Source organism: Xyrauchen texanus, chromosome 4 (assembly GCF_025860055.1).
Source record: "Xyrauchen texanus isolate HMW12.3.18 chromosome 4, RBS_HiC_50CHRs, whole genome shotgun sequence".
In the NCBI taxonomy this organism is placed as follows: Eukaryota; Metazoa; Chordata; class Actinopteri; order Cypriniformes; family Catostomidae; genus Xyrauchen; species Xyrauchen texanus.
In genome coordinates, this window is record NC_068279.1 from 16,407,921 (window position 1) to 16,552,099 (window position 144,179).

Genomic DNA, 144,179 nt, shown 5'->3' on the forward strand with positions numbered 1-144,179 from the left:
AAGTAGGCTAAAGCTAGCCACAGCAGGACTGAAAAGTATGAAGTATAGTAAAACAATTTTTTTTAGAGGTGTCTGATTTTTTTTGTTTTTATTTTATACTGTTGTATTTTATTTTATGGCCATAATTAACTGTATTAATGTTACTATACATTAAATGTATATAATACATTAATTAAAAATGTCATTAGTGTAATTTTGTTATTTATTTATTGGTTTGATAGTAACATTAAAAAAAGTATTGCCTCATTAAGTAGCTTCAATGTAGCTAGCTACTTTTTGATAGTAACTTTTAGTGTAGCTAACTACTATTTCAAAAGTGTATCTTGAATGTAGCTTAACTACATAAAATTAGTAGCGTGTAGCTTGTCAATCTACAGTTCCCTTACGACTCAGTTCACTTGACAATGCGTATTAACGCATATTGGGAGTTTCTTCATATATTACCTATTTGAAACCTCTCTATATTAACGGCAATATTTTAATATTGGCTATGGTGTTTGAGCCCGCCTGTTTTGGCACGAAACTGACCGCTATAAAAAACCGGTGCTCAGACACCATTTCCTCATAATTTCTCGAAGCCTTGTACCTTACACCTTAGACACACACGAGCCAGCGGACAGAATCTTCATGGCAACGAGAAGACTCTCCGCTCCCCTGCAGTGTTCCGGCGAACATCTCTCTGCTTCGCTGCTTGACGCTTTGCTGGTGAATGGGCCTCAGCATCCTGATTCTCCGCAGGCTGTTGGCAGGTGTAGAGTATCCTTTTTTTCCAATACAATATGTGCAAGACGAACTCCGGCCCTCTGAAGATGCGTGCGGCCTCGTCTCATTTGGTGGATCTGACGCTGGGGATGATGACGATGTCATGTCTCACGCCACAGCAGGCAAATGGTCAGTGGATGATGCTACCGACCCTCCACCCAGCGAAGGAGATGCTTCGCATCCTTACAAGGGTGGTCGAAGAACTCAACTTCAAGTAGTCTCCCCCAGAGGAACCTGGGCAGTATTGCCTGGATGAGTGGTTCTTGCAGTCCAGATCCCGTCAAGCGACCGTTTCCCACAGATCTACCCTGTTTTTCCCCGAAGTGCACAGCGAACTAGCTAATTTCTGGCATGCACACTTCTCAGCGCACATGCACAGTGACACCGTTCTCACATACGTGGACCGCGGGGAAAAGAACAGCTATGCCCATCTACCCCCTGTGGAGAAGGCGGCAGCGGCACATCTCTGTCCAATGAGTAACAGGGCGTGGAAATCAAGAACCGTACATCCTTCTAAGCCATGGAGACAGACGTCCACACTGGTGGGAAAATCCTACTCAGTGGCAGGACAAGCTGGATCGGCACTCCACGCAATGGCAGTGCTCCAGGTATTCCAAGCAAAGCTCCTCAGACAAATGGACGAGCAAGACTTTGATCAAGAGACTTTCAAAGAGCTACGGGCTGCTACAGATCTTGCGCTGTGTGCCACGAAAGTCACTGCGCAGGCCATTGGCAAGTCCATGGGCAACCTAGTTGTCCTGGAGCGGCATATATGCTGACCCTCCCAGTGTCTCCAGCCGGCCTCTTTGGCGGTGTAGTGAGTATGTTTGCTGAGCATTACGTCACAACTCAGCAGCAGTCACAAGCCATAAGACACTTTATGCCCAAACGGAGCATAGAGCAGACGGCTCGCCCCTGCTCTGTCTCAAGGAAAACTGAACCCGTGGCTTCCTCCGGTGCTCCAAAGAAGGTTGGATTAGAGACACAGAACACTGTTCCCCACCTCCCCAATGCTGTTCGTTGGGAGAGGAATGTTGTTGCTCACAATGTTTTGAAAAATTTTGATTCTGTGTCTTACTCTTATCGCATATACACCCACATGATTGGTTTGCGTCGATAGATCTGAGGGATGCGTACTTTCATATCCAAATTGTACGACACCACAGAATGTTTTTGAGATTTGCGTTCAAGGGAACAGCATATCAATTCAAAGTCTTGCCCTTCGGGTTGTCTCTGGCTCCTCGTACACTCTCAAAGCGCATCGATGCGGTTCTTGCCCCTTTGAGACTGAGCGCTGTATGCATCTTGAACTACCTTGACGATTGGCTGGCGCAATCAGAGGCTCTGTTATGGCAGCACACAGACTTACTGCTTCAGCATCAAAACAGCTTGGGCCTCAATGTAAACTGCGCGAAAAGCATGCTCTCTCCCAGTCCAAAAAAATCTCCTTTTTGGGAGTCCGCCTCGACTCCACGAGTGGGCATGCACAACTCACGAGCGTGCACATTCAGGCCATTCTACAGTGTATGTCTCAGTTCAAACTGGGGAGAACACTTCCTCTGAAGCTGTTTCAGAAAACATTGGGACTTATGGGTACAGCATCAGCCATCATCCTATTAGGTCTCTTACACATGAGACATCTTCAGTGCTGGCTAAAGCGCCATGTGCCACAACATGCTTGGCGCCAAGGGCGCATGCGCATCACTATATCCCGCCGCTGTATAGCTGCATTTGTACCATGGACAGCTCCTGCATTTTACCAGCAAGCTGTCGCGCTTGGGCAAATTATCAGGTGGAAAGTGGAGACTGCGGACGCATCCAACACAAGCTGGGGGGCAGAGTGCGATGGGCACACGACTTTCGGCACCTGGACAGGTCTGAGGAGCATGGCCAATACCGAACTGTCATGTCCTGGTTCACTCAGACAACATGACAGTTGTGGCATATATAAACTGCCAAGGTGGAATTCATTCGACTAGACTGTTCTAGTTGCACCAAAATGGCCCAACCAGCCATGGTTTCCGGAAATGATGGAGATGCTATGCAGATCACCACGGGGAATACCACTGAGGAGGGATATCCTCTCTCAGGCACAGGGCACAATCTGGCATCATGGAACCTGCATATGTGGCCCCTGAACAGGGCACTCTAAATGTGCCAAAACTGACACGTTCAGTCATGAACACCATTTTACAAGCCAGAGCACCATCCACAAGACACTGATTGGTGTCTCTCGCATTGCTCAAAGTGTATTTGGCAACTATATCTGCGTATCACACACATGAAACCGGCGCCTCTATAGGCAAGCATGAATTAATCATAAAGTTCCTTAAAGGAGCAAGATGATTAAACCCACCTCGGCCGGCTACAGTCCAGACTTGGGACTTAGCTTTAGTTAACATTAGTTTTAGCTCACGCAGGGCCCCCTTTCGAGCCTTTGGACTCTGTTGATTTGTCCATGCTCTCGATTAAGACCGCTCATGTCGGTCATTGTCCCATAAGACTATCCTGCAATGTTTCCTCTCGGAGAAGTTATGTTGTGTAGTGCGGCGTGATGAGATTCTGTTCCCCATATCTGTTAATATGCAATGTCAAGTGAACAACGTTTCGATTTTACACGCAACCTCGGTTCCCTGAGACGAAGGGAACAAGACATTGCGAACCCTAGCCACATTACAAGACTCAGAGTTCTTGAGGCATGAGTGATGTGCTCCTTGTTCTCAGTCAGAAATTCGGAGGAAATGGTGTCTGTGCACCTATTTTTATTACGGTCAGTTTTGCGGCAAAACAGATGGGGCTCAATCACCATAGCCAATATAAAAATATTGGCATTATTATAGAGGTTTCAAATAGGTTGTGAATGAAGGCACTCCCCATATGCGTTAAAACACAATATCTTGTTCCCTTCATCTCAGGGAACCAAGGTTCCCCTTCTGTCACTCACTTGATGTTGTGTCGATGAAGTGACACTAGGGGTCGCTCTTGGGAGAGTGATTCACCTTGTGTTTCCTCTATTAAAGCAGGCACAGTGATGTTGATCATCTTTTTAAAGACGTGTCTTTTTAAAGATGCCTTTCCGTCTCTGTGCTGTTCCTGGATGTGGTCATTACCTCTCCGCCTCTGATGGTCACGGTCACTCCCTCACGTGCCTGGGGTATAAGCGTGTTGAGGAAGCGTTCAAGTATGGTTTATGTTCTCACTGCGAGACCATAACCATGGCAATGTTGCAGTCATGGCTTTCCTTCTTTCGAGGGAAAATCACTTCAGCTATCCCCCTCGCGGCTTCTCTTACCTACGGGTACAAGATCACTTTAGTTGATGCTGGAGGTGATTCGGGGGCTTCAGTGGGTACGGTTCCGCCGGGTGAATTTCCCACGGACCGCCCACTCCCCAGTATTCTCGTTTGCTTCCGTCTAGCACTGAGATGGGACACAGGCTTGCCTCACTGCCAGCCTTATGTCTCTTCCGGAGCTTGTGAGCCAGATGAGATGTCGATCGCTGCATCTGAGAGCGCCTTGGGGATGTCAGACACCAAGGACTTGACCGGGCTGCCGACTTCGGGTGTGGCAGCCCAGTCTGATACCGATGCAGAGCTGACCGCCCCGCTTGCTCGAGGCTTGACGACTGAGTCCAGGAGTGCCACCTATGGCTGAACCTGGTCGAGATGGGGGAGGCACGGTTCCTCAATGCCCCCATCTCCCAGGCCGGCCTCTTCGGCAACACCTGCGGTGAAGCAACAGACAGAGGCCATACAGTACATCTTACCCTGGCACGGCTCAAGAGTGCGCACATGTCTGTTCACCAAGGGCGTTCTCCTGCGGCAACCCAAGCGCAACTGGCACCGCCCCAGCACAAGTCAACTACTTGCCCATGGTATAGAGCCCCCCGCAGGAGAGCGATGCCCCTCGTTTCTCGGCCGGCCACCAAGACCCCTAAAAGGGCTCCCAAGCATCCCTGAGACAGGCCACCTGAGGAAGGAGCTGAATGCAGGAACCCAGGAGCTGGTGCCCTTCCGGCCACCGGTGACGAGTTTAGAGGATACCCCAAGAGGCCCTCCTCCTCAGTCGCGGGCCCGCCTTGTGCCGGATGCGCGAAGCAAGGTAAGTGCTTGGAGGGTCCCCTCAGCGCTCCCGCCTCGGGTCGGAGCCCCTCTCCCCGAAGTGGCTCTCCCTACTTCCCCCCGCTGCGAGGCCCCACCCCCAGGAACGTTGGATGTGATCCTTCCCTTAGTGCCCCTCGCCCGGAGCTTGGGCGCATGGTTATCACTTCCCAACCAGTCACGCTGGCTGGCCAGAACTGTTTGACTCGCCTATGCGATTCAATTCACCAAGCACCTGCCCCGGTTCCATTTCGTTCTCTTCATGTCAGTGAAGAATGAGAGCAAGCAGTTGGTGCTGAACTGCCTGAACTTATCAAGGTGGCAAATGTCGGTCCCACTGAAGTACTTTCAGAGGCTCCTGGGGCATATGGCATCCTCAGTGGCAGTTACGCTGCTTGGGTTGATACATATGAGACTGCTACAGCACTGGCTCCAGACCCATGTCCCGAGGCACGCATGGTGCCGCGGCAGGCACTGTGTGCAACGGGCATGCAACTACTGGCTCCTGGACAGGACCTCATCTCCATTGGCACATCAAATGCCTCGAGTTGCTGGCGGTACTGCACACTTTGCGGAGGCTACGGCCATTGATTCAGGGCAAGCATGTGTTGATCTGCACGGATAACACCTCAACGGTAGCTTACATAAACTGCCAACGCGTTTCATGTCAGAACCCGCCCATCGTCTCCTCCTCTGGAGTCAGTGGTGGCTCAGGTTGCTGCGCGCCACTCACATCCTGGGCAACCTCAACGTAACAGCAGATGCTCTGTCACAGCAGGTAATGCTCAGGGGAGTGTGGAGACTCCACCCTTAGGCGGTCCAGCTGATTTGGAGTCGATTCGGTATGGCACAGGTAGACCTGTTTGCCTGCCAGGAATCCTCCCACTGCCTGCTCTGGTATGCCTTGACGGGAGCTCCCCTCTGCACAGACTGTGCACACAGCTGGCCCCTCAGATCTACATTATAGAGAAATACTAACCGTAATAATGAGCCTTTAAAATATAATTTTTACAAGCGCACGCACGAAGCGAGCCACAGCGACACCGGGAAAAGTGGTAATGATTCTGAATGTGTCCGAAAAATCAGCAAGAGACCGTCTGACCATTTTGTTAATGCACATTTGGTTTGAGCAAACAGACGATGATCTCAGGATCAATGATGGTCAGAGTGATCGCCAATAGCTGATGCCTTTGACCATGTCATGACGATATTTGGCACGTTTTCCCATTAATCTATTATATTATAATTATTATTATTAGACTATTATTATTATCAAATAAAATTACAAATAATTTGCCCGTAGACACAAATACACACGTTTTAAGAAACTCTCTTTATTATATTATTAAGTACAGATGACAGAAAAGCATAAATGAGCATATATGACGTGCTGATACGGAGGCGTGCAGTCTTGTAGATCATGCGCATCTAAGTATCTCACTCTTTGTTTCTGCCTTCCATTTTTTTATTTTTTTTTTATGAGTGCTGCAAATGACCTCAGATATCTCAGTTCAGTAGGTGCTTTGAGTTCCATTCACTTTATTACAGAGCAGTTTATTGTGAACGCAACCCTGCAGCCTGTAAAATAATACAAACTATATAAAATAATACAAAATGTATAAAATTATACAAAAACACGTTCACCTTGAACCATGATTTATATTTCAGTGATTATTATCATCATTATAATTATTATTTATACATTTATAATAGTTTTTATGTCTTCATTTGTGTAAGTAATTTTCCACCTGCATGTTTAGACTGATTCTTGACTGACGGTAAATGGAAAGGTGGTTATGTGTGTGTATATATATATATATATATATTATTTTATCACTTATTTATTTATTTGCTTTTTCATTTCGTTTGGAGTGCAATTTGAATTTAGAAATGTATTTGTTTGTAAGTTTTTTGTTTTTTAAATAAATTATTTAATTTTCAATGCAAAATCAGTAAAGCAAGAATATCCACTAATCCCTCAGCCCCGATGTAATTGGATATATCGTGAAGGAGGGAACAAAACAAATTTATTTACACAGATATGCACAGATGAAGCTTCTTTGCCAGAGAGATGTTCTCAACTGTTGTAAAGCCATCTTTAAAAAAGTTGAACATCACATTTTAAATGCACTTATTTTTTTCCAGTTTCATTTGAACTTTTAGTTAAAATAAATACAAAATATAGTTCAAAGAAATCAAAGTGTCTTGCTTTATTGTGTAAGCTTAACCCTAACCATGTTTACTGAAAATTATCCCATAATACCACCTAGTGACCAACCAGCGGAAATAACTTTGTTTGTAATTTTTCTGCAGAGTTTTTTTATTTTTTCGACCAAAGTTTCGAAAAAGTATTGTTTAGGAATTGGTATCGAAGTCAAGATATCGAAAATGTTTATACGATACCCAGCCCTACTCACGTGATCCTGAGACCCCGACTGGGCTATTTGCCCAAGGTTCCCACGACCCCCTTCAGTGATCAAGTGGTGAGCCTGCAAGCGCTGCCCCTGGAAGAGGCAGACCCAGCCTTATCGTTGCTGTGTCTGGTGCGTGCTTTGCGCACCTATTTGGATCGCACGCAGATGCTCTGAGCAGCTCTTTGTCTGCATTGATGGACAGCGGAAAGGCAACGCTGTCTCCAAACAGAGGCTTGCTCACTGGATCGTGGACACCACAGCGTTGGCCTACCAGCGAGGAGTGTGGCATCCTCGTGCGCACTGGCCAATAGCACCTCTCTAGCAGAGGGCAGCGGGCTGGGCAAAACCCAGTACCTTTGGTTTTACAATTTCCAGGTTGAGCCGGTCTCGTCTCGTGTTCTTTCAGGTGCGAGCAGGTAAGTAAGTTCATTAGACGGACAGCTGGCCGGGTGTACCGCTTGAGCATAGTGCCTTTCCCTTCCAAGAAGGTGAAGCCACATGCTCTTCTCTCCCATGTGTGTTCACGACTTGTGAACCCTGGATGTTCTTCCTCCAAACTCTCTGACTCAAAAATTCTGCAGAGGAATTTGTGGTCAGACCCAGTACTTGTACTATATGCCCTGTACCAGGGTAAGTGCTCCACAGGTTTTCGGTTTCCTTGTTAACCTCCTGTGATGTTCCTTCCGCGGCACGGTCTCCCCCTTCCTTGTGGTAGACCCGCGTCTCCCTTGGCAGAGCCCTCTCTGCCCTGGTCGCTGTGTTTGTAGAATCTCTCCCCCTACGAAGGGCAGGACTTACCACTGTGCCCCTCCCATGACTGGCCATTGGGCCTGTATGGTGTATTTGCCACTTTTTACTCTCCCCTCCTCTCCAGGGCAGGATGTGGCCTCCGCGGGGCCTTTTCCCCCTGAAGGAATAGGAACGGAAAAGGATGCTTCCCCTACACTGAATATTCGGGGTAATGACCTTTGCCTGACCACTCATCTGGGTGACCTTTGTTTCCTACTTCGCTTGCATTCCTGCATCATCTGCAACAGAATAATTTAAACTCAATCAAAATCAATATTTAATTTCCATGTATTTATTTATTTATTGTTAAGTAGCAGTGTAAAAAACTAAAAGGGTGGAAATGACTCCTTAGTTCTACTGATTAGCCTCATGTACCCATACCTCAACCCTAAACCTGATGAAAGAAACAGCAAAATAAGCTTTTGATTATAGCTCTGATTTCCAAAACAAACTGATTTACACATGCATGTTTGAAAATAATGCGGATAAGACAGTGATTGCCAGAATTCTACCAAGGTAGCAGAAATCAAACAGGCCTTAACATTTCATAAAGTTAAACAGATATGCATTTTCCCCTCTTTGGCACACATTTATTTTGATAAAAAAGCCATATATTTTTTATAATATATATATATATTTTTTGTGTTGTGACAGGAAAATCTTACTATGGAAAGAAACTCTGTCTTTGATGTGGAATGTTCAGTTCAAGGATATTAACATTTTACTTTTTGGATTTGTTGAGCTAAGCGAGACTGGCGATTACACTATTTGAAGACAACACCTGTTGACACACCGTATCGAGTTTGCAAGTTTGATTATCTTCCCTATAGACCTTATTCACGCTAGCGCCATCTTTGGGAACGACAACGAGGCTGTGAGGGATCATTGTTGCCAACTTAGCGACTTTGTCGCTATTTTTAGCGACTTTTCAGACCCCTTTAGCGACATTTTTTCAAAAAAGCGACTAGCGACAAATCTAGCGACTTTTTGGACAAACCTTAGCAACTTTCCAAATTCCAAATATCGCCAGTACTGCAAGCGTGAGGTCTTACTTCCCCGCTGCGTCTGCTCTGTTCAGTGAGCGGCTGAGAGGAGCAGCACATTCCGTTGACTGCACGCCAGCAGACATAGACATGAATGAGCTGCGCATGTGCACGCTGTGTTAGCAGGAACCAATCAGTGATCACATAGCAGCTGCCTTCTCCTTTGTTTTAATTCAAAACATTTAATTTGACCGTTTTTCCTTGGCATGCGCTTATATTCACTACTAATTAGAGTTTTAGTTCATTCCGGTTCGGTTTCTGAACTCTCCGACTTCAGATCGTATGTTTACAGACTGTATACATTTTACTTATCCAAACACAACAATAAACCTTCTTCAAACTCATAAACATGTAACGTTAGCTAAGTTCCGTTCCCTAACAGAAAATATGTAATTGAGAACCGTTTTACTGGACATTCGGCTATATACTTATATAAAAACAGTATGAGCACGGTTTAGGGGAGATAACCGTTATTATAAACTGAAGTAGGCTACAGTACCGACAAATTAGGCAGAATGCAAATACGACGCGATGACGTCATTAATATGCTAATGACGCATGACGTCATCTGGCGACATTTAGCTACTTTTCGAGCAGGCGTTAGCTACTTTCCATTGAAAATAGTTGGCAACACTGTGAGGGATAGACATACAGTCACTTTGGGCTTGTTTTTGGATCGTTCCGTAACATTGATAAAATATCAGTCCAGTTCAGTATAGGCTAAAGGACTCCAGATAACAAGAGCTGTGAAAAATCATATGTAATCTAAGAGATTTATACTGTTCGTGCCATCGAAGAGATGGTAAGCCTCGTTGTCGTTCCCAATAAAAATCAAAGATGGCGCTAGCGTGAATAAGGTCTGTCATTCATTTCGACTGTCGATTACATTCGCCTACAGTGTTAAGCAATGGCTGACAGCACGGAAGAAACAATAGCAGGATCCAAACAAGAGGGAGTTTACAACTATCGGGAGAGGATTGAATGTTCCCCAGAGGAAGAGGCAAAATTAGAGAGAAAGCATTTCTGGAATGTCATCAATGCGTTTAAATATTACAGGTAAAAACTGATTGGTGGAGCATCCCAGGCAGCTGCTCCACACCACTTAAAACTGAGTCCACATATTGCTATGTGTAGATCATCTGTGATGGCATGGGATGTAATGTATGTGGTGTACATTTAACTAACTATAAATTATAGTAGATTTCGCGAAAACCTTAAATAACCACCGGCTTTGTGTGGTCCCTACAAAGTACACACACACACACACACACACACACACACACACACACACACACACACACACACACACACACAAAACAAGTCTCACTTTTACCTATATGAATTGTGTTTTTTTTTTTTTTTTTTTTTACTTCACTTTCCCCCACTCTGTTTAGAATTCACGTACATGAACGAGTGAATCGAGCAGAGAGGCAGTTCCGATGCATTCCACATCACCACCAGCTACTTTTAACAAGCTTCCTTCCCAACCTGACTAAGATCCGTAACTGTGTTGATCGCAACCAGGAGGTGCTACAGGCCATAGTGAACAACTGCATCCATATGTTTGAGAACATGGAATATGGAGAGGATGTAGGTGGCATGCCTTGGCAGTAGGTCAACTGACAATGCTGTGTTGTTGTTTTCTTCATTTGAGTGCTGTGATTACTAATAGCACATGTACCCATGACCCAGACATATATTTGATTTGTGAGTTTACATCTGAAAGGCATATTTTTTGTTTCCCAACTGCCACGCCTCTGTAAAATGTTTCTATTAGATGTCTTTTGAGATGTTTATGATTTAGAAGATGTTTAGCAGATGTTAATTTGAATTCCATACTTTCCAGATGAAAACATCTAAAACAGACTTCTCTGATATTTACATGTGTGTGCTATCTGTGTGTACTATTTTGATTTTTTTTCCCCAAAGGGTAACCCAAGGAAAGTACTGCCGTCCTCGACTTTTGACATGGACAAGCTGAAATCTACTATAAAGCAGTTTGTCCGTGACTGGAGCGAAGGAGGAAAGGCTGAAAGGGACAGCTGCTATAAACCTATAATAGAGGAGATTCAGATACTTTTTCCTTCTGACCAGTGGTAAATATACTCTGACAAACATGTCTTTGCTTTTCATTAAATTGGTACACTGCATCAACCAACAATGGAAATGTGAAGGAACGTAAATCCTTTTATAACTTATAGAACTTCAGGATTTAATTGCTGAAATGTGAAATATACAAGGAATCTGTCTCGATATGTTAACACTAATACCAGCAAAAATAATGGTATCCATTCTTTCCGTTTTTTTTAAACCTTCAACATTTCATAGAAAAAAACAATACACACAATAAAACCTCTTTACTTTCACGTGTGTTTTAATTATTTGTCTATGGCAGCAGTTCTCAAACTGGGGGCCGCAGAAAAATTATAGAGCTTGACTTTTAATATTTTTTTATTATAGGCTACATGTATTATAGGCTACTATGCTAATATTCTGTTTTGGAGTGCTCGTCCCACTAAGTGATTTGTTTTAGGGGCAAAGTAAAAAATTTAGTGCCAGAGTTCTGTCAGAGTTCAGCTTTTAAAGACATTTGATGATACGATATATGCACAAGCAGGCATTAAGAATTACTGAGAACTCCAAAACAAAAGATATACTTGACAAGTTTTTTTTTTTTTTTCAGTTAACCAACAACACGAGTGACTGTGATCACCTTTATGAAAATATATTGATAACACTTTAAACTTTCATTAGTCATTAACAAACATTGTAGAATTCTTAACAGATTAGTCATGAACATTCATTTAAATGTATTTTAAGTTTTAATCTGTTCAACAATGTGTAGCCTATAGGCTGATGAAATAGCCTAATGCTGTTAATGTTTTTCACTAAAGTTAAAAACATCAGCAATATGTTTCCTATGATGCACTCAAACTAATTCAAATGTTTTAAATGTTTGTTTTTTGCATCCGTATACACCGTGCAATTGTTTTCTTTTGTAAACGCACTTCACAGACGTCTTTTAACGGTTTCAACACGTCTCACTGTTTTTATCAGTGCCTTGCGCCTGAGCGGCACATTTAAAACTTTTAATATATTAATCAAAAGGATATTGCTGCTTGTCCTAATCACATGTATTTGTGAGACATCATTCCCCACCATGATGACATAATACAGGGCACAATTTAATGTAGAGGATGACTTGGGTGTTATTGGTCAGCATCTGCCTGTCACCATAACATGTAGAATTGACAAGCTCTGCAGGGAAAGACAGTCTTACCTTGTTCTCTCACTATGACAAGCTACATACAATTATAGTGATGGCAAACTGATGTTCCGTGTTGTATTATGAATTTTTTAATTATAAGTTTTGTTATTTAATTATAATTGTAAGTTTAAGATTAAATATCATGCGTTACCCTTGTTGGGGGCCGCAAAGGGATGTACCATACACAAGGGGGGCCCTAGACACTGAAAAAGTGTGAAAATGTTAAAGGGATCGATCATCCAAAAATTTAAATTCTCATCATTTGCTCACCCTCATGCCATCACAGATGTGTATGACTTACTTTATTCTGCTGAACACAGATTTTTAAAAAATAGCTCTGTTGGTCCAGTCAATGCAAGTCAATGCCAGAAATTTAGCTCCAAAAAGCACATAAAGGCATCATGAAAGTAATCCATACGACTCCAGTGTTTAAATCCATGTCTTCTGAAGTGATATGATAGGTGTGGGTGAAAAACAGACCAATATTTAAGTCCTTTTTTACAAGAAATTACACTTCCCTCCTATGCGTGTTCACAAAAGGATCGAGTCCTTCTGTTTTTAAGTGATTCGATTTTTTTGTGCATATTGACAGCTACTAGGCAGGTAGGAGAAAGATTAATAGAGGAGGCGTAATGGAAAATAATAAATAAATAGGATTTGCACAACAGCCCAATTGATGGTGACATGCACAAAGGCAAAAAACAGAAGGAACTCCCGTGAATGTGCGTTGGTAGGGTTTATGAATGTAGTTTTGATCTGTTTTACACACACCTATTATATCACTTCTGAACATATCAATTTAACCACTTGACTCATATGGATTACTTTAAAGCTGCCTTCATGTATGAATGGACCAACACAGCGGAGATATTCTTCTAAAATCTTCGTTGTGTTCTGTAGAAGAAAGTCATTCAAATCTGGGATGGCATCAGGGTGAGTAAATGAGAATTTTTTATTTTATCATGAACTATACCATTTAATGCTGTAACAAATAAGCAAAAATGTACTAGACTTTTTTTTTCACTGCTGTTTCACTGTGTCTCACTTTCATCTCTGTTCTAGTATGTACTTTTCTGAACAATTTTGGAATCCTATATTGCGGCACTTCTCATGTTGCAGTCTCCATTGGATGAGTAACATATGTTGTTGAATATCTCATTTGTAAAACGCTTTGGATCTAATTATCTTGTAAATGAATACATGTAAATAATTTAGTGTCATTATGTTTTTTATCAACTAGGCTTGATTTATAATGATTTATGAATTTGAATGAAAAACGATATGTGTCTTTTAATATTTCTTTCTGTAGTGATGTGTCCAAAGTCAGAGTGTTAGTGCCGGGGGCAGGTCTGGGTCGCCTGGCATGGGAAATCGCTCATCTGGGTTATTCATGCCAAGGAAACGAGTGGAGCTTCTTTATGCTTTTCTCTTCTAATTTTGTTCTGAATAGGTACAACTCAGGCTCATCATCACAGTTTAAGTAGAACAACAACTCACATTAAAAACCACATTGGTAATTGTATTACAAACTGTATATTTAAACAAGTATTGTTGTAGCCTCTAAGATTAATCTTTTGGGTAACTGCCCAATGTTAAGTTGGAGTTTCTATTCCTAATTGAACTGAGGACAATGTATGTGGGAAGCTAACTGAGATTTTGTCCCTCAGGTGTGATGGGGAGAATTCTTGGACTGTGTATCCCTGGATTCACCAGTTCAGTAATAACAAAATGGCCTCAGATCAGACAAGACCTGTGACTTTTCCAGATGTCAATCCCCAGAGTCTTCCAGAAGACTCAGACTTCTCTATGGTCGCTGGAGACTTTCAGGAAGTATACAGTGATCCAAGTGAGTTATTTTAATAAACACACACACAGAAAATCACTAAATCATCTTAAAGTCTGTTTTGTACTTTTTGAAAGACATTTAACCTTTCAAACTGTAATTTTTTTTAAACACAATTTTTTCTTGCTCCCTCTTACAGATATTTGGGATTGTGTTGCTACTTGTTTCTTCATTGACACCGCCCACAACGTTCTTGATTACATTGAAAACATCTGGAATATTCTAAAACCTGGTGGCGTCTGGATCAATCTGGGTAAGTTCCAAAACGTGATCTGATGTATCCTAACATAAAAGCTATATATCATAAGAGATGCTCAAATCATGGGTGTGCTTACAAGTTTGTCATGGTTTGTCTTTGTTTTCAAAGGTCCGCTTCTATACCACTATGAGAATATGGCCAATGAATTGTCCATTGAGCTAAGCTATGAGGACATAAAGGCTGTCATTTTAAAATATGGGTTCGTCCTGGAGGTAAGCCATTAAAACCAACTTACCCTATTATACATTAATTGATCATTGCTCACCCCCAGATTTTATCAATCCATTTAATATTAAAAGAATGAATTAAAAAAAAATCAGTATTGCATTTCTTTCTTGGTGTTTATTTTAAATCCACAGTTGGAAAAAGATACTGTTTCCAGCACATACACAGAGAACGATCGCTCCATGCTCAAGTACCTTTATGACAGTGTCTTTTTTGTTGTACGGAAGCCTGCAGATCAGTTGATCAGTTGATCAATGGAGGCCAGACACCTGAAGATGACCAGTTTGTGAATTCTTTACAGACAGGAAACACAGAGGAAACTACATCATGACAATGGGAAGACTGGAGCTCTGGAGAAATTGCAGTCAATCGGCTGCAAAAAATAAACCCAACAATAAACCTATGGTTTTTTTAATTCATGAATGCCAGCATTATAGAAAATACCTGGTAATTGGAGAACACGACTGGCACTTTATGTGCTGAATTATTTCAGACATTTACCCAAATATGTGTATGACATGTTGTAGTGCCTCACTTTACATTTATATTCTCAGGTTTTGGGTGCTGCTTCACATCATGCAAATGACACTTCTCACACAGTATAAATACATTTCAGTGATTTTCTGGCATTTGTTTACATTATTGCAATTTTATTTGCCTAGAAAATTATCAGTTTTACTGAGTCTGAGGCCAACTACTTGTCACAATGACTCCAGCCTCTCAGAGGGACTTTGCTTGCCATAAGAACTGTAACAATTGGCAGCACTGAAATAAGTTGTTTTAAACTTTACAGATTTTAAATAATTAAATTATGTGCATATTCTGTTATAAAATTGTTTACCATCACGGGGAAAACTAAACATTATTTTATAAACTTGACATTTTTTTTTTTCTTTGACTACATTTCTTTAAAAAGACATGGTACACATCAACTTTTTGTATCCAGGCATTTATATATATATATATATATATATATACACTCACCTAAAGGATTATTAGGAACACCATACTAATACTGTTTTTGACCCCCTTTGCCTTCAGAACTGCCTTAATTCTACGTGGCATTGATTCAACAAGGTGCTGAAAGCATTCTTTAGAAATGTTGGCCCATATTGATAGGATAGCATCTTGCAGTTGATGGAGATTTGTGGGATGCACATCCAGGGCACGAAGCTCCCGTTCCACCACATCCCAAAGATGCCCTATTGGGTTGAGATCTGGTGACTGTGGGGGCCATTTTAGTTCAGTGAACTCATTGTCATGTTCAAGAAACCAATTTGAAATGATTCGAGCTTTGTGACATTGTGCATTATCCTGCTGGAAGTAGCCATCAGAGGATGGGTACATGGTGGCCATAAAGGGATGGACATGGTCTGAAACAATGCTCAGGTAGGCCGTGGCATTTAAACGATGCCCAGTTGGCACTAAGGGGCCTAAAGTGTGCCAAGAAAACATCCCCCACACCATTACACCACCACCACAAGCCTGCACAGTGGTAACAAGGCATGATGGATCCATGTTCTCATTCGGTTTACGCCAAATTCTGACTCTACCATCTGAATGTCTCAACATAAATCGAGACTCGTCAGACCAGGCAACATTTTTCCAGTCTTCAACTGTCCAATTTTGGTGAGCTCTTGCAAATTGTAGCCTCTTTTTCCTATTTGTAGTGGAGATGAGTGGTACCCGGTGGGGTCTTCTGCTGTTGTAGCCCATCTGCCTCAAGGTTGTGCATGTTGTGGCTTCACAAATGCTTTGCTGCATACCTCGGTTGTAACGAGTGGTTATTTCAGGCAAAGTTGCTCTTCTATCAGCTTGAATTAGTCGGCCCATTCTCCTCTGACCTCTAGCATCAACAAGGCATTTTCGCCCACAGGACTGCCGCATACTGGATGTTTTTCCCTTTTCACACCATTCTTTGTAAACCCTAGAAATGGTTGTGCGTGAAAATCCCAGTAACTGAGCAGATTGTGAAATACTCAGACCGGCCCGTCTGGCACCAACAACCATGCCACGCTCAAAATTGCTTAAATCACCTTTCTTTCCCATTCTGACATTCAGTTTGGAGTTCAGGAGATTGTCTTGACCAGGACCACCCCCCTAAATGCATTGAAGCAACTGCCATGTGATTGGTTGATTAGATAATTGCATTAATGAGAAATTGAACAGGTGTTCCTAATAATCCTTTAGGTGAGTGTATATATACACATGCATATATAAGTGTTATACAACTGATCACAAAGTACAGTCAGGACATTACTGATGTAAAAAACAGCACTATTGAATCACTATTAAAAAAAAAATGTTTTTGATAAATTCTAGACATGTCCCATTTCCAGCAGCCATCACACCAACACCTTATCCTTGAGTAATGCTATATTGTTAATTTGGAAACATTATATCAAACACAGATGAAAAATATTTGGTTCATTAAATGAAGCTTAACATTGTCTTTGTGTTTGTTTTGGAGTTGCCACAGTACGCAATAGACTGGTATGTCTTAAGGTCAATGTTAGGTCAGAAATGTCAAAAAAGAAACCGCTTTCTCTAGAAACTCGTCAGTCAATCATTGTTTTGAGGATTGGAGGCTATACAATGCTTTAAATTGCCATACAATATGCCATACAAAGTTGTACACTATAGTCTTCAAAGATAAAGGACAACTGGCTCTAAAAAGGACAGAAAGAGATGTGGAAGGCCAGAAGTACAAATAAACAAGAGGATAAGTACATCTAGCTTGAGAAATAGATGCCTCACATGTCTTCAGCTGACAGCTTCATTGAATTCTACCTGCTCAACACCAGTTTCATGTACATCAGAAAAGAGAAGACTCAGGGGTGCAGGCCTTATGGGAAGAATAGCAAAGAAAACACTACTTTAACAGAAAACAAAAAGAAAAGTTTAGAGTGGGCAAAGAAACAGTCATTGGACAACAGATAATTGGAAAAGAGCGTTATGGATCTTAACCCCATTGAGCTTTTATGGGATCAGATTCAAATGGTAATAGTACATTTTCACGTTATTAATGTCCTGACTAGTCATTTTGATCAGTTGAATGCCACTTTGGTGAATAAAAATTACACATTTCTTTCAATAATAGCAAAATCTGTACATTATTCTAAACAGTTCACCGCCTGTGTGTGTGTGTATGTTTATATATGGATATGTATATATATGTGTGTGTGTATATATATATATATATATACACACATATTTACATTATATATATATAATGTATTTATTTATTTATTGTACATCACTGTTTATTGATATGAACTAAATTGACAGTGTTGTTGTTCGACTCCTTAAGCCGTATAGAGGGCGCTATATTATAAAAACGCATTTCAACTTCAGTGACGATTTTGGATAAAACTGGTCGCACACATGACCAAGCGAAGAGCAGAAAACTATTTACCCCCTGAAATTCCCCATAAAAGGTGTTTTCTCTCCAACATCGACAACCCGGTCAGAGGAGTTGATAATGCAGCATCATTTTTATCATTGGTTGGAGAGCGGTGCAGAAAAAGGCCAAACTCTCTCGAGGACTAAGACATACTGGATACAGATACATTGTCGAGAAAAGTGCCAGTAGGCCTAAATATAGTTAAATTAGTGCTTGCAGATGAGAACACATCCAAGTGTAGAAAATTCGAGTATCTTGGCAGACCTGTCGCGCTGCTGTCATCACGCGCGTTTGAGGTTGAGTCAAGTGATCAGCCAGAGGAAAAGAATATCTTCACTGCAGGAGAGGGTAAAGTCTCACTCTGCTAATAGCTCAATGCCAGCAAATGTTGCAAACTCGCGTGTAAGTTAGATTCACTTTAATGTAACTTTTGCATACGTCCAAGTATGTTTGGCCACTACATGTTAAAATACAAATAATTCACCCCATGGCATTTATGTACAGCGGAGGAGATGTTAAAATGAGGAGTACATTGTAGTAAGCAGTTTATTGTTTAATTCATATATTTGTTTTCTGTGGGTGAAGAAGAAAAACAAGGAAAAGTAATTCACGAAATCCATGGTTCTGAACATTTAAAAAAGCTAAGCTAAAACAAATGTCTCCGTGTAATAGGCTACTTTAAGACTAAGTAAATATACTCACTGTAATGCATACAAACAAAAACATCCACTACGTCATTGAAATCCACTCCGTCATCGCGCCTGTAGTGAGGACCTTCTCCAATATTTGCGTGGTCTCGCTTAAAATATGTTGATTGCAGATAAACACATGAGGGCGATACAGGATAATATTAGATATATTATATTTTAAAACACACTCCATGTTGAAATGCGATTTAGTGAGGTTTTTTTTGGTAGTATCCGCTTCTACGTAGGTTTGCCTTCCTCGTGATTTTATTGCGTATTATAGCTTAATATCATTCTCTCTAATTTTACCCATCTCTCTAATTTTTTTTGCAATACTACATTTACAAACAAATAGTGATAAACAAAAAATTACAGGATGTTTACCAAAAAAACAAACAAACAACAAAACATTTTTCCTTAGATTATACCTTATTATCATAAGTAGCACACCATAAAAGTATTAAAAGTAGCATTACTAGCAAATTTGCAGAGTTCTTTAAATATTTTAAACACTGTTCAACATCTTTAAGGAACACAAAAGTAGAAAAAGCAGGCATTTCCTTTGAGAATTTACATTTAAAAATAATATCTAAATTAAATGAAATAATAATATATTAATTGTTAAATGTATATAAAATTGCCTAATTTCAAAGATTTACCAAACTTTTTGGCTAATACAGAAGTTTGGGTATCTGTTCCTTTTCTTTTTTTATTTGAAAAGCCAATCCAAAACACTGCAGTAAACACAATTCCAAAACAGGTGGTCAACTGTTTCTTCAAAGTGAGGGCAAAAGGAACATTTGGGTGAAATACTGTCACTAAACTTTTCTAGTTTGTGATTTACTGGCTAGCAATTATGACTAATCTTAAAAGAGACTTCAACTACTTTAATGGACAGAATAATTTTTCCAAAGAAGCCAGAATTCTTTCCATACCACTATTCTGTTTTTCCAATAGCTTACACAAGCAGGTAAAGAAATCTCTGTTCTACTGAGAACTGGTCTTATTTTTTATTTAAAAGCTACTACTCCCAAAAAAGCATTGATCAATAAATAAATTAGAATGATCAATAAGGGACCCTTGGGACCAGACTGGGAGACTGGGAAAAAAATTCTTGCATAAAGCATTCATAAGAAAACAGGACACCCCTATCATCCAAGAGTTGGCTCACTAAAATAATATTCTTATCAAACCAGTTGCGAAAAAAGGTACTTGTTTGCATTTACCAATTTTTTTTTGCTGTTGTGAATACTTCAGTTTTTAGATCCGATGTCATAATTTCTGTGTGTTCTACTAGGTGATGCGCACAGATGAGTACCTCTCTGCTTTCAATTCCTTCCAGTTCTGGTGTATTGCACTACCTGAACTGGATCTTTCTCTCTTGGAGTGCTCAGATGGGCCCAATGCAACCTTTTCAGCCAAAGACTTAGAGGTGATGGAAACCTGAGGAAATCGTCAGTGCACAATGACTGGTTTATTCATGTTCAGATGTCTGTCTATGTGTTATGACCTGACCTGACTTGACAATCACTTGATCTGCACTGAATGTATTTACAAGGCCTTGTGTCTTGTGTGGAGGCCCCCAGAAGAAACATTCAATCAAAAATTCCTCTCTCACAGATATCATGTGTTCAGAAGTGTGAAGCATTTAGTAATTGTGCATATTGGACTGATAATTTATCTAATTGCATAATTTACAGCTGAACTATGATTCACTGAGTTGTCTGTGGTTGCTTTTGCTATTCCATGTGAAATGCATCAAAAGGAAGTGAAACACACCTATTTCCACACTATTGTGTCAGGTGCTCATGACCTTTGATCTAGGAGAGAATGTGAGCTGAGAGCAAGCTGCCTTTATCAGGGGATTGCTTTGCTGGTGATAAGCATTCAGACACAGATCTGTTCATTTGATTAAATAAGTATTCAAGTAAAAAGTTGTCATTTTGAATTTTCCTTTTCCAATACAAAATTATGTGCATGAGGTGGGGAAATGTGGATATATCTGTTAAGTGTTTAAGGGGACAGGCCAATATCAAGGAATCACTGATTAATGTAATCTGAAAATGATGCAGCTGTCTTAGATTTCGTTTTTTTTTTTTTTGCTTTCTTGGATTTCTTAAGATTCTTTTGACTGAAAGGAATGGAGAATATGTACAAATGTTAGTCATTAATAAAGATGATCCAAGAAACAGCATAATGCTTTGGAGAAGTGATTTAACCTCAAGAACATTAAAGAATATACTATATATATATGTATACTCTCTCTCTCGCTCTCTCTCTCTCTCTCTCTCTCTCTCTCTCTCTCTCTCTCTCTATATATGTATATAAACTCAGCTAAATTGATTTTCAGGACACTGTATTTTAAAGATAATTTTGTAAAATTCCAAATAACTTTATAAATCTTTATTGTAAAGAGTTTAAACAATGTTTTCCATGCTTGTTCAATGAACCGTAACCAAATGAACATGCACCTGTGGAACGGTCGTTAACACATTAACAGCTTATAGACAGTAGGCAATTAAGGTCACAGTAATAAAATCTTAGGACACTAAACAGACCTTTCTACTGACTCTGAAAAACACCAAAAGAAAGATGCCCAGGGTCCCTACTCATTTGCGTGAACGTGCCTTCGGCATGCAGCATGGAGGCATGAGGACTGCAGATGTGGTCAGTGCTATAACTTGCATTGTCCGTACTGTGAGATGCCTAAGACAGTGCTGCAGAGAGATAGGAAGAACAGCTGATCGTCCTCGCAGTGGTAGACCACGTGTAACAACACCTTAGTTACACTGAGGCCTGTACTCTGGAGCAGGATCAATTTGGAGGTGGTGGGTCTGTCATGATCTGGGGCGGTGTGTCACAGCATCATTGGACTGAGCTTGTTGTCATTGCAGGCCATCTCAACACTGAGTTACAGGGAAGACATCCTCCTCCCTTATGTGGTACCCTTCCTGCAGGCTCATCCTGACATGCTCCTCCAGCATGACAATGCCACCAGCCATACTGCTCGTTCTGTGCGTTATTTTCCTGCAAGAAATGAATGTCACTGTTCTGCCATGGCCAGCGAAGAGCCCAGATCTCAATCACATTAAGAATGTCTTGGACCTGATGGATCTGAGGGTGAGGGCTAGGGCCATTTCCCCCCAGAAATGTTCGGGAACTTGCAAGTGCCTTGGTGGAAGAATGGGGTAACATCTCATAGCAAGAACTGGCAAATCTGGTGCAGTCCATGAGGATGAGATGCACTGCAGTACTTAATGCAGCTACTTAACCAGATACTGACTGTTACTTTTGACCCCACCCCCCTTTCCTTTCCCTACATTATTAAATTTCTGTTAGTCACACATCTTAGTTGTTTAATCTTTTTATGTTCATACAAATATTTACACATGTTAAGTTTACTGAAAATAAAAGCAGTTGAATTTTTTTGCTGAGTTTATGTGTGTGTGTGTGTGTGTGTGTGTATTCTTTATTGTTCTTGAGGTTAAAGCACTTCTCCAAAGCTTTGTGCTGTTTCTTGGATGATTTTTATTCATGTATATCAAATCAAATTTTATGGAGAAATAATCATTCGGTATCCAGTGTTGAACCCACTTAAGTAATCTTCACACCAGACACTAGAACTGCCATCTGCTCGTGTTCCTACTATATTTCCATTATACGCTGTTTAACTACCTTGAACAACCTGAGCGTATTTAGTTAGTCATTGACCACGTTATTTTCCGTTTTTACTCGGCTGCACATGAACTAAATGCGCGAAACAACCATTAAATATGTTAAGTATTAGTGGACATGTAAAAATCGTTCCGGTCTTATGACATATAAAAGCATTGCGAAAGAAACTGATGAAGAAAAACGCAGCTATGTTTGTTATGCAACTTCTATCGGTTTCTCTCGAGAAGGCACGACCTTCCCAGAACAAAACAAAACTTTGGTTAAAGTTCCAGTGGCGTGTCCACACTCGACACTTTACAGCCTATGCTAAAGACCACCCACTTCCTAGCCGATTGCATCTCCTCAATTATGAGCGAAGTCAATGCAGGAATTATGAAGACGCTGTTTTTATGGAAATCATTGCTGGGAAAACGAGGCTATTGATATTACACAGGTAAATAAAGAACATAGTACAATAGCGTATGCTATCTTTGTTATTAACTGCCTTTATATATGAAACGAAATGTTATATCCACAGGGGTTTCTCCAAGACATGTTAAAACTTGCGTTTCAGTCAAGAGTTATTTCATGCCCATTCCACATAGACGTGTTGTTGTGCGACTGTCTGCGCCAAATGCACAAATCGATTCCTGGAGCTATAAGTTCATATGTCTATAGATGGTTGCAATATGTCTATGTTTCAGGCACTGTTTTTGTAAGGACACCCTCCACCCTTTTTCGTTTAATTAGTGTCCTCGGCTAGATGGCGGCATTTGAACTTGGGAGCTTGTGTTTCTCATTGGAGTCCCATTATGTTACTCAATAATTCCCGGAAAAGGATGTATAGACGTAGTTTTCCACCTCACGCGAATTCTTCTTCTTTTTTATTTTTTTTTTATATTTGTCAAAGATCTCCAAAGGAATGACTGAAAATATTCAGGACTGACTTATTCTTTCACTGGCGTGATAGAGATTTGAGAAGAAAATGGTATGTTGTTCAATTATCTTAACTTTTTCTCTTCTTGGTAAACTTCTAATTCAGTGATAGTATTGTGTTTTAACGTATCTCCATCCAGTCAAGAAGGACTTGGATCCAGGCCACCTTTTACAAGAGAGAATGTGTCAAATTTCTGCCAGCCTCACGTGATCATCACAGGTGTGCTTAAAAATGTATTCATATTTACACACAGTATACTTTTAGCTATGCTAATATGTCCTTATTAATCATGATCCATGATATAAAACAATCTATTAAGCCTTAAATGCATACCTCTGGTCTTTAGTGACCCAGGACCTTATTCCACCACCTGTTCCTCATCCATTTTTTTGGAGTTGTGCCCACACCCCTGTAGTAATCCTAAATCATTCTCTTTCAAATGGATAAATAATGTGTACACACACACACACACACACACACACACACACACACACACACACACACACACACACACACACACACACGTTGGTCTACCTATCATTATGAGGACTTTCCATAGACATAATGACTTTTATACCGTACAAACTATAGATTCTATCCTCTAAACCTAACACAACCCCTAAACCTAACCCTCACAGAAAACCTTCTGCATTTTTACATTTTCAATAAAACATTGTTTAGTATGATTTTTAAGGGATTTGAATTATGGGGACACTAGAAATGTCCTCATAAATCACATTTATAGCATAATACCCTTGTAATTACTAATTTGTAACTTACAAAATTGTCCTCGTAAATCACAAAAACACGCACACACACACACACACACACACACACACACACACACACACACACACACACACACACACACACACACACCTGGCTAAACTATAGGGACATTAGAGATCCTAGGTATGTATCAAATTTGTTATATTATATCTATATAAGTTTAAACTGGATATCTATTTTTGGTTTATTATTAAGTCAAATATTTATAGAAATTACTACTATATCACGTTGATTTTCAGTGCAGTGTGCAACAATGGTGAACTATCAGTATCCCATATGCCTGTAAACATACATACATATTATACTGTACATGTTATTTGTTACTTAAGGTGGCACTAATGTTTCAGTGATTGACTTGATTTACATTTGACATTGCCATTTGAAGAAGAAACAACATGGAAGTAAACTATAGCAAGTACAACACATGAACAGTATGAAATGGCTTTTTCATTTGTGTGTAGTATTACAATTATGCAAATTGTGTGTCTATTTAGACTCAGTAAGTGTCTGAGAAAATACATATGTGTAGCTTCTGTATTATGTTTAGCTCAGTATGTGTTTGACAGACAATTACTTCTCATGAAATTTCATTGTGGAAGTCATTAATCCTGTTCTAGATTTGTCCTAATTTGTTGCATAATCTCTTTAAAATACGAAAAACTAAAAAATATATCAATATACTATTATATTATATTATTTTCTAATGATCTTAAAAATATTTTGAAAATGTTATAATATTTGGGCATTTTGTAGATCCATTTTGATAGATATACAGTATGTGCCAGTTTTGGCCTGAGTATGTAGTGGGGTAATTGGTGAAATATCCATGCATTTAAAGGATGAACATGGCAATTCTTACTGTTTTGCAGGTGTTACCCAGTGTGCCAAGTATGCCAAAGCTTAGTAAGGTATTCATTATTTTTTCACTAGTACACACATACATCCTCTGCTTATTTAAAAAAATATGTATTTCTTTATTTAATATAATTTTTCTATTGATTGTTTTCTTTACCTAAAAGATCTGTTTTGACTATAAATAGCCTTACAATAGTCTCATAACTGTGTCCTTCCTCCCCTTTCTTCTCTCATTTGTCTTGGCTCTTCTCACCTCTCATTCCTCAGATGTTGTTGTGGGAGGCTGATCGGGGAGCATGTGGGCCCCTACTCAGGCCTCTTGGGTCATGGCCCTGACCCTGGCGCCTCTGGTGAGGAGGAGTGGTCAGTGGCGCGACACACCAGTGTCAGCCCCACTGATGCTTTCGGATCACTGGACTTCCAGGGCAGCACAAAGCGTACGTGCCGTGCCAAGGTTGGTGTACACAAGGGCTAAGTAAGTTTGTAGATGTGTGTGTTTTCGACGATGTACAGTACATATTGGCCTGTAATTTAGGATCATACAGTATAATATAGCAGGTTCCAGATTTTACATTGGACATTCTAGTGGTGACCAGAATTTCTTACTGTACAAAAGTAAACAAAATTGTCCTGTTTATCAAAAATGTAAATGTTTTAATATTACTAATATTAATAAAATATTAATAAAAAATTGTAGCTGTTAGTGAACCCATTTTGTATGTAGTCTGTGTCATTTTCTTTCACCTTGCATAGCTATGTTTATGGTTTTATCATGCAACCCGTCCATGTTGGCTAGCCAAAATAGATCTTATCATTGGATGCACAGCATTTGATGTCAACAATAAAAGAATGGGAAGCATTTTCTGCCTCCTTTTAAAAGTTGATTTGCTTACTAAGCCTATATTTTTTTGCTATCCTAACTATGGACAATTATATAGTTACATTGTTGTAACATTACATTGTATAGTCACATTGTAATATGCTCTTTTCTCTGCAGTATGTGCGTCTTTCCTGTGACACTCCACCAGAGCACCTTCTCCAGCTGATGCTGAGAGAATGGCACATGGAGATGCCCAAGTTGGTGATCTCAGTGCACGGAGGGACAGATAACTTCCCTCTATCTCCACGGGTGTGCCAGGCCTTCAGCGCAGGGCTCATCACAGCTGCAGAGAGCACCGGCGCATGGATATTGACTGACGGGATTAATACGGGTTTGTATTTATGGGCTGACATTGGTGTCTTTGGAATGCTCCTAAAGGGATAGTGCACCCAAAAATGCACATTTTGTCATCATTTACTCGCTCTCATGCTGGCACAAACCCGTATGACTTCTTCCATGGAACACAAAAGGAAATGTCAGGCAGAATAATAGCATAGGTCACCATTAACTTTTATTGTATGGAAAAAAATTGAATGAAAGTGAATGGTGACTGAGGGTGTCATTCTGCCTAATCTCTTTTTGTATTTCATGTAAAAAAGAAAATCAAAGGGGTTTGGAACAACATGAGCATTAGTAATTGATTACAGAATGGTTGTGAATTTGGTGTGAACTATCCCTTTAACTTATCTTGTTTTTCTTGTCCATCAAACTGTTTTCTACAGCAGAGGTTTTCAAACTGGTTTCTGCGGAAAATACAAACATTAGAAATACAAATAAAAATAGTAAAAAAAAAAAATATATATATTTTTTTTTGACTTTTAAATCTGAACTATTTCATTCATAAACCATGGGCTTACAAAGCTATTTTGAAACAATGTTTATTTTTAACAAATATATTTGAACTGATTTGAAAATGTTTTTCTTCTGGTTTAAACATCTTACATTACTATAATACAAAAAAAGACACACTGTCAAATTAATAAAAAGCATATATTTTCCATATAAAATTGTAATAATTCGTTTTGCTTTTTAGTACAATGACATTATAAAGGCCAATTATTTTAATTTTGCCAACACTCCTCCCACCTCACCATCCTGAACAGCACAGTGGCATTAGTGGAGTTATTCAGAATCCTGGGCTCTACCATTTCTCAGGACCTGAAGTGGGACACCCACATAGACTCCATTATGAAGAAGGCTCAGCAGAGGTTGTACTTCCTTTGCCAGCTGAGGAAGTTCAACCTGCCACATAAGCTGCTGTCACAGTTCTACTCGCCAATCATTGAGTCTGTCCTGTGTACATCTATAAATATCTGGTTTGGTTCAGCCACCAAATCCGACAAAAGGAAACTACAATTAATGTAATTTCTTATTGGTGCCCCCTTGCCCACCCTCCAAGACCTGTACGTCTCCAGAGTGAGGAAACGTGCGGGTAGAATCACTCTGGACCCCACACACCCTGCCCACTCCCTCTTTGAACTGTTCCCTCTGGCCGGCGCTACGGAGCACTGAATGCCAGGACACCCAGGCACAAGAACAGTTTTTACCCTCAGGCCATTTTCCTCATGAACAATTAAACTGCCTCAGGACTCCCCCATAGTGCAACAGTGTAAATACATATCTCATGCGCATATGAAAATTCACTCAGATTTAATTCAATAACTGTACATACCCCTACCCTGCACATATATTACCACTTGCACATGTACATACACCATTCTGTTATATGTCCAAATATTTGTATGTCTATTTATACTCTTACCTTGTTTTATATTCTGTGTCTCACTGTAATATTCGGTGTGCTCTTGTTTCTCCTATCACCAAAGAAAATAGGAAATTCCTTGTATATGTGAGAACACTTGGCAATAAACTCATTCTGATTGTGATTTAGAATTTTTCTTTGTAATATCATGTTTACAATTTTTCTCTCACTGGGTGTCCCTTGCAAGAAAATTATAATATTTTTAGGTCTTTAGTGTCAAAAATTTTGAAACCCCCTGTTCTATAGTACATATTACAGGCTAAATGTAGAGTGCATATAACTTATTTTATATGAGTAAGTGTGTTTGCTCTGTTTATCTTCCTGTACTTTATTATGACCTTATTTCTCTTTCATCCAGGTGTATCTAGGTATGTCGGTGATGCTGTAAAAGTATATGGTTCACATGACCACAGGAAGAGGAATGTTTTAGGAATGACACCCTGGGGGATCATTGAGAATAATATTGACCTTATTGGCAGAGATGTGAGTTTAATAAAAGAAAAACTGCAATATATATGTACTGAATTTTAGTGTAATAACTATGCATTCATCAGTATTCTTAAGGGCATTTAAGATTCCTCATGAGCAGCATAATGATGTTTTTTTGTCCTATGTAAGGTCTTGAGACACTACCAGGCTCTTGGTAATCCTCTGAGCAAACGTGCCAGTCTCAACGGCATGCATTCACACTTCCTCTTAGTTGATGATGGGACTCTGGGTAAATCAGGCTGTCAGATAGACCTGAGGAAGAGACTGGAGAGGTACATACATTTGCAGAAGATCCACCCCAGTAAGTGTCTGTAGGATATGTGTGGGCCTGTGTAAACTACTTTTTAGTAAAATGTATATGTTGAATTATATATGCATGTGTGTGATTCTGTCTTTAAGTGCTGTATTTGTGTGTAGGGTTGCCTCAGCACGTACCTTTGGTGTGTGTTGTAGTAGAGGGAGGCCCTGCAATCCTCTCTGTAGTCCTGGAGTATGTGCGTAGAGCTTCTCCTGTGCCTGTGCTGGTGTTTGAGGGAACAGGCAGAGCAGCTGACCTCTTTGCCTTAGTACACAAACAGACAGCTGTAGAAAGGTGTGCATCACCTCTTCCCACCTGAGTATGGGACATTTATTAATTTGTTTATTTTGTTAATGTTTGAGTGATGCAAAGGTCTAATCCGGTGCTCTGGTGAGGTTCCTGGTGTTTTCAGTGTGTTATGGTCATAAATGAAGGCTAATTGCAATTAAAAAAATACAATTAATTTGATGTGAAGTAGTCACATAGTTATTTTTGCTAAGTACATTCTGAAAACATTAATAACTACTTGAGTTATTCCACATTAATTTTGTTATTTTATTGTGTAATTGCAGATTACTTACATTTGTGTTTTTGCACTTCCTTTTTCCTCGATGTTCCCCTATAGAAAGTTAGATTCTGATATTAAAGAAGATTTCCTGTTGCGGATTCAGGAGATGTTTTGTGTGGAGAGACCAGAAGCCATTGAGCTCCTCAACATTCTCATGGAATGCATGGAATACAGAGAGGCTGTAAGTTAAAAAACCTCAAAGCTGAAGTTTGTAACTTTTCAGTGTTAAAATACTTTCTCCTATTCAGGCTTAATATGCAGAGACAAATATAAAAAAATCCTCTGTATTTTTAGAGTGACCCATCTCAAGAGAGACAACAACATAGACTAGACTAATGGTGTGAGTTGGGGGTGGGACTATTTGTTGTTTGATCAATGGAAAATGGGGGGGGCGAATGCAGACATTTTTCAGAAAGATTTATTTTCGTAATTCCAATTATTGGTGCAGAAATTACATACTTCTGCTTTAACTAGTGACACTGGTTGAGAACAGACCAACTCTTTTCACAGTACATTTCACAGCACGGTCTCTAAGCACAATCGTGATTTCAAGCTCGACTACACTTCCTAGTGCTTGAGAGATAGCGATCATTTAGGAAGTTTACTTGCAGATTCTAATCGGCAGTTCAGGATATATCATCCTAACTCAATCTTAAACCCCTCAATCGTTAGCGAAAGTTGTTGTACTCAAAGTTCTATGCCATGAACAGCATATTCAGATCGCCTTTTGTGTTTGTACACTTTATTTCTCTCTTCCTCTCTCTCCCTCTCTCTCTCTCTTGCTGTTTCCTCTTCATCTGTCTCTTCCTCTCTCCTCCTACTTGGCGGTAAACAGTGGTTGTTTTGTGTTATAAGATGCCTGCTGTGGATCGGTCTCTGTCATTACGCCGAAAGTTCTGATGCTAAGCCTCCATCAAACGGAATGTTGTAGTTCACCACACCCATCCCGCATCTCCAAGCTTCTAAATTGAGAGAGAACAGAATAATTGGAATGATGGTGCATGAAACGTATTTCCATATTAATCGAGTTGAATGGATTAATTTGGTCCCCAGGCACTCAGATTCTTTGATTGGGTATGAATCACTCATGTGAAGATGAAATGCCAAAGGCATGTAAAGAGAAGGAACATCTCCTCTGGGTGTTTTATAGAGTTACATGCATTTATATTATTGGCATGGGATGCTGATGGTTTCATACTATTACCAACAAAATAAATAACTGCTGGCTATACTGAACATGACACAACGGCAGCACTACTAGTTTGCAAATCTGTTTTAATGCTGGCCATGTGTGTTGGTTAAAATAAATGTTTATGTGCAGTATTTTAAATCCTTGTAAAATTGGCTTTAAAGGAATATTCTGGGTTTAAGCTCAACTGACAGCATTTGTGGCATAATGTTGATTACCACAAACAATGTTTTTTGATTCGTCCCTCCTCTTTAATAAAAGCAAAAATTTAGTTTAGATATGGAAGTGAAGGTTTAAAGACAGAAATATGACACTTATAACTTTATGAAAGCAATTATATTAATTATTCTGTAAAAAATTGCTGTAAAATGGTTTAAAAGGTTAGTTTGCTCAAAAATTCTCTGATCATTTACTCACCCTCATGATATCCCAGGTGAGCATGAATTTCTTTATTTACCAGAACCCATTTGAAGAAAAATAGAAAAATATCTCAGCTAAGTAGGTCCTTAAAATGCAAGTGGATGTGATCAGACTTTTGAAGCTCCAAATATCACAGACAGTCAGCATAAATGTCATGAAAGTCTTCTAAAGCAACACAATCACTTTTGGTGTGAATAAGATCAGTATTGAAGTGCTTTTTAACTCTAAATATTCACTTCCGGTCCGTGTGACATAATCGCTTTGGCATGTGAGACACGTGAGAACTGATGCACGTGCGACACAACTGGAAGAGCAGCGCTGTTTGCCAGTGAAAAGGAGGAAAGTTCAGAAGCTTTGTTGGTTTTGGTTTAGATCTGTTTTTGTCTGTTTGTTTTGTGTGTTTTTGTGCTTATCCTGGATGTCTCAACTGAGAGGAGAACGTGAGATTACATCCATAACATCGCTACTCGAATACATCACATGAGAGACCACGTGTACTCAGCACTCTCATGGAGCTTACTGGAACCGTTGGTTTATAGTTAAAAATCAATATTTATCTTTTGTTTTGCACCAAATGTGATTGTTTTGCTTTAGAAGACATTAATTTAACCACGGCAGTCATATTGATGATGTTTATGCTGAGTCTCTGTGATTTCTGGAGCTTAAACAATCTATCCACTTGCATTTTAAGGAGCTACTGAGCTAAGATATTTTTCTATTTTTCTTCAAATGTGTTCTGGTGAAGAAAGAAAGTCATGCACATCTGGGATATCATGAGGGCGAGTAAATTATTGGAGAATTTGAATTTTTGGGTGAACTATACCTTTAAATGATATATAACAGTCATTTTAGGTTTTCCAGCATTACGTCTTCATGGCAACAAAGTTATAAAATTGGATATAACTTTGCAGAGAAAAGGTAAGTTAGTGATTTTATCATACTAAAATCATGTTTTGACACATATTGTTTACATCTTGTGGCTATACTTTTGAAATGGTAAGTATTTTATCTTTCAAAAATTGGCCCCCATTCACTTCCATTGTAAGGGCCTCATCGTAACCCAGATTTTTGCTTTTTTAAAGAATAGGAGGAATGAGTCTAAATACATTTTTGTGGTGATTAACATTATGCCACAAGTGCTGTAGATTGAGCGCTTGTATTGAACCCGTAATATTCCTTTCATTTGACTTTCTTTGGATTTTATTGAGGTTTTATCTCTGAAAATGCCTTTTTATATTTTAGATCAGCATTTTTGATTCAGAATCTGAGGACCTTCAGGAGGCAGACGTTGCTATTCTGACTACATCACTGAGAGGTATTGAATGTGGCTATGACATTTTTTAATTTTATATTAAAAGAACCGAATTCTACGCTTGTAGAGTTATTTTACTTATTTTTCCCCTGGAGTCCACAGTAACCTTTACAATAATGTTCTATTTGTTAACATTAGTTAACAATGAACAATACTTATTAAGCATTTATTATACTTAGTTAATGTTACTTTCAACATATACTAATACATATTTAAAATCAAAGATTGTATTAGTTAACATTAGTTAATGCACTATGAACTAACATGAACTAACAATGAACAATTGTATTTTTATTATCTAAAATTAACAAAGATTAATAAACGATTTAACAAATATATTGTTAATTGTTTGTTCATGTTACAGTACCTAATGCATTTACTAATGTTAACATATGGAACATTATTGTAAAGTGTTACCAAGTCCTCTTATAATGTTGGTCAATGTTTTAACACCCATAACATAGTTATTTAGTTTTACGTGACCAATCCCCTTACCTTTGTACTGTACCTTTAAGACTTTTATTTGTCAGTGACCTCTCTATTACTGTATGTTTGGCTAACTATTTACTGGCATAGTTCACACTCATTCATCAGGGCAGGATCATTTCAGAAATCTGAATATGTTTTTATGCGTACATGTTGGCATGTGTGTATGTATGTGATATGCCACAAGAACCTTTTCTGAATTATCTTTTTGCAGCTTAGTGTCAATAAATGGTCTGGCTGGACTGGGGAGGGAACTTCACATTGTGAATGTTAAAGAATAGTACAAAACATAGTACAAAAGATCAAGGAAAATCTTGTTTTGACAATATGTTCCCCTTTTATGTTTAATATATGAAACATTCCCTAAACTGTTTTGAATACAGGTACCAGATCCTCCCCTGAAGAGCAGCTTAATATAACATTGGCCTGGGACAGAGCTGATATTGCAAAGGAACACATTGTAGTGTATGGACGACAGTGGCAGGTAAAGTTACCCATTTATGAATATACAGACCGGAATGGGGCATTTTGCCCATTAAGAGTGGTACTGGATAAAATATCACTGGATATTGTAGGTAGGATCTCTTGAGCAGACCATGCTGGATGCGCTGGTGATGGACCGTGTCAGTTTTGTGAAGCTGCTGATTGAGAACGGCATGACCATGAGCCGCTTCCTGACCATCTTTCGCCTGGAACAGCTCTACAACATAGTAATGACCATTCACCACTTGCATGATTCTTTTTTCTCTGATACAAGCTAGTATCTCTGGTTCTGGTTAAAATCAATGTCTTTGTATTTTCCAGCAAAAAGGCTCCCCAGATCATTTTCTACGACACATCATTGAGGATGCCAAACAGGTTTGCTGAGGATAATACATTAAACTTGAGAGAGTTCTGCCTTGTGAATTCAATTACAGTTTCCTTAAGCATTTTCTAACTGTTTGCATAGACTCGCCTCCCTATGAGTTATAAGATCTCTTTGATTGACGTTGGAATGATGATTGAATACCTGATTGGTGGAGCTTATCGAAGCACATATACACGGAAGAGCTTCAGAGCCATGTACAGTCGCTTGCATACCCCAGTGAAGGTCTGTCTTCTTTCTATAAACCAGATGCATTGTCTACAAAATAAGGAATACTATTTATGTTGTTCATTTAATCTAACTTTGACTGTGATCCGAACAGCATACTACAATAATACTTTGTATTTTTACTATTCACAGTATGCAAAATTTCTGTATTCTTGGAATACCTGCATGACCTATTACATTTAAAATGTGCAGTACACAACAAAGCACACTAAATACTGTATCCCGCAATGCACTGTGTCAACTTCCATTTCCAGTGTACAAATGAACTTTTTTTTAATGTCCATTTTGACTTTTTATTGCTTGGACTCAATAGAGTTCATAGAGTTCAATTAAAAGAGGAAAATATTTTTTTTTTATTTCTATGATGATTACTGGACACCACTCACATGCAACATGATGGGGTCATGTGACTACAGTGTAGCGTACTGTTGTTTGAAACTTTTATTGTTAAATAATGCGTACAGTTTCACATACTATTTTTCATAGTATAGTGTAAGTGCGCGGTATTCAGTAAATTATAAGATGGTATTCCATAATAATCTGAACAGCCTTTGACATAGTAATTAATAATTTTCACTTTGTAAGAATATTTGTAAAACTGTTTTAATATGTAGATGTGTCATAATCATTTTTCAAAAAATATTTGTCAGTATATTTACATTTATTGTAACAAAATGAGGCGTTCAAAATCTTCTGGCCTTGACTCTACATTTTCCATTAGAACTTATGGAAATTAATTACATATTTTGGTCTGAGGTAGGAGGGGGGTAAGGAGAGCTCCAGCCCCTTCAAAGCCAGGAAAGCAGCTCTAAATCCAGAGACCACCCCATCTCGTTCTCATTTCTACAGAACTGCTCAGCCCTATAGACACAAGGTCCTTTGAACTTCTCCATTCTACTCTCAGATACAACAAGTCATACATACATACACACAATAAAGCCATTTATTAAAAACACCCAGAATTGTGTCTTTGCAGGAGGGTGCGGTGGTGCCTCAGGACCCGAAGTCAGCTCCGAGCTCCGAGTTTGTTTGCACTTTTAACGACCTGTTTGTGTGGGCAGTGCTCAAGCATCGGCAAGAGATGGCGCTGTTCCTGTGGCAGCATGGAGAGCAGGCAATGGCCAGGGCAGTGGTGGCTTGCAAGCTCTATCGCGCTATGGCAGTGGAAGCCAAGGAGAGCAATATGGATGACAGCACAGCCGAGAAGTTGAAGAAGAATTCGCTGTCAGTTTTTTTCTGCTCACTCTGAAGATTGTAATACAGGCACCATGTTCTGAATGCAACTATGAATGGAGAGCACATAGAACTTAAATGTTTTAGTCTAAATGCAGGATAAAATTATTTTAAATCCGTGTCTCAAAAGATTAAGCTGACGTGTGCCATTTTGGCGGCAGTCGCATCACCAAACTGAATTGCAGAAGTAATGACTGTTTATGTATCGGTTTGCTGAACATTCCCCCCCCCCTTTTCCATTGGCCAGACAAAAGTTAGTCCCGCCCCAAACTAATGCAACTGGTTGAGCCAATAAACCTTATTCATTCTTGTGCCATCTTTAATTTTTAATTGGAATGACAATGAGGCTATGAGGGATAGACTTACCATCTCTTCAATGGCATTAACGGTATAAAGATGGATAAATCAGATACAGAATCAGAATGACTTTTATTGCCAAGTATGCTTACACACACATGGAATTTGTCATGGTGACTAAAATAGCTCCTAGATCACATCATGGTGTCATGGTGTCATTAAGCTCATAGATCACATCGAACTCATGTTGTCTGGAGTTTTTTGTATATTGAATGTCCTTGGACAGATATTTGATCAATGTTTTGTTTGTGGAACAATCCAAAAACACTTAAAACTGCAGTACAGCCCATCGAAAAGACTGGAAATCTATCCCTCTCTGCCTCATTGTCATTCCAATTAAAAATCAATGCTTCCATGAGCTTTTCCACTTGAGCAGGGTTCGGCACGGCACGATTACAAACCGTTCTCGGTCCGTATTTCTCTGCACATTTAGCTAACCGTTCTCAACCATGCTGGTGGAATGGCTTTAGTACATGCCAATGCCAAGGTTACTCATGTGTTTCTAGGTAGCTGGGATAGTTCGCTATGGTGAGTTTAATATAATTTAATGAAACCTTTGTGTATGCTTGGTGTATCTTCATGGATTTATGATGATGGTTTAAATATAATTTTTTCTACTTTTCTTTTTTGCGCCTGGGAGTTAGATTGCGCTAGCTAGCTCATTAAAATTCATACAATGTATTACTCGTATATTGTTTTGTCAATAATGTCCTTTTTAGCTAGTCTGGGAACTTTTACCTTTCTGTGCAAGTGATGGTAAACCTCTTGCTCTTTTCAGTTTGCTTTCCTTTTTGCGAAATTTGACATGTCTTTCCTGTGCTTTAGCAATGTAAAAACCAGAGGGAAAGCAGGCCTCAAAAATGGGATATTCGATCATTCACCGTAGCATACTCGCACCATTGTTTACCTCTCATGCCATCACCAAATGACATTTGTAAATTCAAGCACCACAGTGGAAAAAGAAACCGTAACCTTGCCAACTGGCCTGGATTGCAATGGAAAAGTGCGGTTTTGCAATGAGAACTGTACATCCCGTCGGTGGAAAGCGGCTAATGTTGCCGTGTTGAATTGGTTGGGATGCTCAAAAAAACAGCAATGTTCTGAAAGCACCATAGAGCCAGACTAATGTTTACACTTCAAATTTAATGGCTTATTTACTGCATAGTTGCCTCTGCATTTTAAGATGGGATAGGAAAAGTATTTAAATATTGAAACAATTACACACTTAGGCTGTAAAGATGTGTGTTTAGAACTTAAAAGAAGTCAACATTCATTTTCAGGGTGCATGTTTGTGTTTCATCTCTTAGAGAGTTTGGTGAGCTGGCTGTGGATCTCCTGGACAAGGCCTTCAAAGAGAACGATCGCATGGCAATGAAGCTGCTGACATGGGAGATGAAGGACTGGAGTAACTTCACCTGTCTGCAGATGGCCGTCTCCTCAAGACTCAGGTCCTTCGTGGCCCATACTTGCACTCAGATGCTCCTTACAGACCTGTGGATGGGCCGTCTCAACATGAGTAAGAACTCCTGGTTCAAGGTCAGTTTAATTGAGATGCTGGATGATGATGGTGGTGGTGATGTATAAATAACACTTTTCTTTTTTTATTTAATACTTTGCTTGGACAACACAGACCAACTTATGCAGAGCAAATATGTTTAACACTGTTTAAGGTGTTTGAAATAGATTCTTTTAATCTGCTGGCATTTTAAGCTGCAAAGAAAGAGTGAATATCTGTTTAAAGGTCCACTCAGTTTTTGTTTATGTCGTCTTGGATTTAAACTGACACCTAGGGGCGTGGATGCAGCATCATTTAAGTTTTCATTTAAAGAAATTCACTATTCACAGTGCGCCATGATTCATTTAATTAATGACTGAAAGTGTCCAATTACAGGGTGGTTACTGAGATTAAGCGAGTAGTATTCAGCTTGTCATGTGATCCTAACATGGCTGCCCCCATGAGGGACCCTCTCCATGTTGAATAAAATGGGTTTTGTAAGGTTACTGATATGATTTGAGTCTTCATCTAATTTTGTTGTTGTTGCATATTTAAAAAAAAATTTTTCTTTAGGAGTGAAACATTTTAACAAGGGTAAAAAACACTGAGTGCACCTTTAATATAGGGGACTATTACATGTGTAGTTTTTGGGCTGTTAGAGGTGCACTCGGGAATGTTTCAGGAGTTTATATTTCCAATATGACAGATGTCTAAGTAACATTAACATATGCTTGAAAGTACTGTTAATTTCTTAGAGCAAAACCTTTTTAAGACTTTTAAGATTTAATTGTTAAACTATATTCAGATATCAGCTACAAGTACTCACAGAAAGCAAACAGCAGGGCAACAGTATGAATTCAGAAATTCCTCAAGCTAGTCAGCGTTCCAGGGGTAGAAAGGAAATTACATAAATAGATAATCAAACAACTCGCATTTCAAACAAATATGTCAAGTCTATTCAATGCATGAATGAATGAATAAATGAACGAACGTTCCATTTTGATAGCGCTTTTCTGGCACTACACTTAAAGTGCTTTACACAGTGAAAAGGGGACTCTCCTCAACCACCACCGGTGTGCAGTTTTGACAGTTTCTCTTGATATTTAACACATGATTAAAGCACATTTCTACCCTGACCCAGATCTGTGTTTTTAAGAGCCTGTTGTCCAAAACCACATTCTTTCTCTCCAGATTATTGCCAGTATCATGATGCCTGTGGCCATTCAGCTGTTAGAGTTTAAGAGTCAGGCAGAGATGTCCCATGTCCCTCAACCCCAAGAAGCATTGCCGTTCGGATGGGACCCAGGGAGCCCAGGGGCATCAGAGCAAGAAGGGGCTACAAATGCAGTAAGGAATTTAGATAAACTAAGACATGACTACACACTATAATATTGTTCATACACATGAGTAGTTGACAAAAAACAAGTCCTTGAACTGAGAAATGTTGTTTAAAATAGTTTAATTTAAGAACAGCATGTCACACTACAGGTCACTCCTTAAAATGTGAACTACCCAAATAAAAACACACAATGCACTCTAACACTTAGCCTTCTTAAGGTACTATTTATCATTTCCAATGTCAATGACTGTTCTCTAGAGTCAGGGTGATGAGGAGAGAGGGTGCAAATGTCTTGTTCCTTGGACCAAAAAGGTGTATGATTTCTACACTGCTCCAGTGGTTAAATTCTGGTTTCACACAGTAGGTTTCTTCAGATTGCTCACTTCTTTCCTCCAATTGTAAAATATTTTGCTCTATATTTCTGTTTTTGTCTTTAACCGTCCATGTTTAGATTCTGATTTGTGCATTCAGATGGCGTTTCTGGGCTTTCTTATGCTGTTCTCCTACACTGTGCTGGTGAGGATGGAGGAGAAACCCAACATTCAGGAGTGCTTAGTCATAACTTACATTTTGACTATGGCAGCAGAGAAAGCTCGAGAGGTGAATGCTCTTAAAATCAAAACCTTCTGCTGCAGACATTTAAAGAATCACTGTTAGATGATAAAGGAAATATGTGGCACAATCATCAGTGTCTGCGTTTGTCTATGAATGGTTGGCTCAGTGCCCTTTGCAGCTATTCAGGGCAATTAAACAATACAGTGTGTCTTTGAAAGGTCTTATCTTTACTAAGCTGGATTCAAAGGTCTTCTGTAAGGTATTATCTCGTTCTGATTACAGTGTTCTCAAGTTTACCCATGACAATTTCACTGTCTCTACTCCCTCTGCTCTCCCTCCATTATCTCAATGAACTCTGCAGCAGTGCATTGGTGGGAATTATTACTGAGTGCTGCCATTCACAATATATTTGTGTGATGTTTATTTCATTTTGTTTGGAATAACACTCAAAAACAGACACATTTTAGATTCTAGAAGAATTTAATGTAACAATTTCTTACCGGATATTATTTAATATATGTAATGGAAACAAGAATTGCTATAATCAGCACCTTGAAGATCTTACTGAAGCTTTTATTTTTTTCTAAAATGTCATTAATATTTTTAATATAGTATATAAGGCACAATATACAATCAGTCGGCTGTTATCGCAAAATAAACACCAACAGGTTGAATAGGTCTTGTATCACCCTGAAGATGTTTATTTTGTGATAACTGGCTGAATATACAGTATCCTACTTACTACATGGCTAGTGACCAAATAAATATATTTATATGAACATAAAATATTGATTTGCATTGAAATCATGTAATTATGTGAGAAGAACTGTTGGCTCTCATTATGCATCTTATTACAACACTACTTGCCAAGTAAATACAAAAATGCACATGAAACATTGATTTGAGTTGAAATTATTGCATTAGCTTACTTGTAGAGATTGCACTGTGGATGAGCGGTCTGATACGTGGAGGTGCGGTTGTAACTGACAGCAATCAGACCACTAGATGGCACCATTGACCAATCAGAATCAAGTGTTCCAGAGAACCGTGTAAAAAGTGCTCTTAATTATTAGGATAAATGTAATTGATATTTATTTAAAAATGTAATACAGTACATTCATCAATAATAATACTTTACATATTATATTTGTATAATGCATCATAAGTGCTGTTATGGTAATGGTTACCATGTTTTTTTTTTAGGTGTGGGTTTTGGAGCCCAGGAAGTTCAGTAAAAAACTGAAGGTGTGGTTCAGTGAGTACTGGAATGTCAATGACTTCATGGGCATCCTTCTCTTCCTGGTTGGGGTCTCCCTCCGGTGGTACCAAGAAACACGCTTAGCTGGTCACATTGTCTACTCTTTGGATTTTATCTTCTGGTCTGTCAGGCTCCTGGACCTGTTTGCTGTCAATCAGCATGCGGGACCCTACCTGACCATGATCACCAAAATGGTGTGTAATTTAAATGTATGAGTAAATAATTACATGCTTACATGCTTGCAACATGAGAAATGCAAGAGACACTGTTCTTATATTCTTTTCTTAAGCCCCCATAATGAAAGGTCTTTTAGATCTTTGTTATGTATTTCCTAACAACAGTTAATTCATGACAACTCTCACAAAGATTTAGTATGTTAATGTGGGTATGATATATTGAGGATATGCCTTGGCAGACAAGATCTGCTACGCTGTTGCTGCAGAGCAAGTACGGAGACTTGCAACTGCTAGAAAAGTGGTTCTCAAACTTTTTTTGATGAACACCCCCCCCTACCAGAATAAAAAAAAAATTTACTCAACAACAGTAAGGTTATCTATTACATCTCTAAAAGTAAGCCAGTTATTTATTTCTTATATAAAAATATATTTTTGCCTATTTTTTTAGGATTTACACATTTCTGTTTCATCTAAAAAATATATATATATATATATTTTTATATTTTGCATTGGCCATTTTGAGAATTTAATTTTTATCAATTGATTTTATTTAAAAAAAAATTTTATATAGTTTTTACAATGGTATTTGTAACAAGACCATAGTAAGCAAGCACATGGAAGCATGGATCTTCTTCACTACCATGGTTAGATGTAACATGATTTTTATAAAAAAAAATTGGCATTTTTTTCATTATAAACAGTAGACCTATTCTAAACACATGTAAAAACAATAAATACAAAATATTAATATTTATAAGTTTGTAATATACTTTATTACCTCACTCCCCTAATGTAACCTATGACAAATTTAATAGAGCTGAAGTAGTGATATGATAATATTTATTTATCTATTTCTCCATAAATTACAGTTAGTGTAACTATAGTAACTTCAAAGGTGGTGATGTAGAATTCTGTGCCGAATTCCGCATCTCGCGCCTTGCTTCTCACTGATTCTTGCAGAGCTGCCCGTTTAAGAGCTTGAGACCGGTCTTCGAGTAAAAATGCACTTTCTTTGCCTCGTGCTGCTCTGTCCATTGAGCCGTATCCATCTACAGAGTATATGGATGTATATGGAACAAGACATGTTGCATCTAGCATGTATGACATGCTGCTGCTCAACTAGACATAATGTAAATGCCATCCCCGTGTAGCAGATCTAGACCTGTGCAGCTGGGGAAGAGGAGGGTTTCAGAGAAAACTCGCACAGCGGACTGCAGTAAAACCGGCTTACTTTTAAACTGAGCAAATTTAATGTTAGTCAAAGAGAGAGCACACAGATTGATTGGATATCCGATTACACATCAATTGACCTATCAGCTTACACCATGTGGCCGATTGGCTTGACAGATCACATGGGAGCGAGCTGATTGGCTAACAGGTAACAGTTTCAAAGAACCTATCAGTTTGTACCATTCAGAGTCATTATTAAAATCTACAAAAATAGGTGCATATTTTGCTTTTTTAATATCCAGTCCTGTGTGTCTATGTCTTCCTCCCACAGATGAGCAACATGTTCTACATTGTGGTCATAATGGCAATTGTGCTGGTTAGTTTTGGTACTTCCAGGAAGTCCATTTTGTCACCTGATGAGAATCCATCCTGGAGACTGCTCAGAGATGTGGTCTTCCAACCCTACTGGATGATTTTTGGAGAAGTGTATGCCTCAGAGATAGATGGTAAGTTATTTTAAAAAACAGGATTTTCCACACTAGTGAGTTAATGCACGGCTAATATAAATAAACCTTATTAAACGATTATGAATTATCTTATAAATGATCAACTCCACACTAACTCTGCCTTATCTGCCTCATTATTCTGGTTATTTATTTTTATATCATCAGTGATACTTTTATGGATCGTTTAAAAAAAATAAAATAATAGTTTTTATTCTATTGTGAGTGTCTCTTGTGTTTTTGGCAGCCTGTAGTAATCCTGAAACTTGTGTCCCTGGAGCCTTCCTTACCCCCTTCCTGCAGGCAGTCTACCTTTTTGTTCAGTACATTATCATGGTCAATGTGCTCATTGCCTTCTTCAAGTATGCACCATATCTATATCTTTTGATAAGACAAATTACTAAGTGTAATATCTCCAATTATTCTGTCTCCTGATGTTTAATTATTTGTGTTGAGCAGTTGGATGTGTGCTAATATACACCATTACATTTAGATGGGAAAAGCCTTTCTCAAGTGGATGTTGATGCACTGTAGAGTCTTGTTTGCTTTTCGATTTGTTTAACCTACTTTGTCTACTTATTCACTTCACAGCAATGTTTATATTGACATGAGCTCCATCTCTCGTAAGCTGTGGAAATATAACCGCTATCGTTACATCATGACCTATCAGGAGAAACCGTGGCTGCCACCCCCTCTCATCCTGCTCAGTCACATGACCCTGTGTCTCAGCTCAATTTGGTATAGGCACAGAAGGGCGTCTAAACATGGGAAAACTGGTCTTAGTAAGTGTGTTTTCTGTTAACTTTGATGGTTCATCCAAACATTAAATTCTGTCACCCTGTTGTTTTAAACCCATAGGGTATGACTACCATGGTCTTCCATGGAACACAAAAGGAGATGTAAGGCAGAATGTAAGAGACTGACCCTCAGTCCCTATTAAATTTTACTGAATCATTCAACATTCTTCAAATGTTCTTCTCTTGTGTTCCACTGAAGAACGAATGTCAGACTGATTTGGTACAACATGATGACAGGATTTCCACTTTTGGGTGACTAACCCTTTAAGACTTTCAAAATTGACACTTTCATACAGAATGTTTCCATTTTGGTAAATTTGTTTTTGGTGTGTTGTTGGGTTTGATTATAGAATTACTGTTGGCCCCTGAAGATCTGAAGAAGTTGCTCGAGTTTGAAGAGAATTGTGTTGCTGGATATTTCAGAGACAAAAAGGAGAGTCAACACAGTAGCCAAATCAACAGGATACGCTCTGTAGCTGACAAGTGAGTGTAACTCACTGACCTCATTTGGGATTTGACCTTTACTCCATGAGCAGGAAATGACATCAACTGTTTTAGTGTGTCAATGTCAATCACTTGAAATTCTAGATATACAACCCCAAGTTCTAAAAAGTTGGGGCAGTTGGACAGTTGTGATACATTTGTAAATTCTATTCACCCTGTGCTATGAAAGCACTACAACAATTTTTTGTTGTTGTTGTAAATTCATGTTTTCTTTTGTGAATTAATATAGATATATTTTTAAATATACATTCATTTCAAATCAGATGATTGCAACAAGCTCCAAAAATGTTGGGACATTCGGGTGTTTACCACTGTGTAATGTAACCATTTCTTCTAATAACACTTATTAAACATTTGGGCACTGAAGCCACAAGATTGATAAGTTTAGCAAATAGAATTTTCCTCCATTTATCCATTAAAAATATGGCATTCATTGTTGGGTTGTGCCGATGGACGATATCACCAACATCACGATGTAGAGCCACCATCGTGATGTCACGCCCCCTTTTGCGAGTCTTGCTAGTGTGACTCACTAATCCTAGTCTCTTCTATAGTTAACCTAAAAACTTTGCAGGGATTGCTCTGTAAATTAAATTGAGAATATAACTAATGCATATATGCTATTTTAAAAACTGTAGTATATGCCAGAGACGTGACATGTTAGTCTGTGAAAATACCGTGTCAGGCAGGCTACACAAATATTGATCTTGACATTGTTAGCTTCTTGTCTTTTTTTTACATGTCTTACACTGTACATTTAGATTAAAATATTTTATGTTATAGGCTACAAGAAAATAGCCTTTATTAATTAATTATTAGTAGTTGTAGTGTCTCAGAAAATCTTGCTCATTGTTACATAGCTCTTGTATACACTGAAGCGGCAGTTTAAGATAAACCCAGACCAGCTGAGCGTCAAATAACTTTTGTCTGGTTAATACTTTTAAAGAAAAATTTCCTTGGCCATAAATCCATAATGTCAAATCAAATGAAAGAAACAAGGTGAATATGAATAACACACATTTATTAAAACATAGAAGAACAACAAATATAGAACAAGAAAACGGGAACAACACTCAGACCGAAACTCGGCATTAACATTTCACTTATAATTAGCAGCACAATTAACTTCAGCACAGGCTACAAAATAAATTATGTTATTGAAATATTGTAAAGTGGTCATATGAACTACACCAATGAACGTTTAAAAAATAATATGCAAAATCGAATAGCTCCGCAACGGATGGCGAAAAATGCGTAAAGAGGTCTAATATCTTTCATCATAGACCATGTTTAAATTTCGATGTTTCTGGCCAGAAATACCAACATATTCACTTTATCTGGTTTTAATAAGCTGCGGATTGGAGTAACTACACTACCCGCTGTGCTGAAGACCCGCTCTGATGGAGTACTGGTAGCACATATCGTTTGGTTACGTATGTAACCTCCGTTCCCCTAGGGAGGGAACGACACGTTGTGTCGGAGAAGCGACACTAGGGGGTCTCTCTTGAGTGCCGATATCCACCTCTGATCTATGAAAAAAGGCCAATGAGAGTTGGCAGCCAGTATTTGCATGTTCCGCCCCCGGACATACGGGTATTTAAGCGGCGCAAATACGGGAGTTCATTCAGGATTTTTCTGAGGAGCCGGAAATGGTCCGGCCACAACAGTGGCTCGGTTCAGCGACATGGCGGAGGAAAGACACAACGTGTCGTTCCCTCCCTCGGGGAACGGAGGTTACATACGTAACCAAACGTTCCCCTTCTGTCGCTCTCTCCACGTTGTGTCGGAGAAGCGACACTAGGGGACCCATTCCAATCTTGCCATGCGCTGAACCGTGTACGTGAACCGCCGATACAGAGGTGGGCAGGGATTTCATCCAGTGCCGCGCATCGTCTGTACCTGGCTGCACGTACCCTTCCCCAATGCCCCATAAGAACATCGGGATCCTTCTAGTTACCCTGGGAGGGGAACAAGGCGATGTTTGCCAACATGGGAACGGGCCAGCCTGGCTGGGCCTCTTTTCTCTCTATGTTTCTCGCATAGAGCAATCACGGCCGGGGCCCTTACACGCATATAGGGAAGGGGGTCTTACCCAGACCCTGCGGAGACCACACCTGCCCTTTTTCTTGGCCGTCTTAGGGCTTGTGTGGAAAGTATGGTGCGGTGGTAGATCCAGCCTCGAAAGGGGGGAGTTCCTACAGCACGGCGACCGGGGCAGCTGTAACTGCCTAAGGGAGACACGGGGGTCCGCTCGTAAGGGGACAGAACCGTGGAATTACACACAGGGGGAGTCCGAACCGGAGGCCTTCTTATTTTACCTGTGGAGCCCCTATACCAGTACGGGGTGGCCATCGGGGTACCCGCAGTGGCTTGGGTCGGCGAGTTCCTCCGCTGAACCGCGGACCCGGAGGGCTGGGGAGGAATCGACCAGGGTCCCAACTCGGAGTGGGGCGCCCTGGGAAGAAGGCACACTAATTTACCTTGACGTCAGGAAAAGGGTGCTGGGCGCAAGCGATCCACCCGGCCGGTCGGTCTACGTGTTACCGAGTTCTACGGGCTCGGACCTGAGAAAACACGAGACACAAGGTTGTAAAACCTCGCGAAGGTGTTGGGTGTTGCCCAACCCGCGGCTCTACAGATGTCAGCTAGGGAGGTGCCCTTGGCCAGTGCCCACGAGGACGCAACACCCCTTGTTGAGTGAGCTCGGACCCGCAAGGGTAGGGGCACGGCCTGGGTGTGATAAGCCAGTGTGATGGCATCGACAACCCAGTGGGCGAGCCTCTGTTTAGAGACGGCATTCCCTTTCTGCCATCCCCCAAAGCAGACAAAGAGCTGCTCAGAGCGTCTGGTGCTCTGTGTGCGGTCCAGGTAAATGCGCAGGGCGCGCACTGGACACAGCAACGAAAGGGCTGGGTCTGCCTCCTCCCGGGGCAGCGCTTGCAGGTTCACTACCTGATCTCGGAAGGGTGTGGTAGGAACCTTGGGCACATAGCCCGGTCGCGGTCTTAGGATCACAGACGTATCTGCCGGACCGAACTCCAGGCAAGTGTCGCTGACAGAGAACGCTTGCAGGTCCCTGACCCTCTTGATAGAGGCGAGCGCGATCAGCAGGGCCGTCTTAAGAGAGAGGGCCCTGAGTCCAGTTGATTCAAGCGGCTCAAAGGGAGGTCTCTGGAGTCCTGCCAAGACTACCGAGAGATCCCAGGAGGGAACTAGGCCTGGCCGGGAGGGATTCAACCTCCGGGCGCCCCTCAGGAACCTCAGGATCAGGTCGTGCTTACCCAAAGACTTGCCGTCTACAGGATCGTGGTGGGCGGCAATGGCGGCAACATACACCTTGAGGGTGGACGGGGACAACCTCCTGTCCAGCCTCTCCTGTAGGAACAGGAGCACTGACCCGATCGCGCATCTCTGCAGGTCTTCAGTTCGGGAAGAACACCAATCTGCGAACAAACGCCACTTTAGGGCGTAAAGGTGCCTGGTAGAGGGGGCTCTGGCTTGGTTGATTGTATTCACAATGGTCGCCGGTAAGCCGGCTAGCTCTTCCGCATCCCGTCCAGGGACCAGACGTGGAGGTTCCAGAGGTCTGGGCGCGGGTGCCAGAGCATGCCCCGTCCCTGAGAGAGGAGGTCCTTTCTCAGGGGAATTCGCCACGGAGGAGCTGTCGCGAGAAGCCTGAGTTCCGAGAACCAAGTCCGAGTGGGCCAATAGGGGGCCACTAGCGTGACTTGCTCCTCGTCCTCCCTGACCTTGCACATCTCTGTGTGTGCATAGTAACTCTCGAGAGTGTGCTAGGATGAGCCAGTTGAGAATGCGGATGCCGGCTACTCGTAGCGGGGCAAGGGCCGCCTCTGCGACCTTCGTGAAGACGCGAGGGGACAGAGACAGGCCGAAGGGGAGGACTTTGTACTGAAAAGCCTGGCCGTCGAACGCGAACCGTAAGAAGGGTCGGTGTCGTGGCAGAATTGAGACGTGGAAGTACGCGTCCTTCAGGTCTACCGCTGCGAACCAATCTAGATGCTGAACGCCAGCCAGAATATTTCTCTGCGTGAGCATTTTGAACGGGAGTTTTAACAAGGCCCGATTGAAAACTCGCAGGTCCAGGATTGGTCGTAAGCCACCGCCTTTCTTGGGTACAATGAAGTAAGGGCTGTAGAAACCCTTCTTCATTTCGGTTGGAGGGACGGGCTCTACCGCGCCCTTGGCTAAGAGGTTCGCGATTTCCGTGCGCAGGGAACAGGCATGCTCGCCGTGTACTGCGGAAAAGCGCATGCCCCTGAAGGGGGGCGAGAGCCGGGCAAACTGAATTGTGTAACCGAGTTGAATGGTCCGGTGCAGCCAGCGTGATGCGTTGGGAAGCGAAAGCCACGCTTCCCAGCTCTGCGCTAGGGGCACAAAAGGGACGAGTATTTTGGACGTACCCGGCGGGGCCTCGCAGCGGGGCGGAACAGGTAATGCAGCGTCGGGCGGCTTCGTTGCGGCCTGAGGCTGAGGTGCTGAGAATAGACTCAAAGCACTTACCTTGCTCCGCGCGCCCGGCAGGGGGCGGATTCGTGACTGAGGAGGAGGTCCGACGTCGGCGTCCTCTGGACTCATCTGAGCCGGCCGGCCGGGAGACAGTCATGAGCAGGCGGAAGGCGGGATCGCCGCGTCCGGTGTACTGGGACTGTCGTAATCTGAAAGCACATTGCCGTGAGAACGGCATTTGCGGGCCAGGTGACCCAGAGGCAAAGGAAATAGCTCTTTTATTGAGAATGTGGGTACCACGGTCACGCTTGGGAGCCTTCCGGGTCCTAGAGGGGGTTCATGAGACAGGGGGCGTACGCCGCCTGCGGGGTGCTCGACGTTGGGGCTGAGAGCTAGGCCCGGGTTGGGGGGAGCAGGAGCTGGTTTCCTCGCCGCAGGGGGATGCCCTCGGCGAGCAGACGGGGCAGGGCCCATAGCGGCAGGTGTGCAGCGTGGCATGATGTGAGAGATGGCCTCCGTCTGCTTCTTCACCGCGGAGAACTGTTGGGCGAAGTCCTCGACGGTGTCGCCGAAAAGGCCAATCTGGGAGACAGGTGTGTCCAGGAAGCGGTTCTTGTCAGCCTCACGCATCTCGACCAGATTGAGCCAGAGATGGCATTCCTGGACCACTAGGGTGGCCATCGCCTGTCCGAGTGCCTGCGCTGTGGCCTTCGTCGCTCTCAGGGCGAGGTCGGTCGCTGAGCGCAGTTCCTGCAGCACATCAGGATCAGGTCCACCCCGTGCATGCTTCTGAGTGCTTTGGCCTGGTGGACTTGCAGGAGGGCCATCGCATGCAGGGCGGAGGCAGCGCGTCCAGCCGCACTGTAGGCCTTCGCGTTGAGCGAGGATGTTGTCCTACAGGGCTTGGATGGGAGTACGGGGCGGCCACGCCAGGAGGTAGGGCTACCGGGGCATAGATGGTACGCAACTGCCCTATCGACCTGGGGAATCGCCCCGTATCCGTGGCGCTCTCCGCCGTCGAGGGTGGTGAGAGTGGAGCGGGTGGCACCTAGACGAGCGGAGAGCGGGGCTCTCCACGTAGACGTCAGCTCGTCATGCACCTCCGGGAAAAACGGGACCGGGGGATGCGTGGCCGCGAACTGCGCGCTGCCCCCAGGAACCAGTCATCCAACCGTGAAGGCTGTGGGGAGGATGGAGGGTTCCAATCCAACCCCACGCTCACGGCGGCCCGGGAAAGCATGTCAGACATCTGAGCGTGCCTCAGCCTGGGCCTGCTGGCCCGAAGGCGGCAGTCCAGGGGAGTCCTCGGCATCAGACATCACACTCTCCGATGCGGCGGCGAGCTCATCTGCTTCGGGCTCGGGAGGATAGACAGCCAGGCCGTGAGGCGAGCCGCTATCGCCGCGAGCGTGGACGGGGACCAGCGAGCATGTTGGGGAACGGGAGGTTCGCGGGGGGCTACCTGGTGAAACTGCACCCGCTGCCGCCCCCAAATCGCCCCCAGCGCCAACCGCATCGTCCTCAATCCCGTGGGAAGAAGGAACAATGCGGGGTGCAGCTGGGGTGGCTTGCTTTCTGTTGAAAGCAAGTTGTTGCGGTCGCGGCTTTCTGTTGAAAGCAAGCCGCGACCGCAACGTGGTCATGGTCATGTTCTCGCAGTGAGAACATGAACCATCCACAAACGCTGCCTCGGTGTGATCGCGGCCCAAACACACAAGACAGCGCCTGTGGCCGTCTGAAGCAGAGAGGCTTCTACCGCATCCAGGAACAACACAGGGGCGGAAGGTCATCTTGAAAAAGACGCGTCTTGAAAAGGACGTTCAACGGCGCTGTGTTTTGCTCTTTTAGAGAAATTCACTCTTTTAAAGGAAATAACTCTTTTAATACACAGTATGTGTGTGTTTCTGCGCTGTCCAGGAATAACACAAGGACGGAGAGGCATCTTGAAAAAGACGCATCTTTAAAAAGACGTTCAATGTCCAAGTGCTTGCTCTTTCAGAGCAATAAACTCTTTTAGAGAGTAAAACTCTTTTAGCTGGCTGTCGAAGTGTCCAGGGGCGTAGTCTGCACTGGGGTGCAGAGAAGAGAAAAGCCGCTGATTTGCGCCGTATCTCCAACAGCATACGCTGTTGTAGTGGTGAGTGGAACAGCAGTGGATTTATTCAGCTCACTGAAACGCAGAAAAAATCTGTCAGAACAGATGCACGCTTCCCTCCTTTTATACAAGTATATCCAGGGGAGGGGCATGCAAATTCTGTTCACCAAATCTCATTGGCCTTTTCTCAAAGATAAGAGGTAACCGAGGCTCTCAAGAGAGACCCCTAGTGTCACTACATAGGTACAACTTCGAGTGAGTGACAGAATGAGTTATTCCTTGTTATACCAACTATTCAGATTGTTATTGCCCCATCTCAATTAAATAAAATTAATCATAGATAAATAATGTGAAAAACTTTTTTCATAATTACACATAAGATTCAATGCAGCAACATAAGAAGTAAAAAAATAGCGCAGACAAAAATATACCTCGGACAGATTGACAAACTCGATTATAAAATGGCTTATGTTCAATGACATGAAAATAAAAAAAATATTGTGATGTATAAAGCCACTTTTTGCAATGTATATACAGTGCATTTACAGTACTTGTCTGCCACAATAGTCATATTTTTAAATGATCTTAATTTTAGTGCCTTTTTCAGCAAGTATTGATATATGTGAATATTTATGATTCATTTGATTAATCTGCATATCATGTAATTAATTTGATCAAATATTTTATATATTAAAATAGGTTTTATATTTTTCAATATGAAATATATGTGATTGACAGCCGTAAAAGTATATCTAGTTATAACTGTACATTTTGGTTTATCTGTTATTTCTTAGACGGATGGAGTAAGCTGTAATTTTGTGTCTATGATGATTGTTCCTAGGGCTGAGGAGATGGCTGGAGTATTAGTTGAGGTTGCTGAGAAGGTTAATATAATCCACGACAACATGTGCACTTTAGACAATCACTTGGGTCAATTGCAGGACTTGTCAGCTTTGGCTGTGGACACTCTTAACTACCTGTCCGCCTCAGACAATCAGCAGCAAGAGGTGGCCCGCCTTGGTCGGAGCCAGCAAATTACATGTCGTCACGAGCAATTATCCCATAGCTGCTGCCTCCGCATTGGTGGAAGTGTCGCACCCAGCCAGGCCCTTCCATCCCCAAAACACTACCGCAGCACTCCCCCTTCCCTTCTCCGTGGCTTGGGCCCTTGCAGGCAGAGACCTTCTCTAGAGGTGCCACCAGGAGCCAGTGCTGGGTTTGAGTTCAAGGGCAAGTCCATGATGGGAAACCCTGAGGAAGAAGATGATGGATTTAGGTGGCCTCTTCAACGAAGTGATTCAAGGGAAGGTGTATCGATAGACTGTCACCTCTCACATGGATCTTTGCCTCACCTATATGTTGGATGGAGAGACAAGGGAATATATGGGTCAGAGGAACCATCACGCACCAGTTCTCCCACCATGGAGGAAGAGGATGATGAGGAAGATTTTAACAGGATATCCAGAGCATCCAGTCACACATTCCTGCTTTCTGACACCCAGAGAGATGGCGCTCGAGCAGTGGGCATTAGAAACCCAGCATTCTATAGACTCGATATTGGTGGGCCTTTTGCTAAAGCTCAAGGACTTTTAGGCAGGAAATTTGCCTTTGATTTTGAGCAGAGCCGCTCGCTGTCTGCCAGTGTGGAGACTATGGCCATGCCTGACAGAGCAACATCAGAACAAACCGGTAGACAGACAGTTTCGCCTCCCCACCATAGCAATGAGCAGAGAGGTAGTATGGAAACATGTTATGAACTGCATACTAAATGAGTGCCAATTTCAGAATCTGTATAATGATCAGTTTGTGTATGTGGTTGTAGGGTTATCTAAGATCTTTAAGAGGCAAAGGTCATTTGGTAGAAAGTCTGTAAAGACTAGATCAGGAACCTCTGAGAATGTAAGTAAACATGCTATTTCTGTTTTACTTAAACTTTAGAAATTTCACAGCCCTACTGGTCTTCTTCCATTAAGGTCATTGTTATGTGGTCCAATGTTCTCTCCTCATAGGTAAAACAAGATGAAACACGAGGATGCACGCATGAGTTTGACCCACGCAGGAAAGTGAAGAGAAAAGTAAAGGGTCTATTTGATCGGCGATTCAGAACCTCTGTCAGTCTCACCCAACTGAGTATGTAATTTGTCATCCATATTACATATTTACAGTAGCCCCTTTCACACATGCAACCTGGTCCATTGCAGTAGAAACATTGGATTGCCTTAACTGGTAAATCTGCTGTTCACACATGCAACAGTTTCTGTACGTTTTCTGTTCAAAAATGGATGTACGGGAGCGCTGCCGTTGATGTGGTTGGAACTCCGTTCTGAGTCTTTAAAGAATCAGACTCAGCGGATTTGTTTGTGGTCTTGGGTGAAAAGATGGAGGTTGCGTCGCGAGCTGGATGTGAGTGGCATGACTCGCCATCTCCATTTCTTCGTGGTCCAGTGTTGTGCCCACCTGTGGTCCTTTTCCATTACCTGCTCACCATATGACATCATATTTGTTCAGTACAGTTGGAGATTTCCTCTACAGTCCACTCTAAAATATCTAGCTAAATGGAATAATTTCACTATCTATCCAATTTGATGTAAACGAATTACTAATTTGTCACACGAAAAGTAGAGGTATTCTTTTCTCAATAAAGTTAAACAAGCTGCAGATTTCTTCTGTAATATTTGGCCATTTAGCTAGCTAGATAAGATAAGATAAGATAAGATAGATAGATAGATGGATGGATGGATGGATGGATGGATGGATGGATGGATGGATAGATAGATAGATAGATAGATAGATAGATAGATAGATAGATAGATAGATAGATAGATAGATAGATAGATAGAAAACTGTACAGAATTTTGAATTCTTCTTTTTTGGTCATTTTTTTTTAGATGATGATCAAGTAGATTTCACAAAATTGGCCCCATCATGGCTGGTAAGTTCACCTTTAATACACACATCATGAATGTGTGTTCAATAATTTTTTCCTGTTTTGTCAGACATTTGATGGCCGAATGTCATTGTCTCTCCTCAGAACACAGTGAGTCCTGGTCAGTCACTGCTCAGCAGCTGGACCAGGTCTATCGGTCAAAGACCCTCGTAAGTGGGATTTGATTTGACACATTTTAATTGACCACAGGAAAATATTCTAACAGCATTTGGCTTGCTAACTGTAAATCTTTTCTACCTTTCATAGGGTATGCAGTATGATGCCAGAGGGTAATTAACTTATACTATTTACCATTACTCATTTATGCTGTTATCATTTTTATTTCAGAAAGGAAATATTTGTACTCTGTTTTTCCATTTGTGCTTTATTTATGTATGATGTCAGTAAGGAGCTCTACATTCAAATTTAAAGAAGATTTAGGCCAGCACTACTCAGGTGAGTAACTGGACTTTTCTAATATGAAACATTTTGTTGCAACTTTGTATACATATGGCCTTTGATCTCCTTTGGTAATTTTTGTTTTATTGCTCCAGCAATGGAAAGGAACAACCTAATGAGACTGGCTCACTCTATACCATTTACCCCTGTGTCTTTATTGGGTAAGATTTTTGAACAGTCTGTGATTATAATCCATGATTGTTAAATTATTATTTCAAATTATTGAAAGAGACCTGAGTAATTAACAGACAGACAGCACAATCTTAGACGGTCTGGTGAAACATGTCAAGGTAAAGGGAAAGCCAAGTTTAAAAACTAAATGTTAATATCATATTCTATTAAGCAGCTCTCTGAATTTGTCAGGTTGGTCAATCCCTGCATCATATGGTCAATATTATATTTGTCATATTTGTATAATTACAGCTAAACTGTATAATTGACTTGTTCCTGGCAACTAATTTCCTACATTTTATGTCTCTCTGCATAGCACTCTGTAGTTTGTTTCCTTTCACATAATAAAAGTTGTCTGGACAGTATATTAACCCTTACATAATACATTTAATATTTAATAGATCTACATATGATATAATATAATTGATCTAGTCTTATTAAACTAGTGTGAAAGATGTCCTAGATATCCTCTGCTCTGTATTCAGGTGGCATTGAGGTCTGTATTTATACACTGGAGGAGACAGAAGCAGGGTCCTCACATGGAGAGCAGTCCTCCAGCATCTCCACCTGGCTTCAGCACGGGCGTACAGCTGTTCTGCAGCCGTTAGCTCACCAGGAGGTGCTGGATGGAGGTCTGCGGAGGGCCACAAAGGTGGTGTGTACCTGGGCTGAGGGCGATGTGTTGAAACTTGGCTCAGTGTATGTGATGAAAGCCTTCAGGCCAGAGGTGGTCCGAATCTGGCAGAAAGTTTTCCCGACCAGCACTTCCCTTCATCTCTGTCTGCGGGTACGTTCTTGTCATTTAGATTGAATTATGAACAGCAGGGGTGTAAATATTTGCTGATGATTATTTTTGATTACTCACCCTCATGCCATTCCTGATGTGTATGATTTTCTTTCTTCTGCAGAACACAAATTAAGATTTTTTGAAGAATACCTCAGCTCTGTAGGTCCATACAGTGCAAAGTGAATGGGTCCCAACATTCTGAAGTTACAAAATCCACATAAGGGCAACATAAAAGTACTCCAGACGACTCTAAATCCATATCTTCCAAAGAAATATGATAGACGTGGGATAGAAACAGATCAATGACTTAAATATTGATCTGTTCCTCACCCACACCTATCATGCCACATCTGAAGATATGCATTTAACCACTGGAGTCATATGGATTACTTTTGTGATCCCTTTATGTGGATTTTGGAGCTTAAAAATGTTGGAACCCATTCACTTGCATTGTATGGACCTACAGAGCTGAGATATTCTACTAAAAGTCTTCATTTGTGTTCTGCAGAAGAAAGAAATTCATACACATCTGGGATGGCATGAGGGTGAGCAAATCATGAGAGAATAAAATGTTTTGGGTGAACTAACGCTTTAAATTCTCTTTTTAATGCATTTCATTTTCATTACTAGATCAATGCATCATGATACATTAATGCAATAGGTTTAAACATTATATGTTGACATAAAGCATTAAAGGTACTGTAAGTGATGGTTGATGGTTGAGGCATGTGGTTGAAGTTAGAACAATTTATTGCAAATTATTGACTATTGACCCCTCCAACTCATAGGAGATCCAACAACAGAGAGCAGCACAGAAACTCATGCAGAGATTCAACCAAGTGAAACCAAGCAGTGTGCAATACAGTTCCAGGTCAGTCAAACCCTCAAACAACCAGTTATGATTCAATCACTGTGCTGATGAGAGATTGATTTTACCGTCACTATGTGCATACGAGTTTAACTCTACGCATGTGTATATGTGCAGGTTTCTGGATGTCTCCTTGTTGCACTGGAACTCAGACAGTCAGTGGTTGACTATAGAGAAGAACATGAGCGGTCATTTCAGGAAATACAACAATAACACAGGAGAGGAAATTTCTCCCTCTTCTGGCCTAGAGGAGGCAATGCTAGCTTTCTCTCACTGGACATATGAGTACACCAACAAAGAGCTGCTAGTGTTAGATCTACAAGGTATTGATATGCTTACTATGAGAGACTGTATAATTATCTAATGATTCCATTGTAAAGTAAAATGACTTTGTTTAATTTTTTGTTTGGCTGAAGGAGTAGGAGTGGACCTCACAGACCCCTCATTGATCAGAGTTGATGATCAAAGGTATGCATGTGCCCTCTTTTGCAAGTACATATTAACATTTACACCTGGCAGGGGCGGATTGGCCATCGGGAGAACCAGGACTTTTCCTGGTAGAATGGGCCACAAATAAGCTGTGTGATGAGAACGGCCCACAAAACACTGCCGCAATTTGCCAAAGGGGGCAGCAATATGCAGAAAAGGACAGTGACACCCCTGATCAATAACTTTTGGGCCAGATTTGATGTTATAATGAGTGCTCATTGAGACTGTTATTAGTGACTAAATGCAAGAAACAGTGATGTTAGATAAGTAAAACTTCATACTTGCCTGCTAATTTATGCTTTTATCTACTGATTTACAAAATCCTGACTTTTTGAGCTTTTTTCTCATGCTTTAAGCATGCAGACACAGATGTAGTACATAAGGAACATAGTCACAAAATCAGAGCCCCTCCTCTCAAAATCTGATTACAAGTGGTCACATGAGGCGCATTTGTTAATACCAGGTATAAACAGTAAACATCTGACCAATTGGGATCGGATCATCCAAGACAGATTTTAAAGGAATATTCTGGGTTCAATTCAAGATTAGCTCAAATGAGACATTTGGAGGCATAATGTTGATTACCACATGCATTTATTTTAACTTGTCCCTCTTAAATAAAGACACGAAAAAGCAGATCCCCATTCCTATTCAATTGTAAGTGCCTCACTGTAACTTTACCTCAATTTATTTATTTATTTTAAAATAAAAGGAAGGACAAGTCGAAATTATTTGTTAATCAGTGTGTTAATCAACAATCAATATTAAGCCACAAATGCTGTCGATTGAGCTTAACTTGTATTGAAACCATAATATTCTTTTAATACCAGGTGTGAACAAGGCCATATTTGCTAAAATTGTGAGGAAATCAATGACTTCTTAATACTTTTGTTTAATCTGCAAATAAGTAAACTTTGCTCCTGTTGTAGCTCTGCTGGAGAGATGGCGTTTGGACCTGCCAATTTGGGTGATTATGCAATCCAGAGCTTTGTTCTCAAGCACACCTGCAACTCCTGCTGTAAGAAGCTTGGTCTCTCAGGTGAGGTAACACTCACAGGTGAACGTCAGTTTCAGTATAATTTTATTTTCTGCCATGGCAGGTCTAAATGCATACACATGGCTTACCTCCATGTTTCCAACTTTACATTTGGTAGTTAAAGTAGCAGTTTAAAAAACGAATAAAATAAACAGGAAAAGCAGTCTAATTAAGCCAGAAGGTTTCGGTGAAAAAATAATAATTAAAAATTCTAATGAGGCAGAGATTATTGCATTTCCATGACAGCAAAGGCATGCAAAGAGGGGCGTGGTTTCCTTTGTGGCATGTGGAGTGTTCTCTTTGATTACATATTTAATAGTTAACTGTGCGTTGGAGAGTGTTGACTTTGATTAGATATTAATTACTGTCTCATGGAAAACATATGAGATGCCTGTTGTTTGTATCAAGAGGGAGGCTTTTCTTCAGAAGTATGGGGATAAAAAATAAACAAACAAACGAAAACCACTCCGCCACATTTGTTTGATATTTCAAAGGTGCTTTGTTTTTCTCTCTCTCCAAGAACCACATCAAATCAAAACAAATTATTAATGTTAAATCCACAGATTTCATTTAGGATCTTAAGAAAAGTAACTCTCTGTGATAAATTATGAAAATAGATTGCAATTGTGTGTATATTGTGTTTGGCTCTTCAGATTTGAGGAAGAGCATCAGCCAGAGGAAGTCAGTTCCTGCCTTTGATGTGGCGAGCAGCACAGTTTAACTTCTGACCTGCAAGTAAACTTCGTCATGTCCACAGAGAATTTGCAAAGACTGTTTAACCCACAGCTCATTCTCCAGGCGAAATTGTTGTTCACATCTTACAGTATTTCATCCTCTTATCCATACTTGCAGTATTTAGACTGGAAATACAGTATATATAAAGAAAGTATAAAATGTATAGAGCTGCTGAAAGGGTTAGTTCACCCAAAATGAAAATTCTCTTATCATTTACTAACCCTCATGCCAATACAATATAAGTGAATGGGTGCCAAAATTTGAAGCTCCTTGCACAATGCATCACTTGCATTGTGAGGACTAACAGAGCTGAAATATTCTTCTATATATCTTAATTTGTGTTCTGCAGAAGAAAAAAAGTAATTCACACCTGGGATGGCACAAGGGTGAATAAATCATGAGAGAATAAAAATGTTTGGGTGAACTATTCCTTTAAGAGGACAGAACATTACATTTATATTTATGTTATTTGCTACTATTTTCTAAAGTGACACAGTGCACTGATCACATTACTGTCAAGAAGTGAGTCATGGGAAAAACGCCCTAAATGCTACTTTACAAATACATTCATAGCTAGATATGTCCCTGCATAAGACAATGCGTGGATATACTGTATGTATATACACACACACACATATATATATATATATATATATATATATATATATATATATATATATATATATATATATATATTCCCTCCTTTATTTTTATGCTGATTGATAAGGGACATTACTTCATAATTTCGAGATCAGCCATTGTATTTTTGTTTTTTATTAGTTTGTTTATTCTGTACCAAAATAAAGGTTGAGGACATAGTTTAGCAAATGTGTAAAATATATATGGTCTATGTTTCAAAGTAAATAAATAAAAATATTTAATAGAATAACATGCAAGGCCTTAAACTGCCCTCTGGGAAATTGACTGAACACGAAGCATAATGAAGAAGCAACTGCATCCATAAAATTTTCTTTATTTTTTATCCCACAAAGAAATGTCTACAAAAGCCATAAAATATAGAATTTAACAAAAATCACTTAAGTCCTTCATTTAGTATGTACAACGTGGAGGAGACACCTTATGGTCTCGATTTATCAGTACTTTTACATGTCCATTCCACAATGCTCGCACCTCAAGCTCAAACCCCTGCTCACTCATACGAATACAAACACACATTCACTTCATTACACAAAGTGCTATTCACTTATGTACTGTTTTACAATCCAGCTTGCACACATACACACACTCACACTCTTGGCAAGTTAACTGACCCCCCATGCTACATGCTACATGTGCTTTACTTGTATTGTGGACATGTGTTAAAGTTCTGTCAATCAGACCCTGTTCTCCATGAAAAACAGTTGGTTGTCTGAATATTCATGCTTGCATCTGAATTCCACTTTTCGATTGCTTCTCAAGTAAACAACTTATACATTAAAGCATCTACCCCGTATGCCATTCAGCATCACTTCACACTGGCTATGGCACTTGAAAACAAAAATGTTGCTTTGTTTTACTTAATTAGTACATAAAAAGTTTCTGTACGTTAAGTACAGTCTTAAGGGTTTTGGTAACATATGCTACCTTTGTTTTTTTATTCTTCATCCAGGGAGGCAGACACATTCTGATTTATAAATCATGTGTGTTATGAATCAGTAGTTTTGGAGGAACTTCAGTAGAACATAGCTGTCTGTGGTCACACATGGGCACAGTTCAAACACACAGGCACACATTTATTTCCTTCATTTCAAGTGTAGGGCAAGTAGCCATAAAGAGATAGTTGGCCCAAAAATTTGAATTCTGACATTATTTACTGACCCTCATGTTGTTACAAACCCATATCGCTTTCTTTTATCCATGGAACACAAATGGAGTTATTAGACAGAATGTCAGCCTCAGTCACCATTCACTTTCATTGCATCTTTTTTCCATACAATGCAAGTGAATGGTGCCTGATCTCCTTTTGTGTTCCATGGAAGAAAGAGAGTCATACGGGTTTGGATCAGCATGAGGTTGAGTAAATGATGACAGAATTTTTTAATTCTTTGGTGGACTATCCCTTCAAACCAGTATTCTGTAAACTTGAGTAAGTGCCCTTTTTTCTCCTACAGTAAAAAATTCTGTATTGTGTGTGTATATGTGTTTGTCTGTGTGTATGTGAACAGAATGAGCAGGGTGTGTTGCAGTCAGTCTTAAACACTGAACACCTCCCCGGAAACATTCAGAATAAAATGACACCAACCCCCCACCCCACTGCCCACCCCACCCCACCCCCCGTCAGAAACACATAAGAAAACACAAAAGCCCAAAGGTTCCATTATTATGAACCAGCATGCAAGAATAACTGAACAACAATAGGCTAATAATAATAATGATAATAATATAATTATAATAAAATAAAAATAATCTTACAATGCAAACATGACTGTAGTAAATGCTCCCAGTTATTGCTACAGTACCTAATAATATTGAACCTCTCATATAGTTACAAATTACTCTTGCCCTCAATTCACAGTCTAATACAAAAACAGCCTTCATCATAAGTTTAAAATGTGATTTCTGACTGAATACATTTTCTGTAATGAGCATAGAAACAGATAGAGAGCAGCTTATTCATGCTCTGTATAAATAATCTAACTTACATAAAATCCATTTCATTTCAGGAGATGCTTAATAATTACAATGCTTTAATTTGGAGCATAGGCACCACTGCTGGTGCTTGGCTGCACATTGATATTTACAGAGAGAGAGAGAGTGAGAGCTACCTGTTTGCTGGGACGTGCTACAAGCAATGCAGTGTGGCAAGGCCAGCCAGTGAATTCAGCCTTTTTCGCCTCTCAATGATGGGCAAACACACACACACACACACACACACACACACACACACACACACACACACACACACACCAAAGCCTTGTCTGGGTAGGTTTCGTATTTGTAGAAACCATTGCAATTAGATTTGTATTCCCTAAAAATGTCCATATTTCTAAAATAGTACTCTCTTTCTATTAAAATATTCAAAGAGAAGTCCCTGAGATGGATGCCAAAATATTGGCTCCCAGAAATGATTGTCTTGAACAGGAAACTGACATAAAGTTGGGCTCGAAACTCCCTAAAGTTGGGCTGAGAGCGTTTGGTTAAGTAGGAGGACTCGAAAAAGGTGAAATGATTGCTTCTCAGCAGTCTATAATTGTGCATTTATTTCATACCATGTATCTGTAGTTATTACTTCATGTTAGTTAAGTGCTTTCAAGTGCATTTCACAATATAAATGCGTCGAGATAAAAAATTCACTGTTTGGTGAAACCGAATATGTCAACTCCTGACTTGTGTTATTGTAATGTTTTTTCCTTAATAACAAACTGACATATGGCTTTAGATCCTATTAGTACAAGTCAAGAGAAGGGGAGTAGGACACTCAGCATCTCCATCTGGTGGTTTGAGAAGGTACTTTATTGGACCAAGAGAGTCCAAACCCATACTGTACTCACCAGAGAATGATTTGAAGTTTCTTAGACTTACTCTGAGTGCATGACTGATATACAGTGCACTCTTCATACAGTAGCTACACTTAATGGTTCTATACTGAAATCTGAGAAATGGAAATTCGAATAAATAATGAAAGATCAAAGATGATTGTCAGTTACACTACCATTAAGCTTTATAGTTTTTAAGCAGTATATCCCAGGAGTTACTGGGAACACCTCTCTGCTTGCTTAAAAAACCTCTGTCAATGCAGCCTTATATACATCTGCTTTGCTAAAATTGTTTGTTGGCCAATCACCTAACCCCAAATCAGATTACTTATTTTATTCATGTCCCAATGTAACTTGATGGCTTAGAAAATGCATAAAGAATAAACAAACTGATTAATCAGAATTTCAGTTTATAAAGAATAATCTTATGTGTTTCTTAAAAGATTCCATTTTACCCTTTTAGGATTGGTTTAATCCAATAGAAATCCTGTACACATTCCTTAAATATTTCTTGACTAGAAGTCCAAGTCAAGGAAACAGGAACGTCACTAGGAATCCCAAATCTAACTTGATGGCGTTATCACAATACTTTACATCTTTGAAACTCATGTTTACGTGGTTTCGATGGAAAATAATGGGATTTTTAGATGTATTAATTTGTGTTTAAACTATACATTGATCACTCCTTGATCTGGACATTTCTGACATTATTGCTTGCGTACGAGAATCTTTTATTGAGGCAGCAGAAAAGAGTTGAGTTGACTTGAAATGTCAGTGGCAGTAACTAATAGAGCTGATTGCTTGCTAGAGTAGCTACAGTATCTAGTATGTCTCCAGAGAAAGAGGGCTATACTGTTACTGCATAATGCTAGTGTACTAGTTTTTGCAGTGTGGCAGTAAGAACTGTTTTTTGAGGCATTTAGAGCAAACAGGATTATAGATTTGCAGTTCTGATTGCTACCCATTATGTCACATTTGACTGGATTGTTTTTTAGCAGTTAATGCATTACAGTATCTGTTATTGCAGCTATGACTGACATGATACAATTTTTTGTCAAATATATCTCTGTACTTTTGCATGGAAAAGTGTCCATTATCAATTTTTCCACCTCAACAATCCTTTGTTGTTGGATTAATGTTGTGGTGCTTTTTAAACATATATACATACAGCCCAGACAAGGCTTTTAAACATGGCCAGGCAAAGTTAGTCCCCTGTTAACCTTATACTAGTTTCAGCTTCACAAATTCTGTACAAGTACATCTACAAAAAAAAATAGGAAAAATTACATAGACAGGGTATGGGCCTTTCAGGCCACTGTTGTTTTTAAATTATGACTAAAATATTAACAGAACGAGATTTAATACTGGAATACCGCTTTTGTACTAGAGAAATTACTACATATTTATCATTTTTGAACGCAATCCCCCACCCTTATTTCAATATAAAACATTTTCATAAAAAAAGAGAAGTCAAACAAGCAAATAAACTTACCCAATTTTAAAGACAGCTTAAATTGTCTTAAAGTCTGTAAATTTCTTGTCAATTTGAAGGCGCCTTTTGCTGCTGGCGCATATATACATTCTTATGACTGTACCGGTGAAATTGAGTTGGATTTTTGAAATGCAGGACATTCCTAGTGTTTGTTTTTTTGTGGCGACAAAATGCCTTGAATGCTGCGACACGTTGCTCATCAACAGCGTCAATGACACCTTCCAGGGTCAGCCCATTGATCATTGAATGTAAGACCTGTTCTTTTTGCCAAATTTGGGTGTGAACTTGTTCGGTCATTTGGGCATTATGCTAGCGGCGTCAGGATTGAAGAGCTCTTTATAGAGGGGGGGGAAGAGCATGTTAACCGTCTCTGGATGGAGCTGCTGGAAGGCCTGGAGCTCCTCCGTGTGGAGGGTGCACACAGCTGACAGTGTGGGGATCCGACTGATCAACTGCAGAAAAGAGGACAGGGGTACATTGGAATAAGGGTCACAGTGGAATAGTTCACCCATAAAACATTTTTCCATCCATGGAACACAAAAGTATATGTTGGCCTTAGCCACCATTCACTCTCATTCGATGGGAAAAAAAAGATGCTGCTGTCAAAATTTCCCTTTGACTTCCACAGAGGCAAGAAAGTCTTATGAGTTTGGAAAGACATAACGGTGAGTAATTATGACAGAATTTAATTTATGGTTGAACTATCACTTTAACATCATAAAAACAAAAAATCTATTTGGGTTATATCAGGGTGGTTTCAGATCAATTCCTGTTTGAAGGACACTAGAGACATACCTTGGCCAACGCGTCCTCGTCCAGATGGTTCTTTTGCATGATGTGCTGCAGGGCAAAGTAGATTTTCTCTTGTAGCTTCTGCACTTTCCTCGGCTCCATTAACCACGGCCGGTCTGGAAACACAAGAGAATCATCTATTAATATCTTTTTTGTTGTTGGAAATACTGCAGTAACATTAAGAATTCTGCCATTATACAGTACTTTTCAAAAATCTAAGGCACATAAGATGTTTCACAAAAGCATTTGTCTTAAGATGGTTATTTATATCTTTAGCTTTAGAGTGTCCATATAAAATATACATTTTAGACACTCATTCATTACTTTTGCAAATAGAAGAGATTACAACAGAAGAACAGGGAGCCCTGCAACATGTGTCATGGCCCCCACAAAGCCCCCCCACTGAACATTGTGTCTGTATGAGATTACATAAAGACACAGAAGCAATTGAGACAGCCTAAATAGTTAGAAGATCTGTGACAAATTCTCCAAGAATCTTGCAACATCCTATCTGCCAACAACTAAGAAAAACTGTGTCCAAGTGTACTTAGATCAGTAAATTAAACTGAGATTTAGCAGACACTTTCATCCTAAGTGACTTGATGTACATTAAGCTATACATTTCATCAGTACTGTATGTGTTTAATGGGAGTTGTACCCATGACCTTGGTGTTGCTATGATTTACCAGTTGAGCTAAACACATTAATGCTCAATGAAGACTTTCTCTTCCTTTCCATACTGATATGAGATGATTTAGTTGCGGAGCTAACAGGCTAGTATTGAGGGGTTAGCAGGTTTGCAGTGAGGCCTGACCTGTAGAAATGAGCACTGCAGCAGAAAACAAGGCAATCTCCTCCTCTGTTAGCTGCAGTGAACACAGACTCTTAGCAAAGTCAAACACTGCATTGACCAGATCATCACAGCCTGCAAGAAAAAGAGGGAGAAAAAGAAACAGCACGTGTCATTTTACATTAATTTGTCAGTTAATTTGGTGTTTTTCATAAATTGAAGGTGAAGTATGTAATTTTTTCAATGTTAAATTCTCTGAAACGTGAAAACACTGTGTCTACACACACACACACACACACACACACACACACACAAACTATTTGGCTTGATTCAGACATGGACAGTGGTTTCATATGTTTGAAATGAGTTTTCTACTTCAAGTAGAGGTAATCTAACTAAATCAAGTAAACCCAACACAATTTTTCATGTCAAAATAAGTCAAATAAAACTCTTTTAGTGATATGCTAGCTAGTGACAGGAAATGTTTGCATGCTAAACACATGCTGGTGGAAAGCGCAACTGAGTGTAACTTGATCATTATGCTATAGTTTATTCATTGAACATATTCTCAATGGTTAAAACAATATGTAAAATACTCAAAATGTATTTGCTCTCAACCTATGCTCAAGCTCCACTCTTTATCACATAACGGCATAACAAAATATTAAAGATGAACAAGTCTCCCCTCTTATATTCCTCTTGCATAAAGACACATAAAATAACAATTCATTTGAACATGTACTCTCCCTGTTGAGTCCAATGCAAAACATGCTGGTAACTAGAAATCCTCTGCTGAGTTTTAGTTAACCAAAATATTCATGTTGTCCAAATGCACATGGATTAAGTAAAGCTGTAAAGACACTTTTTAGCTGACTCAAACTCAATGTCACGAGTTTGGGACAGGGACTATCTGTTTGTTCGACCAGTTGAAGACAAGGTATTGCTTAGGGGGAAAGCTGTTCGCAAACAATACAAAAGTTCAAACACAGAAATTACACACTTCACCTTTAAGGTATAGCTAAAGTCATACAATGTTTATACCATACATCTTTTCTAAAAAAAATAAAGAAAAAAAATCAGAAATTGTAGAAGTGAATGATGTTGTACCCAGAGATTTAAATATCTGCATGCCTCCATATTTTTCCTCAAACAGAACCGTATTGTTTAGAGGGTTAAATGCCCGACACATTCTGACCAGCACAACTTCAAGACAACCTGTATGAGAGAGAAGTGTTTTTATATTCACAGGACTACATTCTAACAATCAGTAAGCAAGCAGTAAAGAGAATTTAGAATATGTTTATTGATAATTCAGATGCACAGTCTCCATTCTTGAAAATAGCGATCCCAGGTTGTTCCTCTCACCTGATTTCAGTAGTAATATCTGGTCGTTCTGGCAAAGCTCCATAAAGCCAGTGATGCGCTTAGCAAATTCGACCACATACTGAATGGCATGAGTGATCTGTATAGCACACTGCTGCCACAACATGTCCCGTGTCTGAAACAAACATATATAGACCTCATGGGTAAGCTTGTCATCAATGTATTGTTCTGGCAAATTTGTGCATCCTTCTGGAATTTGTTTATTAATAATTCTTCAATCGCTTATTTGGTTGATGCATTGAAAACCTTGTTTCAAATATTGTTGCTTAAAATGACATAAAATGTATCCCTTAATCTTATTATCATACAATCTTTAACATTTATACAAAAATAAATAAAAAATATCCAGTAGAATTTAAAATGTTTAATATAATTAATATTCATACCATGCAAAAATACAGTATGCCTATCAGTGAAGTGAAACCAAATAGAGTATACTTTGATATCTCCCTTTAATTTAGTTTTAAAAACAATACTTGAAATGTTACTACCAACTACTCATTGCAATTTGCTACAAAAAATACAAAAAAGAGCACACAGACTACTGAAAATTTGATATCAGCAAATTACATTGTGCGCTCTGCAATTCTCTCCCAGTACAGAGAATCTTCATAGACACTATTTCAAAGGGCTTCTCGGTAATTACTCATAATCCATTTGACACAGGGAAATGAAGAGGGCTTGTAGTACATCTGGCACCCTACTCTATTGTGCTTTGAGTGTTTGCTAGCTAAATCCGTTAGTGCTCTCTTTCTCTTTCTCTTTTTCTCTGTATCAGTGCAAAGGTTATAGGATCAGCTCTGGTGGGCTGAGATACTCTAATGAACTCTGATCTCAAGCGTGCAATCTGACAAAAAAGAGGTAACTAAGCATGACCAAAGAGGAGTGAAAGAGTGAGGAATGAGAGTCAGCAATAGGTGCAAACGTATCTAAATGAATGTAAGACAAAGAACACGAAGAGGGGAGTGGGATAGTGGGACAGATGAAGTGTTCTGCATGTAAAATGATTGCGGGAGTGACCTCACACCTTGCTTTGGTACATCTTGACCTCTTCGTAGGAATGCGTCTGCCAGGCTAGCTGCTGTAGCTCCTCTGCTGTGTACTGACACGTCTCCAGGTGGGACTTTATGATGTTCTGTGCAATTCGGTCTGTTAATGAGAACAACCAAACTTTAAGCAGGTAATGACTGTCATTGAATATTAATTACAGTGCAACTAAAGTTAAATTTTGACAATATTTTTGTCACTTTTTCTTCCAAACTAGGCAAACTTGTTGGTTAAAAAGCATTTATTGCTGTTTCATGTAAAAACAAAATGGCTTCAAGCCTTGGGCTGCTAACACACATACACATACACTATGAAAGTTTGGACACAATTGACTAAATTTAAGTTTATGATCTCTAAAACATTTTCGATTCAAAGACTTATTCTTAAATGCTTCAAATGAGGTTTGTAGACAAATGTATATAGTACCATATGAATCTAATTTGAACTTGATACATTTGGTTGAGAGAATCTAAAGGGTGTACAAAGCTGTTATCTAGTTAATGGGTGTCTACTTTGGTCACAACATAATTCCCATAGTTCCTTTTGTTATTTCATAATTTTTGCAAGTTTACTATTATTCTAAGATGTGGTTAAGAAATATAAAGAATGAGTAGGTGTGTCCAAACTTGATGGCACACTGATGGTGTACATGAATCATGCAACTCTAGGGCCTCTCACTGTCGATCATACCTAATTCCCCCATGGACACTCCAGGTGCTAGCTGGCTGTCTGGATAGGAGCCGTAGGTGAAAAGGTTGGGAACGGGGGTTAGATCATATATGGGTTCCTGTTTGATCTGCTTCATTCCAGTCATATCCAGTCCAGACTGATCTGGGCTAGGCTGGGTAGAGTCCATGCCGTAGTAGCCTCCGGGAGCACCATTCTGCTGACCCTTGGGTATGTCTATGACGTGACCATTGGCATAAGTGCCTCCGATCTCGTGGTTGAGGGTGCTGAGGCCGTTGGTGAGGCTGGAGGAGTAAACACGGGAGAGGGCCTCCGCATCACCCGTCTGCTGCTGCCGCTGCTCCTGCAGCCTCTGCTGGTGCTTCTGAACCTCTGCATAGAGGGAGTCCCTTTGCTTCTTAGACATGCGGCCGAACTTAACAGCTGATAGGGAGAGGACACATTAAAGCAAATCAGTGTTATTATCATTAATGAAAACCTAAAATCTACATGAAAACTTTTTCATTAAATGAAACGAAAATAAAAGCTAGCATAGTTGGAAAAACAAAAACAAAAATAAAATACATTTTCATTACTCCAAAACTAACTAAACTAAAATTGAAATTACCACAAATTAATTCTGATACACATTATATTATACAATTTAAAACTTTTACAATCTGCACTTATTAAACAGGAAGATGCCACTTGATGCCGAAAACACTAAACTGCCCTTAGAAATGTAATGCTGTTAAAAATGTAATGTTAAACATATTAAAAGCACCAACTTTGGCAGCACTAAAATACTTAAACTAAACTAAAAACTAAATATACTGAAAAGCTAAAGCTGAACTAAAAGTTAAAATGAATATTAACTATTACAAACAAAATAGAAATACAAACTAAATAAAATATTCAAAACTATATAACACTTGACAAGATAAATGAAATTGAATAATGTTTAGGACACGTTTTAAATTGGTTTACAAGATTAATGCATCTAGTCGCCAAGCAGCTTATGAGTGTAAGTTTGTTTGTAAGGAAGAATATGATTTCTCTCACCATCCCGGGACATGCCCAGAGCCAGGCACTTTTGCAGTCGACAGTGCTGGCAGCGGTTGCGGTTCGTTCTGTCAATCAGGCAGTTGCGCTGACGGGGACACGAGTAGGAGGCGTTGTTCTGTTGACTGCGCCTAAAGAAACCCTACAGGGGACATGACAACAGAAGATTTAGATCTTATTGACAATCAAACCTACAGTTGCAATAAAAAAGGGCTTAAACCCTTGAATTTACCTTGATTTCTGCATTAACTGGTCATAAGATATGATCTGATCTATAACAAAGTCCCAACAATAGATAAATACAAATAATAGTCTGCTTAAACAACAATAACTGGAGGACCTTGCCAAAGGTTCACAGATATTTTTTAATCCTGCACTGTGAATCTTTACATGATGTATAATGAAGACATGAAAAGGTATCTTTGTGTTATTTGATTAAGCAGACTGTGTTTGTCTAATATCCATTGTTGCAATAAAAAAAAAAAATTCTTGTTGCGGAAATCAAGGTAAATCGAAGGTTTCACATAGTTCTTCCTGCAACTGTATCATACAACATGTACCTGAAATGAAAATCACTTCATTTATGGACACTTAAACCACACTTAAAATGTGTGAATTGTAATTACATTTCCACTTAGCTATTTTAGCGATTACTTTTAACCAACCAGTCCCAAGGTCCTTTTTATGGCATATATGACCCTCAAGTTTACACAGGTGACCAAGCAGAGTAACAACAGGTATAGTATATAGGTATCACATTAACTGTGGATGTGTTTCATTAAGTTTGACAACCAGAACGTTTCCATATTAGTTTGTCTTAATTTTGAAAAACGTGTCTATTATTTTATCATTTAAAACCTAACAAACTTCTTTTTGTGAAATGTTTTACGTAAAAAGTGTGCTTGTGCTTTCTTTATCTAAAATAAATGCCACTTGGTTTGATATTTTGTTATCTAATGCACAACCATTCCATGTTTAATTATGACTTATAGTAAGTGTCTAAAAATTGTGTGGCCAATGTATACTGTCTAAAATAACACAATAGTCAGTCCTTAATACAATCTTGAAAGCAAGCGTTACATAAACGATTATGCCGTTTTTACAAAGGGCATGGATTGCTAGAATTGATGGATGATTATCAAATACAAAAGACAAAAAGGCTTTCCACTAACCTTACAGCCTTCACATGTGATGACTCCATAGTGGATGCCTGATGACTTGTCTCCACAGATTTTGCATGGGATGACTTCAATTTGGGCTGAAAAGAGACAAAATTAATTAATTGTTTGCTTGGAAAAGCCAACAATTAATGACCACCTCGATTCAAGGGTGATGTTGCCGTTAGAGCAGACCAGGATGTGCCTTTCTAATTTTTCTCAAGACATTTTGTAATCTGTGGTTCTTGAAAGACAGAGGGAGAGGATCATTGGACCTGCTGAGAGACAGGAGTCAAACTAAGGCCAAACTCCTCAATGAACAGTATGTTAAGATTGTTTCTGCTTTCAGGTTCATAAGCAAAGTCGAATGAGTTAAATCTCTTACTAGAATAGGGGGCAAGGTGTACTTTTGTAAAAAAAAAAAATTCTTATTGCATTACCCATTTGAAATGTGATATGTGTTATTTTTCCTAGATATTCCAGTTTAATGTGCATAGACAACTGTAAGTAAGCCATTCTTATTGATTTCCCTGAAAAGTATACACACTCTGGCTGGGGGAGAGACGTTCTCATTCTAGAGAGCATTTTATTAGGCAAAAACTTTGTATGAGTCCCTGTTTGCAAGATGGGTCATAAATATATCTGTTGAAAGTTAGGAGATGGCATATAGATGGCTTCTATGCTATAGTAATAGACAAAGAACTAAATGCCACAAAGCTACAATTATGTATCAAGGAACATTAAACAATGTTTGCTTCAATCAAACATGTGTTCTCCTTGTTGAAAACAGCCATGCACAGCTGCATGGCCATGTCAGGAGCAAGCTCCACACTGAATTACATAACCAGAATATGGAAAGTACAGGTGAAACTCGAAAAATTAGAATATCGTGCAAAAGTTCATTAATTTCAGTAATTCAACTTAAAAGGTGAAACTAATATATTATATAGACTCATTACAAGCAAGTAAGATATTTCAAGCCTTTATTTGATATAATTTTGATGATTATGGCTTACAGCTTATGAAAACCCCAAATTCAGAATCTCAGAAAATTAGAATATTGTGAAAAGGTTCAGTATTGTAGGCTCAAAGTGTCACACTCTAATCAGCTAAACACCTGCAAAGGGTTCCTGAGCCTTTAAATGGTCTCTCAGTCTGGTTCAGTTGAATTCACAATCATGGGGAAGACTGCTGACCTGACCGTTGTGCAGAAAACCATCATTGACACCCTCCACAAGGAGGGAAAGCCTCAAAAGGTAATTGCAAAAGAAGTTGGATGTTCTCAAAGTGCTGTATCAAAGCACATTAATAGAAAGTTAAGTGGAAGGGAAAAGTGTGGAAGAAAAAGGTGCACAAGCAGCAGGGATGACCGTAGCCTGGAGAGGATTGTCAGGAAAAGGCCATTCAAATGTGTGGGGAGCTTCACAAGGAGTGGACTGAGGCTGGAGTTACTGCATCAAGAGCCACCACACACAGGCGGGTCCTGGACATGGGCTTCAAATGTCAAGCGTCTTACCTGGGCTAAAGAAAAAAAGAACTGGTCTGTTGCTCAGTGGTCCAAAGTCCTCTTTTCTGATGAGAGCAAATTTTGCATCTCATTTGGAAACCAAGGTCACAGAGTCTGGAGGAAGAATGGAGAGGCACACAATCCAAGATGCTTGAAGTCCAGTGTGAAGTTTCCACAGTCTGTGTTGGTTTGGGGAGCCATGTCATCGGCTGGTGTTGGTCCACTGTGCTTTATTAAGTCCAGAGTCAAGCGCAGCCGTCTACCAGGACATTTTAGAGCACTTCATGCTTCCTTCAGCAGACAAGCTTTATGGAGATGCTGACTTCATTTTCCAGCAGGACTTGGCACCTGCCCACACTGCCAAAAGTACCAAAACCTGGTTCAATGACCATGGTATTACTGTGCTTGATTGGCCAGCAAACTCGCCTGACCTGAACCCCATAGAGAATCTATGGGGCATTATAAGAGAAAGATGAGAGACATGAGACCAAACAATGCAGAAGCGCTGAAGGCCGCTATTGAAGCATCTTGGTCTTCCATAACACCTCAGCAGTGCCACAGGCTGATAGCATCCATGCCACGCCGCATTGAGGCAGTAATTAATGCAAAGGGGCCCAAACCAAGTACTGAGTACATATGCATGATTATACTTTTCAGAGGGCCGACATTTCTGTATTTAAAATCCTTTTTTTATTGATTTCATGTAATATTCTAATTTTCTGAGATTCTGAATTTGGGGTTTTCATAAGCTGTAAGCCATAATCATCAAAATTATATCAAATAAAGGCTTGAAATATCTTACTTTGCTTGTAATGAGTCTATATAATATATTAGTTTCACCTTTTAAGTTGAATTACTGAAATTAATGAACTTTTGCAAGATATTCTAATTTTTCAAGTTTCACCTGTAGTTTAATGAGGAACTGAAAAAAAATACATGGCCGTGAGGCTAATCTTCAACCTTTCCTTCTCTGGCATGTGCCACTAGGAAATTAAACAAGATAAAAGGCAAGAAAAAAAGAAAACGAGACAGAGAGGAAGACAGAAGGAGAAACCCATCTCCCTGTTGAGACTGCATACTCAAAATAAAGAGATTAGCCACCCAATCTAATCCTAAATTATTTCTCCACATGCTTGTTCCCCTGCTTGTAACTGGCTTATCTGATGCAGCAATTCTCAATTAATCTTTCCTCACTCAAATACAAATTCAATTCTACCTGTAAACATATAAGCACAAATGCAACATATTCCTTTCCGTAGGGTACTTAAGGAGTGTGTGCGCTTATGGCTTATTTTTTCACAAACATTTGTATTTTTTAGGCAACAATTTTGGAGCAAAGGGACTCCCACTTAGTACAAATTGCATGATAATGAATCAAATACAAACCATCGGCAGTCACAAATGCATTTCTGAGAGCCCAGTACTGGAAAACTGGAGTCTTGAAGTCTATGAAAACTCAGCACTCTCAAAAATAAATAATATTAATTATTAAAAATACGTTTATTTGTCAAATGTGCAACAATACAGCTGCAGCAATATTTTTTGGCAATTGAATGTCTTGTTCTATTAGCCCACCATTAAAAAAATAAATTGTAGGTCACATCCACAATAATGTGTTAAAGTGTAAAAATGTCATTTTCAGTTTTCTAACGTCATTGTTCTCCAAAGTGTACAGTTATATAGAGTGTTTTTTTTTCTCTCAAAAGTCTACAATTGTAGGTGGAGGAAAATGCCGTTCTCGTGTGTATGAGAGCTGTAAACTTAACGAAATGAATGACTTATTTGAAACAAAAATGTATTCATGTTGACGTGCACTTAAGACAAAAATAAACTATATAAGAATAGTAGTAGATAAGTAAAAAAAAAAAGGCAAAGGAACCAGAAGTATATATATATATACTGATATAATAAAGTTAATACTGTAAGGCCATATAAAGTAGTATGAGCAAATGTTAGCTGTGTGACATTAAAGGATGTCAAAAAAAGATAAAAAAACAAACAAGAAAAACACATTGATAGAAATCCACTAATAATTGAAACTACAGGGTGATAATTGTACATGCATTATTCCTCAAATACGTCTATGCAAGTACCTGTCAATGCTTTTTTATTTTTATTTATAAACTGTGATGAGTAACACAAAATAATTTTCTCTGGAAATCGACAGTATGCCACTGAGCTTAATTTATTGAACCTGTAACATTCCTTAAATGTTGTACTAAGCACACAGAGCTAAGATATAATCACAATACTGATTTACACACTTTTGTACCCTTAAGAACCACAAAACCAAAACCAATGAATCACAATCAAATTGCTCTACTTCTGAAATGCTTTGTTAATAGATTTACATGTATGATTCATTGTCTCCTTAGTATGTACTAAATAAATACTTTTTTATTTATTGTACATATAAACATTAAAACCCTGAAATGCTTTCTTACCTACAACATCTGTCTTCATTTTCAGACAGAAGCACTGCAGTCGCAAATACACACCTGACTCGAGACCGCAGTGTGAAGCTCAGGGGTTTGTAAGTGCATCTCTGATTGTGTGTGTGCATGTGCTGTTAATCTGACTGTGAGAATATAGGCTGACTAGTGTGGATATGACAGGATGAATACTGTATGTTGCAGAGTTTAATGAGTATAATTTATTCATACTGTGTGCTGCTTACGTCTATGTTTGTACATCCACTATGTTCAACATTATTTGCAACTGTGCTTTTGTGCAATAGGTATGATGTATTGGAAATGTATACACATTCTAGTCAATGTAATGAGATTAACACACACACACACACACACACACATACAGTACATTGACTAATGTTGGATGTTTAAGCTGTGGCTAGTCAGTGCTGTAGCTCTTCCTGTCTAATTCTACCCCACTAGACTTAAGCTACAGTGTCTGTGGGTTTGGCGGTTATGGGGGTGGGCATACAAACTCATTGACCCTTAGCTACAGACAGCACAAGCAAGGTTGTTCCCATGGCAATGTCACCTTGAGTCAATTGATTGTCCCCATTCTGGTCTATGAAAATGGAAGCACTATGAGTAATTGCAAACATGTGTGTGTGCAAACACTGCTGTAACATACTTGGAGGATAATTTCAGTATTCCACTGGGTTAGATACTGTAAATGCAACACTTTCTTTAAACTAATATATTTCCAAAAAGAGACAGGGAAAGAAAAAGAGAAGGAAAGAGAAAGACTATGGCCCCCTCAATAATTTAGAGTTAATAATTGTAGTAGTTTATTATGCAGAATATCTAGTAGAATTCAAGTCTCTCATCCAATAGACTTCACCAATTCACTGTGGGAATTCCCCTGCATTTAAAAGGATTCCAACCCTTTGCTTTCCCAGGCGTAAATTTTTTTTTTATTTTGGCTGATTTACTAATAAATCATTCAGAGCAATTTTAGAACCATTTTGACATTCATTGACAAGAACCAGTGGTTGAAGAGAGCCGATATACTTCGGCAGTACCTGCAACGATGATAAAATTACGTCACCGTAGGATATTAAGGTACTGATAAGAATCCTCCATACTTTCACATAATTATGTGATTTCATTAGGCATTTCATGAGGCAAAACTAGTTGAATTGATCTTGAGGCAATGACATTACCATCTGCATTTCACATATAGTAAAATATTTATAAATAGATATTTAAACAGCAAAAACTAGCACACCCTGTCCTTTTTTCAAGGTCAAATAATGGAGCATGGCGTTTTCAGCATGATCCATCAAGTCATGGTTGCTCTGTTGAATGTGCTGGTATGCTAAATCAGGGTTGAAAATGTACAGGCTTTTTGTGTAGTAACAAGGATTGTGAGCTCTGAGCGTTTGGCCCCAGTTTCAGAACACTGGTCCGGTTCCTCTCATGACCCACTTTGACCAATGCCAGAGCCAAACTGGGACAAATGAGCATAGAGGCCTGGACCAGCAGTGAACACATTTAAACACAAAACAGTATGGTAAACACTGTTTTACCCTTAAACTGCGCACAACAGGCATCATATTATGTATGGTACTTTCAAAGCAGGGAACTAGTTAGGCCATGGCTATATTGACTGATGATAGTGAAAGCCATGTTTTGTGTGTATGGCAAATAAAACTAGCAAATTTTAATGAGGCAAGGTTTATGTTTAAAAAATGTAAAACTAATTGAAGGTATATCCTCCAAAAACAAGTCTAAATTAATTATTAAGTAATTGAATAAGACTTTTAGAAATGTATAAATCTTCATCGAAATTTTAGAAATCTTTTTTATGATGTTTAGATAGATTCTACTAGAAAACAAGACAAAAGCTGTGCTTATCGTGTTTGTATTAATTCATTTAATTACTAACATCTAAGGCAGAATATTTTTTTTTTAGATAACTTGTTAGCAAATAGAATATGTGGAGCGGAGGGGGGCGGGGATCCCCAATCGGCCTGATGAGCACGCAAGGGATAAAGGCGGCCGGTGACGATGGTTTGACAGAGAGAGAATTACGGGCATGTCCGTCATGTGTGTTTAAGTTTGCATTAAATTATGATTTATGTTGACAAGCCGGTTCTCGCCTCCTTTCCCATCCTTAACTGTGTTACAGAATATAACTGGATAAATTGCAGATAAATTCCAGCTATATTGAATTTGATGATTGGAATTTGTTTGAGAGTTTTTGGTCTGAATGAATATTTTGGATGTGTCTGTTTGTGTGTTAGAATGGCCACAGGGCCTGTGTGTGTAGGCCTGTCAAATGAAATAAGGAGACGTCCGTGTCTGTGTCACTGTTGCCAGGACGACCACAGCCTCCCTGGGTTTGTGGGTAGGAGGACTGTATAGTCTGCCTGTCAGAGCAATCATCCACACCACCATGACATTCCAACAGGACATGATGTCATAGCCACCTCTACCAATACAACAACACAGCACATTTGTCATTGTCTTACCTATTTTAATTTTACTTTTATAAAGGATTACAAACCTAAAAGGACTAGATAAATCCACTCAAATATGTAAATAGGAAAAACCTAGAGGGATGTTAGTGCTGGAATTAACTACCCCTTCAGATGTTAAAATCTTAGTGCTGCTAAAACCATGACAGATTTACAAATTCCTTTTTTTATTTAACGTTATCAAGAAGCGTGCATTTTGTATCTGTTGAAACCCCATCAATGCAGAACCAACGAATCATAATTTGTGTATACATATTTTATATGCATAAATGATGCTATTATTGAGCTAAAACAAGCATGTGCTTGCTCTTGCAGACAGCAAGGTTCCTTGCCCCTGACTGTACACGGTTACGCATAAGGGTTAGGCCTATCAGAGGGTTACGTAAGAGAGGGAGTGCAGTGCTGGCGATTCCATAGTTAAGAGGAGCTCAGCTCTGTAGACTTAGCTGAGAACGGACAGGAGCTGAGGAATATCGCACATGCTCATCTAACAGTTAGCAATAGCAGCTTAGCACACTCAAGCCACTAACTGAATGTGGAGAAAATGTTTTATACACAGTGGTCCCAAAATGTATGTACACAAACAAATTTATGAATGTCATTGCATTAGATATATCATTTCAAATGAAGTGGCATCTGCACACAAATGATGTTAGACCTTTCTCAGAACCAACAGCACTTTTCTAAGCCATTTTTGCAATTCCTTTTAACCAGCTGATCTCAAGGAGATTATTAGTGGTTGTCAGTTCTCCTCATGTTCACACAGGTGTCCAGACAGACTTACCACAGATGAACATGTTTCATTAACGTTTGACAATCAGAAAGTGTCATAAAACTTTTTTGAATGTAAAATCGACATTCTTTTTGTGAAATGCTTTGCTTAGAAAATGTGCAATATTTCTTTAAAATAAATGGTAATTGGTTTGATATATTTTGTCATATAATAGATAGCCATTCAAACATTTTTAAATGTGGCTTAAGTGTCCAAATATTTTTGGGGCCAATTGTGGGACTTTTAAGAGATTCATTTGTGCGTGTGAAAGAGGGAGACACTCACTCACTCACTCACTCACTCACTCACTCACTCACTCTCTCACTCTCACTCACTCACTCACTCACTCACTCACTCACTCACTCACTCACTCACTCACTCACCCACTCACTCACTCACTCACCCACCCACTCACTCACTCACTCACTCTCTCACTCACTCACTCACTCACTCACTCACTCACTCACTCACTCACCCACCCACCCACTCACTCACTCACTCACTCACTCTCTCACTCACTCACTCACTCACTCACTCACTCACTCACTCACTCACCCACTCACTCACTCACTCACCCACTCACTCACTCACTCACTCACTCACTGGGGGCACGTGGATTGTATAATTGATTCCTAATGATATAAATCTCTTTTCTGTCCCAGGAGAAGTTCCCTGTCTCTCTAAATAGTTCTTTAATTAGCTTCCTTAAAGTGGATATGAGCAACTTAATTTGTTATTACACATGCACCCATACCCACTGGAGAACACCGATAAATAGCCTACATGGCATCAATGCCGCAGCTGTCAAGTCAGTTGTCTGGATGACAGGCACACAGATTGTGTAATGATTGTATTGTGAACCAAAATGGTTCACAATACAATCATTTTGTTATTCATCATTTAGAGTTTCACTTACATTTATCTGACAGCTAATGTTTTTTTGAATGTTTTGAGTTTTCTAATTTCTGATATGTTTTCAACTTTAATATAGCTTTGTGCATCAAATTATAAAACCCCATGTTCTTACAGTATGTTGGCATTACTTTACATACTGTAAATAGTTAAAGTTCTGTCATAATTTACTATCCTAATGTTTTTCCAAACTTATTTATTATGTGGGACACAAATGGAGATGTTAAGCAGCATGTTAGCCTCAGTCACCATTCACTTTTATTGCATCTTGTTTTTGTCTGTACAATGAAAGTGAATGGTGACTGAGGCTAAAATTCTGCCAATCTCCTTTTGTGTTCCATGGAAGAAAGGATGGGTTTGGAAAAAAATTAGTATGAGTAAATGATGACTTTTGATTTAATCAGATGTGTTACTTTTTCTGAAAGGTTTGAGAACCACTGATTTAGTGAATTTTCTTCTTGTCTATGAATATTACTGTTTTTGTTTGTATTAATTTGAATGAGATGTGATTTTTGTCAGTTACCACAACGATACCCTGCAACCTTGTTTGCGGCATTACATCAGGTGCCTGGATTGATAATTGATGATGTCTTTAATTTTAGCCTCCAGATGGAGGGCTGTTTAAAGTGTGTGTTGTAAATCTTGCCTGTATGCATTTGATAAGATGTTGTTTTGTCACCTGGCATCCGGCCCACACATATTCTAAAACCTTGTTGGGATATGCTAAACAGTGATACTAATACATTGTGTAGGTGGGAGATTATCTTCAGCACACACACTTGTGAGCATGTCAACAATCCATGTCCCTATAGTACAGACAAAAACAGACACAAGCTTACTCAAAATGGCATTAGACTTGGCAGTGTCCTGTCTGAGGAACTGACCATCAATTGCAGACAAATTGACATGTATGTTTGAAGCGGCAGGGGTGAGCTGGGGTGAGAGGGTAGTTGTAATTACAGGTTGTCAGCGTTAGGTGTCTCATTGTCCAGATTGGCAGGGGCCTAGGGGGTAGTGATTGCAAATTGTAGACCAAGGGGGGCAGCCTGTGACAGCATGTGGTGTTCATCCATGTTTTACATCATTTCCTTCAGGGAAGGACTTTGAGATAAAGGCCACAGGCACATAATAAACAGCCTTTACTGTCAGCAACATTTGCATCCTGGATCTAGCATTGATCCCACTGTGTATTGCTAAGAAAATATTTAGGAGAATTCCAAAGGGGAATAGAACAGATATCCAATTTTAGATATTTCTGACCACCTGCAATATATTAATATTTAATTTAAAACTTAACATATTCAGGCTTCAAACACAACAGCTTTGTCAGCCACTGCATAAGTCTGATATGCCTGCAGCAACCAAATATTCCCTTGGACAGCCTCTTGGCTCACTGATATAATCCTTGACATGGAATCCACATCATTATGTTTATTGTGCGTCATTTTAATAAGCTAATTATTATCTCTGTGTATTGTTTTGAACTCCAGGATCTATTAATGTTGCATCTAAATGCAATTGCTCTGTGTCCTGTGACACTATGTGTCCTTGAATTGCAAAGTGCACTGTTATTTTGTGAATTTTCAGTCCCAGCTAATCTCTTAAAATTCATGGATGAGACACTTCTCCTAAAGAGAATTGAATGAGGCTTAGGGTGCATTTTAGGTCATTTTATATGTTACACCAGTAGCAAGTAGCAAGATAGGGGGACCATTTAAAGCTGACATTATTTAGCAGAGATAGGCCACTTCTATTAAAATGAATGGGAGAGATTGGAATGCTCAACCAAGGAGCTCTGTGTGCCCAACGATCAACAGATGTATAAAGGAAGTCCCACCTTACAGTTAAAAGAGCTAATCAATTTTTAGATACAGACATCACCTGTCAATCAACTCTAGCATGTGCATGCACATTAGCTATACAAGCAGAAAATGTAGTTTTTAGCATAATATAAGGTAAAGAATCACATTTTATGATTCCAGTATTGTCAGATGTTCTTTGACCATAATCTTTACCAACTTTTGGTCGATTTTGGTCGATTTTAGTCTTTCTCCATTCAAGTAGATAGAGGCTGCACTGGCATGACTGGAAATTGCCTCCTGAAAGCATTCCAAAGATGGCTGACATTGGACTGACTTGCTAGAAAGACTTTGTTTAAAGGCACACTCAGTATGTTTTTCCCATTTAAAAAAGTTTTACCCCTAAAGAAAAGAATTGTAATTTTGAAACATATGTATAAACTCATGACCACTCACATGAGGTGAGGACTCTAGTCATATCAGTAACCTTATTAAAGCTGTTTTATTCTACATGGAGCAGGGGCGCCATCATGGGGGCTGCCATTTTAAAATCACATAACCATTTCAATACTACTCTCTTAATCTCAGTAACAGTCTTGTAATTGGACTCTTTCACTCTTGGATTAAATTAATCATGGCTGATTGTGAATAGTGAATTTCTACAATGGCAACTGTAACTGAAAACTATTGATTTTGAATGATGCAACATCCATACAACTAGGTGTCACTGTAAGTCCAAGATGACACTAGAAAAATGTTACTGAGTGCACCTTTAATTATTATGATTTGATCAGTTAATTTTTGGTTGTTATAGGATGAAGGTATCGGCTAACTTTATCACAACCTCTCAGCTTCAAATCCCCTTCCCCCAGTACACATCGGCCGTCTGTGCATCTGTCTGCATGTGTGAACAAGAGATTGAGAAAGAGAAAGAAAAACATTCCCAAACCATCTCCCCCACTACCGTATGTCTATGTGTACTGTATATGAGTGAGCTCTTATATGTCTGAAGGGTACAGAGGTGCTAGGGTTAAATCTCTGGTGCAGTGCATTTGTTGATGATGCTGCAGGCATTTCCCCATTGGCTTGTCATCAGCTGTGCCAGACTCAGGCATCTTTGATCTGAGACGTGATTGGTTGCCTCACTGAGGCTACAGAAGGGGACATACTGGCAGGCATCCAGCATTTGAAGAATATAAAGTAACAAATCTGAAACTATAGAATGCTACACTACATATTCTGTATGTGATCAGCTCCTGTGGTATTTTAATTAGAAAATGTATGTTCTACAAAAAGTATTAGGCATTGATAGCAGTAAAACATCAGCAATAGTACAAAAAATATGAACATTTTAATATGTATACAGTATGCACTAAACTGTATTTATATATACAGTTAAGTTATATAAATATATATATACAGTTAAGTGCATAACTGATATGTATTATATGTACTAATAATATATGTAAAAAGGTTCAAAGAATTGTGTAGTGGTAGTCGTGGTACTGTGGGTGTAACCATTTACAAGGGACAAAAGGACTTGCATTCTTTATTGAGAGAATCACTCCATCAGTCTGACCTTCATGATCTTCATGACCTGCCTGTCCTCCACCAACACAACCTCATTGACCTCGTCAACCTTTGAGCTTTCCTTTGAGAAACTGTGAGTGTCTGTGTGTTTATGCTGGAATGAACAAGTACAAGTGTTTTTCTCTCTGACAAGCCATCTGCCTAGACAGAAAAAACATCACTGCTTCTGTAGTGGCTTCTTTATTACAGTACAGTCTCAAACAAGATGCTTTATCAGTACAAAACAGATATAAAAAATATAAAAACGGTCAAATTTCTCAGTTCTTTTAAGACTTACTGACATTTTGTATTTATTGGTTATCAGTCATGGATGTATTGAGCTTTTTACATGGTTGGTTGTTTTGTGCATGCAGATTGTATCTAGTTGAAAGAGCTTGCACAAATTTACTGTAGCATGCCAAGGCTTTATGGAGTGGACTGCCACTATAGAACAATGGGTTATGTGAGTTTGTGTGTATTTTGTTTAAACTGTTAAAGTGGGTTAGTAAGTCATTCAGCCTAAGGGTAGCATCGCCGTGTCATATCTGGGTGTTTGGATAGTGTCCTCTCTCACTCTTCCCTCTTCAGAATTACATAATCCTACATGATTGGTGGAAGGATGCACTGTATTATTTTAAATATAAATATAGATGTGCCTTAATGTAGAAGACTGCTTTTTAAGGGAACTTACCTAATCTAAAGGACAAAACATACTATGCACAAGTACGTGAACGCAGATGTTTCTAGCTATGCAAGATCGATTTTGTGCACTGTTCCAAAATGTAACAGGCTTCAACTCATAACACAATGCAAGTATGCATTCTCAAGTTTGCCTCAAGGGGAGCTATAGCAGACATTAGTGGGAACTGTCAACTTTTACAGTGAGTTTTCCCTAAGTCAACTACACTCATGGCATAATGTGACAAGTCTGTAGTTCTCTTCAGGAAGGAGGAAGCGGGAGCAGGTTAAATAATCCAATGTAAGGCTTTGTTCACACATAAACAAATGCTTTTCAGCACAACACCAAACACACATGATCACGGATTTGTGTGTCTCTCTCTCCCCTCCAGCGGTCTGGATTGCCCTTTTGTCCCCCTCCAGCTCTCACCGCAACACAAAACAGCTGTTAGAGATAATTTCCCACAGGTTTCGATCCTTACCGTCCTTCCTCTCCTAGCCTCGTTCTCTGCAGACGTTGCTCGGCCACGCCCACATCACCACACAGAACAGTTTGAAGAGAATACAGCTAAGCAAACCACCTCAGTCAAGTTTAATAGCACAGACTTTTGACGGCAACTCTATGGCCTCCTTGAGTGAGTAAATACCAGACACATTATCTACTGCATATATCCTACTTTTATTCATCATCGAGAAGTTCGAGCAGCTTCTTTTACTGATCTAGTGTGAATTATACTCATAGAATGAGGCATAAAGTCATTGATAACAAATTTTAATGTCACATAAGTTAAGGTTTTACATGTAGTCTTGATCATCTTCGTATTTAAATTGACATCTTACATCTTAACGCCTGTGTGTGAATGTTTGGAAACATTATGTCATTGCTCATCTGTTTAGAAATAATTTTTGGCTCTAAACAAAGAATGAAGAAGCACTTCGCTGTGAATGTACCGGGGCCTTTACATACGTTTTAGGATATATATATTGCATGAGAAAATCTGGGGCTGTCAGCAGCTAAATGTTACAATTGGTGTGATACTCATTAAAATGCCTATGCTCTCTAAATATTGGTATCTAGTAGTGTGTGTGTGTGTGTGTGTGTGTGTGTGTGTGTGTGTGTGTATGCACCGCATGCCTCTTTATGGCTTTCCTCTCAGGACGGGATGGTAATAGCTCGCCTTAGGCCACAATTTAATTCCATGTAACGAGGTCCTTCACTAAAGTGGCCCCAGGAGTCCCTCTCTGAAAGAAGCAAATTGATCACAAAGACAATCTAAGGGCCTCTCTTCACCTGAGAGTGCAGTCGCTCCATCTCACTCATCTCTCTTCTCCATCTCCCTTAATCATTCCATCTCAGTATCCTCATCTGTCTTAAGCTTTCTTAAAGATCTCTCCTGCTCTTCATCTAAATCTCTTTGAGGGCCTCTATCTTAAATGCTCACACAAACAGTTATTCACTTATTTAATGTTTTATTTTCTCTGTTTCACTCAACACAATGCTCCTAATGTAATTTTCTTTGAGGCTTCCAAAAAAACAGTTATAATCACCTTAGCATGCTTTTAAATTCTGGTTCTGAGAGTTTGCAGTTTAAGAGCATGCATGCAGTCAGGGCCCTTAAACACACGAGGTCAGCACTGTGCATGGTGTAATGGATCTGTGGTAACTGGATTTATTTGTGTATATGTGGGTTTTCTACATTCCACTATATGGACATGTACTGTACATCTTGAAATTTATGGCTAAATAAGTCTGTGTAAACAGACTGAAGTACGTGGAAACTAACTGTGAGCAGTGCGCATACATACTCATACACCACAGAAAGAGAGAGCTCCACTCTAGATTCGATTTCTGTGTTACATAACCACGTGTTTTCATTGTCTCTAAAGCATAAGACTATGTTTCTCTTTCTCCTGTGTGCCTGAGGTGGAACAGTGCACCTTTCAGCAGAAAGTTCATTTTTGGACACTATATATCATGCTGCAAGATGTTAAAACCTTTCAAACAAAAGACGTGAAATTCATACTGTATGTTCAGGTAGTATATATTGCATTCATTATGCAACATTGTTGTGATGTTGTTAGAGAATTGTCTCCGATGTCAGTGTTCTTTAAAGACACGGATGTATAAAGCTCCCTAGACCCCTCCTGTACCATACCCAGGTGCCACTGTCTAAAGCACACATTACTGAATGAATGAACAAACACCTAGCGAAAGCGAGACCAGTTGAAAAGAACTAATAAAACCAACAAGCTGCAAAGCAGAGAAAACACTGCTGCAATACCGCAGGGAGAGTAAAAAACAAACGCACATGTTTAGCCTTACAGTTCAGTCTCTCTTCAAGCTACTCATGCACACTGAACCATCTTAAATAAGGACTCAAACAGATGACACACTCTAGTCTGCACATTCTCAGTCAAAACTAAGATGCTTTTACAAAAACACTACTGGGAATCAAAGCCAACACTGTCACACTCTAAAATAGATGTCAAGACACACTATCTGCTTGACATTATGCAGTTACCCAGAATGAAAATTTTACCTCTGATCTCAGTATGTATAACACAGTATGTAGAATACGAGTAGTTTACCCCCTTAAAGTTTAAAGTTTAATAGAATAAGGAATGGAGCTCACTGAATGGATAAGGTTTGTGCTGGCTGTGCAACTCAGTTTGTGCTTCACTTTAGGAGATTACATCTTCTGCTTTTCTTTGCGAAATCTTTCTCAGGTTGTGTAAGTACAAGGCATTAGTCAGCAAAATAGAAAGGAAAAAACTACAAACTACTTGTACAGCTACAACTGATCATATGATATTAGTACTGATACAAATCTGGGCTTCATACAGAAAGACAGGACCAAAATGAAATTGACGGCACTGATGAAAACAATGTGGTGAAATTTTTATATTTAAAACTGCAACTCTGTCTTGTAGTTTTCCAGTCAGAAATATTGTCTTCTGCTGGTGTTCTGGGTGCTTGAAAACTCTCTGTGAAATTATTAACATCAGCATATGTTTTAGGTGAATACATTAAAGTTCATATAGCATAATTGATATTTTTTTCATTTTACACTGTACATAGAAATAATGGCTCAGTTATTGACAGTTCTTTGTAATTATTGTTGGCCTCCTGCCTATTTAGAAATTTAAAGGAGTTTGCAATGTACACTGCCTAAATCATATCTGTGATGTGGTTATGTGGACAGTGGCAGTCAAACAAACAATGCTGTTTATTGATCTTACTCCTACCTCCAATTGAAAAAAACTAACAAACAAACAAATTAAAAAAACGCTTACATTAAACTCTTAAGAAAAGACAAGTAATCAGCTGGGACTTTCCAGCAAACATACTTACAGTGCATAGGATAAACAGTTTTTTGAGTGGATCATACTGTACACAGTTATAGTACAGTATACACACAGTTTAATATGTTCGTTAACAGTAGAAATAGAGCTCATGGTTGAGGGGGCCATGCACATTGATCCAACTCTTCAGCAATCTAAGCCACGCAAAGTCAAGCAGGGCAATGGAGAGATGGCCTCTCACTCTGGGAGTCAATGTGATGCTAAAAACTATTGGCATTGGGATTTCATGCATAACTCTGTCTCTTTTTGTATCTATGGCTCAGAGTTTCAGGGTGTAGCCTGGAGTGAGATGAGCCTGGACAAAGCAACAAGGTAATCCAGTATGGAATTCACACCCAGATCTGGAATAAATGCAGACCAGATACTGTATGTCTCCTTGCTGTAGTTTTAAAACAAACAAACAAACAAACAAACAAACAAACAAACAAACAAACAAACACATACAATCTGTGTATGTGCTGTACATGTAGTGTGTGTGCAAACTCAGTTTGAATGTGATCTGCGTGTGACAGGGTTGTGGGAAAACTAACACTAGCCCTGAAGCAGCACTGTACACTGAAATGAAGACGAGATTTGGAACGGATGTGGATCTAGAGTTACTATATTGAGTACCACAGTCCATCAGATATATGCATTGGAACCCATGCAAGTCAATCTCCGAGCAATGTAGCAACCTGATAAATGTTTTGACCAATAGAACACATCTCTGTGTACACAACTAACACCCTCAAACGCACAATGAACCAGTGCTTTAGTGACATGTGTGGCATTATGATCATTTTCTACCTCTATAAAACCAGTTTCTCACTATGACTGTTTACAAAAACAGCACAGATGATACAAATTACTATCCAATATGTTTTAGATACATTTAGTATTATATATATATATATATATATATATATATATATATATATATATATCAGTGGGGATTTCTTTAAGACTGCAAGGGAAGCTCAGCTTCCCCTATAATGTCAAAAAAATAATGGTCAAATATGTACTATTGTGTAAACAGATTATTGACTAAAAATGCGTTAGAACACGTTCACCTCGAAGACGAGTTCGTTCAGAATCAGCTACATTACATATAGCAGGTCGACTGACTCGATTTACTTCTCATACATTCCCTTAGCGTCAGTGCATTTCACTGTTGAAGCCGAGCGTCCATTGACTTCAATGGGGCTGCTCTGAACAGTTTTTTTCAGTGCTCCGAAAATAGACGGTCATTGGATAAATGCTGCGATAATGTCCCGCCCACGGACGCTCAGCGTCTCTGGGGGTGAATGAGGAGTGGGCTGGCCGGACTCCGGGCTTCAGCGTGATGATTGGAGGATCTGTTGAAAGACTGCATCTCCTTTTGATTGACAGCGAATCTGTACTATAAGAAGTCACTGAAGCTATTTCGCGCTCAGTCCCATCGCGGATTTCTCAAGCGTAGTCGAAAGACAAACTGCTGCAACCTATTTCTTTATATTTGTTTGGCGAAATTGCTAGTCAATTTGCATAATACATTTCACACAATTATACACCACATTCCTTGTTTCTGTTTTACCAAGTTTAATATATTTTGTTTTAGAGCGTTCGTTCGTTCGTTCGTTCGTTCATTCATTCATTCATACAGTAGGCTAGGCTAGCGTCGTACGGGTGAAACTGTGCACGATGGCAGACGGTGCTAATATTGTCGACCTGATTTTGGCGAAGCCATTTGAAAGTCTTCCTTACGAGGAAAAAATTAGAATTAAACAGCAGGGCAGATCAACACCTAAGATTGATTTAGTGCAAAAAATAGGGTAAATAAGTTTATAATGTAGTCCGAAAATGAGCTTCCCTCTTTGAAAGACCAGCAGCCACTGATATATATATATATATATATATATATATATATATATATATATATATATATATATATATATATATATATATACAATAGCTGTCAAACATTATTGTGTTCTCCTTAAAAATCCCATCATGAAGGGAAAAGCTTTCTGACTATCAGTATAGTACATAGATCAGCCACAACATTAAAACCACCTGCCTAATATTGTGTAGGTCCCCCTCGTGCCGCTAAAACCACGCCAACCTGCATCTCAAAATAGCATTGTGAGATGCTATTCTTCTCACCACAACTGTATAGAGCAGTTATCTGAGTTACCGTAGACTACCGTGAAAATCCCTGGAGATCAGTTCTGTTCATTTCTGTGACTTCCTTGTGGTACAATGTGGAAATTTGACTTCAAGTTCACCATACACAATAAAAACAGCAACACATTGCATAAAACAGCATAATAAACATAAATATAATCCATTAAATGTATACCCTCTTCAGGTATATTTAAATACCTACCCACATATACAACTACGTGTTTAATAATCTGACTGCAGTTGGCACAATTTATATCTTATACACATTCTTGATAGCCCGCGGTTGCCTAAAATGCCTCCCTGAGGGTAATAACTGAAAGCGACTGTGTAGAGGATGGGTAAGATTGCCAAAGATTTTTGTTTTACTTTGGATATAAATACATAGTTTTACTTGCTACATTAACAACTTTAGACAACTTTGTTTTGTTTTTTACACTCAGGTTTCCGTACCACATGGTCATATTTAAAGGCAAAATGCTTTCCACGAGATTCTTGTAAACCACTTCTAAAATGTCTTTACTTACACCAAAGTGGTTTAATCTCCTAATAAGATGCAGTCTCTGCTTTGCTTTTTTAAAAACATAATCTGTATTCTAAGTAAAATTAAGAAGATATATTCATGTTCCCAGATATTTAAAACTGCAAACTAAATCTACAAGGTGCACACCAAGTATTAAAGGTTCTACTTGTTCAGAGATGTCCTGCTTCTTGCATGTAACAACTAATTCTTTGATTTTATTCACATTAATCTCAAGTGCACTCAACCGACACCAATTCTGGAGGGAATTTACATTATTATAATAAAGATCAACATTTACAGAAATACTTAAACCAGCCCATCTGGCACCAACAATCATGATATGGTCCAAAACACTGAGATAATTTTTTTACCCCATTCTGATGGTTGATGTGAACATTAACTGAAGCTCCTGACCTGTATCTGAATGATTATATGCACTGCACTTCTGCCACATGATTGGCTGATTAGATAATCGCATGGATGATTATTGGTGCCAGATGGCCTGGTTGAGTATTTCTGTAACTGCTGATCTCATAGGATTTTCACAAACAACAGTCTCTAAAATGTACTCTGAATGGTGCCAAAAATAAACAAACAAAAACATCCAGTGAGCGGCAGTTCTGCAGATGGAAATGCCTTGTTGATAAGAGTGGTCAACAGAGAATGGCCAGACTGGTTTGAACTGACAAAGTCTATGTTAACTCAGATTACCGCTCTGTACAATTGTGGTGAGAAGAATAACATCTAACAATTTGGCAGCTCGAGGGGGACCTCACAATATTACGCAGGTGGTATTAATGTTGTGACTGATCGGTGTATATTTAAGATGTCTAATATTGACAGAACTGCATCTGCTGAATGGTGCAATCACACTAATACACTGATGATAAACAAACATGAAGCATAAATATATGATAATTAACACCCACACTAGCAATAATATATCCATAATCTAAATGGCACTTTTACCATCTGTACATCAGAGATCAGTGAAAGATATATGTAATTTTGTCATCATAAGAAACTCTCATGAGCTACTGAGCTAAACAAAATGTAGGGTAAAATAATAAAAATCTACATTTAAAAAATAAGCAAAAACTTTCATCCAATAAATTAAAATAGGAAAGGGGAATCGCTGGATGGCAAAACACTGATAGTTCAAGTGATAAATGATTCATGACATATGCCTAATGCCTAAAGATTAACTGGCAAACTACAAAAACAATTATATGTTTTTAGAAGATTGTAAGAAATTTGTTTTGTTCATCTAAATTACCTCACGACTAAGTGGTTAAATTGGTATTGGAAAGCATGATGAGGCCCGCGGGGCAGGCCGGTGTCAGACAGGGCACTCAGGCCGGGTTCGGTAAGGGGCCTCCGATACTGATGTAATTCTTTCTGACACGGTCCTTTGGGGCATGGAAAGAGAGAAGCAGGGAGGTGCTCTGGGCCGTGTATAGTTTGTGAAACAGAGATGCAGAAAAAGAGTTTGTGGCGTTTCCCATGGCAAGTGCACTTATCAGACACTTAAAGAGCGGGTCTTACATTTTGTCCGCGCAAGAGTGAAAAAGATAGCGGCCCTACATACAAATATGATTAATAGCTAAAACATACGTAGACATTATAGTCAGAGTAAAATTAGCAGGTTTTACTTTTAGAAATATCCACATTCAGCATCGAAAAGTTTTAGTAGCCTATGGTAAACAAACTCATGTAGGCCTTATTGTCGAAATGCAATGCGAGTATTGTGGGACGTATAGTTGTTCAGATATTTTTATAGGCTAGGGCCTATATAACGAAAACGATCGAATAACGAAAAGAATAGAAAACTGTTTATAATGGGCCAATAGCCTACTTTGAATCAAGCGCCTTAATTGGAGCAAAATATTTCAATTTAGATTGTAGCTCAACATCAGATAGTTTTTCTATTTTCCAACTGTCTGAATCTTATTTGTGCAATTGCAAAAAACTGTCAATGGACAGTAAATATCGTTATTATTATTACTTTTTACATAACGTTATTAGCTCATTAAAAATATCAGACTTTATCAACAATATGAAACAAAACCCTTTAATAGGCTAAAAACGTTTTGTTTTATCAGCACAATATAAACACAAAATATGGATTTTAATAAGTATGTCTACTGAAATGCTCTGACAGTGGCGATAAACGAATACAATTATATTGAGTAAATTACATGCCACACTTAATCTTTTTTCTATTTACAATACAATTTTTGCACTTTACTGTTCAAATCTGACGTTTTTTATTCTCTAGAAGTCAACAAATACTTAAAAAAAAATGTAAATCCAGTATCCAGTCCATTAGATTGCAGACCTGTGTAACTGCAACAAGCGTGACTACTGGAAGAGGGAAAGCGCGCGCTGCTCTATTACGCGCGTGAACTCGGGTAGCTCGGACTTTGGTGCTGCACCTCGACGCTTTCAGCGCGCAGCGGCGCCTGACTGACGGAAATGGGTCAATAGAACGCATGACACAAACCCTTCGTTACCCACACCGTGGAGTTCTGCCTTAAGATACTGCTCACCTAAAAAGAGCCTGACATATCTAGATCTTTCTCAAAACTAGAACACACGCCTCAAAGTAGGCTACGTAGCCTAATTGAACATTTTCAGTGTTAAGTTTTAGACTCGTATAAATTCCACTCTTTGGGAAAGTTGGAGAGATATTGTCCATAGATAAATCAACTGGCTGAGGACGTCGCGAGGACTTCATAAACGTGAGACTGGGAATGATGTGCGGCTTATGTCTCTATGGAGGTCTTCTGCTTGTGTATGGTCAAACCCCTAAATATGAAGTCATATGCAGTTGATGACGTGACAATTTATCCATGTGTTTATTCATCTGACAAATTGTTACGGTATTGTGTACGCATGGACCCCTCAAAGCCCTATGAACCAAGTAGCCTATTACTTGAAAGAAAAAAAAAGAAAGAAAGAAACAGCACCAGTAGGCTATGGACAAACTGTGCGGACAGAACCCTACTTCATTAATCAAATGAGCTGTCAAAAGTTGTATTCTTACCTCGCATAGTGATGGCGACTCGCTCCTGAACGCGTCAGTCATGAAGGAACAAACATAAACCAGAGTAAAACAAAACACAAGATCCTCGGTGATGATGAAGTTTCGTCTCGTCAACGTCAGCGCGGAAGACGACTGTGCAAAACCATTCCAGAGGTGCGCGTGAAGCGGACGAGAGCGAGCGGCGCGGTGGTCGGACTCTTCAGTTGTGTGGTAAGGCCAGCATGCGGGTTTTCACATGACATCTGCGAGCGCATATACCCAGTGGAGGTTTTCACTGCCTCCACGAGCGCAGGAGAGAGCGCACGGCAAGCTGACGGGAGCACGGATTGGACTGACACTTTCGCTCCGCCCACTTTCCAGTGTCTTCAGTCATTAAGTTGTGTTAAGCAGACAGTCAGACCCTTTGCGGGCCGCATGTATGCGGGCAAGACGCGGGGCTGATTATGGCTTGAGTTCGCACACAGCAGTGTCTAGAAAACCTTAAAAAAGAAGAAAAAACACTTCTCGCACCTGTCAGTTTTTTTTTTTTTAAATTTTTTTTTTTACTTTCCATTTGCTTTTATTATTATTATTGTTATTATTACTACTACTACTGCTATTATTATTTACCTATTGTAGGCTAGTATAAGTAGTAGAAGCAGCAGCAGGAGTTCTAGTTGGCAAGGTGAAGTAATGTTCATATTGTAATTTTAAGAGATGGATTGCGCTGTAGCCTACTGCATGACTGGACATACAGTGAGGAAAAATGTGAGGATATGTTGTCAAGTTAGTTTGTAACATGCAGGCAAAAATTTAAAGACAGACATATTTGGTGTTGGTGAAATACATGCTTATTACATCTAAAGCATTGTGTAATAATACAAGTGTAATGCATATAAGTGCAATAATAAATATAAAACTAATTCTGATATTCACATTTTGACGTGATTGATGAGAAGATACCAGCTAGAGAGCAAACAGCCTTTAAAGACACATAACATTAACCTACTTTTGGTCCCTTGACATAATTTACAAATTTGAAGACAATATCCTTTCATTTAAAGGTTAAGAAAATGTTTTGAGAAAAATATTTCTGTTATATTTCTGTCATGTCATTTATGGGCAACGTGGGCAACATTTAAAAAAGTTAAATATACTGTTTACAGTGATAAATATGATGATCTGGCCTGTAAGGATGGATCTGTCAGGCGCTTGATTCAGATGCAGTACCTGAGATAAACAGGTGCCAAATATCTGATAAGTTGTATTAGTTAAAGGTTTCTTTACAGACAAAAATGCATTATATGGCCTAATTTAAATGATTTATTTTTTTACACAAACTGCTAAGTGTATAACGTTGGGCTCAATAAATTATTTAGTTAATTTGCCATAAATCAGTTATTCATTAGGGGTCATCTACTTTATCAAATTAAATAGCAAATAGCTCAGGAGAGTGTGAAATTGCCCACTGCCTGAGTGTGTAGGGGGAGGTGGAGACAGCGACAGTGCCATAGACCCATACAGGGAAAGGCAGAGACTGACTGCCTAAAGCACATCACCACTGACCTACATTTCTTTTTTTTTTTTTCTTCTTTTCTTTTTATTTTCCATTTCCCCTGTATGAAAAACTCATATTTGTGATGTAATGACAAAAAGCAAGCATGACAATAAAGCCAGACTGGTCCACTGGAGATTGTAAAGCACTGTCCTGGAGTGACAGCACTGTTTTTGAACAAAAAGCTTTTTTTGTGGCTATTCAAAGGGCTGAGTGTTGTAAAAAGTAATGCATGTAACCTGTGAAGTGGAATAGATAGGTTAAAGGGCAAGTAACCTTTCTAAAATCAACATGCAATATTTGTATTTTAACAAGGTTTTTCATTTTCAATGCCGCCTGAAATGTGAGACACATGGTCAGATTATTAACTGTTATGTGTTGTACTTTTACATGGTTTTAGATAGACAACAGAGCTACTGGAATAAATGAATGATGCAAAGATTGACACAGCCATATGGTGTCTGAAAAATGGTTAAGTTTCAAACATATTTAGCACTGTACAGAGGCTTAAGAAAGCGTAGTGCTTAGTGCAACCCCTCTTCTCTCCATTCTTCTCTTGTATTTGCTTTTGTAACATACTGCTGTCAAATCTAATGTCTAAATTGTGATGTTATTTCTCATATTGCTCCTCACAAACTGTTGGTCATTATTTTTGAGAGGGATAAAGATAGAATCATTAAAAGAGTTGATAGATATCCCTGGTTTTAAAGTTTAAAGCATATTTATCAGAGGTGTATAGTAACGAAGTAAAAATACTTTGTTACTGTACTTATGTAAATTTTTTTCCATATTTGTACTTTACTTGAGTATAAATATTTATTTTGGACTTTTACTTTCACTTCACTACATTTCTAAGAGAAAATTGATACTTTTACTATGATACATTTCTGCAGACCCTTTCGTTACTTTTGCGACATAACCCCCCAAAAAAAAAAATAACAGCTGTACGTGCAAAAAATGCGTGCAGATTGGCGATTTTGAAGTGTGATTCGTTGAAAGAATCATTTGAGTCGAATCTTTTAAATGTGATTCATTTGAACTGAACAGAAAGATTCAAAAAGTGGTCTGAATGATTCGTTTTGCGAATCATGAATCTGAATCAATATCACAAGCGAAGTTACGTGTTTTCTCGTTAGTCTCTGGGGAAGACAAGAAACTGCTCTTGTAACTGTAATTTTTTTTTTTTTTTACTAATTCATTTGATAATTTTAGGCTTAAACATTATGAAAGCTGTTAAATCATGAAGTTATGTGCGACCAGTCTCCCGCCTTTCCAGGAGAACTGTTCATATAAGTTCACATGCGTGCACATTTTACATTTATATTTTTCATGAAAAATTACTTTACCAGTGCTCATGAAAATGTCCAACAATATTTATTTTTATATTTTATGAAGATGAATGGATGGTATTTGCCTAAGCAAAACTAGTTTTCTGGTGGTTGCAAAAGTGGTATAATTGATTTGGAGCACATTTATGCTACAGTATGTGTAACTAGGGTTTTCTGGATGGTTGCTAGGGTATGCTTTGCAGTTGGTGATCTGCTGTATGTTTTAGTGCATTGCTACAGTATGTGGTTGCCATGTTGTTACTATGCTGTTGCTACTTTGTTTTCTGTGTTTTTAGCACATTGCTCTGCAGTTGCAAGGGTGTTCTAGGTGGTTGTCAGGTTGTTGCTATGCTGTTGTTAAGTTGTTTTAACTCTGTTTTTAGCACATTGCTATGCACTTGCCAGGTTGTTCTGGGTGGTTGCTTACTGGCCCAAATGAAAAGAGCCCTCCCCCTCAAGTCTCTGTTCTGGTCACTAATATAACTCAACTCCCTCCTTCAATGTTCCATTGAATGCACCATTAAAGGGGTAGTTTGTTTAAAAATGAAAATTCTCTGATAATTTTCTCACCCTCACTCGATCCTAGATGTATGACTTTCATTTTTTTTTTTGAGAACATAAACAAAAAAAGATTTTCAGAAGAATATCACTGTTATGTAGATTAATTAAATGTAAGTGAATAGTGGCCAGACATTTGAAGCTCCAAAAAGCACATAAATGCAGCGTAAGAGTAATCCATAAGACTCCAGTGGTTTCTTCAATGTCTTCTGAATAGATTCAATTGGTTTGGGGTGAAAATAGTCCAAAATATAACTAATGTTTTGACTATAAATCTTGACATTAGCAGTCTCATTGGCGATTTGGATTTCAAGATCGATTACACTTCCTGTAGCGCCACCTAGGGCTCTGTTCATGCTTCAAGCCCTAGAAAGTGAAATCGTGCTTGAAATCATGATCGTGCCTAGAGATTGCAATGGCAAGATATACAGTGCTTTTTTAGCTTGATATGTCTGGCCACCATTAACTTGCATTGAATTGACCTATAGAGCTGAAATATTCTTCTAAAAATCTTTGTATGTGTTCTGCTGATGAAAGAAAGTTATACACATCTGGGATGGCAAAAAGGTGAGTAAATGATGAGCACCACCAATCAAATAAGTTGTCATGGGTTTAATGAACTGTTCCATAATTTATGCAATTTACTTGTACTTTTGAGTACTTAAGTACATTTAAATCAGTTACTTTAATACTTTTACTAATGTCATTTTCTCATGAGCTACTCATGAGTCAATTTCCATGAATGTATCTTTACATTTACTCAAGTATGACAAATGGATACTTCATACAACACTGATATTTATGCAACTCCTTTGTCCTTGAATCGACCATCAAGATGTTAACTTAAATATAATTGGATAACTTTCCATTGAAAATAAAAATTAGGGCACTATTTCTCAAAGGGATTTCCCTTAGCTCTCAAATGACACATGCCCTTATATTGTGCTATGAAAACAAGCAGGTGTTTTTGTAAGAGAACATTTTACTGGGACATTGATTTATTAACATATAGGCCCTACAGAACATGATGCCCTTTTTTTTTCTTTTTTTATTACGTGTGAACGAAAGCTTTGGTGAATATGTTTGTGTTGCATTTAAATGCCTTTTCCATCCCTGTTCAACATGATATTTAGGTATGTAGATCAGAGTTCAGCAGATAATTGTCTCCCCTTCCATTTCTGCATGTCAAATGTCAACATGCTGAATCGCAGGCACAATCCTTGCGGTGGTAATGAGAGAGAAAGTGAATGACACTGGCTTTCAGAGAGAAAGTGAGAGAGAGAAAGAGAGAAATAGACAGAGGGGAAAATACACTTGAGAAATTTACAGAAAGATACCACAAGTGACAGAGGCAATTTTCTGGTAAAAAATTACTTCATCATAATTTCAATCCCAAAAAGAATTGGAAAGAAAGCCCTGAAGGAGCCAAGCCGTGTCACCTTGAAAAATGGCAGTGGAAAAGATCACTAAACTTGTCTCACACACACACACACACACACACACACACACACACACACACACACACACACACACACACACACACACACACACACAAAAATGTTGGTGCGGTTATCATCATGAGGACTCCCAATAGACATAATGATTTTTATACTGTACGAACTATGGATACTATCCCTAACCCTACCCCTAAACCTAACCCTGACAAAAACTTTCTGCATATTTAAATTTTACAAAAATCATTTTCTAGTGATTTGAATTATAGGGACACTAGAAATGTCCTCATAAACCACATTTATAGCATAATACCCTTGTTATTACCAGTTTATAAACCAAAAAATGTTCCTCGTAAACCACCCAAACCCGTCCACACACACACACACACACACACACACACACACACACACACACACACACACACACACACACACACACACACACACACACACACACACACACACACACGCACACACGCACACACACACACACATGTATTTTCACATATATTATATCCAAATATTAACAATTATTTGCAATCAAACAAATTAAATATATACAATTATTATAAATAAACCCTGAGAATTGTCTAATCAAGAACATGTTTAAACTTTAATATAAGTTGATAAGTTTTACACACTAATAAATTATCAGCTCTAAGGAATCATTTCAGCTGGATGTCAAAATGCCCCAAAGAAAGCCAAAGGGACTGAATTATATTTTTATTGTGAAACTAATAAAGTTGGAGCCCATCTCATCTGTATTAGCAAGTAATAAGCAGACTTCTCATCAAAGCTCTTAATAAGACCAATTGTGCAATATCACATCCTTCCCATCAACACAGTACAGAAGTCTGCCAATCAGTTGATTTTAATTGGATTTTTTTCTTAATCCATGATATTTTTTTTACTCTCTTCCAACAACGCTATTAAGATATTAAATCTAATGTTACATTGAGTGTGTAGGGTTTTTATATGACACATTAGAATATCCTAATTTGCCCCAAGGCAAACTCTCGAAATAATTTTTCCTGCTGATTTAGTTTCCATTAAAGAAAGCCTTGCCTTTGAAATCATTGATCAAGAATCGCTGTTAACAATCAGGTTTACTAAAATGGCAAAAATTATCGTATTCGTTTCTATCTAATCAGTAACGTATTGCAAAGCAGTGGACAAAATGCTACACTACACAGTTACACATACACTTGTACCATGCCTTCCACTGGCTGAAGCAAACACTTACAAGCAACATATTTTAGGTGTTCTAACAATTAGATGATTGAAGAAAATGACACTTATCAATTTATAGCACTTTTAATTAAAAAAGCTAACCTGTTCAACATTAAATTAATTAAATACAACATAACAACTAATGTGTTAATTTATAGTTAACAAACTGAAAACTTGATCAACCTCTTAAACCTGTAATAAGACCATCTCTGATCTCAGGTATGTGGGTGGATGGTGGGAAGGGACGATGTATAGAGACCAATCGGCCACTGTTTTACAGCTTGGATTGGACTGATCGCTTAGATTGACAGGTCTTGATTTACCATGAGCACAACTGAAACAGTGCTGGATCTTAATACTTGTTACTTATGTAATTATGTTTCTGGTTTATTGTGGCATTTACAAATGTAAGTAGTTCTCAGGTTCAGTAAAACCCTCAGATCACTTGTTTGGAGAGTATTTTGGACTTCTGATAAAAAAGGCTACCTTGGTTCCAAATGCCATAACTTGCTTTGAGATAACAATACAACATTTTTCCAAGATACAGTTGACATGATTGTAGTCATCATGTCAACCATGAATAATTTACAAAATAAATAAATAAACTACATCACTTTCTCAGCAGTGTTGTAACATAAGAGCCTACAAACATGAGATATACATGTTTGCATCTTTGAGAAAATCGAGATTATGCGTGGTTAGTAATATTTCTCATGTCTGCGAGGCAAGTATACACTGAGTTTTGGTTCATTTTTTGCGTGACGTGCTCCAGACAGAAGTTCACCGAGATGGTAGAAAACACACCCTGTTTGATTTCTATACTTTACAAAACCACAACTTTTTGCTGTTATTGTGAGTGTACACAAATAAAAGTAAACCCTTTACAGTTTCAAATGATGTCTTACTCTTATCTGTATGACAAAAAATCATGAGTTGCAAATTACAATGCGTTTAATTGAGAACTGATGCCAAGGGATAAATTTAAATAAAAACTAAAATATAAATAAAAAAATAATAAATTACTTTTTTTGCAAAAAGGGAACTTACTTTGTGAAAGAGGGTGGGTGCTTGACCACCACTTGGGGTCTATCTGTGCATGTGACTGCCTGAGTTTCATCGACACTCGGAAGCGGCACGAAATTTGACGGAGGCGGCTGCCTCATAATTCTCTATGCAAGAAAAACCCTGACTACACTAGCTGCCATTAGGATGCTATCTGGCCAAGGCAGTTCCTTGGGTATTACTTTAAAATTGACTATATTGAAGTACCAAGCACAACAAAAGTCAGCAAGCCACGATTTTGTTTTGTACTCTGTAAAAAAGTGAAACTGTGTACATTCTGTCATTATTTACTCACCCCAATGTTGTTCCAAACCCTTATGACTTTCATTCTTCCTTGGAATGCAAAAGTAGTTGTTAGGCAAAATGTTAAAAAACTGTAAAAAAAAAATTAAAGTCACCATTCACTTTCATTGTATGGAAAAAAGATGCAATAACACTGAATTGTTACTGAGGCTGATATTTTGCCAATAATATCAACATTTGTTTTCCACTGACGAAAGAAAATCATATGGGTTTGGAACCATGTGAAGGTGAGTAAATGATGACAGAACTTAATTAGGGAACTATCCCTTTAAAGAGATGTTTTTTCCTGATCGGAGCCTTAAAAAGTACTTTAACTGATGTAACCTAACATATTTAATTCAGCTATATTAATGTAAACAATATTTTTGATTTGAATAAAGTAGTTAGTTCATTCAGATGATACTACATGAAGCACAATTTAGGTTACCTGACAAAACATTTGCTCCAATGTATTGAAATTCCCATTCAAATCATCATTTGTGGTAGTTAGACTCCTCTAAAGGGAGCAGATTCTGTGTCAAAGCGTGACCTTTATGTCCTACATAAAGTCCAAGTTCAAACAAATCGACACTTCTCAGAACTTTTACTCTACCACATATACTGTACAAACCATTAACTTAACATCCCTTATTCATCCACAGACATAACTCCCAGTTAATATTTCACAACTACATATTTGATTAGTGCAATCATTTTTTAGCAACCATTATCCCAAATTGGCTTTTTCAATTTCTGAATCTGAACGGGACAGATCTAATGGGAGAGACCCTCACCTCTCTACACCCCCCCAAAGGATGGTGGAAGTGTCTGATGAGGAGAGGCTAATGGCTGCAGTGTAGTCACCTCTGGGGCTGAGGACTAATGTCAGAGGGGTTGAGGTAATGGAACATGCGCCTGCAGTAGCTGAATTATTCACTCGATCCTTACGAAAGCCACTGATGCAATATACACTACCGCACAAAAGCACACGCACAGGCACACTGGCTGTCTGGAGTAAGACTAACTTTCTCCTCTCTGATGATCAACTTGCTGTCATACTCACATTTTCAAAGACTTTCTCTCTTTTTTACATCCCATTATTCACTTTGATGTCTGTCAGTAATCTCCCCCAAACATTTGTACATAGTTCCACAGATTGTCACCGTTCAATGCAACACATTCCTGGGCTTCTGGCGGATGACCAATCCAAATCTTCTGGCATCATTTTAAACAAAACACAACACCATTATGGATTCTAGCACTATTTCCTCCCTCCTTTCTTCTTTTTCCTCATGAAAAACAGATTAAGTTAATGAATTGGTGGGCATCTTGCCTAAGCAAGCCGTGAGTTAGGCTACGTAGAAAAATAAAGTATAGCTATACAATACAAGAGCAGGGACAGACACAATGGAGAGGCTGCATAGCTTGCCTATTGTTCCACTCTGAGAGTATAGAAAGGCTTACAGACTGCTTGTCTCATGAGCCAAACAGGAAACAAAGGGGAACTTGTTGCCAGTGTTAGGGAGAAATTACAGTAGTGTTGGGATTTTTGTAGGGATGTGTGGAAAAGGGGGGCAACAGACTCATAAATGCAGACAGAGACACATTTATAATAGCAAACCGTTGGAGGGATTACAGGTTTTTTTCAAGGGAGTCAAATCCTGTGAGAGCCATAGCCGGAGGATGATGATGATGATGAAGATGATGGTGATTGATGTCTTCATTTGATAATCTTTGATGTAGATATCGTACAAGAAGGGGCAAATGTGTTGGTGATGCAATAGTAGTACAACAGTGCCTGAATATCAATAGTGACAAAAAAAAAAAAAACATAATACATCTAGAATTGGAAAGCTTTATCATTTATCAAAAGGATCAGATGACATATCCATATCCAGGCATATCCACATCAAGCACATCCATTCAGTTCTCTAAGACCATGTTTAAACCTTCTGTTACAGGAATAGTTAATCCAAACATTTAAATTGTTTTATCATTTACTCACCCTCATGGCAACCCAGATGTGTATGACTTTCTTTCTTCTGCTGAGCACAAAAGAAGATATATAGAAGAATATTTTGGCTCTGTAGGTCCGTACAATGTAGACCATACAAAGTGTGTGATGACCAAAACTTTGTAGCTCCAAAAAGCACATAATGGCCACATAAAATTTATTCATAAGATTCTAGTGTTTTAATCCAAGTCTTCTGAAGCGATCTAATCGGTTTTGGGTGAGAAAAGACCAAAATATGATCCTTTCTTATGGAAGGAAAGGAAAAAAATATTACTTATTTTTTACTATAAATCTGACATCAGATCATTGAATTCAAAATCATGCCTAGAGACTGCAATGGCAAGATGTACAGTACTGTGAAAAAGTACAGTACATATGTTCTCACCCAAAACCGATTGGATTGCTACAGAAGACATCTGTTGGGGTCTTACACCCATAACAAATTACCTTTACCCTCTGACAATTGGCACCATGTCTGAAACCTATCAGAAATCACAGTGAAGGGGGTTAAGCCACTGTTGGTGCCCACCAGAGGCTGGGGTCTTGCATTATCCTCTTTATGTCTGCACAGTAAATGTGTCACAATGTAATATGTTTAATCTTGAAGAGAGAACTATACAGTGGAAGTATACACTGGGATGTTTGGGGGGACTGGTGAGTGCCATGTGTGTGTTGGTAATGACAAAGATGGTGGAGTTGACTGGGGTTGGGGGGTCATCTGTTTTTAACTCCTTCTTTCCTCTCAGGCCTGGCTGGCTTAATCCTGAGTCTAGGAGAGGGATTACTGGGACCATACCAACATCTCCAAACAGGCAGTAATGCTTACCACACACATCCAAGATTATGTATAAAAGCAGTTTAGGCGTATGATGGCTATAGAAATATTATAATCTGCTGGGTGATAATGATCTTTTATACACAATTAGAGGAGGCTCAAAACACAGAAGCATGTAAACACACAAACAAACATAGACACACTTGAACAGTTGAGTTCAGAAATATTGCATATGGTCTTGTGATAATTAATATTTTCCTCAACACTGTTCCTGTTAAAATTGTAGCAGGTTTATTGAGCAGTGGCAGGTCTTATATATTGCAAGTTGTTGGAATGACTATGTGTTTTAGTGGAACAACAAACCGCATATTTTTCTCAATAACTCTATAGTCATCATGTCCATAAAATCTCTGTGTTTATGTCTTTGCATGCGCCTTCCTCCCCCTCTCTATAATGCTGTCACCTTTGACTGCAAGGCAGATCATTTGTCATCTGAATTTGTCTTTGTCTCTGTTGAGGTAGAATTGTTAATCCTTAAGGATTGCAACAAATCTAACAACTGTGTGTATGGTGGTGGTGGTGGTGGTGGTGGTGGGGGGGGGGGTATAATAAAGGGGCTGAGAATATTACTCAGCTTTCTTATTGAAACAAACTATACATGCACATGTTTATTATGTCTAGCTGACTCACTAGAATAATAGCACAGAATTTGACATTTTTTATATTACAAACATGACAAATGGTGTGATAACAGAAATAAACAAATTTGCGACATCATACAGAATTATTTTTCAAGTGAAAATTTGCTCATAATCTTGTCATGTCTTCTAATGTATCTATTTACTGAGATTGTGTGTTTGTATGTGTGTGTGTGTGGGGGGACATATGGACACAGCTCCATATGTAGGGGATGTAAGCTTTTATTTCTATGCTATTATGTCGGCTTTAATGTATGTCTCAAAATTGAACATACTTTTGTCTGATTCTGTATGCTGTCTGGACTCAGAAACAGCTTTTTACACACACACACACGCATACACATAAATATACATGCGCACGTGCACAAACACACAGACAAATACACATTAGCACAGTCCAACTGACTCATTCAATACCAAAAGAAACCGAGTGTGGAAAAGAGAAATCTCTTTGACAGTGTCAGTCTGGTTCCTTTATCATTAATCTGAAAGACAGAAGATGCGCTCTTCTGGAGACTAAGTTTGAACGTAATGGGACACATGACCAGAACTGAGAAGCAATTTCGTTTTGCATCATTTTTGTACCTTGAAACAAGAATTTGGAGTGTTTTTTTGTTGTTGTTTTTTTTTATTTTATTATATGCTATATCTTCAGCCTGGATGCTTGATTTAATTTTTTGACTAAACCTTACTTCCCACCCATATCTGTGGAGGAACTTTGAATCTCTCTTATTTCATTGTCTCTTTCTTTTTAGTGTATACAATAAAGTTTAATTGGCATGATTCCTTCCAAAGCACATACAGTACTTACTGTGCTGACACATACAATGTAGAAAAATAAATAAGATAAATAAATGAAAAGAAGGAAATGGAGGGGAAAATGAAAGAAAGTGAAAGTGACAAGATTTAAATTAAAACAAAATAAAATTGGGAATTAATTTAAACACAAAATAGGCTGTATACAAAATGTGTGGTATGCTGTATATGGTACATTACATTATATGGTATATTACATTCATTCTCTTCCACCCCACTTCACTCTTCCTCCACTCTCTTACATTTTCCAACTCCACTCTCGCTCCCTCTCCACACGTGTGTGTGAATGGAATGATGGCTGTAACAGTGGGATGTAGGTCATCAGGGCAGCTTGGCTGGCTCGGGTCTAGACTCAGTCTTCAGGGAATGAAGTCACAGAATTGTGCACATTGACCAGCACAGTCAAAACTCTGGTGCATGCACATAGTATACATACACTTGCTCTCAAAGATTATTTGATAAGCCTTCATACAGTGCAAAAGATTATCCATGCTGCTTGCACTGACAAAATGTCATTAAAATGCCATGTGATGATATTTACCTTAAGATGGGGCAACCTGGGGCCTTAATAACTTCAGAAAGAGCCATTGAAATTTGATATGAATGCAATTATACCTCCTTGATTTGGTGATGGTATTGTCTAGATTTAGGAAGAACCACAGGATGCTCATATACAGAACAAACACACATACACTCCCCAAAACCACAGGTGAGGCACAGAAAAATATGAGTGAAGGGTGTGTGTACTGTATAAAGGTGCAGGCCCAGGAGTATTTGCACTATGCATATGCATCTCTCAAACACACTCTACCACACACACCAAACATATATGCAATTCTAGTAATAAATGTTTAACAAAAATGCCAGCATTTACATTTTACACTGGGGTTGGCAAAACATATAGGCAAAGTATTTTGTAACAGAACTGTCATAAATTAAAGTCATACTTTTTACTCTCAAACTGAGATGAGTTAAAACCATTCTAAATTTACTATCAATAGCTGCATGACTTAATTGGTTAAATCCCCATTATCGCTGTTGCTCATATCACTGCAGCTCCACCCATTATTATCATCATGGCCTCCTCCATCAATGTATGTCACACTTAATAACATTCTGTAAGCGCAGTCAGTGCAGTTAGTGGATGCAACATGTATTCACTTCACCCAGAAAATGATTTGTGGACAGAGAGTGAGGTATATCTCTCAAGTTTCCCCTTATTAGCACTGCACGATTATTTCCTTTGCTATTGTAATTGTGATTATTCAGTTAGATGTTTATATATATTCAAATACTTATTTTGTTTGGTGCAACTACCTGCCATATTCTTTATATGGGCTATGCATTAATTTGAAAATTGAATTGCATTATTTTAATTGTATGTAAAACAAAGTGTTCACATTTTGTATAAATTATACTTAGTATAAATTATACTTAGTATAATTTAGATAGTCAGCATTACTGGTATGCCTTTATACTAATTTAAACACCTCTGCACAATGGGAGTACACCTAAATGGAATGCTGTAATATACACTTTTCACAATAATGCAAACTGTATGTACTAATGTACAGATTTTGCTCTTTTGGAAGGAAATTGGTACTTTATTTCACCAAAATTGCATTCAACTGATCACAAAGTATAGTCAGGACATTACTGATGTAAAAACCAGCACCATCACTATTTGAAAAAAGTCATTTTTGATCAAATCTAGACAGTCCCCATTTCCAGCAGCCATCACTCGAACACCTTATCCTTGAGTAATCATGCTAAATTGCTAATTTGGTACTAGAAAATCAATTGCCATTATATATATAACACATGTGAAAGCTATTTGGTTAATTAAATTAAGCTTAACATTGTCTTTGTGTTTGTTTTTGAGTTGCCACAGTTTGCAATAGACTGGTATGTCTTAAGGTCAATATTAGGTAAAAATGGCAAAAAAGAAACCGCTTTCTCTAGAAACTCATCAGTCAATCATTGTTTTGAGGAATGAAGGATATACAATGCTTGAAATTGGCAAAAAATAAAAAATACGATTTCAAACAAAGATGTACACTACAGTCTTCAAAAGGACAACTGGTTCTAACAAGGACAGAAAGAGATTTTGAAGGCCAGATGTACAACTAAACAAGAAGATAAGTACATCAGACTCTCTAGTTTGAGAAATTGATGCCTCACATGTCTTCAGCTGACAGCTTTATTGAATTCTAACTGCCCAACACAAGATTCATGTACAACAGTAAAGAGAAGACTCGGATGCAGTCCTTCTGGGAAGAATTGCAAAGAAAAAAATACTTTTGAAACAGAAAAACAAAAAGAAAAGATTAGACTGGGCAAAGAAACACAGACATTGGACAGGAGATAATTGGAAAAGAGTGTTATGGATCTTTACCCCATTGAGCTTTTGTGGGATCAGATAGACTTTAAGGTGCATGAGAAGTGCCCGACAAGACAGCCACATCTATGGCAAGTACTACAGGAAGCGTGGGGTGAAATGTCACCTGAGTATCTGGACAAACTTTTAGCTAGAAGGATCTGCAAAGCTGTCATTGCTGCACGTGGAGGATTTTTTTTTTAATGAGAACTCTTTGAAGTAGTTTAAGAAGTTCTGTAAAGGACCCTATATCTCCCTATCTCTGAAATGGGCCATCACTTTACCTTCAGCCATAGAGGGCGGTGTGGTCATGGAATACTTGAGAGGTTTTTGCAAAAAGGGGACTCTTATTAAACCTGAGCTAAAAACTCTTTATTTGTTTATGTTTTGGTTTATTAATGGTTTTCACTGAATACATAATGTTGTATTTTTATTTTGTTTTACAAGAGCGTCTGTCACTTATCTCACATGCTTTTATTTTGAAGTCCGTGAAAGGAATTGCAGTGGCGCGCTGTGTGTCTTTTGGCGCACTTTCTATGTGATGCGTCATTCTGATTAAAGCTACCGGAGAAGTGAGATGAGAGTTTTCCAAACTGTGAAACTATAGCTTTAAAAAAGGTTTCTTTCTACCTCTTAGCTCCTGGCTGATGAAGGGCACAAGGTACAGTTTTAATTTATGTTGTATGCTAAATTTTGAGAGATTAAAGTGTTTGTTTCTTTCTCCTTTGAAGCTGTTAGTGGGTCATTAGCATATAACGTTAGGCTATGCAGGTGTGTAAATCAGTGTTATGTTATGTAGAGTGAGTGTGTGTGTGTGTGTGTGTGTGTGTGTGTGTGTGTGTGTGTGTGTGTGTGTGTGTGTGTGTGTGTGTGTGTGTGTGTGTGTGTGTATTGTATTGTATTGTATTGTATTGTATTATTGCTTAGTTTCTCTTGATTTGAACGTCTAATATATTGTTTTCAGGAAATTAGGCCTTTATTTGGTCATTTCACATATTTTAGGTTTTTCTCTCTGAATTGAGATCATCAGCAGTACAATAAGGGAAAGTTATTACATTAGCCTGCTCACTAAAACTTGAGTTGTCACTATTTACTAAAGCCAATTAGACTGTATATGTGTATTCTCATGTGTTTGTTATGGACATGTATCATTTGCATTGAGATGTCTAATATTTGTTTGTTTACTTTCATTTAGCTCTTACGGTGTTTCTGGGAATAAAATTCTTTAAACATCAGTCCTTGAGAGTAAACCGCATCTGTTCAGCCGGGAATGCTACAGTAAGAGCTTTACCCAGAGGAACAACAGCTTCACCTCATCTGTCCTATCACACCTGAAATCTGTCTAATGACAATCAAAGGACTTGATGTGATTATCTAGTCTGTGGCACTCCTGTAAAGAAAATGGATGCTTCCATCATTGCTTCCGTTCTGGTGAACGGTGAAGCTCACACCATGAGTCACAAAGCTTCAACACCATCTGTCATAGAGTCAGCATTAAAGAGCTCCCCCAGTGACTCCAGCAGATGTTATTAAGGTATTGGAGTCTGACTTCAAAGACGCTGGTGAAGATAATAAAACTGTGTCACAAGATGACATCCTCTTCTTGACCAAACTGCAGCAAGGCATAAGAAAGAATCGACCAGGGGCATTTCGAGATGCCTCTCCCCTTCAAACAGAGACCTCACTTCCTTAACAATAAGCAGCTTGCCACTGTAAGGCTCAATCATCTTAAAAGGAAATTGCTGAAAGATGAAAGGTACAAGGAACACTATGTGAGTTTTATGGAAGAGGTCATTCAGAGAGGTGATGCGGAAGAAGTGCATGATGAAGGAAAGGATGGAGAGAAGTGGTACATCCCTCACCATGGGGTGTATCATCCTAAGAAGCCAGACAAGCTCCGTGTTGTCTTTGACTGCTCCGCCAAATACCAGGGAACCAACCTCAATGATCACTTTCTCCAAGGCCCAGATTTAATGAATAAGCTGGCTGGTGTTCTTTTAAGATTCAGACAACATCCCGTTGCCCTTATGTGCGACGTTGAAAAGATGTTTCACCAATTTCATGTGGAAGAAGCAGATCGAAACTATCTTCGTTTTCTCTGGTGGAGAAATGGAGACTTTGCTTTACACCCTCAAGAGTACCGCATGAAGGTCCATCTTTTTGGTGCAACCTCATCACCTGGATGCGCCAACTATGGTCTGAAACACCTTGCTAAGGAGAATGAGTGTATGTATCCTCTTGGATCAAAATTCAACACAACAGACTTTTATGTAGATGACGGTGTCACCAGTGTAGCCAGCACAGAAGAAGCTGTTCAGGTAGCAAGAGAAGCTCGACAGCTGTGTGCCTCAGGTGGTCTTAGACTACACAAGTTTATTTCAAATGACAGAGTTGTCCTGGATAGCATTCCAATTTCTGAACGAGCCATTGAAGTAAAAGCTCTTGACCTCAATTTCGATGAAACACCTGTAGAAAGAGCTTTAGGGATTCACTGGCACGTTGATCTTGACAGATTCAGATTCTCTGTTGACCTCAAAAACCAGCCAGCAACACGCCGTGGCATACTATCCACAGTTGCATCTCTGTATGATCCACTGGGCTTTATTGCTCCTTTCCTGCTCAGTGGAAAATTAGTGCTTCAGGAAATGTGCAGAAACGGAACAGGCTGGGATGACCCCCTTCTTAAAGAATTACAGCCAAGGTGGGAACATTGGAAAGCTGATCTTGAGAACTTGGAAAAAATCAGTATACCCCGCTGCTATGTGCCTGCAAACTTTGGAAAGGTCATCAAAAAAGAACTTCATCACTTCTCTGATGCCAGCAACAGCGGATATGGCCAGTGGTCCTATTTGAGACTAACCAATGAAAAAGGAAACATTCATTGTGCCCTGGTTGTAGGTAAATCTAGAGTTGCTCCCATTAAGGTTCAGACTATTCCTAGGCTCGAACTCACAGCTGCTGTCGTTTCAGTTGCCATGAGCAATATGCTTAAACAGGAGCTGGAATATGCAGACATAGAAGAGCACTTCTGGACTGACTCCCAAGTGGTTTTGGGGTACATTAACAACGAAGCACGCCGCTTTCACACGTTCGTAGCGAACAGAGTGCAGAAGATACATCTCAGCACTACTTCTCAACAGTGGAGATATGTTCCCACCAATGAAAACCCTGCTGACCACGCATCAAGAGGTTTAAATGCTGGTGAGATTCTTACATCCAATTGGTTGACAGGGCCAGAATTCTTATGGAAGAAGGATATACCTCCTGTTGCGGATATTGATATAACAGCACTAGCGATTGGAGATCCTGAAGTGAGACAGGCTCAGACACTGAATACAGAAACTACAGAAGTCAAGCATCAGTGCCTCTCAGACCGCTTGACAAAGCTGTCTTCATTTTCTGCAGCTGTCCAAGCTGTGGCTCGCCTCATTCGCCGAGCCAAAGGGGATAAGTCCAGCAGTCACAGTACGGTAGCTGAACGAGAAGATGCTGAACGCATCATCATTAAGGACTTGCAAAGAAACACTTATCCAGGGGAGATCAAGTTATTGAGAAAGGGGACCCAGCTGTCACCTCGCAGCAAGCTGCATCATCTTGATGCCTTCCTGGATCAGGAAGGAGTACTCAAGGTGGGAGGAAGACTTTGCGATGCGCTTTTACCCAGTTCAGTCAAACACCCAGTTGTCATTCCTAAAGATCACAACATAACAAAGATGATAATCTCTCAATGTCATGATAATGTCAAGCACCAAGGCAAGGGCCTCACAGTAAATGAGATCAGATCACAAGGCTACTGGATTCCAGGAATGAGCCGAGCAGTAGCATCCCATGTGCGTCACTGTGTGACATGTCGTAAGCTCAGGAGACCAACAGAAGAACAAAGAATGGCAGACCTTCCCTCAGAGCGTACAAATCCATCCCCACCATTCACGTACTGCGGTATGGACTGCTTTGGTCCCTTTGTCACTAAACAGGGACGGAAGGAACATAAAAGGTACGGCCTCATCTTCACATGTTTCAGCTCCAGAGCTATTCATATAGAAATGCTAAATGACATGTCTACAGATGCCTTCATCAATGGCCTGCGCTGTTTTGTTGCATTACGAGGAGCAGTGCGCCAAATCAAATGCGACCAAGGCACCAACTTTGTAGGAGCCAAGAACGAACTGAAAAATGCTCTAAAGGAAATTGACACCAATCGTCTGACAGTGTTCTTAGCTGAGAAGCAGTGCGACTTTGTCCTAAATGCGCCCCATTCAAGTCATGCAGGCGGGGTATGGGAGAGACAAATCAGAACAGTGAGAAATGTTCTTCGCTTAACTCTCTCACAGTCTTCTGACAGACTGGACGATGCATCACTGCGGACATTTTTTATGAAGCTATGGCGATTGTTAACAGTAGACCACTCTCAGTTGACAACTTAAACGACCCCAACAGCCTTGCACCTCTCACTCCTAATAACCTGCTTACTATGAAATCCATTCCAGCATTACCACCACCAGGCAGATTCGTCAGAGAAGACATCTATGCAAGGAAAAGGTGGCGTCATGTTCAGTATCTCGCAGAGCAGTTTTGGAGTCGTTGGCGCAAGGAGTATCTATCCAACATTACCACTAGGCAGCGCTGGCACACAGCAAGGAGAAACCTGCGAGTAGGAGATATTGTCATGGAAAAGGCTGAAGATCTGCCCAGAAATGAGTGGCGGCTGGCCAGAGTTACAGAGACTACTACAGATAAAGACGGGCTTGTGAGACGAGTCAAGGTATGCCTTGGTGACCGGAATCTGGGAAAGGATGGTCGTAGACTCAACAAGCTGTCTGTCATTGAACGCCCAGTTCAGAAGCTGATCCTGTTGCTAGAGACTATCTAGCTGCTTCTGAGAACAACCAAGTGTATCCTTTTCATCATATCACTTAAATTCTAATATTCATTCACCATAGTATGGACATTTTACGTCCGTTTTCTGAGTTGAAGGTTAATTTTTTATTTTTGAAAATCATTCGTAATTTATACTTCTTAACGTTATACAAATCACTCATGATTTGGTGGGAGTGTAAAGGACCCTATATCTCCCTATCTCTGAAATGGGCCATCACCTTTACCTTCAGCCATAGAGGGCGGTGTGGTCATGGAATACTTGAGAGGTTTTTGCAAAAAGGGGACTCTTATTAAACCTGAGCTAAAAACTCTTTATTTGTTTATGTTTTGGTTTATTAATGGTTTTCACTGAATACATAATGTTGTATTTTTATTTTGTTTTACAAGAGCGTCTGTCACTTATCTCACATGCTTTTATTTTGAAGTCCGTGAAAGGAATTGCAGTGGCGCGCTGTGTGTCTTTTGGCGCACTTTCTATGTGATGCGTCATTCTGATTAAAGCTACCGGAGAAGTGAGATGAGAGTTTTCCAAACTGTGAAACTATAGCTTTAAAAAAGGTTTCTTTCTACCTCTTAGCTCCTGGCTGATGAAGGGCACAAGGTACAGTTTTAATTTATGTTGTATGCTAAATTTTGAGAGATTAAAGTGTTTGTTTCTTTCTCCTTTGAAGCTGTTAGTGGGTCATTAGCATATAACGTTAGGCTATGCAGGTGTGTAAATCAGTGTTATGTTATGTAGAGTGTGTGTGTGTGTGTGTGTGATTGATTGTATTGTATTATTGCTTAGTTTCTCTTGATTTGAACGTCTAATATATTGTTTTCAGGAAATTAGGCCTTTATTTGGTCATTTCATATATTTTAGGTTTTTCTCTCTGAATTGAGATCATCAGCAGTACAATAAGGGAAAGTTATTACATTAGCCTGCTCACTAAAACTTGAGTTGTCACTATTTACTAAAGCCAATTAGACTGTATATGTGTATTCTCATGTGTTTGTTATGGACATGTATCATTTGCATTGAGATGTCTAATATTTGTTTGTTTACTTTCATTTAGCTCTTACGGTGTTTCTGGGAATAAAATTCTTTAAACAACAGTCCTTGAGAGTAAACCGCATCTGTTCAGCCGGGAATGCTACAAGTTCTGAATTAGTTTTTTATTTTTATCAAATTGTAATAGTAATTTTTCACATTATTTATTTCCTGACTATACATTGTGATCAGTTTAATGCCACTTTGGTTAATAAAATTACCAATTTCTTTCCATAAGAACAAAATCTGTACATTTTTCCAAACTTTTGGCCGCCAGTGTAACTGCGACAGCTGTAATTGTAATCTCGATTGTTGAATTGTGCAGCCCTTTTACTTATGATCTGTTTAAATTGAGTAAAAGGAGAAATAAGGAAAACCTGAATGCCAAATCTGCCTAGCAACAACCTGACCCCTAACCATGACACTGAAATATTAATCTATAGAAATTATGAAAATATTGTGTATTAGTACTATACAAAAATCACGAGAGTGTGCATGCATTATGCGATTTTTATTGTGAAAGATTTGTTTGATGACTCAAAATAGATTCTCACTTGCTCTCTCACTCTTCTCCTCTCTCATGGGTTGAAATGGTAAAAGCTGCAGTCTGGTATACTTTACAATATTTTATTAATGACTATCAGACTGTTTTTTTTCCCACTAACAGAAAAATCTGAAATTACCTTTCACCCTCTTACTAAAGCATAACTATGTAGGAGGAAGTTCAACATCCCTCAGCCATGTATATACAGTATATCCATTATGTAGCTATACTGTATGTATAATGACATCAGTTGACACAATGTTTCTGTTGTTGTTCAATCCATAGAAAGTAAGAGTAAAGATATTAATTCAATGACTCAATGAATGTCCCATGTACTCATGGTGACAGCCTCTGCCCTTTGTAAACTAGTGATGACCACATTGTTAAAGGAGAAATTCTGAATATGCTTGGCACAGTGCCAAAACCATGACTCAAATGCAAATGTTTGAAAGGAATAGCTGAAGGGGAAAAAAAGCCCTGTGTTTCCATGATCTGTCAAAACACATTAACTCACGTGGACTGCACATACTGTGTGTCTAAATTGAATATTCTATATCCTGTAATATTCTGTATGCCTGTACGTTCATAGTATTTAATATTTCCTTTACATCTCAGTGCACTCATCAGAGGTGTAATCATGTGATTTCATGCAAAACACACTTTCACATGAATTTTACACATGACTTTTAATGTGGCTTAATGTGCACGCTGTGCAAAATGTAAGCTTCGGCGTTCCATGTGCACATATGTGATTTTGAATTCAACCACTGTGTTCAAATAAAAAATTCCTTACATAGTCACATTCTTCAGAAGGAAGTCTGGCTGCTTGTCTCAAATGCTCTCTGCCCCTCCCTACTGCCACCTTTTTAGGCTCCACACTCTTGGGGAAACCCCCGGGCGGTGCTGTCAGGTCCCATCATGAGTCTCCTTCAGTAGCACAGTTGCCAGGGTAGCTAGCCGTTAGTTGATCTGTGTGTAGGTTTAGAGCTGTTCTGTTAGCGCCAGGTTTAATTATAGATTACAATGAGCTACGAGCATCCACTCTCCTTTGCAGTGGGCATGCTTGGTCATGCATGAAAAGCCTGGAGCAAAAATGACACTGTGTTGTAAAATTCTAATGTTGGGTGGAGGAGTAAGTATTAAAACTAGAGCTATACATGCTGATTAATGTCTGATTAATGACCACAAGTGACGGTCCCTGACCATGTGCATCATTTGTCCATAATACAGCTATAAATACAGTTTTATTTTACGTTGTAGTAAAGTCTTCACATTATCATCAGCTATCTTCAGCATGACCAAACCCACTAACAAAGCATGCTTTTATCTATACGCTGTTAAAAATGTTCTCATCAAAAAACAGCAGGGTTGCCAGCATGTTACTGCAAACTTAACGGTGTTTTGCTGTTGCTGAAATTAACAGCTAGATACAGTTTTTACAGCTACAGTATACAACTGTAATTTAGCAGCATATAGCTGTCAAATTCCATATATCTACTGTTGATGAAATTAGCAGCTATGTTCCCAGCATGCACTGTGACGAAGAATTTACTTTGATTTTTTTTATTATTTACTGGTTTATTTTGATACTATTTTTACTGTAGTCTAAGTTACTTGTATTGTAATGTTCAGCTTTTGCTTTTTTATGTAATAGTATGTTTGCTAATTGTCACCATTGTTGTGTTTTGTATGCCGAGTGTTGATTTCTGCATGTCTTGATAACAAATGGAGTTATGCTGTAAGTTCATCAAAAACATCAAACACTCAGCTTGCTGATATCATTTTGCTGAAATAACCTTTACTGTTTTTGCTTTTATGTTTTTATGTGTAATACATCACTATTGCCTCCTATAGTGCCATTTGCAAGGTAGGATCAGACATTCAGTTTGACCTTATAGGTTTTGTATTCTATGTAGCGCAGTGCAACAACTTGTGTTTTACTTAAACATAAATTGACTGGCTGGAAGAACATACTATAATAATAAAGAAGGTCCAAGGTGCAAGTGCAAGAGAACACTAATCACCATAACGGTGACTTCAAACAAAACTTAACTATTGATAACATAACAACAACACTAAGACCTCTATTAAATTGAATAAAAATATTTGTACATGTTTTAAATTTGTATTATTTTACAACAATTGTGTAACCCCAATGCATTGCCAAATCATATATACTTATTCAAGATTATGTGTATTTCACTATTATAACATACAATGCAGTGCTATACTGATATTTTACTGTGCACAGGTAGCTGTTATTGTTGTTGTTTTTTCTGTTCATAAAAAAATACACTGTTCAATCCTGGCAAAATCTTACATTTAATATGTGCATTGCTTCAAAGGTTGATTTTTGTATTATTATTTGACTTATCATTAGACAGACAAGTGAAGGCTGATGCGAGATGCTAAAGAACAGAGGAGTTTGTTTGAAACATCTTGAACACATCTTGGGGGGGTATATAAAATATACATTTCAATATGTCACTCTAGCTTTCACCGAGATGATATAACAAATTTAAATGTTTTCCCTAATGCCTTGCATAGAACATCTATTTACCGTAATACTAGTCAATTCACAGTTATCCTGCTCTTGATCTCCCAGAATGCAACATTTTAACTACTGTATTTAAGAATTACAGCAGATTGCTGTAGGAAAATGGCCGTAAATTTACAGCAATTTTTTACAGTGATGAATCAAACTCTCATAATTACATCACATCACATGTTACTGTTACACACTTCATTTTCTAGAACAATGATCCCCAACCGGGGTAGTTATGCAGGCTTGATGTGGGTACTTGGAAAGATTTTGTTTTTGCTTTTTTAAATCAATAAAACAGAAATTATGACTTATAAATATATTAGGGCTGTCAAAAGATTAAAACAACTAAAAAAAAATTAAATTGTGTTTTTGTTGTTGTTAATGGCTTAACACATTCCATTACGATTTAAGGAAAGTTAAAAGTTATTTGTAAGTTTGGTCAATTTGTGTGAACAACCCATATCAGTAAAATTGCACAATTAATTGAATATATAATCGAGATTACAATTACAGCTGGCATAATTAACTAGTTGTGAAAATGTCAACTATAGCAGTCTATGTATGCCCACATTTTTTATTTACTTTTCTATTTAACATTTTGTTGAGCAGCTGTTGAGCATCTTAACCAATCACAGACAAGTCTGCTTCTTGCTTCTGTGTATACATTTTGTTTATAAAAAATGAATAACAGCTTTGTTTTTATTCTTCTATGAGGGATGTGAACTTAACAGTCTTCATTTACTGATAAAACAGCTAAAAGTGATCCAGAAACAGTTCTCAGCTTGTTTTGAATGTTTAGCCTACAAACACACACACAAAAAAATAAATAAATAAATATGTAGTTCACTTAATCCACCCAAAATAAGTAGAATGTAATTTGTATTAAAGGAAAGTTCCGGGTTCAATGCAAGTTACGCTCAATCAACAGCATTTGTGGCATAATATTGATTACCATATAAATGTATTTTGACTCGTCCCTCCTTTTCTTATAAAAAAACATCTAGGTTTCTAGTGTAAACGCCTGATTGAGGGAACGAGACGTTGTGTCATTGTGACACAAGGGGCTTCTTTCGAGAGCCTCGGATACCTTTGAATTTGAAAAAGGCCAATGCCAAATTGGCGAACAGAGTTTGCATGTCCCGCCCACGGACATATGGGTATACAAATGTGGGGCAAAGGCAGCCTCTGCGAACTTCGTGAAGAGGCGAGGGGACAGGGACAGGCCGAAGGGGAGGACCTTGTACTGGTACACTCGGCCCTCGAACCCGAACCATAGAAAGGGTCAGTGTCGGGGCGAAATCGAGACGTGGATGTACGTGTCCTTCAGGTCTACAGCTGCGAACCAATCTTGATGCCGAACGCATGATAGAATATTTTTTGGCATGAGAATCTTGAACGGGAGTTTGCGCAAAGCCTGGTTGAGATCTCGCAGGTCCAAGATTGGCCTCAACCCACCTCCTTTTTTTGGGAAGATGAAGTAAGAGCTGTAGAAACCCTTCTTCATCTCAGCTGGAGAGACAGGCTCTATTGTGTTCTTGTGTAGAAGGGTTGTGATTTCCGCCCGTAGTGCCCGTTCTCTCTGTGCACTGAAGTGAAGCGGATACCGCTGAAATGGGAAGAGTGCCTAGCGAACCGAATCATGTAGCCTAGTCGGATTGTCCTAGTATTGCATTGGGAGGCAAAGTTGCATGTGTGCTGAAAAAAGACTCAAACCACTTATCTTGCGCCGCGTACCTGGCAGGGGGCAGGTTAGTGATTGAGGAGGTGGTCCTATTGAGGTGTCCTCTGGACTCGTCAGAACTGGCTGGCCGGGGGTGTGTATGTGGTACAGTTGTGGATGTGAAAGGTCTATGTCCATAGTGTCACTTTGACTGTAAGAGTTTGATGCCGGGGCGCCGCGAAAACGCCGTTTGTGAGCACCGGCTAGGTGAGTCAAGGAGTGAGGAAGCTGTTATTTTGGGTACCACAGCCCAGTCGGGGTGTGGGAAAAGGTTTCCCTGCTGGCCCTCCACCAGGGGATGGAGTGATCTAGAGGCCAACTCCTTAGAGGCCATCTCGCTCCCTGAGTCGACCATCTGAGGAACGTCTGGGAGTCTTTTGGGTCCACAAAGGTGTTCGTGAGATGGGGGTGTCAGCTTCCTGCGGGGAGGGCACGATCCCAGCCTATTATACCAAATTTATGCAAATTCTGTTCACCAATTTGGCATGTTCACCTTTTTCATATTCAGAGGTATCTGAGGCTGAGGAAGAAGCCCCATGTGTCACTACAATCGACACAACGTTGAGTAAAAAATCTTGGTTCCAGCGAGACACTTACAAGATACAAAACTCTTTCCATTATGAGTTCAAATGATAATTCAAAGCCCCTTCCACACCTGAGAAGTTATACCTAGGTGTGTAGAGGGGAATATCAAGACAAAAAGCAAAATATCCAGCACACTACCATAGCTTGCAAAACACAATCAAGAACGTATTGGCGAATAAATTATTGATCGTGTTTTGCAAGCTGTATACTGTAAAAAATACAGGATTAAATAGTATTATTTTACAATAATATACTGTAGTCAGAAACTTACTGTGAAATCAATGCATGCTGAGTCATTTTCTGCCAAATTACTGTGAAAAAACATGATGCATGGTGGGATATGATACCAACTGAAACACAGTACTATTTGTGGAATACTGTAATTCAATGTCCATTCACATTGGCGAGCAAAATTTTTAATGTTTTTTAGTTTTTGTTTGTTTGTTTTTTGTCATAGACAAAGGTGTGTATTTTTTAGATGTTAAATTGTAAGTACAGTGGAGCTTTTAAAACATTCCTCTGTTTGTTTTGACCAAATTTGTTGGTTGAAATCACATGACTTGGCCACTTGATATGCGATCTGAAAAGGATCAGAACCACTGATTCTAAACATTCCCCCGACTCTGCAAACTAAAGCATGGTTGGAAACAACTTGCTGATGATGTAGCTTAATACTCATTGGCTTAAAAGAATCATGGCATTTGCTCTTGTCTAAAATATTAGGCATTAAACTGTATACTTTTTAAATCTGTTTTAAATATGTATAAAAACGTCCTACACAATGACATGTGGTAGGCTATATGTATTGAAAATTCAGCCAAATTATATGTATCAGTGTGGTGACCCTCAATGTTCTCGAATGTACCGTAAAGCCAGTGTTACATGTCTGACAACACACATGTATAGGGAGCATAAGGGGCCAAGACATTCTCTCTGGCATTGCAGGAAACGTGACATGCCCTTAAACTGTGTGGCTCTGACTTGTATGGTAAAGAGTACAAATCTGACATCTCTTGTAAAACATTGGAAGTCACAAATCAAAAAAGGTTTGGAAACTAAATGCCCATTCAGAGATTGCAATAGCAGCTTTAGTGTTGTATCCAGTATAGCCTCCCACATTTCAAGGCATCATAGAGGTGGTGTGGTTGATCTAGTTCAGTCTATTGTAGAAACATCTGTCTCCAATTAGTGTCCCAGTTTGGCAGGATGAAATATTTGTGAAGAGGATGGAGGTGAACCAGAAGGTCCATTTGCTGTAGATGAAGCACTCTTTCTACAAAACCTTACACTCCTCTATTTGAAATTACTAGCTAAACTACTGTTACCAGCAAGCACCATACAAACAATCATTGAGAAGTTTGAAAATGCTCATGAGATTATCTTGTCACGTTCACTTAAGATTCTGAGTGAGAAATTGGGGCTCTTGGAATACCAGAGGCCACTGTTAACAGCATAACCGATTTAATAAATAGAGGGGATCTACTTAAGTTTTACAACAGTGGACTTTTGAGAACAGACCAAAAGAGAAACACTGTTTTTAAACAGCATTTTAATTATATTGAGCCGGTGCAATCTTTCCTGGGTACTGATGAAAATGGCAAAGAACGCTTTGCCCAGTATATTCCAGAACTGGATACTTTGTCTACATTGTTCAAAAGTCAGTCAGTACAGAAACAGTATGCTACAACACATTTGCAAATCCCTGTTGTTAGAGATGGAATTCGGGTTCAGGCTAATACTGTTTGAAACAGAACCTTCTTCTGTTTGCCTGATTTTATACCAGTTGTAACTGTATGCTTAACTATGACAAATATTTTGCCACACAATAGATCCACTACCGACCCAATGCAACTTGTTTTTCTATGCAAGGATTTAACATTTCTAGAGGACACAGGCATTGTGACAAGTGATGGCAGAGTTGTAAAAGGTGCTCTGGTTGCTATTAAAGGAGACAATTGGGATCCCATGCTATTGGTTGCTTTGTGGAGAACTTCAGTAGGGCTGATCATTTTTGCTGCTTTTGTGATATCAACAAAGACACGTTTATGAGTGAACCACATTTATGTGACTGCAAGAACAGTACACTCATATAAAAGTTATCTTTATATATATATATATATATATATATATATATATATATATATATATATATATATATATATAATGATTTAGACCCTATCACGTCTGACTCTCCTTTAACAAGCTTGCATCTTTTCATGTCTGCCAGCCTGGGCTTCCGCCTTTTTGAGGCCATGATTTGTTTGAGAGTGTTGTATCTTATGACCTTGCTATGTGCATTCATCATAGTAGAGAAATACTTAACATATATAAAATGAAATTGATGCAAAAAACAATTTTCATATAATGGAAATGACAACAATGACAAACCAGCAGACCTCTCTCAAGGAAGGGAGAGATTAAGTGAACAAAATTTTCAAAACTGGTGCTTTCTCAGGGTGCTGCCTTTCTTTGTGGGTGATAGAATTATGAATCCCTGTGAAAATAAGGCATGGAAGCTCATCTTGCAACTAAAAGAGATATGTGCCATTATCCTGAACTTATTCTTCACTTTGGTCCACTTATTTATTTGTGGACTTGAAGCTTTGAAAGCAAACACACCTTTTTAAGTAATGTAACAGAAAACAACATAACTTCAAAAACCTGTGCAAAACACTGGCAGAAAGACATTAACTTTAACAAGTGTGTCTAAGTGCAGGCAACCTGTTCCCTCCAACTATGCAAATCCAAAGAGGTACAGAGTTTCATTTGGATGATTACAATGAGAGGATTAGGCAATCGTTGGCCAGTTTCAATTTTCAGTCACAGTCTGCAGTGGCATGTGATGAAGTCACAGTGGAAGGCACTGTGTACAGGAAAGGGATGTTTGCTTGGGGATAGTGATGAAGAACTTTATGTTGGGATGATTATTCTTATTATTACTGTCTATGATTCAGAGCTACTAAATTACTGCTGTAATTGTACTAAATTCTGCTGTATTCTGCCAGGAATATGTGGCAAACATTTTTATTTGTAATGTTGTTTATTTATTAATTTTATTTATAATTGTTTCCCCCTGAAAGTAGTAGTACCAGTTCTTTTGTGTTAAAACCAGATTATCAATCTATTTCTGATAAGAAAGCGCTGAATAAATGTAAGAAATGCAATGTTATGGTTATTACCTGTGTGAATAGGGATATTCATTTTATTATTTTAAATCAAATGTGAATGGATTAGTGACCTATGAATGGCAAAGCTACTGTATGTTATATTGTAAAAATGAAAGATATAAGGTATTAGTCACATGTAGTTACTGTTTTAGTGCAGCACAATGTAACACAGCTGTCATGGTACTTTTTAATGTGAATCAGTTTTCCATGTATACTCATAGCAGTGTACTGTAGAAAAATTAACATTAAAAACTGTGAAAGTATTGTAAGTACTAGGCAATATAGTAAAGCTAAATGAAAGATATTACTGTGATATCACAGGAAATAATTAAAGGGATAAAATACACATCCATACATAAGCCACACACAGTAATTATACAGCAGAATACTTCTGCATAACCATAACCTCGTAGCCCAGGCCACTGAGCTCTCACAGTATTTAAGTGGAATACAGTTTTAGAAATGTGACAGTAACTTTTTGTCCCAGTACTGCAGCTAAGCCAGCAACTTACATACTGCTGAATGAGGCCCAGAAAAACACAGTACAGTACTGTAACTTCAACATTGCAATTTTCACTGCAAAATTTTGCTACATCACATTAATTCACAGGACTCGCTTACTGTGAATTGTCATTGTGGAGTTGTAATTTATCAGTAAGGAACCGTGCACTTTCTTCAGTAAGATATTGTGAAAGTACAGCAGCTGTAAGGCAGTAACTAACTACAACTACATTTACATGAATACCATTAAAACAATACAGTGCTCTAAGTACTGCTTGGCAAATTAATGTGATTCAACAGCAGAATGCTGCTAACATCACAGTCATTTACTGCTCTTGTTTACTGTGAATTTACATTATAAAGTTGTCATTAACCACTTAGAAACAAGAGAAGTCCTACTCTGAAAATACAGTGAAAGTAATGCAATTATTAACCGGGAATATAATGTAATTTCACCCAAAAAAATTTTTAAGTATAATATTACTTGGGATTTTTTACTTTTTGTCATTATGTTGAGTTAAAAGGAGCACTTTTCTATTTTGTGTCGATTAAGAGGTACTTGGCCTTGAGGCTGTGGGAGGAACATACATTATTACAAAAACTAATGGGACAAATTGAACTACAGGACATCATTAACCCCAAAGACCGATTCATCAGGCAACCCTTGTCTGGCTACTCTCATATTATCACTAAAATATATTTACATCACTCTAATATTTCATCACTCTAAGATTTATCCACATTCAATTTGCTCTCTTAAAATTCTACTTGAAGCCCCCACCCCCAAGTTCACCTTTGAACTTCAAAATCTCAAGCAGGCCATGCATAATTAATTTGGCATTTTGCAAACAAAGGTTAAATAAAATATAGATAAATCAAAGTTCTGAGACCCTGCACATCTAGGCGTGTGCAAGCATATCACTCATCCTCTCCCTGCACCATTTCAATCCCCCTATCTTTTTAAGCAGATGAGTAATATGGGTTCAGAGGCAGTCGGCCAACGTTGTTCAAGCTGGGGAACATTGTATTGCTCCCTCACGACAAGCCGCTGCGCTGCCACACTGATGGCTATTACATGCATCAGCAATTGTGCGCCATTATTTCTGAGATGCATTTATATAATTTGACTGTCCATTAACACACAGGCCTTAGCAGAGCAAATCATATAATCAGTGTGTAGAAAAGAGTTTCCATTATGTTTCTGAAGGATGAAAAACAGAGACAGAAAGGCCTGGAAAAAAGAAAGAAGGGGGGTTTCATATCGCTCTGATCAACCATATGAAACATCTACAGTGTTTACAGTTAATGGTCATGATACATTATTTAAGTTGTTCATCTTTTTATTTCAAGTATTTACAGATAATTCTAAATTGCTTCTGTTCTAAACAAGTTGATAGAAATGTTGATTAGAAAAAAAAAACATGCGATAGATGATATTTGAGCACACAATTTAAAAAAAGATGAAATTTAGGGAAAATTGGGGTGCTAAGAACCATTAAAGAACATAAACACCCCTTGAACACCTGAATTGTAGTAGGCAGGTGCATTAGACACAGGAAATACTATAAAGAGAGAGAAAAAAACCTACACAATGCAGTAGCTTGAAAGAAATTTTATTTTCATTGAAAAAGTTCTGTAATGCATGACCTTCATCAGGCATTTAGAAACAATGAATGACATATTTCAAATAATAATAATAATAAAATTTGGTCAATCAAAATATTATCTTGATTTTGCCAATGACAACAGTATAGAAGGTACACCTATCAAAACCATATTCTTCTTTCTGGGTACTACAAACCAAAAACTTAGACTAACATGAACTTTCAAAACAATAGTCTTCATCATCTTCAAACCAATGGCAGGATAAAACGCATGCCCATTCAGAGAAGCTCATAGCCTGCAGTGATATTAATACTATGGCCTATGTGTAACTCAGACTCCAAACTGATCAGACTTTGTGAGAGGGCTCATGAATGACCTTCAGTTTCTCTGTCTGATGAACAAGACTGAACATGCCAGAGAGACCCACACCAAAGACACACGGGCAAGCCAAAGAACAACACCAATTCAGCCAAGTTCCTCCAGGAACGTGTGTGTTCATATGAATGTACAGTACCCTTCTCTTTTCCTCTGCCTCTTAGCTGGATGAAGTTAGCATGATACAAATGTGTATACAAATGCAGCAATATTTAACAAAAGTGAGCTTTATCTGACCAAATCTCCTGTTGGGGACATTGGGGGACATCCTCAATTGGAAAATTGAAAATTGGATTTGAAAAATGAAGAAAAAAATAAAAAACATTTCTCCTAAAAATGTATAATAATATATTTTAAGGGTAAGGTTATGTTTAGTCAATATTAATTACAATTAGCATTACACTGTATGTTAATATAAGTCTAAGGCATCTCCATTTAGATAGCTAAGTAAACATTTGTGCAATGATTGTAAATGATGGTGAAACATGAAATTAGCTACAATGTGGGGGCCAGCCAATGATTTGGCTTAACATATGATGTCTACAGGGTTGGGGAGTAACAGGATTACGTATTTAAAATACAAAATATAAGAAACTGTATTCCACTACAGTTACAATTTAAATCATTGTTATTTAGAATACAGTTACATTCAAAAAGTATTGTTTGATTACTGAAGAGATTACTTTGCATTTTTTTGTCTTTTGATTCATTTAATATTTAGTCCTTTCAGATGGAAAAATTATACATATAAATGATGCGATCCAAAGTGCATTTGAACAGCAGTGAAACACTTTCTTATGATGTGTTACATTCATACGAGCAGGCAGAGAAGTACATTTGAAGTAAATTTGGAGCAGAAGAAATAAACCTTGAGCGAACTGTCAGCTTTATGCTAAGCTAAAATGATATTTCTAGCCATTTTACATGCAGATGTTACCAGACATGATCATATTTTTTATCCAGAAAATTCACGTTAGATCATAATTTCTTTTTTTCTATTAAGACCTTTGATATTAGGGAAAAAAATCATATACTTGATAATAATTTTTGTATTGTTTTCCTGTAAAAATATTAAAAAATCCTTAAAACATGATACATTTTATTTAACTTGTTTTTAGAAACAACACTGCATAAGATATTTAGGTTTATCAGAGAATGTATTTTTAACATGTGTATTTTGTCTTACTGTATTGGCAGAGTTTCTATCATCAAAACAAGTGAAAAAAAATCTACCAGTGCTGAAGAAGTAATCCAAAGTATTTAGAATACATTACTGAACTTGAGTAATCTAATGGAATATATTACAAACTACATTTTACAACAATTATTCTGTAATCTGTAGTGGAATACATTTCAAAAGTTACCCTCCCAACCCTGGATGTCTTAATGGTTTGTGTGAGGATTAGGTTGAGGTGTAGATTTAGGGGATTGGAAATATCATTAGCTCAGTATACTGTAACTACAACAGAAGTAAATACAAATTTATTGAAAGTCGAGATAAACAAATGTGTGTAGGTTTGATTGGGGAGAGTGTATTACAAGTCAAACAGACTCTTTAATGCGTTCAAGCATCTTGCTTGACACAGATCATCAAATGGTGTAATGGCATCATCTTCATGCTTCAGTGACTGAATCAGAGTCTGTGTGAGCTGGTGTAAGGATAGTTGTGCAAATCATAACACATTCTGAACATTATTGTTATTTCCTTTACTCTTTCCTGCGTCTATCATGACCACTGTTTTACATATAAACACAAACAATCAAATCACATACAGTAAAATGTGATGCAATATTTAATTGGATATAAACAATAGTGCATATAAATGTGGCTGAGCCAGTCAATAATTAATGACTGGTGGCATATGTTAAAGATCACTTTGAAATCAAGCATTTAATTTGTTTAGCAGACTGCTAAAAACCACAGGGGACCTTCCAGCTATGAGATGTAAACTATTCTCTATAATTCATTGCTTTCATTATTATAGATGGCCTAACAAATTATAAATGTCAAATCTTTGACACGATGGTTGACAAATGGGCTTCCTTCTGATTGTGACTAAAACAAACCAAAAAAGACTGTTGAGTTGGAATAGCACAAGTTATGTACTGTAGAGCAATTAAAACCAAAATAACACACTTAACCAGTCTTTTATGGCACTCAACAAGAAGCCTTCAATCAGGAGAATACATATTGTCAGACTAAATAAATGCATTTGAGGGCTACATTGTTTTTCCTTAGGAGGTAATCATTTTCTCTTTTTCTCTATATTAAATATAAAGTAAAAATTTTGGACATAGGTTACTCTTTCCTATGAGGAGACTTAATGGGGTTTCACAATAATGTTTTAAGTTTTAACTTTGTATCAGATGTTTCTCCTATAATACACAGAAAATATTTTGATGAGATATGTACTTCATATAAAAATGTCTGGCATATGATAGCTGACTTTGGGATCTTGGTCAACTTGAACCTAGTTTCAGAAATTTGTAAGGTATATTTTTACATTTAGTAATTTAGCAGATGCTTTTATCCAAAGCGACTTACAAATGAGGAACTTAATAACAATTTGTCTTACAGAAGTCAACAATATCTTCAGTATTGCACTGCCAAGTACTCACAGTGGCTGGAGTAGTACAGATGTTAGCGCAGTAGAGATAAAACAGACGATTAATGTTTTTTTTTTGTATTATTGATAAATAGTAAGTGCATTTAGTGTGGATTGGTTAAAGTGCTTGCGGAACAGATGTGTTTTCAACTGCATCTTGAATGCTGAGTTGGTATCAGCAGATCGTTTGGAGGTTGGACAATGTCAATTCAACCACAGAGACAGGCAGAGATACGAGACAGTGTGGTTGTCAGACTGGAACATCAGGTGGTAGAAAAAACATGTGCCTTAATGAAAGGTCCAATTGATGTAACGTAGATCGAGAAGAGGAGGGGTCCAAGCACTGATCCCTGAGGAACACTAATGGTCAGCTGGTGTGACTTGGACACCTCTTCTCTCCAGGTGACCTTGAAGGATGTGCCTGTGAGGTATTACTCAAACCATCCAAGTGCATTTCCTATGATGCCCAGGTTGGAGAAAGAGGAAAGGAGAATCTAGTGGTTCACAGTGTCAAAAGAAGCACACAAGTTAAGGCGGATGAGGACAGATGAGATTTGGAGTAGGCTCTCGTCAGTCGCAGGGTTTCAGCTAATCACAAGGTGGCAGTCTCCATTGAGGGTCCTTTTTAGTTATTCTTTGTAAGAAAAGCAGACAAGTGGTTAAAAACAACCCTCTCAAGATTTTTAGTCAGGAAAGGTAAGAGCGAGGTCGGCCTGTAATTATTGACTACTGAGGGGTTATGTGTTGGTTTTTTTTTAGCTTTAGGGTTACTCAAGCCTGCTTGAATGTGTTGGGAAAGTTTCCGGTTGTTAGAGAGACGTATTGAGGATGTGTGTGAGTGGGGGTAAGATTGATGAAGAGGCAGCTTGCAGAAGATGGGAGGGGATAGGGTCAAGGGGACAGGTGGTAGGATGGTTAGAAAGAAGCAAATTGTAGATCTCAGTCTTGTAAATAGGAGAGAAAGAGGAAACCATAGGGTGGGATGTTGGAAGAGAGTGGTTGTGGGTGTGTGGTGCAGAAAATTAGAGAGATATAGAGACGAAGACATGAAGGTGTAGAGACCTCTTCTGAAACTTTAGATGAGATTAACAGGGTCTTTTTTCAGATTAAAAAAAAAATCGAAGAACCAGGAGACTTGATTTCATAAACAAAAGTTAATTTGTCCTCCATGCAATACCATTACTGTCTTAGAGAAACAATTGAGATATTATTGAGATCTCATTTGTGATATTTATATCATTTAGGCCATCATGACACATACTCTGGCTTAGCTAACTTTGTGTAAATTGGATTGTGTAAATGAAGGGTTAAATGTAAGTGTGCCTCAAAATTCAATAGACAGCAAGCTATTTGTTTAAGGACAAAAACACTGTTAATGTTATCGTGGAGTGAAAAGTGAAAACCCGTGAAGTGTTTATTGATTTTACTAAAATGGGTAGTCTCTACAAAAATTTGGCTCAAACTGTTGTCAGAAATGGATAAATATGTGTTTAAACAGAGAGAAAGAGACACAGCAGCATAAGTGGAAGTGCGCGCGCGCGCGTGTGTGTGTGTGTGTGTGTGTGTGTGTGTTTGATATGGGGGGAGATGAGGGGAAGAAGAGGGTGTGGCTCTGCCTCTCACTGTCATCCAGATCATGATTATTATGTTGGCAGGATCTAAAAGATTAGACACATCAATAGTTTATGACTCTGTAGAGAGTCTCACTCAATTCCCACATCTATAAATTTCTAAACAGGGGCATTTACATCTCTGTTTCTCAACAAACTTCTCTCTTTCCTTTTCTCCCTTCTCTTCTCTGTTCTTTTCTCTTCTTTGCCTGTTCTTTATTTATTTAAACTAATGTTCCCATGAACTTTTGGAAATTTCAAAGGTATATTTAACCTTACTGCAGGGCCACAATGTTAATTCCAATGTAGTCCTCTGTCCTCTCTTAAGCAGGAAATAATAGCATTGTAAAAATGTAAGCACCTAAAAAGAAAGACATAATTAATAGATGTGGTCTGCCGATACGCATGAATAATGCAGCTTTTATATTCAAGAAAATTACGAACTGTACCCATCGGGAGAGAATGGAGGGGAATCATTAACTGCAAACTAGAACCTTTGCAAAATCCAGCAAATTTTTAATAATTTATCCGCATAAACAAATAACACATGAATAAAGAATACTTTAAAGAGAAAATTATTCTGCCACCCAAGCCACAGGAGCTCTACTCACTTCAATTCCTGTGCAACTTTTTGCATCTGGGAGAAAAAAAAGGTGAAAATAAATAAATAAAATAAAAAAACAAAGTTTAGATTGAGCATTATTCAAATGAAAATAGTTAACTTTGCTTTGGTAAGTTTGGTAGAGTTTTTTGTTCCCGTTGTACATAAGAATTTCTTTGTCAGACAACTCTTTACATGTGCCTACAGAAACCATCTGAGCCCAAGATAATGCAGTGAGAAAGTTTCTGTCTACTCATTGTCGAGATCATTTTACCTTCAGCGTAGACATTATAGGAACTGGATGGATATAAAAACAACGGAACACTGGGGAAACACCTGCTTATTAGATTTTCAAACCTCTAGAACAATAGTACTCTAGTGATAGGATTTTATGATAAGAACTATAGCCTGAGATCAAAGGTAATCCATCACTTTGAAGCTGGACACCTTAGCACAAATAACAAGATAAGATATGCATACAAGACAATAAAACATTACCTTCATGTCTAACAACAATATCAATTGGTGAGACTTTGGTAAAGTTAACAGTTGAAAAGAATTATGAAAATAATTCACATTGAAAGGATATTACTCAAGCATTTAACAGTGAAACATCTATCATTCTAAGTTGTGAATATGGTCTGTGATTTCGCTCAGGTAGAGTGTGTGTGATACGTCAGTAGGTGCAGTTTGTGTCATCCCCTATCACGTTCTCCTGGTTGTGATGAATGGCGGTTAAATTTGAGTCAGCCTCACACCACCTTGTCTTCCTGCTGTGTCTCGGACACATGGGAAATCAAGGGCATTGATCAGCTGCGGTTAAACACAATGTCAATTATGTGTGGCAGTATGTGGGTGTGTATTTGTGAGAGCGGGGGAGGAACGCAGTTACTAACTGGAAATGACAAACCAAGTTGTAACACACACATACAATAGATTAAACCATGCCAAGTACATGAACAATTCTTTTAAAAATCAAATTATAAAATGTTGTGTGTACTGTAGGTTACTATTCCTTTATAAATCCTCTATGACTTAAAGAATAAATAAAAAACACTGGCTATAAACAGAGTCTAGAAACAGAGAAATAATGCAGGTCATTTCTGTCCTAATAAAAAGAAAGTAAAAGTTTTTTTTAGCATAGCTTGATAAGCCTTAAATGGATAGTTCACCAAAAAAATAAAAAATTCCCTCATCATTTACTCGTGTTTTTCCAAATCTGTATGACATACTTTCTTCCATGGAATACAAAGGCAGATGTTAGGGCCGAGTTTAAGAGAGTGACAGTCTCAGTCACCATTCACTTTCATTGTATGGGAAAAAGATGCAATGAAAGTGAATGGTGACTGAGACTAAAATTCTGATTAACATGTCCGTTTGTGTTCCACTTTTGTGTTTCACAGTCATAAGGGATTGAGGTGAATTATCCCTTTAGTAGTACATCTAGCCTGTTGTAAACACAACATGTCTACTGGCTGTCTTATAGAAGGTCATCTCTTCTTCTTAACCTCCTATACCCCCTCCCAAAAACCCACATCAGTTGCATAAGTCCAACAGAAATGGTGTTTTATTCATATGCCTGAGAGTCATGGGATAGTTGGCTATCAATGAGTTTCATATTCGACTGTTCAATCATCTTCATGCTAAGCTTTGGGTAATTGCCAATGAAAACATGATTTCTACAATTGTACTTATGTAAAGCATATTGAGATAAGTTGTCTTAGGAAACTACACAGTTATTCCTTTTACATCATGCTTATTGAAAGAAGCTAATTTAAAAGGGGCTATGACAAATCCACTGAAACTCTGCATTCATTGGCCATAAACTGAACATATTTTTTTTCATGCTATGGAACAGGAACATAAATTTGAAACCGGGTGGAATACTGCAATTGACACACCATTCAGTAAGCCATCAAAATGGTTGTTAATCACCATACAACACTTATAATACACTTATATTACGTGCTATATCATTTTAAAATGATAAACTACACAAAATCTTCACAACTGAAAATAAGCTGAAACTCACTTTTGCCTAAGTGCATTTATCATAAACATACACACGCTTTATGGGATATACTGTACGTGATGCTGATTTTCTCATGTTTTCTTGAAATTTGTTAACTTGAAAGTATCTTGTCCTCCTAAAAATCTTTTTAGGCTCAATGCATGTTGATCAACTGTAATGTCGTTCCTATTAATTTCATATTATATCAAATTTTTGGTGATTGATTTAAAGTAGTGCTGTGCTATAAAAGTGCCAGGCCATTTACTGTAGACTTTTCCAGTGCATGTATTCTCCAACATAGTCTCATGGCAACATGACAAAGAGATGGCGAAACTGTAAGATATAGTATGACTTGACTATAGGTATAACTTTTAGAATTACCAATCAACAAACAGAACTTCAAATCCAATCACATTGCGTTCACATTGTGTGGGAATTACTGTAGTTACGAGATGGCAACTCTGAGATTCAACTTGGAGCTGTTCAGTCCATCGGACCTGGGAAATTCTTTGACGGGCTTTCATAGAATTCAGAGTTTACAACTTATAATTACATGTTCTGCAAAGACATGAACACTTTTTACAAGTCCGAATCTCATAATTATGGTAATTCTGACATGACTTGAATGCACCATTAGCTTGCCTCCAATCAAACTATTTATTTGAAGAACGGAAACGTCTATGAAAAAATGTGGTTGCTTATTGCATATTTTTTTGCCTATGCAATACAACAGACAGATGTATATCAATAAGCTGTAATACATTTCCCTCCTTCCCCATTTTTCCATGGGACAAAAAAGTGAAATTCCTATTACATAACGCTTTAGGGTTTGGTTACATTTTAAGGTAAGCTTTAGGCTTTGGGGTTTGGGTTAGGGATTGAACTTAGGATATATCATAAGAACGCGAGCTCAAAACCCCATGTTTTTTTCTTCCGTGGGACAAAACAGTGATTTTCCTATAAAAATCATGGTTAGATTTTGGGTATGTGTAAGGAGGTAGACTTTATGGTAAGGTTTAAGTTTGGGTTAAACTTAGGAAAAATTGCAATGACATTGTTCCTTTATTTTTCTCTGTAGGAGTAAAGGTTTAATGTTTTTGAACAAGCCAAATTGTAAAATGTATATGATTTCACCATCTTGTTTTAATCCTATGGCCTCAAAACAGTATAGGCTTTTAGAAAATATATTTGTATTGATTGTTCTGGAATTGCGCTGCAGGAGTAATTTATGGGCTGTTCTAACAGTTCAGAGTAATGACTGAGAGTGACCTAGGCTTCATCTTCGAGAAAGAGTTGCCAATATTGCTGCAAGACACCAGAAACAATGTTACTGTGTAAGTCTTCCTTGCTGTGTGACATTATATGGCAGAGTGAAGCGAGATCTTCTATCAATCTAATCCTAATATTACTAACACTTGTAGAAGTTGCACACACACACACACACACACACACACACACACACACACACACACACATTGGTGCTGCTATCCTTATGAGGACTCTCCATAGACATGATTTTTATAAATGTCCTCATAAACCACATTTATAGCATATAACCCTTGTAATTACCAGTTTGTAACCTAAAAAAATGTCCTCGTAAACCACTTAAACCTGCCCCCACACACACACAAGCACGCACGCACGCACGCACGCACACACACACACACACACACACACACACACACACACCGAGGAAGAAAGTATTTGTAGCTATATATGTCTTCATATAATTGAGCATATAATGGCTCCTCAGAGCTTTCGTACAGCCAGGGGCCTTTCTATTAAACTCCAATGATTCACACTTATCAGTGTCACTGCTTTGTTTGCACCCACCATCATTTCATCAATTCCTCCACCTTTTTCTCTCCTTCTCTCCATATATCCCTTTCTTCCTTTTCATTTCTCTTTTCACAAGAGCACAGTCATTACAACATATATAATTTTGTCATTACACCACCATTTACCAATTACCCACTGCACGTTCCCTGCTCTGGATGTCATTAACCTCTCCCAAAACTCTCTCCTCTCGTCGTTCCTCAGACTTGCTCCGTAAGGGGATGGCTGAGTGTGCTGATCTGCTGGTCTGATATGGGGAGAGTCTCAGACAAATCATTGGAGTGCTCCTCAGGTCTGCAGCTCCTAATTGCTGTGTGCCACAGGGTCCTTATGAAGCAATCAAGCAGGCAATCTCGGAAGACGCTTGTGCCGTAACACGTTAACAATCCTTCCCCCTCCTCTCTTTTTCTTTCTTTTGCTCATTCTCTCACCTCTTAGTGGAGCTGGGCTACCCCAGGTCCCAGCAGCAATTAATGACCTTGCTTGGGACCGAGCTAATAAAATACAGGCATGTTTAATGACATAAAGAGGCAATGGAGATGAAGGAGAGGAACAACCGATGAGGGTGTGTTTGGTTTTGCTCCTTTAAATGACAGTTGTTCAAGTTCCCTTTATGGACAATAAAATAGATCAACATGGTAATGAATTTGGTGCTCTTTTAAAGCTGGGGGTAACATAATGGAGATCTCAGTTATGCTCCACTGTAGTATCATATTTGGGGGATATTAGCTGTTTCTCCTAAAATTCCTTTAGAACTTAAGAGTATAGGTTTAAACATAATATAATTTGTTCTTGGTGGAATTTGATAATGTTTGAGAAAAAGTTTGAGTTCACGTTAAAATCTCTTTTGATAACAGAATTGAAATCTTAGCAAACAGAGGACAGTTTGAGATTGAGATCTTGTTGAAAAACTCAAATGAGACATGTGAGATTACTGGTGTCTTTTTATTTGAGAAGCAGACTTACAGTAAAAAACAAATGATACAATTGTTGACAGTTGACAGTAAGAGTAAAAAGCTATGAAATGAAAGTGGATGGCATAGGTAAGATGATTTGGTCTTAGAAGAATTGAATGAGAAATGATATAGTTCATATTGAAATTTAAATGTAAAACTGAGCACAGTTTAAGATGTCGTTGAGATCTCTTTTGAAACTCTACACTGAAATAAAGTGGTAACCTGCAATGGTTACCTCAATTATCTATTTCTTCTTGATCTAATCATAATTGCTTTCTTTTGTGTAACCTCATTTGTCAGTTTTATTTAAGCAGATTAAATAATATTTTTGACTTGAACGAAAACGGTTAATTCAGATGTTACCACATGAAGCATATTTTTAGGTTACCTGACAAAATATTTACAGTGTAGAGGATGCGCGTGTGAGATAATGGGGTCTTTTTCTCAGCAGAAACATCTCAGAAGCAAAAGACTAAAAATAAAACTCAATTTGCTCTCCACTGAATCGCATTTATCCTTAGGAGAAACAATTGGTCTACCTATCATTATGAGGACTCTCCGTAGACACAATGGTTTTTATACTGTACGAACTATAGATTCTATCCCCTAAACCTAACACAACCCCTAAACCTAACCCTCACAGAACTTTCTGCATTTTAAAATGTTCAATAAAACATTGTTTAATATGTTTTTTAAGCAATTTAAATTACGGGGACACTAGAAATGTCCTCATAAACCACATTTATGGCAAAATACCCTTGTAATTACCAGTTGGTAACCTAAAAACATGTCCTCGTAAACCACATAAACATGCCCACACACACACACACACACGCACACACACACACACACACACACACACACACACACACACACACACACACACACACACACACACACACACACACACACACACACACACACACACGAAGCACACACACACACAGGCAGTCAAAACTGCATAAGCTAATGGATATGAATTTTAGTTCACAGTTAGTCATTTTGTTTGTGTCATACACTGACAGCAAAGAGGAGCACAAGGTTACACATAACTGTGAGATTTATTAACCCAAAACAGTCTCAGAAGTGAAATAAATATCTGAAAGCTTACAATGACCCCAAAATAATAGGCTACACATTTCCTCTTCTGTGTGAAATTGGCTCTGTGGGACAGGTAACACTAAGTTCAGAGCTGTTTTAGGTGTTGGAGAGCCACTCCCTTAGCCGCAAGACACCCCCGGCAGGGCGTGAGAACAGACCAGCTGTACTCCACACCAGGCCCGAATCAAACCCAAACACAAGCCTAGAATTTCATCTGCCTCTTGTTTTGGACCATAAATTTGGCAGAGCCGGCATCTCTGTGAGTTAAAACCACTCTTTTGTTTGGTCCTATAGCTCTCGTTGTGCTTTTCCCCACTCATTGTCAGCTGAAAATGTAGAAAAGAAAAGTTCTGTATCGCTCTCTATTCTGTTTATGATGTGCCTGTTTTAAAAGATTCCCTCACATGCAGTACAAAGGCGGCTTTGTGGCATCTATGTGAAGACACAACTTTAGATGCCAACATGTTTTGATGGTGGCGTACATATGAGCCAGAGTCAGATGACACCCCTGGGAGTCCCCAAACTGAATTGATATCCTTTCATTTGAGTTAATCCAAACTTGCACCTAGAGCAAGGGTACACACAGTCTCTACAAAACAATTGCAGACATGATGTTACACAACCATTTCTCATAATTATTTTCACAAATGACAAAAGATTAAGTATAATCTTTAGTAATGTTGCTTAAGTAACATGATTTCAGTTGTTGTGTTATAGTGAAATGGATTTATGATCATGGCCATAACCAGCTATGTCACCAAATCCAGACTTTTTTTGTATTCAATTGTTTTGTTTTTTTGAAGCAATATACAACTGAACAACACATGACTACAATTTTTAATTACCTTAGGTCAGTTCATATCAGACAAGTACATGATACAGTGCAGCTAACTGAATCTTTAGATCAGTATTTATTCAAACATTTTAATATCATCAATATGGTGCAGCCAGGGGCTGCTTCAACCCAGTATGGACTGCAGTATGAAATATGTGCGAACACTTGCCATGTTGAAGGATATTCTATTTCATTCATTTTAGTAGCTGATATTTCACAAAATCATTGATAAAAACATAATTGTAATTTGGGTGCAATTCTAGGCAGCCCTCCCCAGACCTCACTAATCTTCAAACCATGGTTACGGTCCTGTTTATGATATTAAATTACAAAAGGCAACACATTTTATACAGAAGTACCTAAATATTTATATTTTTTGCACTAAAAGTGATCGTGTTGCTTTATAAGACATTAATTTAACAGCTGGAGGTGTATGGATGACATTTATGCTGACTGTCTGTGATTTTTGGAGCTTTAAAAATTGCATCACCATTTACTTGCATTTTGAGGACCTACTGAGCTAAGATATATTTCTAATTTTCTTAAAATGTGTTCTGGTGAAGAAAGAAAGTCATACACACGTGGGATATCATGAGGGTGAGTAAATAAAGAGAGCATTTTCATATTTGGGTGAACTATTCCTTTAAGAAAACACAACCTAGCCAAATTAATAATCATTATATTATATAACATTGTTGCTCTAATGAGCACTTTCACCACTTAAGAATAATGCTTGGGGTGTGTTGACTTCCAGCACAAGACAATAGGGAATAAAGCAGCCTGATGAGCTAAAATAAGGCTGGTTAGTTTGGATGAGACAGGTCCTGTCTGAACCTGGTTGCAGACAATATGGTTCTCTGGGATTTTCTGGAAAGACCCTCGATATCAGCCCCCCTTGGGACGTCCACCGTCTCAAGACCCCCAGACCTAGTGTCCCACGCTGACCAAGGGCTCGCTTCTGCAGGAGAAGCAGACCACTGTTTCCCAGGATGTGCATGCACTTGTCATGTAAATGAAGAATTCACTACCAATTAAAATAATTGCACCGCTTCGCCTTGTCTTCGCTCAGTGAGTTCAAGAGAAGGAGGGGTGCGGGATGCGATGGAACCTCCTCTCTGTCTCTCTCTCTGTGTGTGTGTCTGTCTCTCTGTATCTAAACATCCACCACTGACACCAGCTCCACTTTTCCATTCATTATAAAGAGGATAAGTGTCTTGTAAAAGATCAGCATGATGGTTCAGAGAGGTTATGGAATTGTTTTACATGTAAGTAAAAGAGCAAGAAAGAGGGAAATAGTATTGATGGTTTACTTTGAGATTATTCACAAAAAACTGAGTGAGTGTGTGCGTGTGTGTGTGTTGGGTCCATGGCACAGCAGGTGGTGGGACTAATGGAAGCCCCTGGTAATGTTCAGAGTGTGTGAGTGTGTGTGTGTTTAGTAAAGGGAGGGGTGTAATGGGTGGATTCTCTCTGGACTGGAACTGCTGATGTATCTTTATTGACAGAGCTGCTTCTCAGCTGAACAAGCAGCTCATGGCCACTACAACCATGAACAAATGCATAAGAAAGAGAAAGAATGAGATGGAAGGCCTGATGGAAACTCAGAAAAGCCAGGAGGCAGATCTTTGACACACCATGTCCTGCAATGTCTCTCATCTAATTCATTTTCCTCCCCCTTTTTACTTCTTACCTAGAGCACACTGGTTATTACACGCTGCTGCAGGGGGATCTATTCACCTTCCATATCCAGACACACAAACATACACACATGTGAATGCACTGAACAAATTGTTGGGGCAGAGGGGTCCACCATCAGACCATTTATGTTTCCTGTTACCCAAGAGGTGTGGGAACTCTCTTATGAGCTAGTCCATATTCATCAAAAACAAACACAAACATACACCAAATGATACCACAATACCAAACAAGCATAGAGTTATTGCTGAATAAATCCATGTATTAAAGGTCAACTGTGTAATTTCTATGCCACTAGTGGCAACAAATGGACTGCACAAATAAAAACTGTTTACAAAAAGGTTTCCTAAACACTCCCCCTTCTGCCAATGGTTGGACAAACAGATAGTCCCACCCTAAACTCAAACCACTGGTTAACCAATGTTGCTAAGTTGGGCTGGGATGCTCAAACAAACAGAGCAACGTTTGTATAGGGAAATCAACCTATGAATGGCTTACAGATACTGTAATTGTCTCTACAAATTAAGATAGGATAAAAGAAAGTGTTTTGACATCGAAACAATTACCCATTGATTGCAACTTGCTCCTCCTCTTCCTCTATTCACCAATTCCAGACATGGACCTGAGTAACATTTATGTATGAAACTTATTACTGTTGTTTTGTGCCCTAATATCTCATCTGCATATTTGCTTTTAAATATATGCTTAAAGAAACACTGCAGGCTAGCAGAGACCTTTCCCTGGTCACCATGTAACCACATGTCTTGTTCTTCACAAAGTCCTGGAGGCTGTATATTTTATAAGAGCAATATGAGAAGATATAAAATGATGCACTTGTTCATCACATTTTTTGTCTTACGTTTACAGTAACATTTCTGCAAAACTGTTTCAAAAGCATTGCTGTTTGATGTACAGTGTATTATTCTACAAATGCTTTATGCCAGTACAAAGCCATTACAACAAACCCACCACTAGCAGCACTAAATGGAAAAAATAATGTTGTTTCCTAATAGGTTTCCCAAACATTCCCTGGTTGTGAAACTCTGGCAGGATTCGCATTTACTGCTACCTATAGTAATTGGCTAAAAAAGCATGGACCGTGGTCTGATTCGTTTTTGGCAGCAGATACTAGGCTGTAACATAGACAAATATGTTTTTCCAGGACTACTTTTTCAGTGATGTCTGATAGTAATAGGGACATGCGTGGTATCCATGCATTCATATATTGTATGTGTAACTGAACATTCATACTACTAGTTTGTCCTCCAGCTCTGTAGCTTGTGAATGAAGAATTAAGTATTCAAAGAACAGTTTTTTATGGCTGAGGGAGCTGGACAGAACGACATGAAAAAATCTTGTCTGAATCAATAATTCACACAACCATAAAGTGCTTCTTCAGTAATTAAGTCTTACATAGCTTATTTGGAGAGACATCCTTGAAGACAGAGGCTCTCAGCCTTGATCAAAAACTAATGTACACTGAGGTTGAATGTGCATGTATTCAAATATAATGTAATGACTGCTTCTTTATTTTTGCTATTTATATGAAATGAAACATGATTCTTATGTAATAGATGTGTTTGGACAGTATATAGTCATGAGAAGCTATATTTGTGTGATCATATTTATGAGCTTGTGGTTGTTATTGCTGTGTCAAAACAGAACAGATTCATCATACATTTGAGGAAGCGAGATATTCAACAATCAGAGATAATTCGACAATCAGTAACGCACAGATTTATTCGAGAATGAAAGAGCATACACATTAAGACACACATCCATATGCAGCACTTCAGTTTCCTTCAGAAACATACTGTACACTTTCAATAATAATATAAATAAATCAAATAAGAAACCCTGATAGATGAAAGAACAAAACAAAAACAGAGAGGTCATGAATATGGAACGCATCATTTTCCATTTGATATAAATATTCATCAAGCACTGCGATTAGGATGTCATGATGCTGTTATTGGTTTCAACAGGATTCTGGTTTAGAAAAAATGGAGAAAGAGAGAGAAAAAGACTCTCAAGGTTGATTAATCTCATCAGGACATCATCAATAATGGATGCCTCCAATCACGAGAGTGGAAACTTACTCTCCTGCTGTGTCAAGGACTCACCACTCAGAAGGGGTCTCTACCCCTATAGATCTGCACCCCACCATATTCAATGGCCCCTCATGCTGGGCAGTTTCAGAGTGTGCTGATAGACCTCGGAGCAACCACAGACTACTGGAAGGGATAATCTCACAGGGTACCACGTTTTGTTCAGATTGATTTGTTGTTTCCGTGTTTTGCTTAAATGAGCCCCCCGAAAGGTTTTCTTTTGCAATAGTTTCTTTATAAACTGTTTGATATTAAAATGTTCCAAAAATACTTGTGAAAATGCTTCCAAAAGGCCACATCTCCTTTTGTGTTCCATGGAAGAAAGCAACACCTTTTCACACCAGATATCACTCATGTCCAGTGTAGATAGGGTGAAGTTCATGAAGGTGGACAAAATTGTGGACAGAATTTTCATTTTGGGGTGAACTATACTATAAACATTTATATGCACTTTGCATTGTAACATTCCTTTGTGATAGAGTTTCCTCAAAATTATAAAACTTTAAATTTTTATTTCCAGGTTTAAATGGCAGATTTACAAGTGACCCATCATGAGTCATAATGTGACCAAAGCAATTCCACCAGCATGGTTACTTGTCTTAAATATGTTTAAGACTATGCTGAGAAATCCAGGCCAGAAACAGTTTGTAATTTTATTGAACCGTGCTGCTGGAACCGTTCCTCACTGTGCTCAAAACCATTTGGCCCAATGCTAGAAAAGCACTTTATGCTTGTTTGAACACAGCCATGTTGGTTCATAATTAATGGTAAAGGTTTTAATGACCCAAGCAATAGTTTAGGTGCCATTCAAAGATCTGTAGGTCAACTGCAATTGAAATAAATTGAAAAGTTTTTGAAAGTGAGGGAATGGCTGTGACCTTGCACTATGTTTATTCAACATAGTACTGGGGTTTAAGAGCCTGCTGATATGGTACTGAATTAGTCTCAGTTCGTAAGCCTGCAAACCCCCACCTAGTGTGGGCAGAGCTTGCCCGCAGGCCATGGCTAACAGACAGTTAATGGAGAAGTCCTGCATTGAAAGGACTGAGCTGAAAGAGGCAGAACAGGGTTTCATTGCTGGGGTTGTTGGAGTGAGGAGCGCATTGCTCTCCTGAGCGTCTAGACATTCTTCCACATGAAGGTCACTTGGTCGAGCTTAAAAGCTTTCCACACTTCTTTCTCTTTGTATCTTCTGCTTGGTTGTTTTGCCCTGCAGGTCCAACATGTTCTCTTAAGCCACACACTGTACAATTTTTGAATTCCTATATTTCATATACTGTAAGGGTAGTTCACATGAAATACTTTAGGAAAGTTGACCAGCAGGTTATATCTCCTGTTTGCGGTTGCTAAGCAACATAGCAACTTAACACATTAATATAGAAAGTGCAATCAAAGCTGTGCATGTACAGTAAGTATACAATGTCTTTGAATGTGGCTCAACCAATCAGAATTTCAAGTTGGAACTGTTCAGGATGAACTGATGCCAACTAAAACCATAAGACATTGGATACCTCATATGCAGAGGTGTAGTGGTAAAAAAAGAGGTGGGTAAACTATAAATTCTGGTGGACCACGACGTGGTCACCCGGTAAGTTGGGCCACTGCCTACCGGTGTATGTGTATCCTGATGACATCGCTATAAGCTATCATTTGATGGTACTACCAAGGGTATCACTGGTTGTTCCCTCATCATAGGTCACACAATCACTATTTAATTCATACATTAATCTAAGTTCTTGTTAAAGAGACCCAAGAAGGAATAATATGGTTGAAATCTATAAAGTTTACTAAATGACAAAACAGAGAGAACAAAAATATTTAAGAGAGATAGAGAGGGAGGCTTATATCCAGGGCTTCCAATGCAATGCACTTGTACATAATGATTAGGGATTTGGGATTATTTTCATAGTCGATTAATCTGTTGAATATTTTCTCGATTAATCAATTAGTTGTTTGGTCTATAATATGTCAGAACAATGTGGATCAGTGTTTCCCAAAAGCCCAGGAGGTTGACGTCCTCAAATGTCTCGTTTTGTCCACAACTCAAAGATATTCAGTTTACTGTCACAGAGGAGAGAAGACACTAGAACATATTCACATTTAACAAGCTGGAGTCAAATAATTTTTTACTTTTGTCTTAAAAAATGACTCAACCCTACTAATTGATTATCAAAATAGTTTAGATAGTAAAATAGTGCAGATTAACGACAGAAGAATGAATCTGGTGCCACATATTTTAATTTTAAGAAAACTCAGTTTCTGTAATTAACAGAAAAAAGACAATATAAGTTCCATTTTGAACACAAAATAATATACAGTGGTTCATATACATTTAACAGATTATATTCAGATATCAATATCAACGCTGACCGCCACACATTGCGTTTCGATTTATTTTTTATTTTTTACTAAACCTATTTAAAATCGTATTTGATTGCAGAGAGCCGTAGCGCATTCGCGCAGCACTAGGCTACCTCTCGCTCGTCCCTCTCTCTCTCTCTCTCTCTCTCTCTCTCTCTCACCCGTACCTCTCACGCTCTCTCTCCGTCATGGAACACCGCTGCATAAATCTGTCCAACACAGCACTGTCAGTTATTAGCCAGCATGCAAGGAGCCTAGCTAATAAGGAGAGCTAAGTTATTGTTAGAATACAGCTGGATTTTTGAAGTCAGCACGCTGTATATAGCTGGTAGTAGTCAATATCGATGCACTCGCATGGGAAACACTGGCAGCAGCGCATTATGAAAGACTTCGTCTTAGGTTTAACAACCTATGAAACTAATAATGAACAATATGAAACTAAAACGACATAAGCTTAATTTAAAATGGCTTAGGAACTATCTATTTAGAGGTGGATAAACGCAATTTAGAGGTGGATAATCCCAATTTGGAAGTGGGTAAACGCTATTTCCGAATTTTGGGAGGTGCGTAAACGGCATTTACGTGCGTTTAGCCTCCACTACATCCCTGCTCATATGCCATTGCCTGAACCTTGGACTTAGGATAGACCTCACCTAAATTACCGGCCAGGTTGAACTGTGATGCACCTAACCGATCTCTGCCTGCATCACCTCGGTCTAATGATGGACTACACTCTTGAAATGGAATACATAGCCTATCAATTAATTTCCAACAAATCCCTTCATCAGCCAAATAACAAGGACAATTGCATCTATGTGAACTTCTGCAGTTAATCCAGGATGAACTCCAAAGACATTAGCCATTAATCTTACAGTTCATACAAAATCTTTGTTTAAACACTGACCCTTAACACTTACTTAATTTAATAATTTTAAACCATGACTTGCACTGTAAGTAATATTGCCATTATATTCATGATGTGATGTGAGCCCGGTTTCTACCAAGGTCATTTTTCTCCATTAACCAACATCTTATGGAGTTTTGTGTTCCTTGCCACAGTCACCTTAGGCTTGCTCACTGGGGTTATAAATACAATTATTATTTAATTTAACACAATTTACAATCATATTTGATCAAACTACACATTATAGACATTATATATATCACAGTTTAATTTTCTGTTAATGCATGATCTTGCTTTTGAAATGGTGTTGTGAATATATAAATAAAATACAAATAACAAATGACTTGACTTGAGTTGACTTATATGAAAATATAAACAGGGCATTAGCCAACCCTTATACTGCAGCATACATCACCTTAATAAATGCTTATATCACTCAAAATATTTAACTTATTTTCAACCAGGCTTTAAGGACACGTATAACAGTTTAAAACAATATAATTCTCATTACACATGCACTTAATTGGAAAACACTCTGGACTATAAATAATTAAATAAGATATGATTCTGAAGTTACATACCCAGTCCTTGCATGTGCACGAAGCTGGTCAAACGCCACACCTCCACACCAATCCATATGCATCCTTCAAAAATAGACCATAACAAACACTCAATTTTAACATACGACACACATATAATGCAATTTCTAAGCATTTTATGTGAAATGTGATATTTACACAAACAAAACTGAGAGCTCTCTTGCACAATACATGTTCCCAAGTTTCTAACCAGCACACATGGGCAACACCAGAAAGCATCGGAAAGTAGGTGTGTCAAAACTCTGGTTCTTAAATGGGCCATGTCCAATTTATGATAAGAGGTTCATTTCATGAAATTTCTCTACTTGCCTACATTTATATATCAAAAATATTTCATACATGTTGGTGACTCACCAACTTATATAATAATGGAAAGGATTTAGCTAAAACTTGAATTACTTAATGAGGAACCTTGATCAAAGATTCAAAATGGTTGCTACTGGGTACATTTAGATGCTATGGAGTAGGTTGTTAAGTACATATTTTTTTTGTCTTAAAGACAAAATAAAACTGACATATCTTACCCAACTCTGCCTCTAAACAAGAATACTTTCCACAGAACATTATGTCTGTGCTGAGATGCCTCCTTTACAAATTCGATAGCCTTTATTTTTACCCTGACATGACAGGTCTTAGATCTTGCATGGATTAATTCATGTTTGGGCTTTTTGTTTTCATTTGAATGAACTGTAAAATAGTCATCATTGCGGCAATGCAGTAGTGACATATGTGTTTTTGTGTTCTTGCGTGTTTAAAATTGCAGCTGCTGATAAGATGAAAAAAATAAATAAATACAATATCATTCCTTCCACAGCCTATGTTAATAGATTCCTTTATAGGTCTTTAAAGATTTGTTGTGCTATGGATTAAAATATGGACAAAGATTTTCTACCTCATTGGTAAGTACATGCAATGTGAAAACAGTACATGCCAGCATGCTCTCTTCAATAAGGGCATATTTAGCATTTTGAGTCTCTGACCAGGAGCAATAACATTTATGTGCAGAAAAGAAAATGCAGATTTTCATTCCTAAAGCCCCCCCAGGACATGCCAAAAGGAAGTTTTAATTCCCACCATTATGGTTCATTTGCTTCTGAGATTCCCAAGTTGAATGGGATTCTCATAAATTAAAGATATATGAGCAGGGATGTGATGGAACAAAAGAGGAAGAGAGATGCAAAATATTTATGGGTGTGTATGCAGTGATGGTACTAATGTTTAGGTTAAAGAGAAAGTTCACCCAAAAATGAAAATTCTGTCATAATTTATTCAACCTCATGTTTTTCCCCCCATACAGTAAAAGTAAATGGTGACTGATTCAGTCATTCTGTGTAATATCTCAGTTCCCCTTCTGTCACTCACTTGACGTTGTGTTGAATGAAGTGACACAAGGGGTCTTCCTGGGATGCCAAACGTATCTCTGAACCTGAGAAAAGGCTAATGTCAAGTTGGCAGACAGAATTTGCTTGCCCCGCCCCGGACATACGGGTATAAAGGGAAGCGGGGCAGCGAGTGCCAGTCAGAATTTTTCTTTGGAGCCGAACAGTTGTGCAACAAGCAAGCTGAAGTTCACCACTGTTTTACTCACCTCTGTCAGCGAGAAGCATTGCTGTTGGATCTACGGCACGTTTCCAGCTGGCGTTCTCTCTCTCTGCAAGCTGTGCATTCTACGCCCCTGGGCGCTTCGACAGCGCTTTTCACTGTTAAAAGAGTTTTCTCCTCCTATAAGAGTTTTGATTTCTTTAAAAGAGTTTGAGTTTTCCACTCTCAAAATGGATGCGGTCGATTTCTCTCCAAGACCGACGGCCACAGATGCTGCCTTGTGTGCCTGGGCAGCGTTCACACTGAGGCGGTGTTCGTGGATGGCTCATGTACTCATTGCGAGAACATGACCATGGCAGCGTTGTGGTCCCGGCTCTCCTTCCTCAAGGTAAATGCCACTTCAGCCGCCCCCCCGCATCGCTCCTTCTTCCCACGGGATTGAGGATGACCCGGTTGGCGATGAAGGCAATATAAAGATAACGACGGGCTTGGTTTCACCAGGTAAATTCCCACGAACCACCCGCCCCCGACACATTTGCTCGCTTCCGTCCAAGTGTGGGATGAGTGCCTCAAAGCCAGCCGGCATTCTCTCTTGAGCCCCTGGACTTGGATGATGACATCGCCACTGCATCGGAGAGCGTCCAGGCGTCAGACGTGGAAGACTCGACTGGGCTGCCGCCTTCGGGCCAGCCCGCCCAGTCTGAGGTGGACGAGCATATGGCCGACATGCTTGATGACTGGTACCTCAGCTCCGGGCAAGTCACGCCCCCCCAGTACCATTCTTCCCGGAAGTGCATGACGAGCTGACATGGTCATGGAGGGCACTTTTTACTGCCCGTAACCGACCCCTCCGCTCTTCCGCTCTCACTACCCTGGATGGTGAGCCGGTCTACGGTACACGGAAGTACCCCCAGGTGGATAGGGCGGTTGCGATCCACCTGTGTCCTGAGAACGCCGCCACCTGGCGGACCACCCAGTACTCCCCTCCAGAGCCTCTAGGATGACGTCATCATTGACCTCCAAAGCCTACAGCGCCATCAGACAGGCCTCCGCCCTGCATGCCATGGCTCTCCTGCAGGTCCATCAAGCCAAAGCACTTAAAGATCTGCACCTGGGTAGTCCCGACCCCGACGCGCTGCAGGAACTACGCTCTGCCACCGACCCCTCTCTCAACTCAAGAAGGTCACAGCGCAGGCAGTCGGGCGGGCGATGGCCACCCTTGTGGTGCAGGAGCTCCACCTCTGGCTGAACATGGTCGAGATGCACGATGTTGACAAGTCACAATTTCTCAATGCCCCCGTCTCCCAGCTTGGCCTCATCGGCGACACCGTCGGCAAATTTGCCCAGCAGTTCTCGGCAGTGAAGAAGCAGACAGAGGCGATTTCTCACATCCTGCCACAGCGCCGCCCAACCAGTGTGCCCCACGCCCCGCCTGCTTGCCGAGGGCATCCCCATGCGACCAAAAAACAGGCAGCTCTGCCTCATCCTGGGCCCAGCTCTCAGCCCCAGCGTCGAGCACCTCGCAGGTGTTGTACACCCCCCGTCTCCAGGACCATGAAAGCTCCGAAAGCGCTCCTGAGACGAGCGACCCAGGCTGTCAGATGTTTGCTCTGGAGCTGGTACCAAGACCACTCCATCCCCTGGTGAAAGGCCGGGAGGAGAATCCTTGTTTTCATTACTTTCATTTGCCGCACTGCCTTTGGGCTACGGTACCCACATTCTCAATAAAAGAGCGATTTCCTCACTCCCTGGGTCATCCAGCCAGTGCTCGCCTACGGCCCCGCGACTGGCAGTCCAGCGCTGTTGAGTTCCAAAGATGCCTCTCTAGGACCTCTTCCTCAGTCTCTAACCCGCTCCCTGCCTGGTGCGTGGAGCAAGGTAAGTGCTTTGAGTCTTTTCTCAGCACCCAAGCCTCGGGACGCTTTTCTGCCTCCCGATGTGCAATTACCTGCTCCCCCCCATTGCGAAGCCCCACCCGGTACGTCAAAAGCGATCGTCCCGTTAGTTCCCTTTCGGCCTGTCCCTGTCCCCTCGCGTCTTCACGAAAAATGCAGAGGCAGCTCTTGCCCCGCTAAGGGAAGTGGGCATCCGCATACTCAACTACCTCGAGGACTGGCTCATCCTGGCTCACTCTCGAGAGATATTGTGCGATCACAGGGACCAGGTGCTCAGGCACCTCAGCCGTCTAGGGCTTCAGGTCAACTGGGAAAAGAGCAAGCTCGTCCCGGTTCAGAGCATTTTTTCGGCATGGAGTTAGACTCAGTCTCAATGA

The 144,179-nt window shown here is 39.0% G+C and overlaps 3 protein-coding genes across 5 annotated transcripts; 2 read left to right on the top strand and 1 right to left on the bottom strand.

The window, feature by feature from the left end:
- The first annotated feature begins 9,891 nt into the window (after nucleotides 1–9,891).
- On the top strand, nucleotides 9,892–16,764 carry LOC127643103 (carnosine N-methyltransferase-like). Of its 2 annotated transcripts, XM_052125673.1 has the most exons (9): nucleotides 9,892–9,909; nucleotides 10,006–10,163; nucleotides 10,502–10,697; nucleotides 11,037–11,203; nucleotides 13,685–13,825; nucleotides 14,043–14,221; nucleotides 14,358–14,471; nucleotides 14,586–14,689; nucleotides 14,930–16,764. In XM_052125673.1, the coding sequence occupies exons 2-9, from the start codon at nucleotides 10,015–10,017 to the stop codon at nucleotides 14,951–14,953; spliced, it is 1,074 nt and encodes a 357-aa protein (XP_051981633.1). In that variant the 5' UTR covers nucleotides 9,892–9,909; nucleotides 10,006–10,014; the 3' UTR covers nucleotides 14,954–16,764. The 2 variants fall into 2 exon arrangements, with proteins under 2 accessions (XP_051981633.1, XP_051981632.1); XM_052125672.1 differs by lacking the exon at nucleotides 9,892–9,909 and having other exon boundaries at nucleotides 14,837–16,764.
- A 6,003-nt stretch (nucleotides 16,765–22,767) lies between these two features.
- Nucleotides 22,768–58,202, top strand: LOC127637974 (transient receptor potential cation channel subfamily M member 6-like). Its single transcript, XM_052119290.1, has 40 exons — nucleotides 22,768–22,899; nucleotides 23,356–23,433; nucleotides 23,522–23,601; nucleotides 25,041–25,079; nucleotides 25,294–25,480; nucleotides 26,024–26,237; nucleotides 28,027–28,151; nucleotides 28,287–28,458; nucleotides 28,575–28,749; nucleotides 29,081–29,204; nucleotides 31,875–31,947; nucleotides 32,814–32,914; nucleotides 33,006–33,140; nucleotides 33,235–33,288; nucleotides 33,380–33,520; nucleotides 34,284–34,397; nucleotides 34,500–34,747; nucleotides 36,421–36,649; nucleotides 37,800–37,955; nucleotides 38,206–38,307; nucleotides 38,419–38,547; nucleotides 39,706–39,954; nucleotides 41,438–41,612; nucleotides 41,857–41,971; nucleotides 42,201–42,391; nucleotides 42,757–42,889; nucleotides 50,314–51,206; nucleotides 51,295–51,371; nucleotides 51,482–51,602; nucleotides 52,361–52,404; nucleotides 52,504–52,568; nucleotides 52,666–52,688; nucleotides 52,804–52,854; nucleotides 52,953–53,018; nucleotides 53,514–53,815; nucleotides 54,604–54,686; nucleotides 54,801–55,006; nucleotides 55,100–55,151; nucleotides 56,102–56,211; nucleotides 56,862–58,202. Exons 2-40 carry the CDS (start codon nucleotides 23,431–23,433, stop codon nucleotides 56,927–56,929), a joined length of 5,625 nt encoding a protein of 1,874 aa, XP_051975250.1. The 5' UTR covers nucleotides 22,768–22,899; nucleotides 23,356–23,430; the 3' UTR covers nucleotides 56,930–58,202.
- A 1,025-nt stretch (nucleotides 58,203–59,227) lies between these two features.
- Nucleotides 59,228–90,279, bottom strand: LOC127637980 (nuclear receptor ROR-beta-like). Of its 2 annotated transcripts, none has more exons than XM_052119313.1 (10): nucleotides 90,065–90,279; nucleotides 68,824–68,909; nucleotides 67,652–67,793; nucleotides 66,614–67,033; nucleotides 65,904–66,025; nucleotides 64,859–64,991; nucleotides 64,601–64,708; nucleotides 63,518–63,628; nucleotides 62,707–62,819; nucleotides 59,228–62,363 (listed from the first exon to the last, which is right to left on the bottom strand). In XM_052119313.1, the coding sequence occupies exons 1-10, from the start codon at nucleotides 90,069–90,071 to the stop codon at nucleotides 62,205–62,207; spliced, it is 1,401 nt and encodes a 466-aa protein (XP_051975273.1). In that variant the 5' UTR covers nucleotides 90,072–90,279; the 3' UTR covers nucleotides 59,228–62,204. The 2 variants fall into 2 exon arrangements, with proteins under 2 accessions (XP_051975273.1, XP_051975263.1); XM_052119303.1 differs by lacking the exon at nucleotides 90,065–90,279 and adding an exon at nucleotides 72,760–72,824.
- Nucleotides 90,280–144,179: the final 53,900 nt, after the last annotated feature.

What these genes read in the sequence shown, in the direction of transcription:
- LOC127637974 (XM_052119290.1), top strand. An exon ending in GACTGACGGGATTAATACGG is followed by an intron (nt 26,238 to 28,026) that starts GTTTGTATTTAT and finishes TCTTTCATCCAG; the next exon opens with GTGTATCTAGGTATGTCGGT. An exon ending in ATACGCTCTGTAGCTGACAA is followed by an intron (nt 42,890 to 50,313) that starts GTGAGTGTAACT and finishes GATTGTTCCTAG; the next exon opens with GGCTGAGGAGATGGCTGGAG.
- LOC127637980 (XM_052119303.1), bottom strand. An exon ending in TCAAGATGTACCAAAGCAAG is followed by an intron (nt 64,992 to 65,903) that starts GTGTGAGGTCAC and finishes TGTTTGTTTCAG; the next exon opens with ACACGGGACATGTTGTGGCA. An exon ending in GCAGATATTTAAATCTCTGG is followed by an intron (nt 63,629 to 64,600) that starts GTACAACATCAT and finishes TTTTTCTTGCAG; the next exon opens with GCTGTGATGATCTGGTCAAT.
- LOC127643103 (XM_052125672.1), top strand. Translation starts at nt 10,015, where the DNA reads ATGGCTGACAGCACGGAAGAAACAATAGCAGGATCCAAACAAGAGGGA. An exon ending in CTTTTTCCTTCTGACCAGTG is followed by an intron (nt 11,204 to 13,684) that starts GTAAATATACTC and finishes TTCTTTCTGTAG; the next exon opens with TGATGTGTCCAAAGTCAGAG. An exon ending in TCTAATTTTGTTCTGAATAG is followed by an intron (nt 13,826 to 14,042) that starts GTACAACTCAGG and finishes TTTGTCCCTCAG; the next exon opens with GTGTGATGGGGAGAATTCTT.